Source organism: Salmo salar, chromosome ssa10, assembly GCF_905237065.1.
Source record: "Salmo salar chromosome ssa10, Ssal_v3.1, whole genome shotgun sequence".
In the NCBI taxonomy this organism is placed as follows: domain Eukaryota; kingdom Metazoa; phylum Chordata; class Actinopteri; order Salmoniformes; family Salmonidae; genus Salmo; species Salmo salar.
Window position 1 is genome coordinate 51,621,374 of NC_059451.1, and position 121,896 is coordinate 51,743,269.

Here is a 121,896-nt window from a genome sequence, read left to right on the forward strand (position 1 = left end):
CCCTGAGCATCACAGAAGGCATTACAGAGGTCTCTAAACACTCCTGCAACACTGAACCAGGTATCTAACGTTACCCTAGTCTACAGCAGCGCACGCCACCAAAAAACACAGTACATGTGTCCTTTTTTTATACGCAGTACAGTAAGTGAGTAAGTCTACCGAGAAAAATGGTTGTGTGCATTTTTTAATCAAATTTAATTTGATTTGATGAAGTTTCTCCTGAGAAGATCGTCAGAATGTGTCCGGACTGCCCCACTCTGCTGCCCCTGCATAGCCCCGAGGGCCTAGAGAGTGTGAAGGCAGGCCTCAGGCAGTTCAACATGGACCATAACTACACCTCCTACTTCAAACTGATGGAAGTAGGGAGGATAACATCTGGGGTATGGTGATGTATTAGGATTCTCTCCCTGTACTTCTCTGGGTACACAATCCAAGTCCTATCTAGTCAAAACCGATCACTGTTTCAGGGATAAGTCTGAAATTATGTAACACACTGCTTAGAGTGTTCAAGGAATCCTACCACTGCCAACAGTGTAACATGCTATTTGGAGTGTTTGTTTGGGAAATCAAGTAGGTCTCCCCTGTCTGTCTAAACCTGTACAGATGTAGGATCCTAATTTGAGCCAGTTTGCTACAGCAGGAAAATAATCCTGCAGCAACAGAAAATGTAAATTATTATGTAGATTATAATGAATGGACATTTTTGTAGAAAAATTAAGTCTGAAATTTCAAAGTGGAAATTACAAACTTCAAATGCCTTTTTAAACCTCAAATACACTACCAGTTTTACATTTCCAGTTCTCCTGCAATAAAGTGATCAAATGAAGATCCTACATCTGTAAGTCATGTCTCTCTCCCTTTCCTAGTACATGATGATGACTGGAATGTACTACAACGCTGAGTTGGCCATCGTGGAGACTGAGTGTAATGCCAAGAGCAGGATAGATACACAGGCCTGCAAGCCACTGTGCCCCGATAAAGCTGTAAGGCAACTAGCTACCCTCCTCCTCATCGTACTCATACTCATCATACTCACTCCTCACGTATTACCATCATCATACTCTGGTCTCCTGTCTCCGCTCTGTCTCTGACTTTGGTCTCTGTCTCTGTCTCCGGTCTCGGTCTCTGACTTTGGTCTCTGTCTCGGGTCTCTGTCTCTGGCCTCTGTCTCTGACTTTGGTAACGGGTCTCTGTCTCTGGTCTCTGTCTCTGACTTTGGTAACGGGTCTCTGTCTCTGGTCTCTGTCTCTGACTTTGGTAACGGGTCTCGGTCTCTGACTTTGGTAACGGGTCTCGGTCTCTGACTTTGGTCTCTGTCTCGGGTCTCTGGCCTCTGTCTCTGACTTTGGTAACGGGTCTCTGTCTCTGGCCTCGGGTCTCTGTCTCTGACTTTGGTAACGGGTCTCTGTCTCCGGTCTCGGGTCTCTGGTCTCTGACTTTGGTAACGGGTCTCTGTCTCCGGTCTCGGGTCTCTGGTCTCTGACTTTGGTAACGGGTCTCTGTCTCCGGTCTCGGGTCTCTGTCTCTGACTTTGGTCTCTGTCTGCTGTCTCTCTCTTTCTCTAGCGCCATGGGCTCTGTAAATCCACACTGCTGGGGAATGGCCAGGTGGATGTCGACTGTGAGATCTATGAAGCTCTTGTAAGCCACTTTTAACACTCACATAAATACATCCCGAAAATATATAATTACAAAATATGGTGCCAGCCCTTCTCTAACGTCTGTCAATTCAAACTTGGTTCCTTTTGTTGTTTCCATGGCAGAACGCCAGTTCTCCCCGTACCCCTGGAAGGGAGTGTGGACACCCACCACACCGCTCCGGACACCACATCCATCCTGGCATCAAACATCACCTCCCTCCCTGGGTACAGAAGCCAGGCAAACCAGGCCCACTACCAGGTTTCCCAGAACGCCCTGGTGGCCCACCTCCAGGCGACGAAGTTCCACCCCCTGGTCCCCATAACCCACCCCCTGGTCCCCATGGAGAGTTCCCCTTCCCCCACTGCCACGGCTTTGTGAAAATCCCCCCCTCTATCCACCCTCTTTGCCCCTTCCCACCCCCCCATCACCCCCACCCATATCCTCGCCCCCATGGCCATGGGCCACCCCCAAGGCACTCTCTACCACCCCACCCTACACACGTTCTGGGCGAGGGTCATCCCCCACATGTCAAGGCATAATGTCAGTATTCCGATAACATTTCTAAATGGAGGATGGCTGAAATCAGGTTGACGTACACATATTCATAAGTAGTTTTGCCACCATGGTTGAAATAATGCCAATAATAAGTACAGTAACTATGTACTTTACTGCAAATTAAATGATCTGTTGTCTTTTCTGGCTTCTACTGCAGTCATGGCATTTCAGCTACGGATTCTCTCTGTTAAAACCAGCTTGAGTCTGTGACATTCTTGGATGACATTTTTTTTATTTTTTATTAATAAACTACTTAGTGACACTAATGTACTGTACTTGATGATACCAATGTACTGAGATATTTATGACTAACTAGAGGACAAGCACAGGCACAGGCACACACACACACACACACACACACACACACACACACACACACACACTAATAAGCTGTTATACCAAGTCCATTAAGGTCATAGTTAGCTTAACCACTGTGGGTCAAAGTAACGGCTCAGTACAATGACACACGGCACATGGCCTTGTTCGTGGGGTAAGCACTATGCTAACATGACATGGAGAAGTTAAGTCACTCCCGTATCTCTAGAAATCAATCAAGTTTATGCATGAAAAGCAATTATCCAGATATGTAACTATCATTTAATCCTCTTGTTTTCGATTGGTGGATCCACTTTCAGCATAGCAAGCTAAAGAACCTCTGAAAATCCTTCTTTATTTAACAAATGAGAGACATATCAGTGTTTGGTAGTAGTGAATGACATGTAGTTCAACTAGTAATTTAACTAGACTTTGCAGTTGCTTGGTGGTAGTTGAACAAAATTTAAACCTTGGTCATTTTTATCAGTAGTTAGTTACTTTTTGTTGCCATGCAGCGGTGTAGCTAACTACTGGAACTACACACAACTTTTTTTTTGTTGCAAAAATAAAATATGGTTGAAGTAGGCAATCATTTATTTTATTTTTGGCTTCAGACCTGCCAAATTCTCACTTGAAACCTAGTTTTGATGTTTAAACCAATTAAGCTTACACCAATTAAACTAGATTTACTGGAAATTACTGATAATATGTTTGCATAATTTCCCACCATTTTGTCAGACCACAACAAACTAGGCAGTTCTAGAACAGAGCTTCTCTGTTAAACGTGTCTCTGGCTCCATCAGGTGGTCGGTTGCATCATTACAATCCATTTTGTCACTTATTTTCCTGCTGGTTGGGGAAACACTCTTCACGGCACTTCGATACCAAAGTTAATTCTACTAACCTGCTAGGAAAAATTAACGTATCAGTTTAGGACTGAGGTTAAGGTTAGGAAAAGGGTTAGGGTTAGCTCTTCTAATCTGCTACGAAAATCACTTTGTATCAAAGTGTCGTGAAAAGACTGGCCATGTTGGAGAGCATCAAAACGACTGCACTACCGACTGACTGATCTACGAATCACCTTGCATCATAAGTAACGACTCATTATTTGTAGATCAGTCAATCAGTCACAATTTACCCATGATACATTGCGGTTTTGACCCTCTCGTATATGCAGTGGTGGAAAAAGTACCCAATTGTCATACTGTAGTAAAAGTAAAGATGCCTTAATAGAAAATGACTCAAGTAAAAGTGAAAGTCACCCAGTAAAATACTACTTGAGTATAAGTCTAAAAGTATTTAGTTTTAAATATACTTAAGTATCGAGACTAAATGTAATTGTTAAAATATACTAAAGTATCAAAAGTAAAAGAATAAATCATTTCAAATTCCTTATATTAAGCAAACCAGATGGCAACATTTATTATTATATATTTTTTTAAATGTACTGATAGCCATGGACACACTCCAACACTCAGACATAATTGACAAACTAAACATGTGTGTTTAGTGAGTCCGCCAGATCAGAGACAGTAGGGATGTTCTCTTGTGTGAATTGGACCATTTTTCTTTCCTGCTAAGCATTCAAAATGTAACAAGTACTTTTGGGTGTCAGGGAAAATGTATGGAGTAAAAAAGTATATTATTTTCTTTAGGAATGTAGTGAAGTAAAAGTTGTCAGAAATATAAATAGTAAAGTAAATACCCCAAAAACTACTTAAGTAGTACTTTAAAGTATTTTTACTTAAGTACTTTACACCACTGCTCGAACACAGCCAGTGTGTCCCCTGCTGGTAGAGGACACAGGGCGCGTTCTAGCGGATCACTTTTGTCAATTGTCACAGCCTTTTAAAGTGTGTTGCATTATGGTAAAAAAAAAAAATACAGACTTTGCGACTACATGTCGACTGCATGAACTTTACACAAATCATGTGATGGAAGGTCATGCAGTTTTTGATGAAGTCACCTTCAAATCGCTGCAGTTGCATCACATCAACATCACCATTCAGCAATCACCTGCATTATGGGAGGTACTATTTGTCAATCATTAGGATGTTTTTGTTTGAACCACACGAACGTGGCCAAAGACATGACTGAAACAGGAACCAACTTTGCTGTGATTCTAAAGCTACAGGGGATACAAATGTTATTTTTATTTTATGTAACCTTTATTTAACTAGGCAAGTCAATTAAGAACAAATTATTATTTACAATGACGGCCTACCAAAAGGCAAAAGGCCTCCTGCAGGGACGGGGGCCTGGGATTAAAAAAATAAAAAATACAATATAAATATAGGACAAAACACACATCACAACAAGAGAGACAACACAACACTACCTAAAGAGAGACCTAAGACAATAAAATAGCAAGGCAGCAACACATGACAACACAGCATGGTAGCAACACAACATAACAACAACATGGTAGCAACACAACATAACAACATGTTAGCAACACAACATGGTAGCAACACAACATGGTAGCAGCACAAAACATGGTACAAACATTATTGGGCACAGACAACAGCACAAAGGTCAAGAAGGTAGAGACAACATTACATCACACAAAGCAGCCACAACTGTCAGTAATCGTGTCCATGATTGAGTCTTTGAATGAAGAGATTGAGATAAAACTGTTCAGTTTGAGTGTTTGTTGCAGCTCCTTCCAGTCGCTAGCTGCAGCAAACTGAAAAGAGGAGCGACCCAGGGACGTGTGTGCTTTGGGGACTTTTAACAGAATGTGACTGGTAGAACGGGTGTTGTATGTGGAGGATGAGGGCTGCAGTAGATATCTCAGATAGGGGGGAGTGAGGCCTAAGAAGGTTTTATAAATAAGCATCAACCAGTGGGTCTTGCGGCAGGTATACAGAGATGACCAGTTTACAGAGGAGTATAGAGTGCAATGATGTGTCCTTTTAGGAGCATTGGTGGCAAATCTGATGGCTGAATGGTAAAGAACATCTAGCCGCTCGAGAACACCCTTACCTGACGATCTATAAATTATGTCTCTGTAATCTAGCATGGGTAGGATGGTCATCTGAAGCAGGGTTAGTTTTCCAGCTGGGGTGAAAGAGGAGCGATTATACAATAGAGGAAGCCAAGTCTAGATTTAACTTTAGCCTGCAGCTTTGATATGTGCTGAGAGAAGGACAGTGTACCGTCTAGCCATACTCCCAAGCACTTGTATGAGGTGACTACCTCAAGCTCTAAACCCTCAGAGGTAGTAATAACACCTGTGGGAAGAGGGGCATTCTTCTTACCAAACCACATGACCTTTGTTTTGGAGGTGTTCAGAACAAGGTTAAGGGTAGAGAAAGCTTGTTGGACACTAAGAAAGCTTTGTTGTAGAGCATTTAACGCAAAATCCAGGGAGTGGCCAGCTGAGTATAAGACTGTATCATCTGCATATAAATGGATGAGAGAGCTTCCTACTGCCTGAGCTATGTTGTTGATGTAAAATGAGAAGAGATTGGGGCCTAGGATTGAGCCTTTGGGTACTCCCTTGGTGACAGGCAGTGGCTGAGACAGCAGATTTTCTGACTTTATACACTGCACTCTTTGAAAGAGGTAGTTAGCAAACCAGGCCAAAGACCCCTCAGAGACACCAATACTCCTTAGCCAGCCCACAAGAATGAAATGCTCTACCGTATCAAAAGCTTTGGCCAAGTCAATAAAAATATCAGCACAACATTGCTTAGAGTCAAGGGCAATGGTGACGTCATTGAGGACCTTTAAGGTTGCAGTGACACATCCATAATCTGAGTGGAAACCAGACTGCATACTGGAGAGAATACTATAGACATCAAGAAAGCCAGTCAGTTGATTATTGACAAGTTTTTCCAAATGAAAGTGATATTTGAGACCTCTCTCTAACCAATGAATTGTACACACGTTATGTTTTCAGTTTGTGAGTGTGTGATATGGAGGTATGGAAAGGTTTATGTAGCCCCTTATACAGAAAAACATTTAGAAAAAATAGCAGCTATGAGACACTGCCATGTTGATCTGAGCCTTGCTCAGTCGGGGTCAATTACCTGTTGAGAGTTAGAACAGTAGAATACACACTCTCACTCAGATATCACTAACATGGCATAATGTGTAGAATTGCAGGAAATTTGCTTCAAAACTGAAAATTGCATTACATTTTTTATAAAAAATAATAAAAATGTCTCTCCACCCCATGGCAAAATGTGTAGAATTGCAGGAAATTCACTTTAAAATGTAAATGTTTCTCTCCGTTGTCAAGAGGGGGGGGTACTAAAATGTTTTTCCCGTGAGGTGGTCCAAGCACACCAAGACAGTTGTGAAGAGGGCACGACAATTCTATTCTATTCCCCTTCAAGAGACTGAAAAGATTTGGCATGGGTCCTCAGATCCTCAAAAGGTTTTACAGCTGCACCATCGAGAGCATCCTGACGGGTTGCATCACTGCCTGGAAGGGGCGTTGCCAGAATTTTGGGGCCCTATGAAAAAAAAACTACCGGTCCCCTAACATGGAAATCAGAATGTTTCAGATTAAAATAACGTACTGATCAATATGTGTTATTAAATGTACTAACTTGTAAAGGTCGGCGGTAGTAGTCGGCAAACCCTAGAAACCGCTGCACTTCCTTTACCGTGGTGGGAGTCGGCCAATTACGCACGGCTGAAATGCGGTCACTCTCCATCTCCACCTCTGACGTGGAAATGCGGTACCCTAGGAAGGAGACGGACTGTTGGAAGAACAGACATTTCTCAGCCTTGACGTACAGGTCATGCTCCAACAGGCGACCAAGCACTCTGCGCACCAGGGACACATGCTCGGCGCGTGTAGCGGGGTATAACAGAATGTCGCCGATATACACCACTACACCCTGCTCGTGCAGGTCCTGGAAAATCTTGTCTACAAATGCCTGGAAGACTGATGGAGCATTCATCAACCCGTACAGCATGACGAGGTACTCATAGTGCCCTGAGATGGTACTAAATGCCATCTTCCACTCGTCAGTCACCCTCCCGGATACGCACCAGGTTGTAAGCGCTCCTGAGATCCAATTTTGTGAAGAAGCGCGCCCTGTGCATTGACTCTATCGCACTGGCGATGAGAGGCAGCGGGTAGCTATACCTCAGTGATTTGGTTGATCCCTTGATAGTCAATGCACGGGCGCAGACCTCCATCCTTCTTCTTCACAAAAAAGAAACTCGAAGAGGCAGGTGAAGTGGAGGGCCGAATGTACCCCTGCCCAAGGGATTCGAAGACATATGTTTCCATAGCCGCCGTCTCCTCCTGTGACAGAGGATACACGTGACTCCTGGGAAGTGCTGCGTCTACCAGGAGATTTATCGCACAATTACCACCCCGTCGATGGGGTGGTAATTGAGTCGCCTTCTTCTTACAGAAGGCGAGAGCCAAATCGGCATATTCAGAGGGGATGCGCACGGTGGAGACCTGTTCTAGACTTACCACCATAGTAGCACCGACGGAAACTCCTAAATACCTCCCCGAGCACTCTGTTTCCACAAAATAGTGGGGTCATGACAGGCCACCCAGGGTATGCCCAGCACCACGGGAAACGCAGGAGAATCAATAAGGAAAAAACAAATTCTCTCTCTGTGACCCTCCTGCGTAACCATACAAAAACATGTGAGCAACAGGGGGCTCTGAGTGAGCCTGGTGCCGACTCACCTGCTGTCTCGACTTCCAGAGGAACCTCCCCAGCACCGACCAGCAGTGTGCCCTCTGCGGACACAGATGGTATAGGGAACAGCCCCTCCTCCGGTCGCCCTAAGCGTAGCACCTCCCAGCTCCATGGGCGTCGGAGCGATGGTGCTGGGGGATGGAACTGACAGGCCCCGATCCAGACGTCCGCGGGTAGCCAGCAGGTTATCCAGCCGGATGGACAGGTCCACCAGCTGGTCAAACGTCAGAGTGGTATCCCTGCAGGCCAACTCCCGACAGAAGTCCTCGCGCAGACTGCACCGGTAGTGATCGATCAGGGCCCTGTGATTCCATCCCGTGCTGGCGGCCAGGGTCCGGAAGTCCAAGGCGAACTCCTGTGAGCTCCTCGTCCCCTGCCTCAAGTGGAACAGACGTTCACCCGCCGCTCTACCCTCAGGCAGGTGGTCGAAAACTTCCCGAAAGCGAAAGGTGAACTCCGCGTAATGGTCCAACACCGCTTCTCCTTCCCCCCATACGGCGTTGGCCCACTCCAGGGCTTTCCCTGAGAGACAGGAGACGAGGGCGGACAAGCTCTCACGTCCCGAAGGAGCCGGGTGGACGGTCGCCAGGTAGAGTTCCAGCTGGAGTAGGAACCCCTGGCATCCAGCAGCTGTCCCATCATAATCCCTCGGGAGCGCAAGCCGAATCCCACTGGGACCGGGTGAAGGAGGGGTGAACGGTGGTGGCTGTTGTAGTGGTGCCGTTGGAGGCGCTGGCAGAACTCCTCCTCTTTCCCATCGGTCCATTGTCTGCAGCACGCGATCCATGGCAGTGCCAAGATGTTGCAACATGGTTGCATGCTGCTGGACGCGCTCCTCAACCGCAAAAGGGGGGTTGTTTGCTCCTGCTGACTCCATTTTGGGGTGCATGTTTCTGTAATGGTCTGGGTGTAGCTGGTGCAGAGGAGTCAGGCGCAGGACAGCAGAGATGAGTAAGAAAAGTAACTTCACTCAAAATTACCAAGTACATATAGTAATAACAAGCCCACGCAAAAGGACCGAAATACATAAAACAAACAACCACAAAAACCATGGGGAAAACAGAGGGTTAAATAATGAACATGTAATTGGGGAATTGAAACCAGGTGTGTAAAACAAAGACAAAACAAATGGAAAATGAAAAGTGGATTGGCGATGGCTAGAAGGCCGGCTGAACGCCGCCCGAACAAGGAGAGGGACCGACTTCTGCGGAAGTCGTGACATAACTATTAGCTTCTGCTGCTCTATACTACAATTGTACAGATTCTAGTTTCCACCTTCATCTTTTGCCTACACGAACAGTATTGCAAAAACGTGTGGTTACTAATGTTAACAAAAGCTTTTAATGAATAAATGACTAATGATCCATGTTTCAGATTAAAGAATTTATTAACAATTCTTATAAACAAGGCTACCCCTCTTCTGCCCTATGCATAAATCCTAAATATATGCCTAAATAACATACCCAAAATAACATTTTTTCCTGAACTATGTGGACTGCAGGCATAAATGTGGTACCTACAGAGAACAAGCATCTGTGAAACTACAACTGTAGTGTCAAGACATTATGTGGGCATTCCTGAGTAAGTTCAACAGGAGATAAACCATAGCAGAAAATACTCTGACATTATTTTGCCCATCCCCAGGCAGGCTTGGGTAAAACAGGTTAAGGCATTTGTCCTTGTGTTTGTTCCCTGTAAACAAAACTCAGATGTTACACTGCACCAAGAACCCAGCATCGAACCTTCTTGTGAGCAGACTCATTTATAATGTCTTTAAAGTTACATTTTCTAGCTAACTGGTGTTCATATGAAAGGATGGCAAGGCTGTTCAACCTGTCTTGGCACATTGTAGAGCTTAGATAGTTCTTTATAAGTTTCAGCTTACTGAAAGCACGTTCACCTCCATCAACTGTTACAGGCATTGTACAGAAAATTTGCAGTGCAATGCCCACTTCTCCAAAAATGCTCTTTAGCTGCATCTTGTGGATGGCATTCAGGATTTCTACAGGAGAAAGACCATCTGAAAAAGTGGCACCATATATCGTCTTTATGTCACACTTCATTTTCAAATCCATCTGTGAGATCTTTGGAGTACTTGTTTCTCAATTTGTGGCAAGATACACGAATTTGGTTTTCAGTCATTTTCCTAAATGTAAGTATTGGTGAAAACTCCTTGCATATAGCTGCAATAGTCTGGAACCGCATGTCCAACTGACTGATTATACTATCTAGAGCCACATTAAACACGAAATCCAGTGTCTGACTTCTGTTCATCTGCTATGTCATCTTCAGTCTCGTCAGGGAAACGTTTTCTTTTTTTCTGGCGGCTTCTCTGTTCACAGAGAAACTGAGTAGTACCACCCATTTCATTTGCCACCATGGAGGCTTCTGCCAGAAGAGCGTCCCATTGATTACACAGAGCCTGTATTTCTTCCTGCAGTGCCTTATTGTGAGGTGCTTCAGTGTACAGAGAAATATTTCCTGACTGAAGAATTAGGCTTCTATTCTCAATACACTGCAAATCTTTTACCCAGAAAGTGAGCAGGAAGACTGTCTTGAAAGACATGAAGTAGCTTTTCAGACCTTTTGCCTCAGATTTGGCTTCGTTTGTCAGGCTGCAGGTAGCAAGAAGCATGTCTAGGGCCTTGATGATAGACAGTAAACGAGTTGGTCCACTGGTCCGACCGCAGCAATACGGCACACTCCATCCCATGTCTGAAAGGCGGTTAAAGACAGCAGCCAGTCTTTTCCTTGTGAATGGCCCATCGCTCTGGGCTGGCACTGAACAGATTGTAAAGATTATTCACACAGCCAAAAAAGGTTGACACTTCTGGGAACGACTAAGCTGCATGTACAACCACAAGATTAAGAGTATTGGAGGCACAAGGTGAGTATGTGGCCAGTGGATTCTTTTGCAGTATGGGTGCTTGAACTCCCTTCCCTTTCCCTGACATATTTGCACCATTATCATAGCCTTGACCAGGGCAATCTGCTATGTCAATACCATGCCCTTCCAATGCACTCAAAATCATTTCAGAAATGTCACTGCCTGTCTTTTAAATTCAAGAAAACGTTCAATTATTTTATCTTTGTGTGCTTTTATCTTCGTTTTGGCTCTCAGGGCTGAGGTAATGAGTCAGTCCTTTCTTTTTGTCCCTGACTTCCTGTAAGTGCTGACGTAATAACGGGTCATAATTTGACAACAGTTCCAGTAAGCCTAGGTAATGTCCACTATGCACATCATTAAGATTGAGGGATTTCCCCCAGAATGGCAGATTCCTAGATGCTAAATATCCAAAATCCAAAATCCTGTTTTTATACATTTCTGACTGGATCCGTTTCTGCAGCTGTCTATATCTGATGGATATCTTATATCCATCATTAATATTCAGATAACCTGGCGATGGTTTACTTTGCTGATGAGAAAAAAGAACACATGGAATGCAATATAATGCCTTTACACTCTTACTTTAAATAAGCCAGTCTCTCTGCACCTTTTCTCTTCCATTTGCTGACTTACTGTAGTACTGTAAATAGTTGGGGAATGGCTTGCCTTCTGAGTCTGGGGGCATGATTTTATACAGTTCTGTCTCCTCACCACACCTGTTGGCTAGTCTGCGAACAATAGCTTATCTTTCATGGTCTTGTACTTTCTCTGGCCACAGTGCTGGATCATCTAAAACCTCATCTTCCTCACTTCGAATCTGTCCATACTTTTCCTTTTCCTTATTACTTGCTTGTTCAATCTCTTCTATCAGTCCTTCACTGGCACTGCTGCTACTCTTAAACTCCTCTTCATCCTTCCTGCTCTCCTTTGCATCAGAGTCTGTCTGACAGCTTTCTGCTGAGATTCCGCCTACCTGGGGCTCTCTAGGCACTAGGAAGTGAATAAACAAAGGGAATTTTAGGTTTAATGTTCGCTCCTACAAAAGATTACCATACTAAAAATCTACTACTGAAAGAAAAAATAACGTTTTAATTGTATACATATTACATAGAATACGTATTCAAGTATGTCTAAGTCATCATGTGTCTAGCTTTATAATTTAAAAATGGTCAAGCTTTGCTACTGCTACAAAACAACTGCCTCACCTCCAACGTCCGCTGTTTCAACTTCATGTAGGGGGCACACGTTGGGATATTTGTTTACAGCAGTAGTAGTAGTAGCATCTACAGTATGGATAGGTAAGCTACATGTTAGGTTTTAATTTTAGTCTAGCTAGCTAACATATATCACGCACATATTGGGGAATACAGTTATAATAATAGCTAAATAATAGCTAATTAGCTAGCCATAGCTGGTAGTGGTAGCTCAGCAACATTATGTTAATAATTACTGCTCTGACCAAGCTGAGTGAGTCCACGGTAGGCCGTTACCTGTAGTTAGAAGGCTATCAGGCTAGCTATATTGGCTAGCTAGGCTACTAAGTTCGGCAGGCCGTCTGCACTGACTTACCACTCAAATCCTTCTCCTCGTTTTTTTTTTCTGGGAAAAAAATGTAGTGAGTAATTTTTTTCCAGAATTTTGCTGTATTTGTCTCTGTTTCTTTTCTTTCCCTTTTTGGAAACCCAATTTCGTTTTTGAGGGGGGCATAGTGTTTAATTCTCCTGAATGCTTAGGCTACATGGCGGAGCAACTGTCAGATCAGCGGTATTTCTTATTTCTCCTCGTGGAGAATGGACCAAACCATGTGCATTATGGGGGGTACAAACGGGATGGTTGGGTAGAGATGTCTGATCTGACTATAGTTATAGGTTTTAATTTTCATCACAGATTTATTTGTCTAACATTTTTTAAATGATAAACAAATAATTTTCTCAACATTTAGGGTCCCCTACCAGGCTAGGAGCCATGAGTCATTCATGTTTCCCCCCCTTAACGATGCCCTGCCTGGTATGGCAACTGCTCTGCCTCCGACCAAGCCACTACAGAGGGTAGTGCATACGCCCATCACTGGGGCCAAGCTTCCTGTCATCCAGAACCTCTATACCAGGCGGTGTCAGAGGAAGGCCCTAAAAATAGTCAAAGACTCCAGCCACCCTAGTCATAGAATGTTCTCTCTGCTACTGCACGGCAAGCGGTACCGGAGCGCCAAGTCTAGGTCCAAGAGGCTTCTAAACAGCTTCTACCCCTAAGCCATAAGACAGACTCCTGAACAGCTAATCAAATGGCTACCCGGACTATTTACATTGCCCCCCCTCTCTTTTACGCTGCTGCTACTCTCTTTATTATCTATGCATAGCCACTTTAATAACCCTACCTACATGTACATAATTACCTCAACACCGGTGCCCCCGCACATTGACTCTGTGCCGGTACCCCCTGTATACATTCCTCTCTATTGTTATTTACTGCTGCTCTTTAATTATTTGTTTTTCTTATCTCTTACTTTTTTTTGTTGCATTTTCTTAAAACTGCATTGTTGTAAGTAAGCATTTCACTGTCTACACAAGGTCTACACCTGGTGTATTCGACTCTTTTCATGCCATTCCGCCCAGTGGGCGGTGCTAAACCACAGCGCGCATACGGTTGCACACGGCGTCGAGAACGAGCCGAGCACTCGCTCAAATCCAGATCGTGGATTCTATTCTATACGCTTTACAGGTTGGCTAATGCCACATGTGCACTACACATAGAGAATGATAGAGCCCTCTAGTGGCCAAGGAGGCAATATTAGCATGGGCTGCACCAATGAGTGCTTCCACAACATTAATGTACTCAACTGGGTGGGACTTCCAACTCCATTGCCTGATCCCTCCCGGTGACCCTGTTGGAGTCATGTCCAAACAGGTCATCAAGAGGGATTAGCCAATCGTAAAGAAGAGAATGGACTACTTCAAATTGGAGATAGCCTCAATGGCACTGCCCATGCTGTCACAGACGATATAATGGCACAGATAGAAATATGAGTCCTCTATCTATCTCTATGCTCTGTTGTCACAATATCTACTGTACCTCTATGACACTGCAGGACTTCAAAAAGCCTAACATCTCTGAGCTTCTCACATTAAATGACCGTATTTTCTGTAGTTTTTTTGTTGTTGTCTTGTAATGGATTACTGTTTCATCAGGGAGCCACAAAGATGAAGTAAACAAATGTCATCACTGAATTCACGTTGTTTGCTATTTCATGCAGCCACAGAATAGAAAGAAGCTAAACAAATGATTTTGTATTTTAATTTCGCATTGTTTAAAGTTGAGCAACCTGGTCTCTGAGCATTCCATATGTTTCTGTACGAGACTCTCAATTTAGTATGATATGTTACATTTGGTAGGTTACGTAAGAATGATGGTTACTGATAAGACAAAAAGGAAAGGAGGGTGGATGGGTGGGTTTATTACGCGAACGTCTAGCAACCAGCTGCGAGGTCGAATATCATCAAGGACAACTTTAGCATTTTAGCTAACCCTTCCCCTAACCTTAACCCTTTAGCTAACCCTTCCCTAACCTTAACCCTTCCCCTAACATTAACCTTTAGCTAACCCTTCCCCTAACCTTAACCCTTTAGCTAACTCTTCGCCTAAACTTAACACTTTAGCTAACCCTTCCCCTAACCTTAACCCTTTAGCTAACCCTTCCCCTAACCGTAACCATTTAGCTAACCCTTCCCCTAACCTTAACCCTGTTAGCTAACCCTTCCCCTAACCTTAACCCTTTAGCTAACCCTAACCTTAACCCTTTAGCTAACCCTTCCCCTAACCTTAACCCTGTTAGCTAACCCTTCCCCTAACCTTAACCCTTTAGCTAACCCTTCCCCTAACCGTAACCATTTAGCTAACCCTTCCCCTAACCTTAACCCTTAAGCTAACCCTTTCCCTAATCTTAACCCTGTTAGCTAACCCTTCCCCTAACCTTAACCCTTTAGCTAACCCTTCCCCTAACCGTAACCCTTTAGCTAACCCTTCCCCTAACCTTAACCCTGTTAGCTAACCCTTCCCCTAACCTTAACCCTTTAGCTAACTCTTCCCCTAACGTTAACCCTTTAGCTAACCCTTCCCCTAACCTTAACCCTGTTAGCTAACCCTTGCCCTAACCTTAACCCTGTTAGCTAACCCTTCCCCTAACCTTAACCCTTTACCTAACCTTAACCCTTTAGCTAACCCTTCCCCTAACCTTAACCCTTTAGCTAACCCTTCCCCTAACCTTAACCCTTTAACCTAACTGTTAAACTTAACCCTAACTATAACCCTAACCCCTAGCCTAGCCAACATTAGAGATCTAGCTATTGTCAGCCACCTAGCTAGAATTCGTAACATATCATACATTTTGCCAGTTAGTAACATATTGTAAGTTTTGCAAATTTGTGACATATAATACGAATTGTAATTTGTGACATATCATATGAAATGGGTGATGGAGATCCACAAAATAATACATACCATACGAAACGTAACATACCATACTAAATAGAGTGTCTCGGATTTACATACAGAATGATACAAAATGCTCTGAGACCAGGTTGAGTTGAGAGATATCATTCCGCAAAGTTAAGGGACTGTACAATGAGACTGGGTGTGTAAATGGACCTCCAGGATAATATGGTAAAGTTGGCCTCATGGATAGGCCCTCGAACAAATAAATAAGACCAATGACCTCCAAAATCCACCAGATTATTTTTTTTTTATGAAACCAGCAACGCTGATACCAAATAAATGTCCTAGAAGCGTTTCATCAACTTTTAGATTGCTTAGCACACCAGTAAAATGAAATATCCACAGCTAACTGTGAAACATTTATAATACAATCAGCAGTTCACATGATCACAGTCACTGAAAAGGGGAGGGGGAAAGGCTCAATAATCTGATTTTGTTAATCTAAAAGCAAATAATAGATTTCAGTGATTGACAGTATACAGCTATTGTTGCATGTAGACTAAACCAATCTCAGTGAAATTAGATTAAATCTAGTAATGATCAGTTTAATATACTTCATTCAGTAGCCTAAATGTAGTAAATTGGCTTGATAGCAGCATTCATTAATGTTGTTGGTTGACTAGCAAGCAAATCTTGACGTTACACATCGTTGATTTTTGGGAAAACTGGTCCAGCCACTTGATAGCCAGCTATCATTAAAAAAAAAAGCAAAATGATATACTAATATTAAAGTATAAACCCACCATAGTGATGTCGGTTAAAGAGATATGAATGAGTTCCCAGGCAGAGAGTTATCAGATCAAAGTGGACGCGCATCAGACAATCCTTGCACTTTGAAACCCACACCCACGTGACGTATAACACAGCCCAGCGAAGAGTGTCCCCTGCTGGTAGACTTTCTCTTGACACAGAAATGACTATGGGCCCGTTTGAGTGCGAAGCCGAAAGTAGCCGACTGTAGACAGAAGTCGATGAGTAAAGTTGAGGAAGGTACATGTGCACCTGTGGCGAAAGTCGGACAACTTCTGCTGTTTCTAGGACAATGGCAGATATGTCATTCACCTTTGTTATTGGCGATGAAGTGGATGCTATCACAATTCCACTTCTACTACACGACGAAATTAGATACTAGCCCAAGCTCTTTCTAACATTCACAAGAATTGTATGGTGTTTTCTAAAAATATAACCAGGTAGTGAGAATACCAGAATGAGAATACTGTGTTTTTTGCAGCATATAGGATATGCTCTGTTGTGTGTCATTACTTCATGCCCTTGTACCTTACTCATTATTATTTGTGATTGTGTAACATAGAATTGTACCAGATGTGATTAAAATGGAGTCCACAAAGATTCTTACTGTGTGGTCATTGATCGCATGTCAACATCACTAGAGTCTGCAATATTATTTTATTACATTCTCAACCTTTTATGTTGCTTTTTGGTCAGTAAGCATGTAAAGAAACAGAATATGAATCAATCACATGAAGGACAAAACACTCACTGTACAGAAAAGGATTAGACTACATGTACATCAGTTCATGTACTGGGTAAACAATATGAACAGGATTAGACTACATCAGTTCACGTACTGGGTAACCAATATGAACAGGATTAGACTACACCAGTTCACATACATTACTGGGTAAACAATATGAACAGGATTAGACTACACCAGTTCACATACATTACTGGGTAAACAATATGAACAGGATTACACTACATAAATTCACATGAATTACTGGGTAAACAATATGAACAGGGTTAGACTACACCAGTTCATGTACTGGGTAAACAATATGAACAGGATTAGACTAGATGTACATCAGTTCACGTACTGGGTAAACAATATGAACAGGATTAGACTAGATGTACATCAGTTCACGTACTGGGTAAACATAATGAACAGGATTAGACTACACCAGTTCACATACATTACTGGGTAAACAATATGCCAAGCAGTAATATGCACTTGCTATTGACCCCACAACTGGTGTCTTTTATTTTTATATTTAACTAGGCAAGTCAGTTAAGAACAAATTCTTATTTACAATGACAACCTACCGGGTAACAGTGGGTTAACTGCCTTGTTCAGGGGCAGAATGACAGATTTTTACCTTGTCAACTTGGGGGTTCAATCCAGCAACCTTTCAGTTACTAGCCCAACGCTCTAACCACTAGGCTACCTGCTGCCCCAGTGCCTGGAGTACTTGCTCATTAAGGGCCGGTTTCCCGGACACAGATAAAGCCTCTAAAATTGCCAGTGTATAAATCCCTACAGTAACTAGCGTACAGTATGTTACATTTGATTCACACTTAATAAACAAATCGACACATTAGAATGTGTTTGGTGACAACAATATTACAGACAAGATATATTACAGGCTATAACAGTAACATCTAGATAAATACATTAGCTATATTGTCGCAAGTAGGATATTTTATTTATTTATGTTATAAATTTGGATCACATGTAGGCCTATGTAATTAGATTGTAAAGATACAGATGTATTTTAAGCTCTGAATACTCATCCACCCAAAACAGTAAACATGCATTGTTAATAAGTTAATAACCAATTATAGGTGGTGACATCAACCATTTATGAGCATGTTGTGCCTTTTGCTTCCAAAAAAAACTGAAGAAGGTTGTCTCCCACAATGCTTTCCGACTTTTCAGTTGGTGAGGAGCAACAGCAGAAATTTCCAGTCGACTGCAGTCGAAATTTCATGACCATTAATCACGTGATTTTTGTAAAGGTCATGCAGTCAACATGTAGTCGCAAGTCTGACAATTTTATTACCCATAATGCAACACACTTTGAAAGGCGGTGACCAACGTTGATCAACTTCTTGACAAGAGTGATCCCGTCAATTCTTTTTGTGAATATGTGCCAGAATTTTGCCAGCCACATGAGATCCGCACAGGGTTTGAGTTGTGTTCATACCTCTGCACTGAGTATGGCATTGGGTATGTGGCCCAACAGTGAAAGTGAAATGGGAGGACCACAACACAGACTCTTTAGTTTATCTTCTCTTATGTTTAAGTACAGCATTTAATAGTAGAGTATCTGAATGAAATTTGGGGACTAAAGCTGGTTTAATGCTGGTTTAGCTGGTTTAATGTAGCCCCACATAAGGTCCGTGTGGGAAGATGTTCCTAAAGCTGATTGTAACTATATATAGACATGTTATAAAGTATGGACAGGCTTATTCATTCACATGTCATGAATTCACTATGACATTGTCATATTTGTATATTGTTTATTATACTTTTATTATGTAATAGATCATATGGGTTGGAAAGTGTTTTTTACTTAGACATAAATAAACTATTCCAAGTGAAAGCCAAAGGTCGTAGCTTTCTTTTTATCTATTTATTAATTTAACCTTTATTTAACCTTTATTTAACTAGGCAAGTCAGTTAAGAACAAAATGTTATTTACAATGGCAGCCTACCAAAAGGCAAAAGGCCTCCTGCGGGGATGGGGGGCTGGGATTAAAATGTTTAAATCAAATGAAAATATAGGACAAAACACACATCATGACAAGATTTCTATAGGGATAATTTTTCACTAAGTATTTTGGGAAAGGGAAAGGATGTAGTGAACTACTTTTTCAAAGTAACTTTAGTTAAGTAAATAATATTTTTCTTAAGGGTAGCTTTAGTGTAGCTTAACTTCTTCCAAGTGTGAAGTACTGTAATTGGTAGCTTGGTCAACTTTATTTTCAGAGTAGCTTCCCCAAACTGAGTAACACCCTTCCAATGACATTCCTACTGGTGAAACCAAAAATCTGTTCACGTTTTTTGATACTTAACACTTAAAAGAGCATGATAAGACATTCCTGGTCACTGTTACCTAAGGCTTCTGACAGGGCTGGGAGTTTCTGGGTAGATTACAATGGGACTGATAGGGGCCCTATGGGACTGATAGGGGCCGCATTCCTTGATAGGATCACAGAGGGGCATCGTGGGGGGGTTAGGGGTCATGTTTACTTGGGTTGGGGGTGGGACCCAGAACAGTGTTGTGAAGAGGGAGGGTGTGTGTGGGGGTGGAGGGGGTACATGGAGCTGTATATATACCAGCCCAACTGAACCATCTCTCCTCACCTCTCCTCACCTCACCAGCCCGTTCAGCGTGTGTGAGACAGCCAGTGGCCCGTCGGACCTCCATCATGATGAAGCAGTGTGCCTTGTTGTTGCTGGCGTGTGTGTATGCTCATGCCGTACCCCTGGAAGCCGGCACAAAGCCCGGGTCGTGCCAGGACGCCGTGGCCCTGGGAGCAGCAGGACAGGCCCTCGACAAGATCAACAAGGACCGCACAGAGGGCTACGTGTTCGGTCTGCACCGCCTCAGCAACGTCAACCAGATGGAGCATGTGAGTTCTGTTGCTTCTATGTTTTTCACTGTAACTCTACATGCGTGGTACTACGCTAAGTTAAAAAGGGGAAATTATTTAGCTACTGTCCTAAAGAAGAATCCTGTAACATACTCTGTTTGTAAATGCAATGTTTTTCAATAGGTTGTCAGTTTTCAGATTTTCACGCAGTGTTTAAATGGAGATAACAGAAATTGGGGTCTAAAAAGTATCATACAATACAATGTCGTCTGAGATATTCTCTATTTTATAGGTAGTGAAAAAGTGATATTGCCTACCGCTAAGACAGATGAGACAGATCCATACATTGTCAGCAAGGCCTTTTCTAAGAGCAGGGGGAGGGGGATTTGACTACAATTTGAAGTTATAGATGGTGACTTCAAAGACGTTTGTAAATAAAAAATAAAAAAATAAGGTATTCTTTCAATCCCCTAGTCTTTGATTTTCAGTACCAGCCACAGGGGAATGAATGTTGACTCCACTGTGCTGATTGGTTTGTATTTCTACCTGTTTCAGGGGGAAACAGGGGTTGTGTTCTACCTGACCATGGATGTGCTGGAGACTGACTGCCATGTGGTCAGCAAGAAAAACGCAAAGGACTGTGTGGTCCCCAAGGCTGAAAACACACCGGTAAGAACCCAACATACATATACAAAACACACACACCAAACACACACACATGCACACCAAACACACACACACGCACACCAAACACACACACACGCACACCAAACACACACACACGCACACCAAACACACGCACACACCAAACTCACACACACGCACACCAAACATACACACACACACACACACACACACCAAACACACACACACGCACACCATACACACACACGCACACCATACACACACACATGCACACACACCAAACACACACACACACACCAAACACACACACACACACACACCAAACACACATACACACACACACACACACACACACACACACACACACACACACACACACACACACACAACACACACACACACACCAAACACACACACACACACACACCAAACACACATACACACACACACACACACACACACACACACACACACACACACACACACACACACACACACACACACACACACACACACACACACACACACACACACACCAAAACACACACACACACACACACACACACACACACACACACACACACACACACACACACACACACACACACACACACACACACACACACACAGACAAACATAATGTCTGGAGGATTACTGTATGCCTCAATATTGACTTTACGCAGGGCCTTGGATCAAAATCGGCCCGTGTTTAATCAGTTTTTTGTCTTGTATGTATTTACTCACAGGTCTACGGTCAATGCAAGGCTGTTATCTACATGAACAGAGTCCATAGAGTGGTTCGTCTGTACAACTACAACTGTGTGGTCAGACCAGGTAAAGTCCACGGCTTGGTCCTCTCCAAAACATTCATTACAGCGCTTCCCACTTAACAACAGCACATTGCATCCATCCACCGTGTGGTAGTTGGGTGATGCACTGTCATGTTGTTTGCCATGTGGTTCTGATGACCCTGTGGGAGCATGGTGCTCAATACATTGGAGTTTTGGGTTTGATTCCCATATATGTACCACATATACTGAATATATGTTAAATGTAAATGACTGCGTATAAAAGCGTCTGCTAATAACCATATAACACGCTACATGTTTGACCAATGAAAGTGCCTTTCTAAACAGTGTACCTATTTGTATGTCCTTTCCCAGCGGCTGCGGCGAAAGTGGCTAAGCAGTGCCCAGACTGTCCCTCTGCCATGCCCAAGGACCACCAGGAGATCCTGAAGACGGCCACCCTGTCCATGGAGAAGTTCAACAAGGACAGCGGCTTGGCCAATCACTTCGCCATCCTCAACATCACCCGTGCACGGACATCGGTCAGAACACAACACTACACAGTACATTCCAATATAGCATAATTACGAACCAACACCACAACATAACATAACAATTCAACAAAACAATGAATCCCCTCACAAGCAGCAAATGAACTGGTTTCATATTGTGGTGTAATTATCTTGTTCTCATTACTCACCTCTGTTGTTTGGTATTGCAGATGGGCATGGCAACCTTCTACTTTGCAGAGTTCACCATCCAGGAGACTACCTGTGCCAACACCACCGACCCTTCCGCAGCCTCCAAGTGTCCTCTGATGGACTGCGAGTTTGCAGTAAGTGAATGACAGTACCATTGATATTTTTGTCAAACAGCATAAACCAGGTAGTAGCAGCATTATTACACCTGAATTATAGCCTAGATAGTGTTTAACAGTGTAAAAACTGTAATAACAATGTAATAACAATGTAATAACAATGTAATAACTATGTAATAACTATGTAAGAACCAGCATTTTAATTTCTCCCTGTCTCTTCTCCACAGCACAAAGGACACTGCAAGGGCTCCCACTCTCATGGCATGGGAGGCCAGGAGATTGTCACGGTCAACTGTGAGGTCTTTGAGAACGAGGTCAGGCACTCTCCGTTTGAAACAAGGGTTGAAACGTAGTTTTAGGTGCATAGAGGAAAACTCTAGTAGCTGGCATTCTTGTATGCTCCACAGTGTTCTTGTATGCTCCACAGTGTTATTTTGTGCTCCATCGGGTTCTTGTATGCTCCACAGTGTTATTTTGTGCTCCACAGGGTTCTTGTATGCTCCACAGGGTTCTTGTATGCTCCACAGTGTTATTTTGTGCTCCACAGGGTTCTTGTATGCTCCACAGTGTTCTTGTATGCTCCACAGTGTTATTTTGTGCTCCACAGTGTTCTTGTATGCTCCACAGTGTTATTTTGTGCTCCACAGTGTTCTTGTATGCTCCACAGTGTTCTTGTATGCTCCACAGTGTTATTTTGTGCTCCACAGTGTTCTTGTATGCTCCACAGTGTTATTTTGTGCTCCACAGGGTTCTTGTATGCTCCACAGTGTTCTTGTATGCTCCACAGTGTTATTTTGTGCTCCACAGTGTTCTTGTATGCTCCACAGTGTTATTTTGTGCTCCACAGGGTTCTTGTATGCTCCACAGTGTTCTTGTATGCTCCACAGTGTTATTTTGTGCTCCACAGTGTTCTTGTATGCTCCACAGTGTTATTTTGTGCTCCACAGTGTTCTTGTATGCTCCACAGTGTTATTGTATGCTCCACAATGTTATTTTGTGCTCCACAGTGTTCTTGTATGCTCCACAGTGTTATTTTGTGCTCCACAGGGTTCTTGTATGCTCCACAGTGTTCTTGTATGCTCCACAGTGTTATTTTGTGCTCCACAGTGTTCTTGTATGCTCCACAGTGTTATTTTGTGCTCCACAGGGTTCTTGTATGCTCCACAGTGTTCTTGTATGCTCCACAGTGTTATTTTGTGCTCCACAGTGTTCTTGTATGCTCCACAGTGTTATTTTGTGCTCCACAGTGTTCTTGTATGCTCCACAGTGTGTTTAATGGTTCAAACCACCATTTCAGTTATTAGGTCTTCATCTGGGTTTATATCCTTTGGTGTTAAATTACTAATGAGGTTACTGATCATGTGTATTGATTGATTGATTGATGATGCTGTGACTGATCCCCTGGTTGGTTGTTGTCCTGCAGAACTCAAAGAAGGAGAAGGCAGCTCACCTGTTGGGAGGAGAGACCGACCACAGCCACACCCTTCAGTCTGGAAAACACGGCAAAGACCACACCCATGATGCCTCCGGCGCTCACGACCACGCTCACGACCATGCTCACGACCACACCAAAGACCACGCTCACGACCACGCTCACAACCACACCAAAGACCACAAACACGACGGCGCCCGAGATCATAAAGATGGTGCCCATGGTCGCTCTCATGGCGATAGAGCTGCTGGCGGTCACGACCACGCTCACGCCCACTCTCATGACCACAGTCACGACCACGCTCACGCCCACCACGCCAAGGCCCATAACCACAGCACTGACACCGGACCACACCAGCATCACAACTACAAGCACGACGGCGAGGGCCACACTCACGAGCATGACCATGAGCTAGCCTTGGATCACGACCACAAGCACGCTCACCTGCACGAGCACGAGCACCACCACCATCACCACGAGCACCCACACGGGACCAAGTCCCACCACCCTCCCCAGGGAACCGTGACCGTCCTCCCCGCTCTGGGCCTGCCCATGACCCTGCCATCCTTCCCCGAACAGCCTGTGGGTGAGAAGGGCGCCACTCTGCCCATGGTCCAAGACCCAAAGATCCCTGGGATGAGCCAGCCCACCATCCTGCTCTTCCCCACCACTGTGTCTGCTCAATGCCCTGCTGAGGTCAAGGATGAGGACAACTTCGTGAAGGAGCTCTTTGCTGAGGACCCCCTCTTCAAAGCAGCTGCGTAACCAGTCCCTTGTCTCCAGGGAACTGAAACACAGAACTGATTATTCTCAATACCTACTAATGACCCACTGACACAAACAAGAACACAAAGTTACTTATGATGTTGTTCTTTGGAATTCACAGGGACAGGTTTCTGCATGTCAGATATTTAGCTACCTCTAAACCATTTTCACATTCACCTGTCTGCCTCTCTGTCTGTCTGCCTTCTCTCTCTCTCTCTCTCTCTCTCTCTCTCTCTCTCTCTCTCTCTCTCTCTCTCTCTCTGTCTGTCTGACTCTCTTTGCCTCTCTCTCTGTCTGTCTGTAAGCATCATGTTTGAGACCTGACTGTGTGTTCCTCAGAAAGAAAGGGATTGACAGCATTGTTGTGTATGTTTTTAATACTCTATCTATGCCATGACGGAAGATAGTTGTTGAGGTGGGTGTTGTTCTTAGCCTCAACAAAATAAAATAAACATCACTAATGCATCAATAGACTCCTATTTTTCTACAAGAATACAAGATTAAATGAAAACAAGCTTTATACCTAACAATACAAATCCACATCCAGACGCAACAGTATTGAGGATAAATGTTTCTATAAACCTGACCTCTACATGAAACCCCGCACTCATAAAAACCTAGTGACAGTGCCGGAGGGAAAAGTATACTGAAGTCACCTATAATGGTGCTACAATAATCAGAGCCTAAGTACGTAAATAGTTCTCACTATGTTGGCAGCAGAGCATCGTCTATCACATTCAACAAGATGTACAGTAGGCTATACAATACCTATATAAGGATATTAATGCTTTTATTGCCTAGAATAAGGCAAAACGCATACCCCTGGCTAGAATAAGGCAAAACGCATACCCCTGGCTAGAATAAGGCAAAACGCATACCCCTGGCTAGAATAAGGCAAAACGCACACCCCTGGCTAGAATAAGGCAAAACGCATACCCCTGGCTAGAATAAGGCAAAACGCATACCCCTGGCTAGAATAAGGCAAAACGCATACCCCTGGCTAGAATAAGGCAAAACGCATACCCCTGGCTAGAATAAGGCAAAACGCATACCCCTGGCTAGAATAAGGCAAAACGCATACCCCTGGCTAGAATAAGGCAAAACGCATACCCCTGGCTAGAATAAGGCAAAACGCATACCCCTGGCTAGAATAAGGCAAAACGCATACCCCTGGCTAGAATAAGGCAAAACGCATACCCCTGGCTAGAATAAGGCAAAACGCATACCCCTGGCTAAAGTACCTAGAAGTGGGTTGGGTGGTATAAGCGGCTGCAGGTAAAAAAATAAATAAAAAGAAAAGTTGTGAAACTCTGACCTGAAGATACACATTACTGTTCTTACAATGCCAGGAAAACGTTGCGTCAGATGTGACTGTGAAAAGAAAACAGCATCTGGTCCAAGCTACTGCATGTGTATCTGTATAGATAAACCCTGTTATCTTCACCATGGCACCTCAGAGAATAGCAACAGGAGGATTGGAGACAAATCTAGAGCCATCACCATAACAACCACCCTGATTACATCACAGCTGTATCAATATACCCAAAAGGGGAGATATGTCTGTGTGTGACAGCCGACGATGGTGGAGGTATAAAGGCCCATTCAGGGTTTGAGACAGTGATGTTGAGGTGGGTTTGAGACAGTGATGTTGAGCCGGGTTTGAGACAGTGATGTTGAGCTGGGTTTGAGACAGTGATGTTGAGGTGGGTTTGAGACAGTGATGTTGAGGCGGGTTTGAGACAGTGATGTTGAGGTGGGTTTGAGACAGTGATGTTGAGGTGGGTTTGAGACAGTGATGTTGAGGTGGGTTTGAAACAGTGTTGTTGAGGTGGGTTTGAGACAGCGATGTCGAGGTGGGTTTGAAACAGTGTTGTTGAGGTGGGTTTGAGACAGTGATGTTGAGGCGGGTTTGAGACAGTGATGTTGAGGTGGGTTTGAGACAGTGATGTTGAGGTGGGTTTGAAACAGTGATGTTGAGGTGGGTTTGAGACAGTGTTGTTGAGGTGGGTTTGAGACAGTGATGTTGAGGCGGGTTTGAGACAGTGATGTTGAGGCGGGTTTGAGACAGTGATGTTGAGGTGGGTTTGAGACAGTGATGTTGAGGTGGGTTTGAAACAGTGATGTTGAGGTGGGTTTGAGACAGTGATGTTGAGGTGGGTTTGAGACAGTGATGTTGAGGTGGGTTTGAAACAGTGTTGTTGAGGTGGGTTTGAGACAGCGATGTCGAGGTGGGTTTGAAACAGTGTTGTTGAGGTGGGTTTGAGACAGTGATGTTGAGGCGGGTTTGAGACAGTGATGTTGAGGTGGGTTTGAGACAGTGATGTTGAGGTGGGTTTGAAACAGTGATGTTGAGGTGGGTTTGAGACAGTGTTGTTGAGGTGGGTTTGAGACAGTGATGTTGAGGCGGGTTTGAGACAGTGATGTTGAGGCGGGTTTGAGACAGTGATGTTGAGGTGGGTTTGAGACAGTGATGTCGAGGTGGGTTTGAGACAGTGATGTTGAGGTGAGTTTGAGACAGTGATGTTGAGGTGGGTTTGAGACAGTGATGTTGAGGTGGGTTTGAGACAGTGTTGTTGAGGTGGGTTTGAGACAGTGATGTTGAGGTGGGTTTGAGACAGCGTCGTTGAGGTGGGTTTGAGACAGTGATGTTGAGGTGGGTTTGAGACAGCGTCGTTGAGGTGGGTTTAAGACAGCGTTGTTGAGGTGGGTTTGAGACAGTGACGTCGAGGTGGGTTTAAGACAGCGTTGTTGAGGTGGGTTTGAGACAGTGATGTTGAGGTGGGTTTGAGACAGTGACGTCGAGGTGGGTTTAAGACAGCGTTGTTGAGGTGGGTTTGAGACAGTGACGTCGAGGTGGGTTTAAGACAGCGTTGTTGAGGTGGGTTTGAGACAGCGTCGTTGAGGTGGGTTTGAGACAGTGACGTCGAGGTGGGTTTGAGACAGTGTTGTCGAGGTGGGTTTGAGACAGAGTTGTTGAGGTGGGTTTGAGACAGTGTTGTTGAGGTGGGTTTGAGACAGCGTTGTTGAGGTGGGTTTGAGACAGTGTTGTTGAGGTGGGTTTGAGACAGTGATGTTGAGGTGGGTTTGAGACAGCGTCGTTGAGGTGGGTTTGAGACAGTGACGTCGAGGTGGGTTTGAGACAGTGACGTCGAGGTGGGTTTGAGACAGAGTTGTTGAGGTGGGTTTGAGACAGTGTTGTTGAGGTGGGTTTGAGACAGAGTTGTTGAGGTGGGTTTGAGACAGTGTTGTTGAGGTGGGTTTGAGACAGAGTTGTTGAGGTGGGTTTGAGACAGAGTTGTTGAGGTGGGTTTGAGACAGTGTTGTTGAGGTGGGTTTGAGACAGAGTTGTTGAGGTGGGTTTGAGACAGTGTTGTTGAGGTGGGTTTGAGACAGTGACGTCGAGGTGGGTTTGAGACAGAGTTGTTGAGGTGGGTTTGAGACAGTGTTGTTGAGGTGGGTTTGAGACAGTGTTGTTGAGGTGGGTTTGAGACAGTGACGTCGAGGTGGGTTTGAGACAGAGTTGTTGAGGTGGGTTTGAGACAGTGTTGTTGAGGTGGGTTTGAGACAGAGTTGTTGAGGTGGGTTTGAGTGGTTTTGTATGAAGATGAGCATAAGAGTGATGAAGATAGTACATGTGATGGATGTGCCTAATCCACTTCATAAACCTTTGATATGGATAGGATGCAACTTTGTTATTCAGACAGCCTTACTGGAACTGCACAGAGCAAAGCAATTACACTGTGCTGTTGAGGGAACATCCCTAATGGGCTTCCTCAGCCATTAAGCCTTTTCTGCATTTAACTACCAGTATACAAAAGATAAAATCACTGCATGGCATTGTTTGTCAATAGAATGACAAGTTCACTATTTAAACAGAAAAAGACTGGCACCCAGGCTACATGTTTCATTATTTGCAAACACGTTTTACGTTCCACGCTGGAAAACAAACACGTTTTACATTCCACGTTGGAAAACAAACACGTTTTACATTCCACACTGGAAAACAAACACGTTTTACATTCCACGTTGGAAAACAAACACGTTTTACATTCCACACTGGAAAACAAACACGTTTTACATTCCACGCTGGAAAACAAACACGTTTTACATTCCACGCTGGAAAACAAACACGTTTTACATTCCACGCTGGAAATCAAACACGTTTTACATTCCACGCTGGAAATCAAACACCTTTTACATTCCACGCTGGAAAACAAACACGTTTTACCTTCCACGCTGGAAAACAAACACGTTTTACATTCCACGCTGGAAAACAAACACCTTTTACATTCCACGCTGGAAAACAAACACGTTTTACATTCCACGCTGGAAAACAAACACGTTTTACATTCCACGCTGGAAAACAAACACGTTTTACCTTCCACGCTGGAAAACAAACACGTTTTTTCTTCCACGCTGGAAAACAAACACGTTTTACATTCCACGCTGGAAAACAAACACGTTTTACATGCCACGCTGGAAAACAAACACGTTTTACTTTCCACGCTTGAAAACAAACACGTTTTACATTCCACGCTGGAAATCAAACACCTTTTACATTCCACGCTGGAAAACAAACACGTTTTACCTTCCACGCTGGAAAACAAACACGTTTTACATTCCACGCTGGAAAACAAACACCTTATACATTCCACGCTGGAAAACAAACACGTTTTACATTCCACGCTGGAAAACAAACACGTTTTACATTCCACGCTGGAAAACAAACACGTTTTACATTCCACGCTGGAAAACGCTGGGGGAAAAAACACTAACACTGAGATGCACTGTACAGAAACAGTTACACCCAGAGTTCCTGATCCATAAAGACACAATACAATACAATACTTGTATACAATACTTATTGGTCCATTTGCATGGAAATACTTAATTTTTTTTATTTTATAGTACCCAACCTGCCACATAACAGGCTGTGGCAGAGCATGGGACTGTGGCAGAGCATGGGACTGTGGCAGAGCATGGGGCTGTGGCAGAGCAGGGGCTGTGGCAGAGCATGGGGCTGTGGCAGAGCATGGGGCTGTGGCAGAGCAGGGGCTGTGGCAGAGCAGGGGCTGTGGCAGAGCATGGGGCTGTGGCAGAGCAGGGGGCTGTGGCAGAGCATGGGGCTGTGGCAGAGCATGGGGCTGTGGCAGAGCATGGGGCTGTGGCAGAGCAGGGGCTGTGGCAGAGCAGGGGCTGTGGCAGAGCAGGGGCTGTGGCAGAGCAGGGGGCTGTGGCAGAGCATGGGGCTGTGGCAGAGCAGGGGCTGTGGCAGAGCATGGGGCTGTGGCAGAGCAGGGGCTGTGGCAGAGCATGGGACTGTGGCAGAGCATGGGACTGTGGCAGAGCAGGGGCTGTGGCAGAGCATGGGGCTGTGGAGTACTTAGGTTTATTTGCTTAAGGTCACAATGGCGGTAGGTAGTATTCCTGCAGATTTCCCAACAGGCAGCTCGAGGCTACCGCCGCCCCCATTGAGTGAGGGCAAATATTTGTCTATTTCCACACCGAGCCCACCCCTCACTCAATGTTTAAATGTACGAAAAGTAATTGGTCAACTGCAGATAAAGCTGTATTTGCATGTCCTCTGGGGAAGAGGGCAAAGTTGACTAGCTGAGTCCCAGTAGGGGCCTTGGACTACCTCCCCTCCTCCCCCTCTCAGTCTGCATATAGTACGGCCCTGGGACACAGCCCAGGCGTCTTTAGCCTCGTTTCCTCATTAGCATTTGCGACCAGGCTAACACGGGGTGCTGTGTACAGTAAGGATGTGGGTCTGTGTGTGGCTGGTGGCCCTGTGTGTGTGTTGGCATGGGGGTAGCCCCACCCCGGTGACCCCTGCGGTGGGGTGCCAGGGCCCGGAGGTCCTGAGGGCGGCGGAGGAAGGCCTGGACCAGATCAATTCTGACCTCACCGAAGGATTCATCCTCAGCCTCAACAGAGTCTATGATGTCAGCCAGCAGACAGGGGTGAGGCTAGTCAACTAGCTACTGTATTGAACTGTACTACTCTTCCTGTTTAATAAAAGGGTTTTTCTAGTTAATGGAACAATGCAAGAGTTTTTTATTTTCCTGTCTTTTGAGCACAAATGTTACAGAAAAGATAGAGGTGAGTAAAGGTGCTGTGTATAGTTGTATAATTTCTGTTTTTACAAAGCACAACAGCGTGTATGGTTCTCTATTAGTAATTGATACTGCCCTCTAGTGTCCAAGAGAGGCAAGTTCTAAAGTGTTTGCGAAATCCTCTACTACCCGCCTAAAGTAAATACATGTAAATTGGTCAGTTATGAGAGTATTTGACAAATGAGAATATTTGAGCTGTTAAATTGCTATTGCACGCATTTTTGGGCTTTCCACTCCTTTAGTGGAGTATCTGCCTCCCTACCTCCACCTCTCTCCCCAGGAAGGAGCAGTGCTGTTCAACCTGACCATAGACGTGCTGGAGACAAAGTGTCATGTGATCAGCAGGAAGCCGTGGAAGAAATGTGAAGTAAAGGATGTAGATGACGTACCAGTAAGAAGTTTACCATATAGGGATGTATGGGTTTGTAGGGACCGGGGAGTTAGACTTATAGGGACCGGGGAGGTAGACTTATAGGGAGTAGGGAGTTAGGCTTATAGGGACCGGGGAGTTAGACTTATAGGGACCGGGGAGTTAGACTTAATGGGACCGGGGAGGTAGACTTAATAGGACCGGGGAGTTAGACTTATAGGGAGTGGGGAGTTAGACTTATAGGGACCTGGGAGTTAGACTTATAGAGACCGGGGAGTTAGACTTATAGGGAGTGGGGAGTTAGACTTATAGGGACCGGGGAGTTAGACTTATAGGGAGTAGGGAGTTAGGCTTATAGGGACCGGGGAGTTAGACTTATAGGGACCGGGGAGTTAGACTTATAGGGACTGGGGAGTTAGACTTATAGGGAGTGGGGAGTTAGACTTATAGGGAGTGGGGAGTTAGGCCTATAGGGAGTGGGGAGTTAGACTTATAGGGAGTGGGGAGTTAGACTTATAGGGACCGGGGAGTTAGACTTATAGGGACCGGGGAGTTAGACTTAATGGGACCGGGGAGTTAGACTTAATGGGACCGGGGAGTTAGACTTATAGGGACCGGGGAGTTAGACTTATAGGGAGTGGGGAGTTAGGCCTATAGGGAGTGGTGAGTTAGACTTATAGGGAGTGGGGAGTTAGACTTATAGGGACCGGGGAGTTAGACTTATAGAGACCGGGGAGTTAGACTTATAGGGAGTGGGGAGTTAGACATATAGGGACCGGGGAGTTAGACTTATAGGGAGTGGGGAGTTAGACTTATAGGGACCGGGGAGTTAGACTTATAGGGACCGAAGTTAGACTTATAGGGACCGGGGAGTTAGACTTATAGGGAGTGGGGAGTTAGACTTATAGGGACCGGGGAGTTAGACTTATAGGGAGTGGGGAGTTAGACTTATAGAGACCGGGGAGTTAGACTTATAGGGAGTGGGGAATTAGACTTATAGGGACCGGGGAGTTAGACTTATAGGGACCGGGGAGTTAGACTTATAGGGACCGGGGAGTTAGACTTATAGGGACCGGGAGTTAGGCCTATAGGGAGTGGGGAGTTAGACTTATAGGGAGTGGGGAGTTAGGCCTATAGGGAGTGGGGAGTTAGACTTATAGGGAGTGGGGAGTTAGGCCTATAGGGAGTGGGGAGTTAGACTTATAGGGAGTGGGGAGTTAGACTTATAGGGACCGGGGAGTTAGACTTATAGAGACCGGGGAGTTAGACTTATAGGGAGTGGGGAGTTAGACATATAGGGACCGGGGAGTTAGACTTATAGGGAGTGGGGAGTTAGACTTATAGGGACCGGGGAGTTAGACTTATAGGGAGTGGGGAGTTAGACTTATAGGGACCGGGGAGTTAGACTTATAGGGACCGGGGAGTTAGACTTATAGGGACCGGGGAGTTAGACTTATAGGGACCGGGGAGTTAGACTTATAGGGAGTGGGGAGTTAGGCCTATAGGGAGTGGGGAGTTAGACTTATAGGGAGTGGGGAGTTAGGCCTATAGGGACCGGGGAGTTAGACTTATAGGGACCGGGGAGTTAGACTTATAGGGAGTGGGGAGTTAGGCCTATAGGGAGTGGGGAGTTAGACTTATAGGGAGTGGGGAGTTAGGCCTATAGGGAGTGGGGAGTTAGACTTATAGGGAGTGGGGAGTTAGACTGAATGCCAGTCATGGAGTTGTCATGCCAAACTTGACAATGGAGTAGGCAAAAGCATAAACAGATCTGGCACCAGCCTAGTGGAGAGTGGGATCTGTGAATTAAACAACTCTTACCACTCCACAGGTGTATGGGCATTGTGTGGCGTTTATCTCTGTTGGGAAGAGTGTGGAACTGCGCAGCTATAAATGTGCCATCCAACAAGGTAGAGTCTGTTTATATAGACTCAGTAGGGCTTACTTTTTCCTGGTCAGGTCATGAGGTCAGGAACAATATACAGTAGCTACTGTAACCACAAAAACCTTTCAGTTCAATGACTTACTGGTGCATTGAACCTTTGGTTTGACCAACGTGTAGCGATGACCTGTAGTGAACTGTAACCCCTAACCTTTGACCTTGTGTTCAGTGCCTGCCACGGTCATCGTCGACACGTGTCCAGACTGTCCAACAGTAGTGCAGCTGGATGACCCCATCATAGCGGAGACGGCCAATCTGATCCTCCAGAAATACAACAGAATGAATCGCCTGCCAAACTACTTCACCCTCCTCAACGTAACAGGAGCTAGCATGCAGGTCTGTGAGACCGTTGTATGTTGTAGACCTACAGTTGAAGTCGGAAGTGTACATGCACCTTAGCCAAAAACATTTAAACTCAGTTTTTCACAATTCCTGACATTTAATCCTAGTAAAAATTCCCTGTCTTTGGTCAGTTAGGATCACCACTTTATTTTAAGAATGTGAAATGTCAGAATAATAGTAGAGATGATTATTTATTTCAGCTTTTATTTCTTTCATCACATTCCCAGTGGGTCAGAAGTTTACATACACTCAATTAGTATTTGGTAGCATTGCCTTTAAATTGTTTAACTTGGGTCAAACGTTTCGGGTAGCCTTCTACAAGTTTCACACAATAAGTTGGGTGAATTTTGGCCCATTCCTCCTGACAGAGCAGGTGTAACTGAGTCAGGTTTGTAGGCCTCCTTGCTCGCACACGCTTTTTCAGTTCTGCCCACAAATGTTCTATAGGATTGAGGTCAGGGCTTTGTGATGGTCACTCCAATACCTTGACTTTGTTGTTCTTAAGCCTTTTTTACCACAACTTGAAATATGCTTGGGGTCATTGTCCATTTGGAAGACCCATTTCGACCAAGCTTCAACTTCCTGACTGATGACTTCAGATGTTGCTTCAATACATCCACATAATTTTCCTTCCGCATGATTCCATCTATGTTGTGAAGTGCACCAGTCCCTCCTGCAGCAAAGCACCCCCACAACATGATGCTGCCACCTCCGTGCTTCACGGTTGGAATGGTGTTCTTCAGCTTGCAAGCATCCCCCTTTTTCCTCCAAACATAACGATGGTCATTATGGCCAAACAGTTCTATTTTTGTTTCATCAGACCAGAGGACATTTCTCCAAAAAGTATGATTTTTGTTCCCATGTGCAGTTGCAAACTGTAGTCTGGCTTTTTTGCTGGGTGTCCTTTCAGGTTATGTCGATATAGGACTCGTTTTACTGTGGATATAGATACTTTTGTACCTGTTTCCTCCAGCATTTTCACAAGGTCCTTTGCTATTGATCTGGGATTGATTTGCACTTTTCGCACCAAAGTACGTTAATCTCTAGGAGACAGAACGCGTCTTCTTCCTGAGCGGTATGATGGCTGCGTGGTCCCATGGTGTTTATACTTGCTTACTATTGTTTGTACAGATGAACGTGGTACCTTCAGGCTTTTGGAAATTGCTCCCGAGGATGAACCAGACTTGTGGAGGTCTACAAAATGTCTTGGCTGATTTCTTTTGATTTCCCCATGATGTCAAGCAAAGAGGTACTGAGTTTGAAGGTTGGCCTTGAAATTCATCCACAGACACACCTCCAACTGACTCAAATAATGTCAATTAGCCTATCAGAAGCTTCTAAAGCCATGACATAATTTTCTGGAATTTTCCAAGCTGTTTAAAGGCACAGTCAACTTAGTGTATGTAAACTTCTGACCCACTGGAATTGTGATACAGTGAATTATAAGTGAAATAATCTGTCTGTAAACAATTGTTGGAAAAATTACTTGTGTCATGCAGAAAGTAGATGTCCTAACTGACTTGCCAAAACTATAGTTTGTTAACAAGAAATTTGTGGAGTGGTTGAAAAACGAGTTTTAATGACTGTAACTTAAGTGTATGTAAACTTCCGACTTCAACTGTATGTCAAATATGAAATGTTTTGCTGTTTAAATAAAATAGCACTTTGCTATTGGAGAGGAGTAGAAGGTAATCCACCAACATGAGACGGTGAAACCAAAAATCAGAAGAGTAATTTGAAGGGAACAGATGTGTCATTCACAATTAAAAACTTGATGTTGTGTAAAACTACATTGAACAAAAATATAAATGCAACATGCAACAATTTCAAAGATTTTACTGAGTTACAGTTCACATAAGGAAATCAGTCAATTGAAATAAATTAATTAGGCCCTAATCTATGGATTTCACATGACTGGGAATACAGTTATGCATCTGATGGTCACAGAAACCTTAAAAAAAAGGTAGGGGCGTGGATCAAAACCAGCCAGTATCTGGTGTCACCACCATTTGCCTCATGCAGCGTGACACATCTCCTTCCCATAGAGTTGATCAGGCTGTTGATTGTGGCCTGTGGAATGTTGTTCCACTCCTCTTCAATGGCTGTGCGAAGTTGCTGGATATTGGCGGGAACTGGAACACACTGTCGTACACGTCGATCCAGAGCATCCCAAACATGCTCAATGGGTGATATGTATAGTGACTTTGCAGGCCATGGAAGAACTGGGACATTTAACTTCCAGGAATTGTGTACAGATCCTTGCGACATGGGTCCGTGCATTATCATGCTGAAACATGAGGTGATGGTGACAAATGAATGGCACGACAATGGACCTCGATGGCAATCAAAATGCCGTCGATAAAATGCAATTGCGTTCGTTGTCCATAGCTTATGCCTGCCCATTCCATAACCCCACCACCACCATGTGGCACTCTTTTCACACTGTTGACATTAGTAAACCGCTCGCCCACATGACTCCATACACGCTGTCTGCCATCTGCCCGGTACAGTTGAAACCGGGATTCATCCGTGAAGAGCACACATCTCCATCATGCCTGTGGCCACTGAAGTCAGTTACGATGCCAAACTGCAGTCAGGTCAAAACCTAGTGAGGACGATGAGCACGCAGATGAGCTTCCCTGAGACAGTTTCTGACAGTTTGTGCAAAATGTATTTGGTTGTGCAAACCAACAGTTCAGTCAGCTGTCTGGGTGGCTGGTCTCAGACGATCCTACAGGTGAAGAAGCCGGATGTGGAGGTCCTGGGCTGGCGGGGTTACACGTGATCTGCGGTTGTGAGGCCAGTTGAACGTACTGACAAATTCTCTAAAATGACGTTGGAGGCGGCTTATGGTAGAGAAATTAGCATTACATTCTCTAGCAACAGCCCTGGTGGACATTCCTGCAGCCAGTATGCCAATTTGAGACATCTGTGGCATTGTGTTGTGTGACAAAACTACACAGTATAGAGTGGCCTTTTATTGTCCCCAGCACAAGGTGCACCTGTGTAATGATCATGCAGCTTAATCAGCTTCTTGATATGCCACACCTGTCAGGTAGATGGATTATCTTAGCAAAGGAGAAATGTTCCCTTACAAGTATGTAAACAAATTTGTGCACAAAATTTGAGCTAAATAAGTTTTTTGTGCGTATGGAATATTTCTGGGATATTTTATTTCAGTTTATGAAATATGGAACCGACACTTTATCTGTTGCGTTTATATTTTTCTTCAGTATATTTCAAGTTCAAAGTATACTGCTTCGTCTTCACAGTGGGTGGTGGGTCCGGCCTACTTTGTAGAGTTCACCATCAGAGAAACAGTCTGTGCTAAGGACACTCCTGACGTCGATCTGACCCAGTGTAAAATGATGGACTGTGAATTTGCAGTGAGTACAGTACCACACTACATCTACACACTGTCTATCACATGTTTTGAAATAGGGAAAAAGGAAAGAAAATCATGATTTGTATGTGGCAAGCTGACAGCTATTCAGCGGAGGAAAGCAGACTACTGTAGAACCACATCAGTCTCAGTGAGATCACTAGCATATCGTGTTTCTCTATTTGAACAATCCTATTCCGTTTTCTGTCACCTAGCACAAAGCCTTTTGCACAGGCTCTCACACCACTCTGGATGATGGCACGTTTCAGACCAAACTCTACATCGAGGTCAAGTGTGAAATCTTTGAACCAGAGGTAGGAATCTTCCACAACAGTGCCATCACTGCCATGCCACAATGAAACCTCAGTAACTGAGAGACCAGCATAGTAGTCATAGAAACCTCAGTATCTGAGAGACCAGCATAGTAGTCATAGAAACCTCAGTATCTGAGAGACCAGCATAGTAGTCATAGAAATCTCAGTAACTGAGAGACCAGCATAGTAGTCATAGAAACCTCAGTATCTGAAACCAGCATAGTAGTCATAGAAACCTCAGTAACTGAGAGACCAGCATAGTAGTCATAGAAATCTCAGTAACTGAGAGACCAGCATAGTAGTCATAGAAACCTCAGTATCTGAAACCAGCATAGTAGTCATAGAAACCTCAGTAACTGAGAGACCAGCATAGTAGTTATAGAAACCTCAGTAACTGAGAGACCAGCATTGTAGTCATAGAAACCTCAGTAACTGAGAGACCAGCATAGTAGTTATAGAAACCTCAGTAACTGAGAGACCAGCATTGTAGTCATAGAAACCTCAGTAACTGAGAGACCAGCATAGTAGTTATAGAAACCTCAGTATCTGAAACCAGCATAGTAGTTATAGAATCCTCAGTATCTGAAACCAGCATAGTAGTCATAGAAACCTCAGTAACTGAGACCAGCATTGTAGTCATAGAAACCTTAGTATCTGAAACCAGCATTGTAGTCATAGAAACCTCAGTATCTGAAACCAGCATAGTAGTCATAGAAACCTCAGTATCTGAAACCAGCATTGTAGTCATAGAAACCTCAGTAACTGAGACCAGCATTGTAGTCATAGAAACCTCAGTAACTGAGACCAGCATTGTAGTCATAGAAACCTCAGTAACTGAGAGACCAGCATAGTAGTCATAGAAACCTCAGTAACTGAGCAGGAGACCTCTGCAATGCAGGCTTTTGTTCCATCCAGATCTGACTAAATGGTGGTCTAAATTCAAGCCCAAGACTATGTCTAGGTCTGGGGGAAAGGGGTTGATCTGGGAGTGGGCATACCATTTCAAAAGCATTTTACAAATAAAGTTATCATTATTATGTCCATCTCTCAGGGTGCCAAGGCAGAGGAGGAGGCCCATGTCAGAGGAGACAGTGGGCATCAGAGTGAAGATGAGGACCATAAACACGCGCACACACACCTGCACCCCTATGAGCACCACCACCACCCCCCCAACTCCAATCAGGCTTCCCCCAGACTGAAGGGCTCGTTGGGTATAGTGGTGGTTCTACCTCCCCCTCGTGTGCCACCACCTCCAAGAGCCTCACCAGCAGCAAGCAACTGTCCAGCCAAGAGGAAAACTAACCTGGGACTGGATAGGTTTCCAATTTGATTGATAAACATCTTCCGTTACTGCAATAACAGCTTATTAACACTTTCCTGAGATACAAAGCTACTTTGGTAACAAAGGAAAACTGAAAGAACTATGACTCAAAACACTTCCCCTATTTTGCCCTGGCTGGACAATGTTCACCTTTTTTGTTGTTGTTGTTGCTATCTCAGTTCACATATGTAAAGAATTTTACAACATTGTACTGTTTGATAATAACTATGATAGCTAGTAAATTTATCAGAGCAATAAATGTATAGTTTAGTCTACAGTGGATACAGTAAATCTTCAGTGGTTATAATAATGTATTGTGTGATTGTAGCCAAGTCAATATACCATGAAAAATGTTTTCATCTGATGAGAATATCAACTGTGTGTGTTTCAAAAACATCATGTCTTCCCTGTGGCTCAGTTGGTAGAGCATGGTGTGTGCAACACCAGGGTTGTGGGTTTGATTCCCACAGGGGGCCAGTACAAAAAAATAAAAAAATGCATGAAATTAAAAAATGAAATGTATGTATTCACTACTGTAAGTTGCTCTGAATAAGAGTGTCTGCTAAATGATGTAAAATGTCAAACAAATTACTCTCAAAAATATTTCATAATTTGCCAGTGTAGTATAGCAGATGGCCACAACATTCCATCTGCTTTACTACACTGGCAAATTATGAAATATTTTTGAGAGTAATTTGTTTGACATGCTTTTGAAACACACACAGTTGCTCTTCTCATCAGATGAAAACATTTTTAATGGTATATTGAATTGGCTACAGTTTGTTTGTGGTAAATACCACCTTACCACTTGGTTATGAAGTCCCATACTGTTTTTAATGGGCTTCAAGCTTATATCATCAAAATCCTGAAAATGTCATTTAAGATATATGTACATTTATATTCATATTTTTGGATTCATGCACTTCTACGTGATGCCATTCATGAAGATTTTCAATTGCATTTTTTTTGTAATCAAAAACCTTAATTAAAGGCCATTGGGTAAAGGTAAATTAATCTGCAAATACAATTGGACATATTTCTTAAATTGCCACGTTTTCAGGAATTTGACGATATAAGCTTGAAGCCCATTAAAATCTGTATGGGACTTCATAACCAAGTGGGAAGGTGGTATTTACCACAAACGACTGGTAAAAATTCACTTGAACGCCTCTCCAACTCGTAATACCCTATGAAAGTCCTTGCAAGTTCCTGGTTCCTGTACCCTAAGGTTTTTCAATGGGCTTCAAGCTAATATCATCAAATTTACAAAAATTAGGTCATATAAGATATACAGTTGAAGTCGGAAGTTTACATACACCTTAGCCAAATACATTTAAACTCAGTTTTTCACAATTCCTGACATTTAATCCTAGTAAAAAATGTTTAGGTCAGTTAGGATCTCCACTTTATTTTAAGAATGTGAAATGTCAGAATAATAATAGAGAGAATGATTTATTTTAGCTTTTATTTCTTTCATCACATTCCCAGTGGGTCAGAAGTTTACATACACTCAATTAGTATTTGGTAGCATTGCGTTTAAATTGTTTAACTTGGGTCAAACATTTTGGGTAGCCTTCCACAAGCTTCCCACAATAAGTTGGGTGAATTTCGGCCCATTCTTCCTGGCAGAGCTGGTGTAACTGAGTCAGGTTCGTAGGCCTCCTTGCTCACACACACTTTTTCAGTCTGCCCACAAATTTTCTATAGGATTGAGGTCAGAGCTTTGTGATGGCCACTCCAATACCTTGACTTTGTTGTCCTTAAGCCATTTTGCCACAACTTTGGAAGTATGCTTGGGGTCATTGTCCATTTGGAAGACCCATTTACGACCAAGCTTCAACTTCCTGACTGATGTCTTGAGATGTTACTTCAATATATCCACATAATTTTCCTGCCTCATGATGCCATCTATTTTGTGAAGTGCACCAGTCCCTCCTGCAGCAAAGCACCCCCACAACATGATGCTGCCACCCCCGTGCTCCACGGTTGGGATGGTGTTCTTCGGCTTTCAAGCATCCCCCTTTTTCCTCCAAACATAACGATGCTCATTATGGCCAAACAGTTCTATTTTTGTGTCATCAGACCAGAGGACATTTCTCCAAAAAGTACGATCTTTGTCTGCATGTGCAGTTGCAAACTGTAGTCTGGCTTTTCTATGGCGGTTTTGGAGTGGTGGCTTCTTCCTTGCTGAGCGTGCTTTCAGGTTATGTCGATATAGGAATCGTTTTACTGTGGATATAGATAATTTTGTACCTGGTTCCTCCAGCATCTTCACAAGGTCCTTTGCTGTTGTTCTGGGATTGATTTGCACTTTTCGCTCCAAAGTACGTATTTCTAGGAGGCAGAACGCTTCTCCTTCCTGAGCGGTATGATGGCTGCGTGGTCTCATGGTGTTTATACTTGCGTACTATTGTTTGTACAGATGAACGTGGTAATTTCAGGCGTTTGGAAAATTGCTCCCGAGGATGAACCAGACTTGTGGAGGTCTACAATTTGTTTCTGAGGTATTGGCTGAGTTTCTTTTTTTTCCCCCATGATGTCAAGCAAAGAGGCGCTGAGTTTGAAGGTTGGCCTTGAAATTCATCCACAGACACACCTCCAACTGACTCAAATAATGTCAATTAGCCTATCAGAAGCTTCTAAAGCCATGACATAATTTTCTGGAATTTTCCAAGCTGTTTAAAGGCACAGTCAACTTAGTGTATGTAAACTTCTGACCCACTGGAATTGTGATACAGTGAATTATAAGTGAAATAATCTGTCTGTAAACAATTCTTGGAAAAATTACTTGTGTCATGCAGAAAGTAGATGTCCTAACTGACTTGACAAAACTAAAGTTTGTTAACAAGAAATTTGTCGAGTGGTTGAAAAATGAGTTTTAATGACTCCAACCTAAGTGTATGTAAACTTCCGACTTCAAATGTATATTAATATATATATATACTATTATATTTGTCTATCGATTTGTTCATACCCGATGCCATTTATCAAAATGATTGACGCTCAAGAAGCAAAACACATCGGCGAAAGTTACAAAAGTCGCATTTGAACTACAACTCCTGGAGCCTCGTTAGCATGCTCGGAGCGTGCCTGCTCGAGTTGAGGACTCACAGGATGGTAAAAACCTGTTAGTTCCCGTTCGGTTCATGTTTCAAGTTTTATTAGTCGTATGTACGGGATACGCATTGTATTCACCATCCAAAGAAATGCTTACTTGCAGGTTCCTTCTCGACAATGAAACAACAATAAGAAATAAGAAAAAATAAGAATACGAACATAAAGTAAATGTCAGTAGAATAGAATTCATATTTTAGCGTCAGTATAATACAGGAAGGCACAATTTATAGTACAATATTTACACGTGTATTGGGGAAGAGGGGGATGGGGGCAAGGGTATAAACTGAGCCGTATAATAAGAATCTGGTAGTAGCAGTTGTGACGTGTGCTAAGGTGTGGAGAATTAGAGCAGGTGTTCAGTCCAGTTCAAGTGTTCAGCAGTCTGATGGCTTGATGTGTTTTATATTAGATTACGGTGGGGATTTTTTACTCAACGTTGCCAGACAGTACTTTTTTTAAACGCAGACCGCCACGCTGTCGAATGTACGACATAAACAGCTGGTTGGAGTTGTAGTTTGTGTTTGTCGTTCTAATGAAACGGTTATAAGTTTTTCGGCTTCGTGCCTCTTCTTGGCCCGTCAAATAAATTGAAAACCGGCATTTGGTAAGTAAATTCACTCGTGAGTAGTAGATCTGTGCCAGCACAGAGGGTTAGGTCAGTGAGTGATATATGCTTTAGTAAGGTTGAATTCTTAGCGTTCATAGCTAGGGTTATCAACTGTACAGCAGAGGTGGAACGTAAGTCACAGAAAAAGAGAAGTATTTGGGGGTACAAGATTTGACTTTAGAAGAGTTACAGGTCGTGTTGAGTGGTGGTGTCCTGTCCGCCGTTGGCCGGAGATCATTTAGCTATTTCATTTTACATTTTAGGACCCCTTTAGGTATAAATTAAAAAAGTATTACAAAATTATTTGATGAAATATTGAACTTTGTCTTTACTACTATAGCCCATAGAAACACATTGAATGACACATTCATAAATTGCAAAAAAAAAAGACAGTCAAAAAATAAATCATAAGGAATAAGGTTTTGAAGAGTCTGTCCTATATCTAGGAGATATAAGAAAGATCAGGATTTAACCCGTTATATTTTTTGGCACAAAACAACCTCCATAGTTCTGTTCATTTGTATGGGTTACTTTCAGTCCCGTGACACTTGTGGGAGTCTCCTCTTTCCTAGAGTGGTCACATTCATTTGAAAGTCAAACCGTTCGGACACTACAGATGTTTTTGTGAGAAGACCGATTTTCTGGATGTCTCATGGTCTGACAAACACCACTGTAGTTTAGCCACACTCCACCGACATAGGCGGATGTTTCTGATTGAGACGCAGCCAATGCCCCAGAAAATCTTAAACTGACGGATTCTGATGGGGATTTTTTTTATTATGTTACTTAGATTGACGCACTCATAGACTCTTAAGGATGAATGAGTGTAGGGTTTTATTTGTATTGATTTTTTTTTTTTATCTCAATTTTGTGGATCAAAGTATAATGTATTTATATCCCAGTCTAGTCGGTAGTAGTCATAGAAACCTCAGTATCCAACATAAATTTAATAAAAACCACCATTAAACCTCACCGAAGAAGAAGAAGAAGGAGAAGAAGGAAGAAGAAGAAGGAAGAAGAAAGAAGAAGAAGGAAGAAGGAAGAAGAAAGAAGGAAAAAGAAAGAAGAATGTAGGCAGGACTTTCAACTGGTATTGAACGACGGTGCGCCTTACTGACAGGGAACTCAACCAATCAACCCTGGAGGTGGGGTTGTTATTTCTAGTTGTCACTTTCACAGCATGACTTTCTGTTTCACATTACTTTATGTTTTCTGTGTAGATGGGGGACTTCGAATGGCAGAGGAAGTGGAGTAAATTTACCATAGACTGGGTAGAAAAAAAAAACTTTTCGAGTTCAACGGATTCTGCCTGCTCATCACAAGACGGCGGGGCATGTGATTTAGATTAAGTAATCTAGCTAGCTAGCCTCGGGCTGTTGTTCACTAACCGCGATAGAGACAGTAATACCACATTATATTTGGTAACAAGCCCCGCACAGGGACAATGTAGTTAGCTTGGTGTATACATCGTTTTTCTCGACGTAATTTACGAAAACAAGTAAAGATGGTTCACGTATACAACTGCCACCCCTTCGCGTCCCAGCAAATCGTGCCAACCGACCAGGAACCGGGGTTGGTGTGCTGTGGCGGGGGTGCCCTATTCGTGGTGTCCGCTGGAGGATGCAAGATCGAGGCTTTTCAACTGGGTGAAGATGGATGTCCTCTCATCTGCCGCTTCGCCACTATGGGGACTGTGCAGAACATCCTACACAGTGAGATAGGTGTGTCACTTTCTTTCTCTCACTTCTTCTTTCCCTATTTGCTCAGTTGTTTACTGCTGAGTGATTGAGGTGCATCTAATTACTAGAGGGGATTTGTCATGAACCCTCAAAGTTCCAGAATGGTGTGAAAATGGCAACCTTATTGGTCAGGGAGAAATCCAAGCCAGTCGAATTGAAATGAATGGCAGTAGAGGCATAATCCTAACCTTCCTCGGGGGTTGCATTATTTTCCAGAGAACGCATATAACCAGGAGTTGATTATGCCATTTATACCATGGCTAAAAATGTTTTCAACATCCACTGAAGTACACTACATGGCCAAAAGTAGGTGGACACCCCTTCAAATGAGTGGATTCTGCTATTTCAGCCACACCCGTTGCTGACGGGTGTATAAAATCAAGCAATCTCTATAGACTAACATTGGCAGTAGAATGGCCTTACTGAAGAGCTTAGTGACTTTCAACGTGGCACAGTCATAGGATGCCACCTTTCCAACAAGTCAGTTTGTAAAATTTCTGCCCTGCTAGAGCTGTCCGGTCAACTGTATGTGCTGTTATTGTGAAGTGGAAACGTCTATGAGCAACAACGGTTCAGCCGCAGTGGTAGGCCATACAACCTCACAGAATGGGACCGCCGAGTGCTGAGCCGTGTAGCATGTAAAAATCGTCTACCGAGTTCCAATGCCTATGGAAGCAACGTCAGCATGACCCCATGCACAAAGTCACGTCCATACAGAAATGATTTGTCGAAATCGGTGTGGAAAAACTCCATATTAATGCCCATGATTTTGGAATGAGATGTTCGACAAGCAGTTATCCACATACTTTTGGTCATGTAGTGTAGCTAGCAAGTTTATTAGATAGCTACAGTAGTTGCCTTGGTAACCAAACAAACAGATTTACTGGGTTAGCTAACCAAACCATTAAGTATGCTTCCCAGCCTAAACGATTCAGATGTTTAAATATTTTCTGACGTTTTGGAGTAGATTTTTTTGGGGGGGGGCTGTTCGGGCACACAAGTTCGGCGCCGAGGTCTATGCCTCTTCGTCGGTAATTTGTTAACAGTAAGGATTCTTGAATAAAGTCTTTGTCATTCAACGCGAGACGATTAGTTTTCATGCACATTTTCAAAATGAGTGACAGATTTCAGTTAGATTTATTCTGACTATTTTTAGTGGCTACGGCATCTCAAAATGGACAAATAGTACTATTGGCACTTTTTTTCTTGTTTTTCAAGCTAAGGTTTTTTAGAGGAAGTATACGAGCACGCTCGTTTGGTTGGCCTAGCCGACTTTGGCTAGCTGCCAGCCAAACTGAAGCATGCTGACGCCTTTAGTCTTAGCTTGCTATTATGAAAATCGAATTCAACAATGCCAGTAATGTTTTCAATTCAACTTTTGCTTTCAAAAGCAGCTCGAACATATGAGAACGAATCATAGCCATTGAATTATACCGTGCAAATATACTGCGCGTTATAGGGAAATAATGCACTCTCTAGAACGCCCTTCAAGCCAATCAGAAATGAGTATTCAACAATGCCATGGCATATTTAAAGGCTCTGCGTGGTCAATCTAACGTCTGAAGTGGCTGTACAGTATTTACTGTGACGCAGCCTCCACAGACATCAGGGCTTTCATACTTCATGTGCTTAGCGGAGCAGAGGAGAGCTATTGTGAAGGAAGTTGTTAAAAAAGTGAGTTTGTACAGGATGTACTGCCCCCACCTACCGTGGAGCTATATAAAGCTTCCGATCACATTTTTTAATCAAGCACAAATTGTCTTTTAAGCAACACCGAGTGCCTGGATACAGCCCTTAGCCGTGGTATATTGGCCATATACCACAAACCCCTGAGGTGCCTTATTGCTATTATAAACTGGTTACCAACGTAATTAGAGCAGTAAAAATACATGCTTTGTCATACCCATGGTATACGGTGTGATAGACCACTGCTTTCAGCTAATCAGCATTCAGAGCTCGAACCACCCAGTTTATAATGTCATAATAATTATAAATGAAGTGTTTATTCAGGTTCTGTATAGCCTGTACTATATCTGTCTATCAGACCAATACATGTCTGTGTTGGCTGCTGCTATTTGGCATGAGGACGAAAAGGGCGGTTACAGCAGTCACTTCTTCTAAACCTGAAAAGGCACTTCTTAATGTTATGCATCGAAAATAGCCAAATAAATCTACAATGCATTCGTAAAGTATTCAGCCCCCTTGGCTTCTTCCACATTTTGTTACGTTACAGCCTTATTCTAAAATGTTATTACAATTTTATTTTATTTTTTTGTCAATCTACACACAATACCCCATAATGACAAAGCAAATACAGGTTTATAGAAATGTTTGCAAATGTATAAAAAAAAAAAAAATGTATTTCACATTTACATAATTGTTCAGACCTTTTACTCAGTACTTTGTTGAAGCACCTTTGGCAGCGATCACAGCCTTGAGTCTTCTTGGGTATGATGCTACAAGCTTGGCACATCTGTATTTGGGGAGTTTCTCCCATTCTTCTCTGCAGATCCTCAAGCTCGGTCAGATTGCATGGGGAGCGTCGCTGCACAGCTATTTTCAGGTCTCTCCAGAGAAGTTTGATCAGATTCAACTCCGGGCTCTGGCTGGGCCACACCTGCGTTGTCTTCGCTATGTGCTTAGGGTTGTTGTCCTGTTGGATGGTGAACCTTCGCCCCAGTCTAAGGTCCTGAGTGCTCTGGAGCAGATTTTCATGAGGGATCTCTCTGTACTTTGCTCCTTTCATCTTTCCCCTGATCCTGACTAGTCTCCCAGTCCCTGCTGCTGAAAAACATTCCCACAGCATGATGCTGCCACCACCATGCTTCACCGTGGGGATGGTGCCAGGTTTCCACGCGTGACACTTGGCATTCAGGCCAAAGAGTTCTATCTTGGTTTCATCAGACCAGATAATCTTGTTTCTCATGATCTGAGAGTCTTTAGGTGCCGTTTGGCAAACTTCAAGCAGGCTTTCGTGCCGTTTACTGAGTAGCGGCTTCCGTCTGCCTACTCGACCATAAAGGCCTGATTGGTGGAGTGCTGCAGAGATGCTTGTCCTTCTGGAAGGTTCGCCCATCTCTACAGAGAAACTCTGGAACTCTGTCAGAGTGACCATTGGGTTCTTGTTCACCTCCCTGACCAAGGCCTTTCTCCCCCGTTTGTTCAGTTTGGCAGAGCGGCCAGCTCTAGGAAGAGTCTTGGTGGTTCCAAACTTCTTCCATTTAAGAATGATGGAGGCCACGGTGTTCTTGGGGACCTTCAATGCTGCAGACATTGTTTGGTACCCTTCCCAAATTCTGTGCCTCGACACTATCCTATCTCGGCGCTCTACGGACAATTCCTTCAACATCATGGCTTGGTTTTTGCTCTGACATGCTCTGTCAACTTTGGGACCTTTTTATATAGACAGGTGTGTGCCTTTTCAAGTTGCAGAAACATCTCAAGGATGATCAATGGAAACAGGATGCACCTGAACTCAACTTAGTCTCATAGCAAAGGAGTTTGAATGCATATGTATAATTAGACTTTATTAACCACACTGTGGGCCTGTTACAATGTCAATCATGATGGATTTACCAAATATCCATTTTGTTAGATTTGTTGAATGTTGGCCAATCCTGTGTCTTCCTTCTATCGCCCCACGGTCTGCGTTCTGTTGACCTCTTTACTGCATCTGAGTGTATATACGAGAGATCAACATGATATCAGAATAGACATTGGGTTCCCTGCATGGCGGTGCTATGTATTTACAAATCAGTAATCGCATACTTAACGTAAAAAATCGACTTTCCAATAATATGAACCGTTGTCAATGTTGCATTGCTATTTCGTGGTGTAATCGCAAAATAATACAGCAGAGGGCGGTAGTGAGTCTCTACCTCCATTATCTTGCTATGGGAGATTAGTGTGTGACGTCAAACTATTCTGTTTGCAATAATAGAGCAATAATATGATAGCTCGTTCTTTTGTGTTTCTTCCATTTGCGAATAATCGCACCAACTGTTGTCACCTTCTCACCAAGCTGCTTGGCGATGGTTTTGTAGCCCATTCCAGCCTTGTGTAGGTCTACAATCTTGTCCCTGACATCCTTGGAGAGTTCTTTGGTCTTGGCCATGGTGGAGAGTTTGGAATCTGATTGATTGATTTCTTCTGTGGACAGGTGTCTTTTTTACAGGTAACAAGCTGCGGTTAGGAGCACTCCCTTTAAGAGTGTGCTCCTAATCTCATCTCGTTACCTGTATAAAAGACACCTGTGAGCCAGAAATCTTTCTGATTGAGAGGGGGTCAAATACTTATTTCCCTCATTAAAATGCAAATCAATTTATAACATTTTTGACATGCGTTTTTCTCGATATTCTGTCTCTCACTGTTCAAATACACCTACCATTAAAATTATAGACTGATCCTTTCTTTATCAGTGGGCAAATGTACAAAATCAGCAGGGGATCAAATACTTTTTTCCCCCACTCTATATCCACCAACCAATGGCAGTTCTTAAAATAGGTTTAGGTGAACCCTGGCCACTAGAGGGATATTTTAAACTTACAAATTCAAAGTTTACGTTTGTTGTGTGCCAATATTGCAAAAGATGCATCCTCCCGAGTGGGGCAGCGGTCTAAGGCACTGCATCTCAGTGCAAGAGGCGTCACTACAGTCCCTGGTTCGAATCCAGGCTGTATTTCATCCGGCCGTGATTAGGCGGCGCACAATTGGCTCAGCGTCGTCCGGGGTAGGCCGTCATTGTAAATAAGAATTTGTTCTTAACCTACCCTAGTTAAATAAATCCTTGACAAGGCTACTACTAACGTTGGACAACATGTTTACCTTTTTGCATATGACAAAATCCCATGTTTCTGTTTCACACACATCCATGTGCTTTTATGGAAAAGGTATATCTGGTCATTACATCTGGTTTATTGAAGAGCCTTATGGATTTGTCAAATAGCAGTCATGTAAGTTATTGTTATTATAATCACTTTTAAGAGGCACATGCTGCTAGAGTGGTTGACTCGTAATGGATAGTGAACTTCAACTTCGAGCCCCCTTGCATAACAAGCTTTTTTGGGGGGTGGTTTCAATGATGGTCCTTGTTGCTTGATTCAAAATGCACGTGACAAAGTAAATTATTATAATAATGCATAGCCTATAAAACAGGTTACACTTACATGGAGGCCTACATACGAATATACTAGTGACAGCCAAGTGTCTTCCTACACTGACTGTCCATTTTGAGTCCTCCAGACTCGCAATAAACTTATTTTAAAACAACTGCAACACTGCCTTCTGTAGGATAACTACAATCCTACTGTATAGTCTAATGCTCATCCTCCTCAAGTCAAATAACATACAGGATATAATCATTTTCTGTGTGTAACATTTGCTACTAGCAAGCAGGCAACTAGTCCAAACTTGGTAGCCGGTTGGCTAGCAGAGGAAAACAACGCTCAAATTATATTTCGACATGTAGGCTATGCCTTATGCCAGAGAGGTAGGCTAGCTAGTACACTTTCTGATAACCTCGTAGCCTCAGCTCATCAACTCGCGTATGGCAGGCTATGAAAGAGATTGGAAACACCTAGAAACTTTCTGATTTGGTCTACATAGCTACAGTTGAAGTCGGAAGTTTACATACACTTAGGTTGGAGTCATTAAAAGTCATTTTTTAACCACTCCAGAAATTTCTTGTTAACAAACTATAGTTTTGGCAAGTCGGTTTGGACATCTACTTTGTGCATGACGCAAGTAATTTTTCCAACAATTGTTTACAGTGAATTATAAGTGAAATAGTCTGTCTGTATCACAATTCCAGTGGGTCAGAAGTGTACGTACACTAAGTTGACTGTGCCTTTAAACAGCTTGGAAAATTCTAGAAAATTATGTGATGGCTTCAGAAGCTTCTGATAGGCTAATTGACATTATTTGAGTCAGTTGGAGGTGTGTCTGTGGATGAATTTCAAGGCCTACCTTCAAACTCAGTGCCTCTGCTTGACATCGTGGGAAAATCAAAAGAAATCAGCCAAAACCTCAGAAAAGAAATTGTAGACCTCCACAAGTCTGGTTCATCATTGGGAGCAATTTCCAAACGCCTGAAGGTACCACGTTCATCTGTACAAACAATAGTACACAAGTATAAACACCATGGGACCATACCGCTCAGGAAGGAGACGCGTTCTGTCTCCTAGAGATGAATGTACTTTGGTGCGAAAAGTGCAAATCAATCCCAGAACAACAACAAAGGTCCTTGTGAAGATGCTGAAGGAAACAGGTACAAAAGTATCTATATCCACAGTAAAACGAGTCCTATATCGACATAACCTGAAAGGCCGCTCAGCAAGGAAGAAGCCACTGCTCCAAAACCGCCATAAAAAGCCAGACTACGGTTTGCAACTACACATGGGGACAAAGGTTGTGCTTTTTGGAGAAATGTCCTCTGTTCTGATGAAACAAAAATATAACTGTTTGGCCATAATGAGCATCGTTATGTTTAAAGGGAAAAGGGGGATGCTTGCAAGCCGAAGAACACCATCCCAACCGTGAAGCACGGGGGTGGCAGCATCATGTTGTGGGGGTGCTTTACCGCAGGAGGGACTGGTGCACTTCACAAAATAAATGGCATCATGAGGCAGGAAAATGATGTGGATATATTGAAGCAACATCTCAATACATCAGTCAGGAAGTTAAAGCTTGGTTGCAAATGGGTCTTCCAAATGGACAATGACCCCAAGCATACTTCCAAAGTTGTGGTAAAATGGCTTAAGGACAGCCAAGTCAAGGTATTGGAGTGGCCATCACAAAGCCCTGACCTCAATCCTATAGAACATTTGTGGGCAGAACTGAAAAAGTGTGTGCGGGCAAGGATTCCTACAAACCTAAGTTACACCAGCTCTGTCAGGAAGAATGGGCCAAAATTCACACAACTTATTGTGGGAAGCTTGTCGAAGGCTACCTGAAACATTTGACCCAAGTAAACAATTTAAAGTCAGTGCTACCAAACACTCATTTAGTATTTGGTATATGTAAACTTATGACCCACTGGGAATGTGATGAAAGAAATAAAAGCTGAAAGAAATAATCATCTCTACTATTATTCTGACATTTCACATTCTTAAAATAATGTGGTGATCCTAACTGACCTAAGACGGGGCATTTCTACTTGGATTAAATGTCAGGAATTGTGAAACTGAGTTTAAATGTATTTGGCTAAGGTGTATGTAAACTTCTGACTTCAACTGTAGCTAATGGAGTTAGTTGAAATGCAATCAACAAAACAAAACGAGGCTAGTTTGGATCTTTAGTGTTAAAGGGATATGTCGTGATTTTAGCATCGAAGCTCTTTATCTACATCCACCAGAGTCAGATGAACAACGAGGCTCTTTATCTACATCCCCCAGAGTCAGATGATCTAGTGGATAGCATTTTTATGTCTCTCTGTCCAGTATGAAGGAAGGTAGTATTGGCTTGGAAAACTACCTCTGTCATGACAATCTCCTCATAAGTAAGCATTTCACTGTTAGTCTACACCTGTTTGTTTAGGAAGCATGTGACAAATAAAATTTGTTTTTGACCCTCCTCCCCTTTCCACCTAATCCTCCCAACTCCCCCGACTTCCCTCCCTCCCCTTGTCCGCCCCTCCCTCCACAGGGGACTACCTGGTGACCATCGAGGAGAAGAACAACGCCCCCTACCTCCGCGCCTACACCAACTGGCGCTACCAGGCGGCTGAGAAGACACGCGTTGGGGTGCGTCTGCTCGGTCATTTCCTGCGCGGCTCGTCCATGCGCGGGGCTCCCAAGGAGCAGATGGAGATCATTGAGATTCCACTGTTTGAGCGTCCGCTGTGTGTGGCGTGCTGTGGGGTGACCGGAGACCTGCTGGTGGGGTGTCCTAAGAGCCTGGTGCTGTTCAGTCTAAAGAGACAGGCCCTCAACGACAAGCTCTCCATCCTGGACTTTGAGCGCTGTCTGATCATCCACCTCCCGGGACTGTCGCCCCAACAGGTAGGGATGGGATAGGATGGATGTAAGTTAGGGGTTGGGATTTCCGTAGTCTCTTTTACCACCCAGTTATTTAAAGTAAAACATTTTTTTTATTCCCTGCGTGGACACTGAAATACATACAATGCATTCAGAAAGTATTCAGACCCCTTGACTTTTTCCACATTTTGTTAGGTTACAGCCATATTCTGAAATGGATTAAATGCATTTTTTGCCTCATCAATATACACACAATACCTGATAATAACAAAGCGAGAACTTTAAAAATGTTTTTATTAAATATTAAAAAACAGGTACCTTATTTACATAGGTATTCAGACCCTTTGCTATGCATTACATTTACATTATGCTATGCGACTTGAAATTGAGCTCAGGTGCATCCTGTTTCCATTGATCATCCTTGAGATATTGATTGGAGTCCACCTGTGGTCAATTCAATTGATTGGATATGATTTGGAAAGGCACAAACCTGTCTATATAAGGTCCCACAGTTGACAGTGCATGTCAGAGCAGAAACCAAACCATGAGGTCCAAGGAATTGTCTGTAGAGCTCCGAGACAGGATTGTGTCGAGGCACAGATCTGGGGAAGGGTACCAAAAAGTGTCTGCGGCATTGAAGGTCCCCAACAACACATTGGCCTCCATCATTCTTAAATGGAAGAAGTTTGGAACCACCAAGACTCTTCCTAGAGCTGGCTTCCTGGCCAAACTGAGCAATCAGGGGAGAAAGGCCTTGGGAGGTGACCAAGAACCTGATGGTCACTCTGTTAGAGTTCCTCTGTGGTGATGGTTGTCCTTCTGGAAGATTCTCCCATCACTGCAGCACTACACCAATCAGGCCTTTATGGTAGAGTGGTCAGACGGAAGCCACTTCTCAGTAAAAGGCACATGACAGCCCGCTTGGTGTTTACCAAAAACAAAAAACTCTGACCATGAGAAACAAGATTGAATCATAAACTCTTTTGCCTGAATGCCAAGCATCACGTCTGGAGGAAACCTGGCACCATCCCTACTGTGAAGCATGGTGGTGGCAGCATCATTCTGTGGGCATGTTTTTCAGCGGCAGGGACTTGGAGACTAGTCAAGATCGAGGGTAAGATGAAAGGAGCAAAGTACAGAGATCCTTGATGAAAACCTGCTCCAGAGCACTCAGGACCTCAGACTGGGGCAACGATTCACCTTCCAACAGGACAATGACCCTAAGCACACAGCCAAGACGATGCAGGAGTGGCTTCGGGACAAGTCTCTGAATGTCCTTGAGTGGCCCAGCCAGAGCCCGGACTTGAACCCTATCGAACATCTCTGGAGAGAACTGAAAATAGCTATGCAGCGACGCTCCCTATCCAACCTGATAGGGCTTGAGAGGATCTGCAGAGAAGAATGGGAGAAACTCCCCAAATACAGGTGTGCCAAGCTTGTAGCGTCATACCCAAGAAGACTTGAGGCTGTAATCGCTGCCAAAGGTGCTTCAACAAAGTACTGAGTAAAGGGTCTGAATACTTGTGATATTTGTTTTTTATTTTTAATACATTTGCTAAAATTTCTAAATGGTTTTTGCTTCGTCATTATGGGGTATTGTGTGTAGATTGATTAGGGGGGAAAAAACGATTTAATCAATTTTAGAATAAGGCTGTAACGTAACAAATGTGGATAAAGTCAAGGGGTCTAAATACTTTACGAGTGCACTGTACTTGTCAGCAACCATAGCTTATGAAGTCACTGAAACCCTTAACAAGGAGTTGCAGTCAGTTTTGGAATGGATGGCCAGTAATAAACTGGTCCTGAACATCTCTAAAACTAAGAGCATTTTATTTGGTACAAATTATTCCCTGAGTTCTAGACCTCAGCTGAATCTGGTAATGATTGGTGTGGCTGTTGAACAAGTTAAGGAGATTAAATTAGTTAGTGTTACCTTAGATTGTAAACTGTCATAATCAAAACATATAAACTTAGCAAAAAAAGGAATGCCCTCTCACTGTCAAATGCGTTTGTCAGCAAACTTAACATGTGTAAATATTTGTATGAACATAACAAGATTCAACAACTGAGACATAGAACTTGTTCAGTTTACAGAAATTGAATAATGTGTCCCTGAACAAAGGGGGGGTCAAAAGTAACAGTCAGTATCTGGTGTGGTCACCAGCTGCATTAAGTACTGCCGTTCATCTCCTCCTCATGGACTACACAGTTCTTGCTGTGAGATGTTACCCCACTCTTCCACCAAGGCACCTGCAAGTTCCTTGAGATTTCTGGGGGGAATGGCTCTAGCCCTCACCCTCCGATCCAACAGGTCCCAGACGTGCTCAATGGGATTGAGATCCGGGCTCTTTGCTGGCCATGACAGAACACTGACATTCCTGTCTTGCAGGAAATCACGCACAGAACGAGCAGTATGGCTGGTGACATTGTCATGCTGGAGGGTCATGTCAGGATGAGCCTGCAGGAAGGGTACCACATGAGGGAGGAGGATGTCTTCCCTGTAACGCACGGCTTTAAGATTGCCTGCAGTGACAACAAGCTCAGTCCGATGATGCTGTGACACACCGCCCCCGACCATGACGGACCCTCCACCTCCAAATCGGTACCGCTCCAGAGTACAGGCCTCCTTGTAACGCTCATTAAATTCGACGATAAACGCAAATCCAACCATCACCCCTGGTGAGACAAAACTGCGATTCGTCAGTAAAGAGCACTTTTTGCTAGTCCTGTCTGATCCAGCGATCAGACAGGCCGTTGTTGCCATCCTGTACTTGTCCCACAGGTGTGATGTTCGGATGTACCGATCCTGTGCAGGTGTTACACGTGGTCTGCCACTGCGAGGACGATCAGCTGTGTAAAGGAATGAATAAGAATATGTACATAAAAATATATGAAAGTGCGATGGCCGAACGGCATAGGCAAGATGCAGTAGATGGTATAGAGTACAGTATATACATATGAGATGAGTAATTTAGGTTATGTAAGCATTATATGAACTGGCATTGTTTAAAATGGCTAGTGATACATTTATTACATCAAGTTTTCATTATTAAAGTGGCTAGAGATTTGAGTCGGTATGTTGGCAGTAGCCACTCAATGTTAATGATGGCTGTTTAACAGTCTGATGGCCTTGAGATAGAAGCTGTTTTTCAGTCTCTCGGTCCCAGCTTTGATGCACCTGTACTGACCTCGCCTTCTGGATGATAGCGGGGTGAACAGGCAGTATCCCGGGTGGTTGTTGTCCTTGATCTTTTTGGCCTGTGACATCGAGTGGTGTCCTGGAGGGCAGGTAGTTTGAGTGTGAGGTTATTTTCTTGACACCACACTCCGAGGGCCCTCACCTCCTCCCTATAGGCCGTCTCGTTGTTGGTAATCAAGCCTACCACTAGTGTCGTCTGCAAACTTGATGATTGAGTTGGAGGCGTGCATGGCCACGCAGTCATGAGTGAACAAGGAGTACAGGAGAGAGCTGAGAACGCACCCTTGTGGAGCCCCACTGTTGAGGATCAGTCGGGTGGCGATGTTGTTACCTACTGTAGGACCAGGACCCAGTTGCACAGGGCGGGGTTGAGACCCAGGGTCTTGAGCTTAATGACGAGTTTGGAGGGTACTATGGTGTTAAATGCTGAGCTGTAGTCGATGAACAGCATTCTTACATAGGTATTCCTCTTGTCCAGATGGGTTAGGGCAGTGTGATTGCGATTGTGTCGTCTGCTGACCTATTTGGGCGGTAAGCAAATTGGAGTGGGTCTAGGGTGTCAGGTAGGGTGGAGGTCATATGATTCTTTGATTGAATATGTCTGTAAACACACCAGCCAGCTGGTCTGCGCATGCTCTGAGGACACGGCTGGGGATGCCGTCTGGGCCGGCAGCCTTGCGAGGGTTAACACGTTTAAATGTTTTACTCACGTTGGCTGCTGTGATCATTTGATCTTATGTTGACCACATGGCTGGACAATAATCAAGTGCTGCAAAGAAAAGACCGAGTTAAGCTGCAGCTGGCCCAGAACAGAGCAGCACGTCTTGTTCTTCATTGTAATCAGAAGGCTGATGGTAATACTATGCATGCCAGTCTCTCTTAGCTAATAGATGAGGAGAGACTGACTGCATCACTTCTTTTTATGATAAACATTAATGTGTTAAATCCCAATGTGTTAAATCCCTGCCTGCCTGCACACAGGCAGGCAGGCAGGCAATGGCATCTAGGATTTGATACCCTCCTGTTGCCAGCTCACTTCCCGGCAGTTTTTTTCCCCATCGGACCTGGGATTCGAACTTGCAGCCCTCCGGTTGCTGGCTCACCTCTCTAACCGCTAAGCTTCCTGCCGCTCCTACGTTAGGGAAGGTTATTCTGTCATGCAATCTTTGCGTAGAAAATGAATGCCCTCCCTGCCTGCAGGTGGCGATCTGTGCAGGGTACATTGCCCTGCAGACAGAGCTGGAGGTGCTGGTGGTCAAACTGGAGAGACTTCCTGGTGCTGCTTTTACCCAGAAGTCAGCTGACAAGAAGCCCCAGGACCACAGTCTGGTCCCCCAAGATATGATCACTGGAGCAGAACACGACAACGAGACGGGTAACACTCTACACATGAAAACAGACGCTACAGATACTACATACTGTACTTCACAGTACATGGTGTGATTTGCATATTCTGTCTGACTAGGTTGTGTTTACACTGTCTTGTATTCGCCAGAGGTGAGGAGAGAGGGTCTGGCTGGTCACCGTGACCAGGATGACTTCTTCATTTTCCCCAAGCACCAAGAGCTCCTGGGGGACAGGGCTAAGGACTGTGGGGTCAAGGTCTCTCTGGAGTGGACAGGCATGGAGAGTGAGGCCGGGGGCAATCTCATCATCACCTATATCTTATACAGGTGTGTGTGTGTGTGTGTGTGTGTGTGTGTGTGTGTGTGTGTGTGTGTGTGTGTGTGTGTGTGTGTGTGTGTGTGTGTGTGGGGTCTCATCATATTGAGTCTCCCCTGTCTAGACGTTTTGCTCCAGACTTCTTCCAGGACTGCAGTGTGGAGGAGACACGCCTTCACTCCCTGCAGTTTCACCCTGTGTTCACCAGTGAGTCAGAACCTCATTACACTGTCCCTGCCCAGAACCGTATAGAGTTGGGCCAACTTTTAGAATTGAATTGTTCTCATTCTAGACATGCAGTTTAAATAGTATTGTTTAAATATTCCCCATGTAATGTTAATGGGGAGCTAACACATTGTCTTACTTCAGATAGCACCCCATTTCCACCTCCACTGATCAGTCTCCTATCGCGTAATGGGATAGCTCAAAGTAGTTTGTGCTGTCTAACATTTCAACAGTATTACCTAGGTGACATTGGTGAACCCCATTTTTGCCTCAAAACTGTCTGAATTAATCTAAAACGATAAAAACTGTGCATTCGGAAAGTATTTTTCCACATGTTTGTTACGTTACAGCCTTATTCTAAAATTCATTACTTTTTTTTCTTCTATCTACAAACAATAATGACAAAGCAAAAACATGTTTTTAGCAAATGTATAAAATCACATTTTACATAAGTATTCAGACCCTTTACTCAGTACTTTGTTGAAGCACCTTTGGCAGCGATTACAGCCTCAAGTCTTCTTGGATATGACGCTACAAGCTTGGCACACCTGTATTTGGGGAGTTTCTCCCCATTCTTCTCTGCAGATCCTCTCAAGCTCTGTCAGGTTGGATGGGGAGCGTCGCTACACAGGTGTTTTCAGGTCTCTCCAGAGATGTTTGATCGGGTTCAAGTCCGGGCTCTGGCTGGACATTCAGAGACTTGTCCCGAAGCCACTCTTGTGTTGTCTTGGCTGTGTGCTTAGGGTCATTTTCCAGTCTGAGGTCCTGAGTGCTCTGGGGCAGGTTTTCATCTAGGATCTCTCTGTACTTTGCTCCTTTCATCTTACCCTCGATCCTGACTGGTCACCTAGTCCCTGCCACTGAAAAACATCCCCACAGCATGATGCTGCCACCACCATGCTTCACCGTGGGGATTGTGCCAGGTTTCCTCCAGACGTGACCCATGGCATTCAGGCCAAAGCGTTCCATCTGGGTTTCATCAGACCAGAGAATCTTGTTTCTCATGGTCTGAGAATCTTTTGGTGCCTTTTGGCGGACTCCGAGCAGGCTGTCGTGCATTTTACTCAGTAGTGGCTTCCTTCTGGCCACTCTACCATAAAGGCCTGATTGGTGGAGTGCTGCAGAGATGGTTGTCCTTCTGGAAGATTCTCCTATCTCCACAGAGGAACTCTGTCAGAGTGACCATCGGGTTCTTGGTCACCTCCCTGACCAAGGCTCTCCCCCCCGATTTGCTCAGTTTAGCCGGGCGGCCAGCGCTAGGAAGAGTCTTGGTGTTTCCAAACTTCTTCCATTTAAGAATGATGGAGGCCACTGTGTTCTTGGGGACCTTCAATGCTGCAGACATCTTTTGGTACCCTTCCTCAGATGTGTGCCTCGACACAATCTTGTCTCGGAGCTCTACAGTCAATTCCTTTGACATCATGGCTTGGTTTTTGACATGCATTGTCAACTGTGGGACCTTATATAGACAGGTGTGTGCCTTTCCAAATCATGTCCAATCAATTGAATTTACCACAGGTGGACTCCAATCAAGTTGTAGAAACTTCTCAAGGATGATCAATGGAAACAGGATGCACCTGAGATCAGTTTTGAGTATCATAGCAAAGGGTCTGAATACTTATGTAAATAAGGTATTTCTGTTTTTGTTATTTCTAATACATTTGCTAAAATATCTCAACCTGTTTTCGCTTTGCCATTATGGGATATTGTGCTTAGATTGAGGAATACAAATTATTGAATCCATTTTAGAATAAGGTTCTAACGTAAAAAAGTCAAGGGTACTGAATACTTTCCGAATGCACTGTATGTCAATAATGTTATGTTGGTGAGGATTATTTTGCTTCAATGAACAGTATTTCTAAAGTTTGACAATGGGCACGAAATTTAGCATAAATGTGTCCAACATTAGCTTGCTAACGTTAGCTGAAATCATCTACCTACGTAGTGCTGCACACACAATGTTAAAACTTCCAACAAAAGCTGGCTAGCAAGCTACTGTAGTTAGCTAGTAGTGCTAATTTATGCTCACATTGTGATGAGTTTTCATGAAGCAGTTGTTCATGAGTCATTCCACCAGCCTCCTGAGTTAGCTGCTATGCTCAGCTGACCTCAACGATACAATTGCGGAGAAACATGCTGATCTATGGACCGATTTTTCTGTTAAGTCACTTCTTCTTAATTGTGGGGCTGCGTGTCTACAACTTAAGGATAATTTAAACAGGCTATGCAAGCTTTCCATGTTAGTTAGTGAAGGAAGAGCTAGCTAACTGTGTCAGTAAGCTAGCTACAACAGTTAGCTACACAGCTGATCAAGTCACTGCACTGGCGACCAACATCCTGGCACAGAATTTGTACAGGAGATGTACAAACCACCGGTTTGTTTAAATTGTTTCACAATGGCAAACTATTAAATCATTGTCACAATGTGTGTAGTAATTTAGCTAACTAGTTATTCTGCCTATTTCATAGAGTCATATGAGAGCACAGTGATATCGAAAATGAAGGACTATGTTTTCATTTTTTGAATGGCGGATGCTCATTATTCCAATTTCATTATCAGTTCCACGTCCTACAAGACTGATCGGTTGAGGGAGGAGTGACGCCATCTGACGTGAGACAATGCGGTAGCTAACATTGCTGCCGTAGAATGTTGTAGTGTCATGTTAAATGCATCATAATGTAGAAACCTCAATGTCCCAACTCTCTAAATACATGGCTCTTTCCCTACCTATGGAACCAACATGTAGTGTAAATGCATATGTATGAGGGACACTTAAACTAGGAGCACCTATATTTTCTACATTCCCATCTGCTTCACATCTCATCCCTCTCTCTTCCATTGGTCTCCTCTTCCTGACAACCAGGTAACCAGGAAGTATGTGTGGAGGGGGGTAGAGGGGTGGAGCCGACGTGTTTGTTCTGTTTCTTCTCGTTGCCCAAGACGGGCTATTTGTACAGCGTGAGGGGCGGGGTTCAGATGGTCTCAGCCTATCAGTATCCAGAGAAGGCCCAGCAGGCTGTCCTCACTGACCTCTTCCTCCACATAATCACAAAGTAAGTACAGGACTGGGCTGGGCCTCTCGAGACGGTAAAGGAAGTCCATGAGACCAGTCTTATCTGACTTCGGTGATACCCCGCTATACGGTATAAACAGTATTTTTCAAAATACTGACGGTGGGATTTTCAATACAGGAAAAAATATATACTTTTTTTGGGGGGGGGGTCGGTAATACTGTATACCCTGGTATGGTACAGAAACATCTGGATACCGCACGACCCTACTGTGTTTACGCAATCATGTGACATAGCAAGATTTTATGCTGTATTTGAAGCTTTGTCCAGAAATGAGAATTCCACCAAAAATGAAAGCAATTGTCTGGGGGTTGCTGGACCATGTGACATGAAAAGAAAAGGGGACAGTTTGATGAAAACGCTTTAAATAAAGGTTCAAATCTAGGCATGTCACATGATCTCACAAAACCCAGGGCCCTAATTTCTACCTCTTTTTGTCAGGAATGCTCTCCAGTGCTTCTCAGTGAGGTGTGCAGCAGTAGCAGCCAGAGCTGAGGACCCTTACATCGATACCACCATGAAGGTGAGGAAGCTAATGGAAGACGGATCGACCCACGGCCGGACCCCTAGGGAGCTCTTTGTAGATCTGAGGACCGGGAAAGCTTTTAGTTATCCGTCAGGCTTGGTGGAATTTTCACCATATCTACCCCCTATGCCTTGGACATCTTCATTATTGGTCTTAAGGATGCTTTGACTGAGGCTTCCCCTCGTGTGGGATTGGTTGTGCCTCGGTTGGGCTCTGATTGGCCCTGCTACACAATAAGACAGGAAGTCATTAGAGTGGATCAGAGTTTCTCCAGAAATACAGATAGCTGTCTGCTTGGCTCAGATCACTGCGTTAGATTCACTAAGATGGTGGAGCTGGAAAGGGCTCAAAATGGCAACCACCACTTACACAGTTGCATCTGGTGACAAGAGTGTCGTTGTTTTGTGCAGTGTGTCTGCATGCGTGCGTGTCCAACAGTGACACAGTGGAATCTGACTAGCACCTTGTAAGGCTGGGCAGCAGTCTCTCTGGAATGGTAATTGAGAGCCTAAATGTGATTGGTCTGCACATGCTGGGAGGTCCATTTTAAAAAAATTTAAAGTGGAATCTTCATTGTGAGTGGCTGCTTACCGCCCCTAGGACCCATATTCCACCCGTCGGTTTCCCAGAGTAAGATCATAATATCTGTAAGAAACAGTTCTCAATGGATATCCACTTGACATGTAGCAGCAATATCATTATTTTAATAAATCCCAAAGATACAAAAGTATAATTGTGAGGTAATAACAATGTAATTACAATTTCACCAACTTAACAACCACCAGGTAATAAAAAGTGTGTGTGTGTGTGTGTATGCGCGCGCGCAGGCCTGTCCTCCCATCACCATGGAGTTGTGTGCTCTGCGTATTCAGCTGTTCATTGGTCTGAAGGCTCTGTGTCACTACCAACACCACATCGTCCTGCTGACCACAGCAGATGTGGAGACCAGGGAGGACACGGAGAGGACCGCACGCAGAGTCATGTAGGTCACACGCACACACTTAGTCACTGTAGTCATAGCTAGAAAAATATTGTGAAATTATATTTTGCCCTTATCTAATCCTATACCCATGGCCAGAGCATTTTACTGTGTGTCACAAGTAAAGCAGCATTCAGACAATACACACACCCATCATGTATTAAGCACTGGAAAGGACACTTTATTAAGCACTGGAAATACACTTTATTAAGCACTGGAAATACACTTTATTAAGCACTGGAAATACACTTTATTAAGCTCTGGAAATACACTTTATTAAGCACTGAAAGTACACTTTATTTCTTCACATTTGTGTTTAAAAGATGTAATTGTTAATTTATAGGATTTTAAATATCTGAATCTTCCCTCTCTTTGTCCTTCAATTGTACCTGTAACTCTTATTGTAGAGAATACAAAGATCACAAAACCCTTAGGGGGATTTTCCTAGCAGTAGGTATAGAGCCTTCCACCACGCCGGCTCTGGAGCGTTTTCTGGCTCACTCCTTCCTGTAAGTCTCCTGGCCCCTTGATGGTGTGTCCCTCTGTAGTCCACCTGGAGTAGTCCATCTGGAATAATCCCCCAAACCCCCAACCCTACTAAAACAACACCCTGTGTCTCTCGTCACTAACTGATGGACTAAACAGGACATCGTATCAGTGTGATGATATCACCTACTGGACATAATATCATGTCATTCATGTGGTGGTCCTATGTAGCTCAGTTGTTAGAGCGTGGCGGTTCGATTCCCGGGACCACCAGTATGTAAAATGTATGCAAGGATGACTCTAAGTCACGTTTGGATAAAAGTGTTGTGATATATTATGTACTGTGAGCATTAACGTCTGAAAACCCAGTACGCCTGATTAGACTAAAGCATGATGGAGCCAGAGATTGGAAGACTACATGACCAGTAGAGGCCCCCGCAAGGCCAGTAGAGGCCCCCGCAAGGCCAGTAGAGGCCCCCGCAAGGCCAGTAGAGGCCCCCGCAAGGCCAGTAGAGGCCCCCGCATGACCATGCATTCACAGACGAGAAGGTGGGAAACATGCAGAAAATACCATTCCTTCACCAAGCTGAACTTTTTTTTATCCAAATCACACACAGGGGCTTTGTTATCACATGAGACTGCTTGACACTGCAGCGTGTTTCACTGGCTAAGAGCATCAGGTCTGTTATTAGCTGTCGCTGCTACAGGCTGTACTGGACAGAGAGCCGATAGAACACACACACACACAATGTGTTCAGCACATGGGTCAGTAGGCCTTGTGTGTTAACATGTGGAGTCATGAAGAAAAGCATGCAACGTGTCTGATTGACATTAACGCCCAAAACCCCTGCCCTCAATAACATCCTCTGTTGATTGGTTTGCATTGGTAGGTAGTCAGACTAATCTCTAGGGAGAAGTGCTAGCACTTACTTTACTAATAGCTACTATGTTATGTGGTTGTCTCACCTAGCTCCCTTCACTAACACTAAGTCACTCTGGATAAGAGCGTCTGCTAAATGACTAACATGTAAACTGGAACTAAAACTAAATGTTTGGTGGTCTTTGAGCTCATAGGTTTGTGTCATTCATGTGAACTCCAATTGAACTACACGCTTTCGGCATTCTGCATGGTCCTGCCCAGGGGCTATTGTAACCTTTTTGAGCTTGATGTTATGGCAGCTGAGCTGTACAGTTGTGGCCAAAAGTTTTGAGAATGACCCAAATATTAATTTCCACAAAGTCTGCTGCTTCAGTGTCTTTAGATATTTGTCAGATGTTACTATGGAATACTGAAGTATAATTACAAGCATTTCAAAAGTGTCAAAGGCTTTTATTGACAATTACATGAAGTTGATGCGAAGAGTCAATATTTGCAGTGTTGACCCTTCTTTTTTCAAGACCTCTGTAATCCGCCCTGGCATGCTGTCAATTAACTTCTGGGCCACATCCTGACTGATGGCGGCCCATTCTTGCATAGTCAATGCTTGGAGTTTGTCAGAATTTGTGGGTTTTTGTTTATCCACCCGCCTCTTGATGATTGTCCACAAGTTCTCAATGGGATTAAGGTCTGGGGAGTGTCCTGGCCATGGACCCAAAATATCGATGTTTTGTTCCCCGAGACACTTTGTTATCACTTTTGCCTTATGGCAAGGTGCTCCATCATGCTGGAAAAGGCATTGTTCGTCACCAAACTGTTCCTGGATGGTTGGGAGAAGTTGCTCTCGGAGGATGTGTTGGTACCATTCTTTATTCATGGTTGTGTATTTAGGCAAAATTGTGAGTGAGCCCACTCCCTTGGCTGAGAAGCAACCCCACACATGAATGGTCTCAGGATGCTTTACTGTTGGCATGACACAGGACTGATGGTAGCGCTCACCTTGTCTTCTCCGGACAAGCATTTTTCCGGATGCCCCAAACAATCGGAAAGGGGATTCATCAGAGAAAATGACTTTACCCCAGTCCTCAGCAGTCCAATCCCTGTACCTTTTGCAGAATATCAGTCTGTCCCTGATGTTTTTCCTGGAGAGAAGTGGCTTCTTTGCTGCCCTTCTTGACACCAGGCCATCCTCAGTCTTTGCCTCACTGTGCGTGCAGATGCACTCACACCTGCCTGCTGCCATTCCTGAGCGAGCTCTGTACTGGTGGTGCCCCGATCCCGCAGCTGAATCAACTTTAGGAGACGGTCCTGGCGCTTGCTGGACTTTCTTGGGTGCCCTGAAGCCTTCTTCACAACAATTGAACCGCTCTCCTTGAAGTTCTTGATGATCCGATAAATGTTTGATTTAGGTGCGATCTTACTGGCAGCAATATCCTTGCCTGTGAAGCACTTTTTTGTGCAAAGCAATGATGACGGCACGCGTTTCCTTGCAGATAACCATGGTTTACAGAGGAAGGAACAATAAATTCCAAGCACCACCCTCCTTTTGAAGCTTCCAGTCTGTTATTTGAACTCAATCAGCATGGCAGAGTAATCTCTAGCCTTGTCCTCGTCAACACTCACACCTGTGTTAACGAGAGAATCACTGACATGATGTCATCTGGTCCTTTTGTGGCAGGGCTGAAATGCAGTGGAAATGTATTTTGGGGATTCAGTTCATTTGCATGGCAAAGAGGGACAGTCATCTGATCACTCTTCATAACATTCTGGAGTATATGCAAATTGCCATCATACAAACTGAGGCAGCAGATTTTGAAAATGAATATTTCTGTCATTCTCAAAACTTTTGGCCACGACTGTAGTTTCTGACCACCTAGATAGAAGCTGTAATGTCCGCCATCTGTGGCCGTTTTTTTTATAGAGATGAGCTGACTGTACTTCCTGCTTCTCTGACCCAGGAACAGGAAGTCACACTTCACTAAGCCCCAGAATCCCAGTGAGATGGGTCACGGCTGGAACCTGTACGTGGTCAACACCGTCCCCCCGCTCCAGCTCTACAACGAGATGGTAACGCACAATGACAACAATAGCCTTACTGTTATGACACCTTACCTCATTTTACCATAATCTTTTCTTTGGCCTTTGTTGGTTGTGCTGAACCATGCATTCAACAATCCATTTATAGTGTTTAACCTTGCATTCAACAATCAACCATTTCTCTGGGCTAGGTGGAGTACAGTAAGACGTATGAGGAGACCAACCCTCTGTCTCAGAGCTGTCTGCACCTGCTCAGTGAAGCCCACCTCCTCCTGAGAGCCACGCTCCTGGACCCCCGTGTTGGAAACCCTGTAGAGCGGCCTCAGACCACTGGTCAGAACCTAGCCCAGGCCCTGGGATATAATACAACACGCACCGCAGAGAGACAGGAGCTGCAGCAGGCCTTTCAGGAGAGCTGCGCCCAGTTAGGAGACTGCTTTAGCAGGTCAGTGGGGTCAGATCACATTAACATCAAGGTTGATGTGTTGGTGGACTGATTGATGTGTTGGTGGACTGATTGATGCGTTGGTGGACTGTGGACTGATTGATGCGTTGGTGGACTGATTGATGCGTTGGTGGACTGATTGATGTGTTGGTGGACTGATTGATGCGTTGGTGGACTGATTGATGCGTTGGTGGACTGTGGACTGATTGATGCGTTGGTGGACTGATTGATGCGTTGGTGGACTGATTGATGCGTTGGTGGACTGATTGATGTGTTGGTGGACTGATTGATGTGTTGGTGGACTGATTGATGCGTTGGTGGACTGATTGATGTGTTGGTGGACTGATTGATGTGTTGGTGGACTGATTGATGTGTTGGTGGACTGATTGATGCGTTGGTGGACTGATTGATGCGTTGGTGGACTGATTGATGCGTTGGTGGACTGATTGATGTGTTGGTGGACTGATTGATGTGTTGGTGGACTGATTGATGCGTTGGTGGACTGATTGATGCGTTGGTGGACTGATTGATGTGTTGGTGGACTGATTGATGTGTTGGTGGACTGATTGATGCGTTGGTGGACTGATTGATGCGTTGGTGGACTGATTGATGCGTTGGTGGACTGATTGATGTGTTGGTGGACTGATTGATGCGTTGGTGGACTGATTGATGCGTTGGTGGACTGATTGATGCGTTGGTGGACTGATTGATGTGTTGGTGGACTGATTGATGTGTTGGTGGACTGATTGATGCGTTGGTGGACTGATTGATGCGTTGGTGGACTGATTGATGCGTTGGTGGACCGATTGATGCGTTGGTGGACTGATTGATGCGTTGGTGGACTGATTGATGCGTTGGTGGACTGATTGATGTGTTGGTGGACTGATTGATGTGTTGGTGGACTGATTGATGCGTTGGTGGACTGATTGATGCGTTGGTGGACTGTGGACTGATTGATGCGTTGGTGGACTGATTGATGCGTTGGTGGACTGATTGATGCGTTGGTGGACTGATTGATGCGTTGGTGGACTGATTGATGCGTTGGTGGACTGATTGATGTGTTGGTGGACTGATTGATGCGTTGGTGGACTGATTGATGTGTTGGTGGACTGATTGATGTGTTGGTGGACTGATTGTGTTGGTGGACTGATTGTGTTGGTGGACTGATTGATGCGTTGGTGGACTGATTGATGTGTTGGTGGACTGATTGATGCGTTGGTGGACTGATTGATGCGTTGGTGGACTGATTGATGTGTTGGTGGACTGATTGATGCGTTGGTGGACTGATTGATGCGTTGGTGGACTGATTGATGCGTTGGTGGACTGATTGATGCGTTGGTGGACTGATTGATGTGTTGGTGGACTGATTGATGTGTTGGTGGACTGATTGATGCGTTGGTGGACTGATTGATGTGTTGGTGGACTGATTGATGTGTTGGTGGACTGATTGATGTGTTGGTGGACTGATTGATGTGTTGGTGGACTGATTGATGTGTTGGTGGACTGATTGATGCGTTGGTGGACTGATTGATGCGTTGGTGGACTGATTGATGCGTTGGTGGACTGATTGATGCGTTGGTGGACTGATTGATGCGTTGGTGGACTGATTGATGTGTTGGTGGACTGATTGATGCGTTGGTGGACTGATTGATGCGTTGGTGGACTGATTGATGCGTTGGTGGACTGTGGACTGATTGATGCGTTGGTGGACTGATTGATGCGTTGGTGGACTGATTGATGCGTTGGTGGACTGATTGATGCGTTGGTGGACTGATTGATGCGTTGGTGGACTGATTGATGCGTTGGTGGACTGATTGATGCGTTGGTGGACTGATTGATGCGTTGGTGGACTGATTGATGTGTTGGTGGACTGATTGTGTTGGTGGACTGATTGAGGTGTTGGTGGACTGATTGATGTGTTGGTGGACTGATTGATGCGTTGGTGGACTGATTGATGCGTTGGTGGACTGATTGATGTGTTGGTGGACTGATTGATGTGTTGGTGGACTGATTGATGTGTTGGTGGACTGATTTGTGTGTTGGTGGACTGATTGATGTGTTGGTGGACTGATTGATGTGTTGGTGGACTGATTGATGTGTTGGTGGACTGATTGGTGTGTTGGTGGACTGATTTGTGTGTTGGTGGACTGATTGATGTGTTGGTGGACTGATTGATGTGTTGGTGGACTGATTGATGTGTTGGTGGACTGATTGATGTGTTGGTGGACTGATTGATGTGTTGGTGGACTGATTGATGTGTTGGTGGACTGATTGATGCGTTGGTGGACTGATTGATGTGTTGGTGGACTGATTTGTGTGTTGGTGGACTGATTGATGTGTTGGTGGACTGATTGATGCGTTGGTGGACTGATTGATGCGTTGGTGGACTGATTGATGCGTTGGTGGACTGATTGATGCGTCGGTGGACTGATTGATGCGTTGGTGGACTGATTGATGCGTTGGTGGACTGATTGATGTGTTGGTGGACTGATTTGTGTGTTGGTGGACTGATTTGTGTGTTGGTGGACTGATTGATGTGTTGGTGGACTGATTGATGCGTTGGTGGACTGATTGATGTGTTGGTGGACTGATTTGTGTGTTGGTGGACTGATTGATGTGTTGGTGGACTGATTTGTGTGTTGGTGGACTGATTGATGTGTTGGTGGACTGATTGATGTGTTGGTGGACTGATTGATGTGTTGGTGGACTGATTGATGTGTTGGTGGACTGATTGATGCGTTGGTGGACTGATTGATGCGTTGGTGGACTGATTGATGTGTTGGTGGACTGATTGATGTGTTGGTGGACTGATTGATGTGTTGGTGGACTGATTGATGCGTTGGTGGACTGATTGATGTGTTGGTGGACTGATTGATGTGTTGGTGGACTGATTTGTGTGTTGGTGGACTGATTGATGCGTTGGTGGACTGTGGACTGATTGATGTGTTGGTGGACTGATTTGTGTGTTGGTGGACTGATTGATGTGTTGGTGGACTGATTTGTGTGTTGGTGGACTGATTGATGCGTTGGTGGACTGATTTGTGCGTTGGTGGACTGATTGATGTGTTGGTGGACTGATTGATGTGTTGGTGGACTGATTTGTGTGTTGGTGGACTGATTTGTGTGTTGGTTTACTGAATGATGTGTTGGTGGACTGATTGATGTGTTGGTGGACTGATTTGTGTGTTGGTGGACTGATTTGTGTGTTGGTGGACTGATTGATGCGTTGGTGGACTGATTTGTGCGTTGGTGGACTGATTGATGTGTTGGTGGACTGATTTGTGTGTTGGTGGACTGATTGATGTGTTGGTGGACTGATTGATGTGTTGGTGGACTGATTGATGTGTTGGTGGACTGATTTGTGTGTTGGTGGACTGATTTGTGTGTTGGTGGACTGATTTGTGTGTTGGTGGACTGATTGATGTGTTGGTGGACTGATTTGTGTGTTGGTGGACTGATTTGTGTGTTGGTGGACTGAATGTAAAGTGCGACCATCCCTTCCACTGATGTGTAGGTTTGATAAGCGTGACTGCCACTTGGCCCTGCCCTACTATAAGATGTCAGGCCTGTCTCTGACAGAGGTGATCTCCAGGAACAGGGGTCTGTCTAACAGCCTCTGTGGCTACGGGAAGGGCTTCCTCTTCTTCCTCAAACACTCCCTCTATGAGGAGACCCTGGAGCTGCTCACTGAGGTAACTTTCACCAGTCTTTGGAGACCTCCAGCCATTCCAATACAAGCTCTTCTGATTCAATAGCCACACTGTTGAGATTCAGTGGTTGGTGTCTGTGTGTGTTGTAGGAGACAGCCAACGAGGTGCTGGATATCTTCGGTATGGCCGAGCCGTCCCAGCTTCCCCATGTTATAGCCAGCCCTTCCATGGCCAGAGCCAGCCCTGACTGTGGCCTGGCCCACCTAGAGCGGCTGGAGTCCATCGGCGCCCCCTCCGTACCCCTCACCCTGTCCAAGGCTTCCCTGGCCCTACGCATGGCAGACCTGCAGCTCTACAGGCAGCACATGGGCCAACACACAGAGGTCCGATCATGTTTGTGTATGGTGGTGGGGGAAGGAGAGAGTGTGTGAACAGTGTATCTGCTCTATGCCCCGTCCCAGATGCTGCAGGTGTATGGGTTCATTGAGGAAGCCAAGCTGCTGCTGCACGGCAGAGGAGATGCGGTGGTACCTACTCTCCTGGCTCGCCACCTTAGGGACAACCAGGACGGCCTGCTGGTGGCAGCCATGGTGGCGCTGCACGAGAACGACAAGGTCAAACTGGACGAGGCTGACCTCTTCTTCCAGGTTAGGGTTACTGTGTGTGTGTCATTCCTCCAGGATTCCTGTAAGATTTCCTCCAGAATTCGATTCCAAAATGTGACAATATGTAATGCGTTTCATTGTGAGTGTGTTTCCTGTAGGAGCTGTGTGGGGATGTGTCAGGGCCCCAGGGAGGCCCTCAGCTGCTGGTTGACTTCTGGGAAGCCTTGCTGATGGCCTCGTCACAGGAAGCTGTCATCCAGGAGCTGCTGTTCCGCCTCACCACTGTCTACATCGATCGCGTCACACGCCGAGACGGCCGCGGATTCAAACCGCTCAAGAGCGCAGACGACCTGGTGTGTTTTCTGTGTGTCTGTAGCGTGTTTTCTGTGTGTCTGTAGCGTGTTCTTCGCACTAAGGTGTGATGTTCCATAGGGCTGGAGTCTAGGAGGTAGTGGAGATCCCTGGGTGACTGTTTCTGTGTTACAGATTAACTGGTGTTCCCACTACGGCGTGTTGCATCCCTGGGTCAGCATCCTGACTCCAGCTCACGTCAACATCATTACAGAGGACCTCCACAAACTACAGGTCAGTCTCTCTGCATCATGTCCGTGCTATTTATCAATTTATCAGTCAGACATGGAATCAATCAACCAACCAATCAACTTGTAAAATAAAGCTTTTTTTTTAACCCTTACATGTAAATGTACCACTATGGTGAACAAACAATGAATCATCCAGTCCCTGCTGTGCGGTCCCACCCTGGACGCGTCATCCATCCTGCCCCTGTTGGAGCAGCTGCCAGACGGGGACAACGCCGGGCTCAGTGTGCACGTGCTCTGTGCCACCAAGCTGGGTCACTACGAGAGCTCCATCGAGAGGTTGCTAGACCGCTGTCCTCAGGCCATCATCCCTTATGCTAATCATGAGCTGCAGAACAACAACATGGTGGGTACTGTGGAAATGTCATGCTTCTGTGAAACGTATATGCATTGCCCCAACTCCTTTGCCCCTACTGTGGATCTTACCCTATCCGTACTTACATCCTCATAACCTCAGTCCTACGGTCTGAATGCTAAGGGATAGATTCAATCAGTAGTGCGGAAGTTCCATGTAGCAGCGCAAATTTTCAAGGTAATTTCCGATTTGAGCCGACGTATGCAGCTTTTTATAGTGAATGCGGTCTCTGTGAACACGGGAACATTGCCTTTTTCTATATTTCAATGGTTCTATAGTGCATATCTTTCTAATGGATGAATGTGTTTTTGTTCAGGCTCTGTGGTGGCAGAAGCTGTTCCCTGAGCTGTGTGAGAGAACCAGGGCAACACAGGGAGAGAACACCATCCTGCTGGCTGCACTCAAAGGTACACTCACAGCAAAACTACACTGTCATCGCCACGTCTCTGTAACGTCGTCTATGAGACATGCTATACCGCACGCGAAAGCAGTACGTCGTCTGCGATGCGAGTCTCTCTTGACGCAGTGTAGTTTTTACGCTTCCAGTTTATTTTCCTCGGCAGCGGGAGCGTTACAAAGATGCAGCTGCACAGAAATAAACACATAATATCAGATATAAATTCACAAATAATCTCAATAATCCTAAAACTAAGTAGGAAAATAGCAAAAATCACCATGCACACATTGAAAGGTTTGGTATAGCATTTTAGGTTAAATGTTGAAAAATCTAAATGTTTATATAACTACTTCAAATAATTTTAATTACAACAAACATTTGTTGCTGAAGTTGCAAGAATATCCACCGTTGTGAAGCGTGACCGACATGTAGGCGGTGCTGTAATATCCTCCCGTTGTGAAGCGTGACCGACATGTAGGCGGTGCTGTAATATCCTCCCGTTGTGAAGCGTGACCGACATGTAGGCGGTGCTGTAATATCCTCCCGTTGTGAAGCGTGACCGACATGTAGGCGGTGCTGTAATATCCTCCCGTTGTGAAGCGTGACCGACATGTAGGCGGTGCTGTAATATCCTCCCGTTGTGAAGCGTGACCGACATGTAGGCGGTGCTCTAATATCCTCCCGTTGTGAAGCGTGACCGACATGTAGGCGGTGCTGTAATATCCTCCCGTTGTGAAGCGTGACCGACATGTAGGCGGTGCTGTAATATCCTCCCGTTGTGAAGCGTGACCGACATGTAGGCGGTGCTGTAATAGCCTCCCGTTGTGAAGCGTGACCGACATGTAGGCGGTGCTGTAATAGCCTCCCGTTGTGAAGCGTGACCGACATGTAGGCGGTGCTGTAATATCCTCCCGTTGTGAAGCGTGACCGACATGTAGGCGGTGCTGTAATATCCTCCCGTTGTGAAGCGTGACCGACATGTAGGCGGTGCTGTAATATCCTCCCGTTGTGAAGCGTGACCGACATGTAGGCGGTGCTGTAATATCCTCACGTTGTGAAGCGTGACCGACATGTAGGCGGTGCTCTAATATCCTCCCGTTGTGAAGCGTGACCGACATGTAGGCGGTGCTGTAATATCCTCCCGTTGTGAAGCGTGACCGACATGTAGGCGGTGCTGTAATATCCTCCCGTTGTGAAGCGTGACCGACATGTAGGCGGTGCTGTAATATCCTCCCGTTGTGAAGCGTGACCGACATGTAGGCGGTGCTGTAATATCCTCCCGTTGTGAAGCGTGACCGACATGTAGGCGGTGCTGTAATATCCTCCCGTTGTGAAGCGTGACCGACATGTAGGCGGTGCTGTAATATCCTCCCGTTGTGAAGCGTGACCGACATGTAGGCGGTGCTCTAATATCCTCCCGTTGTGAAGCGTGACCGACATGTAGGCGGTGCTGTAATATCCTCCCGTTGTGAAGCGTGACCGACATGTAGGCGGTGCTGTAATATCCTCCCGTTGTGAAGCGTGACCCGACATGTAGGCGGTGCTGTAATAGCCTCCCGTTGTGAAGCGTGACCGACATGTAGGCGGTGCTGTAATAGCCTCCCGTTGTGAAGCGTGACCGACATGTAGGCGGTGCTGTAATATCCTCCCGTTGTGAAGCGTGACCGACATGTAGGCGGTGCTGTAATATCCTCCCGTTGTGAAGCGTGACCGACATGTAGGCGGTGCTGTAATATCCTCCCGTTGTGAAGCGTGACCGACATGTAGGCGGTGCTGTAATATCCTCCCGTTGTGAAGCGTGACCGACATGTAGGCGGTGCTGTAATATCCTCCCGTTGTGAAGCGTGACCGACATGTAGGCGGTGCTGTAATATCCTCCCGTTGTGAAGCGTGACCGACATGTAGGCGGTGCTGTAATATCCTCCCGTTGTGAAGCGTGACCGACATGTAGGCGGTGCTGTAATATCCTCCCGTTGTGAAGCGTGACCGACATGTAGGCGGTGCTGTAATAGCCTCCCGTTGTGAAGCGTGACCGACATGTAGGCGGTGCTGTAATAGCCTCCCGTTGTGAAGCGTGACCGACATGTAGGCGGTGCTGTAATATCCTCCCGTTGTGAAGCGTGACCGACATGTAGGCGGTGCTGTAATATCCTCCCGTTGTGAAGCGTGACCGACATGTAGGCGGTGCTGTAATATCCTCCCGTTGTGAAATGTGACCGACATGTAGGCGGTGCTGTAATATCCTCCCGTTGTGAAGCGTGACCGACATGTAGGCGGTGCTGTAATATCCTCCCGTTGTGAAGCGTGACCGACATGTAGGCGGTGCTGTAATATCCTCCCGTTGTGAAGCGTGACCGACATGTAGGCGGTGCTGTAATATCCTCCCGTTGTGAAGCGTGACCGACATGTAGGCGGTGCTGTAATATCCTCCCGTTGTGAAGCGTGACCGACATGTAGGCGGTGCTGTAATATCCTCCCGTTGTGAAGCGTGACCGACATGTAGGCGGTGCTGTAATATCCTCCCGTTGTGAAGCGTGACCGACATGTAGGCGGTGCTCTAATATCCTCCCGTTGTGAAGCGTGACCGACATGTAGGCGGTGCGCTTACATTCTATCTGCATATCACAAGAAGTTAATTTTGTAGCCACGCATCTCGTCACACTCCCAGAGCAGCACCGTGAAAACCATGTTGAGGGAGATATGACGGTACACTCTCGTCACGGTGTCACTATAGTTTCACCGTTAGACTGTAGCCTGTGTTTTCAAGCATAGGGTTTAACTCCAGAATGTCACCACCTTTGCTGTGGTTAAAGGGGCAATTTGCAGTTTAAACAATAACAAGGCCCACCCCACCACTGTTTTGGGTAACAGCTTAGGGATGGGGCTGGATAAGTATAACCAGTCTCAAGTGATTATAGAGTTATGGATGCAAGGACTGACCATCCATGCTATCAAAATGTATAGTTTTAAACATGTTTTGAGTGTATACAGTGTGTGTTAACCATTACAATGTTTTCCAAACAGTGGAGTAAAACATGCTTCTATTTTGGTTTCTGATGGGTTACGACAGTTGACCTAAGATCATGTGGCGTATAGATGTTTTACACCGAACAAAAATATAAACGCAATATGTATTTCATGAGCTGAAATAAAAGATCCCAGAAATGTGACAAACACACAAAAAGCTTATTTCTCTCAAATGTTGTGCACAAATTTGTTTACATCCCTGTTAGTGAGCATTTCTCAAGATAATCTATCTACGTGACAGGTGTGGCATATCAAGAAGCTGATTAAACAGCATGATCATTACACAGGTGCATCTTGTGCTGGGGACAATAAAAGGCCAGTCTAAAATGTGCAGTTTTGTCTCACAACACAATGCCACTGATGTCTCAAGTTTTGAGGGAGCATGCAATTGGCATGCCGACTGCAGGAATGCCCACCAGAGCTGTTGCCAGAGAATTAAATGTTAATTTGTCAGTACGTCCAACTGGCCTAACAACTGCAGACCACATATAACCACGCCAGCTCAGGACCTTCACATTTAGCTTCTTCACTGGTAGGATCGTTTGAGACCAGTCGCACCGGACAGTCCTTTTGTGGGGAGAAACTCATTCTGATTGGCTGGGCCTGACTGGGCGGGCCTGCCTCCCATGGCTGCGTCCCTGCCCAGTCATGTGAAATCCATAGATTAGGGCCTAATGAATTTATTTCAATTGAGTGATTTCTTTTACATGAACTGTAACTCACTAAAATCCTTGAAATTGTTGCATGTTGCGTTTTATTTTTGTTCAGTATAGATTCTTCAAGAATTATTGGATGAATATAATTCATTTAAAAGTAAAAAAATGTATGTATAGTATGAATTGCAGATTGCTCCTTTATTATTCAGAGTTGGGCCATAACATCTGCATTTTCCCTGACAACAGAAACGCTGGTGGTGGTTGCCATGGAGCTGAACCCCCTGGAGTTCCTGGACCTGTTGCCTGACGACGGGACGGTCCACTTCTTCCTGCCTCACCTGCTGGAGTGCAGCCAGAGACACCTCATGATGTGAGGAGGAGAAGCCGTAGAATTACAACTAGTAGAACAGACATACAGTAGTTCTAAAAGCCACTTTTATTTCACGGTCCATCCAATATGGCAGATTAGTTGAATTTGACATTTCTGCCTAAGTAGAACAGGTTCGTTAGTGTCCATTTTAAGCATTCATTCCAAATGGTACGCCCAGTACAGCAACTGATGCAACGGACCGCTGGTTTGAATGGAAATGTCCCTTCTACTGATTCTATTTCTATGGAGGATCCTAAACCTGGAAAGCGCTGGACAATCAACCACTTAGTGTGGAGTGAGCCTCTCAAAACACTACTACTGTAGAGCCTTATGGAAATGTTACCCATACAAAACCACCATTTGTAGTCCTATTTGTCAAATTAATATGAACAGAGAATTTTGCTGTGCAGAGATATGACTATTTTCTGATTTTTAATAAGGAAATCCTGAATAATTTTTTTAACCTTTTTTTTTTCTTTTTCTCTGACCTCAATTTTTCTATTACTGTTTAGTATTGTCACGTCGCTAGTCATGCAGTGGTACAAGTCCTCTTCTGTGTGGACTTGTGGATACCCCTGAGATCTTTATTACTGAGTATTAGGAACTGGATGTTGAGTTATACACTGGACTAATCTTTCTGGTGTTCATTGGAAGAAGAGATAAGAAAAGGTGGTTGAATAACGTGGAAGGAAGGAATTTCTCTGAGAGGTATAACCTCACTACTGTGAAACCCAGTATATAATCTATTCCCAGTGTTTGTTTTGCTTTTATCAGTTTTTTTTTTTTTTGGTTCACTGCGTTTAATAAATGCTCTCTAAAAACATTTCATGTTGGTTCTGCTCCTTTCACAAACACATTAGCAATATATTGACGTGTACACCCACCGGGCCAGTTTATTATTAAACCCATCTAGTACCAGGTCGGAGTCCCCTTTGCTTCCAGAACAGCCTGAATTATTCGGGGAATTGATTCTACAAGTCGGAAATGTTCCATAGGGATGTTGTTCCATGCTGACACCATGGAATCTCCCAGTTGCTGCAGATTGGACGGAGGTACACCACCGCCTCCGGCCTGTACCGTTGACACCAGGCAGGATGGGTCCAGTGTTGGTGATCGCGTGCCCTCTGGAGCCGCTTCTTCTTGTTTTTAGCTGATAGGAGTGGAATCCAGTGTGGTCGTCTGCTGCAATAGCCCATCCGTGAGAAGGACCGAGATGCTGTTCTCCATACTACTGTCGTACTGTGCCATTATTTGTATGTTTGGCCCGCCAGTTCGCTTTCACGATTCTTTCCATTCTCCTTCGACCTCTCGTCCACAGGACTGCCACTGACTGGATGTTTTTTGTTTGTCGCTCCATTCTCTGTAAACCTTTTAGACACTCGTTTGTGCCAATGTTGGACAACATCAGAAACAACATCAGGGAGGATTTTATATTTTCTTTATTCAAAATGTATTTTAGAGCATTGACATTAGACATTGTTCATTGCTTTTTTATTTATTTCACCTTTATTTAACCAGGTAGGCTTAAACCCTGTATTAAAGCCGTTTAGTTAATTCATGCATTGTCAGTGGTCACGGTGCTCCTTATGTGGAATACGAGGTCAATGTGTAATTACTGAAGAGATGTGCGTAGCTTTTATTCGCTGTTTGTGTTAATGCTCCGCGTTCATCCAAAAAAGCCCTTCTTTTCTGAAGACACAAAAACACAGAGGTTAGTTGTATAAACATTCACAAGTGGGAGTAACAGCTAAATTATAGAGTGTAAACACACACACGGTAACCCACACTTCACACACAGTGAACCAAACCCACACACTCCTTACCTTTCTCAGTGACTTTGTAGACTGTTACCATGCCGGCCTTGATGTGGTCTGCGACGTGGCAGTGCAGCAGCCAGGAGCCTGGGTACTTAGGTCTCATCTTCACCGTCTGGAAGGTGCCTGGGAACAGTTCAAACACGTCTGCACGGTGGGACCCTCCACTCAGCTGGGGAACACAGGACCAGAGAATATATGTAACCATTTAGTTAAGTCAGATTCAGATGTATTAGTCCTAGGCTAGAAGAGCAAGGGCTCGATTGAGTTTTATAGTGTGATTTGGAATTAAGGTCATTTCCGATTTGAGCCATCCTATGCAGCGTTTACTGTGAATGCAGTCTCCGGCTAATGCGGGAACATTTGCCTTTAAATTTCTATAAGGCTGTAGCCACACCCTGTGTTCCCAAGACAACCGTGAAGAAAAAGAAGATAAAGTGTATGCATACTTGACTGACCGCCTACATCTGGGCTTATGGTCCATAATTCAATGTGGTCTTCAATGTGACCTCTCTGTTCTGTTTTAATTTTTTTAAATAAAAGTTCTGATGATTTAGAGCTTCATACACTTAAATTGGAGGAAAGTTATGCTGCTTTGAAAGTTTCCAGGAAAGATTGAGGAAATGTACACCTAATGATTATAATTTTTTTTTTTATATGGTCAAATGGGATCTTACCTTATAGTCAAAGCTGTGCCCGTGGAAGTGGGCAGTGTGGATGTCTATCTCGTTGCCCATCCCCATCAAGTACCAGTACACCTTGTCCCCCACTTCCATGTTCAGTCCCAGCAGGTTTCCATACAGCTGCCCGTTGATGCCTACAGCAGAGATATGTCAGTGACAAAAACATCAATTTATCCGGGGCAGTATTTATCAAGTGCCTCAGAGTAGGAGTGCTGATCTATAAAAGGCAAAAACTGATCCTAGATCACTCCTGTGAATAGGCCCTGGTCCCACTTTAAACAAACAATAGCTTTTTAAGGCCTATTAATGAAGGCTTAATAAACCCCTTTTTATAAGGCCTATATAAATGCTTCAGAAATCATTAAGCAAAGGCTTTCCTATTAACGGTGGCAAAATAACATACACCCCTTTCTTTCCCCAGCCTCACCATGCATTTTATTGCTTTCAATGAAGTCCTCATCCTCTTTGATGTTCCTGGTGGGGGTCTTGATGTTTGTTTTGATGTTGTCGTCCAGGTACCAGGACTCGTTCTCATCAAACACCATGAAGAGGAGAGCAAACTCTTCCACTTCCTTCTTCAGTCCAAATGATCTCGCATAGCTGCGTCTACATATCACTAGGGGACCAATTAGACCGCTGTACAGGTCCTGGGGGTAGACACCAATATGTAAATATGTGTGTTAACGTATATGTATTTATATGTATACTATATATACAAAAGTATGTGGACACCCCTTCAAATTAGTGGATTCGGCTACTTCAGCCACACCCGTTGCTGACAGGTGTATAAAATCGAGCATACAGCCATGCAATCTCCATAGACAAACATTGGCAGTAGAATGGCCTTATTGATGAGCTCAGTGACTTTCATTGTGGCACCGTCATAGGATGCCACCTTTCCAACAAGTCAGTTTGTCAAATTTCTGCACTGGTAAAGCTGCCCTGGCCAACTGTAAGTGTTGTTATTGTGAAGTGGAAATGTCTAGAACAGAGCTGCACAACCCTCTTCCTGGGGATCTACTGTCCTGTAGGTTTTCAGTCCTACCCTAATTTAGCATATCTGATTCAGCTAGTTAAGGTTTTGTTGAGCAGCTAATAAGTAGAACCAGGTGTGTTAAATTAGGGTTGGACTGAAAACCCACAGGATGGTAGATCTCCAGGAAGAGGGTTGGGCAGCCCTGGTCTAGGAGCAACAACGGCTCAGCCGCGACGTGGTAGGCCACATAAGCTCACTGAACGGGACTGCCAAGGGCTGATGCGTGTTGCACGTAAAAATATTCTGTCCTCGGTTGCAACACTTATTACCACATTTCAAACTGCCTCTGGAAGCAACATCAGCACAAGAAGTGTTCGTCGGGAGGTTCATGAAATTTCCATGGCTGAGCAGCTGCACACAAGCCTAAGATCACCGTACACAATGCCAAGTATTGGCTGGAGGGGTGTAAATCCCGCCGCCTCTGGAGCAGTGGAAGCGCGTTGATGAATCATATTTCACCATCTGGCAGTCCAAGGGATGAATCTGAGTTTGGCGGATGCCAGGAGAACGCTACCTGCCCCAATGCATAGTGCCAACTGTAAAGTTTGGTGGAGGAGGAATAATGTTCTGGGGCTGTTTGTCATGGTTTGGGCTAGGCCTCTTAGTTCCAGTGAAGGGAAATCTTAATGCTACACCATACAATTACATTCTAGACGATTCTGTGCTTTCCTATTTCAGTGTAACAATGCCCCTGTGCACAAAGCGAGGTCCATACAGAAATGGTTTGTTGAGATCGGTGTGGAAGAACTTGACTGGCCTGCAGAAAGCCCTGACCTCGACCCCATGAAACACCTTTTGGATGAATTGGAACGCCGACTGCGAGCCAGGCCTAATTGCCCAACATCTGTACCCAACCTCAATCATGCTCTTGTGGCTGAATGGAAACAAGTCCCCACAGCAGTGTTCCAACATCTAGTGGAAAGCCTTCCCAGAAGAGTGGAGGCTGTTATAGCAGCAAAGGGGGACCAACTCCTTATTAATGCCCATGATTTTGGAATGAGATGTTGGACAAGCAGGTGTCCACATACTTTTGGTCATGTAGTGTACAGTTGAAGTCGGAAGTTTTCATACACCACAGTCAAATACAGTTTTTCACCATTTCTGACATTTAATCCTAGTAAAAATTCCCTGTCTTTGGTCAGTTAGGATCACCACTTTATTTTAAGAATGTGAAATGTCAGAATAATAGTGGAGAAAATTATTTATTTCAGATTTTATTTCTTTCATCACATTCCCAGTGGGTCAGAAGTTTGCATACACTCAATTATTTGGTGGCATTGCCTTTAAATTGTTTAACTTGGGTCAAACGTTTTGGGTAGCCTTCCACAAGCTTCCCACAATGAGTTGGGTGAATTTTGGCCCATTCCTCCTGACAGAGCTGGTGTAACTGAGTCAGGTTTGTAGGCCTCCTTGCTCGCACACACTTTTCTATAGGATTGAGGTCGGGGCTTTGTGATGGCCACTCCAATACCTTGACTTTGTTGTCCTTAAGCCATTTTGCCACAACTTTGGAAGTATGCTTGGGGTCATTGTCCATTTGGAAGACCCATTTGCGACCAAGCTTCAACTTCCTGACTGATGTCTTCAGATGTTGCTTCAATATATCCACATAATTTTCCTGCCTCATTATGCCATCTATTTTGTGAAGTGCACCAGTCCTTCCTGCAGCAAAGCACCCCCACAACATGATACTGCCACCCCGTGCTTCATGGTTGGGATGGTGTTCTTCGGCTTGCAAGCCTCCCCCTTTTTCCTCCAAACATAACGATGCTCATTATGGCCAAACAGTTCCATTTTTGTTTCATCAGACCAGAGGACATTTCTCCAAAAAGTACGATCTTTGTCCCCATGTGCAGTTATAAATCGTAGTCTGGCTTTTTATGGCGGTTTTGGAGCAGTGGCTTCTTCCTTGCTGAGCGGCCTTTCAGGTTATGTCTATAGGACTCGTTTTACTGTGGATATAGATACTTTTGTACCTGTTTCCTTCAGCATCTTCACAAGGTTCTTTGCTATTGATCTGGGATTGATTTGCACTTTTTGCAATTATGTTCAGCTCTAGGAGACAGAACGCGTCTCCTTTCTGAGCGGTATGACGGCTACGTGGTCTCATGGTGTTTATACTTGCGTACTATTGTTTGTACAGATGAACGTGGTACCTTCAGGCGTTTGGAAATTGCTCCCAAGGATGAACCAGACTTGGGAGGTCGACAATTTCTTTTCTGAGGTTTTGGCGGATTTTTTTTGATTTTCCGATGATGTCAAGCAAAGAGGGACTGAGTTTGAAGGTAGGCCTTGAAATACATCCACAGGTACACCTCAGAGAGAATAAAGGAGACGGCATCGGTCAAAATCGTGATTTATGACCCTATGCGTCTGATTTATGACCCTATGTCCGGCTGGTTCGTACATGCACAAATAAGGGCATCCGGTCTGGACATCCTGGCGGGAAGGTGTCACGTGGTTAGGGTCATATAGTTTTATCCTGTTCTGTCACGTGTTAGAGTGTGTGTTATATCTATATTGCATCTCTTTGAAGTTGTCATGATGATTGATGTGTAGGGCCCTCATTGAACTGGGGGGGTTGTGTTTGAACATTTCAAAGAGGATGACCACACACCCCCCTATTTTATTGCTCTTAGGGTTGTTGTCTATGAATTAGGAATGTCCGGGGGGTTATGTGTTGGAGGCACACGTCTTATAAATAGCCCCAGACACACATGCGGCCCCAGAACACTAAACAAGATTTTAAAAATAAAAACCCTGAACATTAAACAGAAAATTATGACTCCTAGGCCAATTCTCGGGGTACTATGCGTCTCTTGTCGCGAACCCAATGATAAAAGCATCGAGGATCTTTGGGGTGAGGCCCCAGAATGTTTTAAAGAGTTTTTGGATACTAGTGATGGCCACATGACATATATGTTCAAACCTGAGGATTCAACGGTGAAGATTTTCACAGACAGAGGCCCCAGACCCCTTTATCATGCAAAAGCCGGGAGTTTTTCTCCTGCACTGCGTATGAGAGAATGGCTTAAGATACGGCTAGCGCTCTGTCAAATTAAACAGGCCCTGAGTGGTACAGCCGTGCCAGGTTATGCTATGGAAGAGAGGGTGGAGGGTCGCTATGATTTACAAGCCATCAGGATCTCTTCAATGGCTTATAGCCCCGACTCCAAAGTGACAATTTTAGCATGTGAACAATTTGATAGTACAAATGCTACCAAGTCTGTAAATTCATATGTATTATCGAAAGCCTGCAAGGATGTGAATTTTTTTATGCCTGTGTTTAGCTTTAAATGGAGGGATTACCCTATATTCATAACCCTGATTTGTACTATCAAATTGTTCACATGCTAAAATTGTCACTTTGGAGTCGGGGCTATTAATACATTGTTCCCCTAGCCTGAGAGGATGGAAGTTCAATATGAGGCTAGATATAGTAGGTTAATGTTAACTAGCTGACTCATCGTTGCCCATGAAAGGAAGTTAGGCTAGCGAGCAAGCTTTTTAGCCAGGTTGCCCAGGACAACAAAAACTAAAAGTGTGTACTGTATGACAGTCATAGACCATTTCATCAACATGAAAGAGAGGATGGCATTGGCATTTCTCTACAAGTAGGGTGAGTAAATTTATTTTCTACGCACACACACACACCAGTGGAGGCTGCTGAGGGGAGAACGGCTCATAATAATGGCTGGAACAGAGCCAATGGAATTGCATTAAACACATAGAAACCATGTATTTGATACCATTCCACTGATTCCGCTCCAGCCTTTACCACGAGCCCGTCCTCCCCAATGAAGGTGCCACCAACCTCCTGTGATACACACACACACACACACACACACAGAGAGAGAGAAATCAGAACTACTGAAAACAACATCATATTTAGCTTACGTTGATTGGACTAAATAGTTTTTGGTATCTTTTAGTTGTCACTGTATTAGACTACTCATAGGTGAATTGATCATGTTGAAATAGTGGAGGCAGCTCCTGTTTTCTTTGAAACTTGCGGTAACTCTCCGTGGTTCTAAATCAATAGTTTTGGAGAAGGTGGGAAACATTAACTTGTTTGACCATGCTGTAGGTCATGTAACTGTTTGTTACATGCAATATGCTTTGTGGACTTCACCGGACAGAGGTTAAGGTCCAGATTTGTGATGAAACAAAGGTGTGGTTGAATTTATTCTGAACTAACAGGTTATAGAGCAAACGCAATTATCACAACACATACAACACATACCTTGACTTTTTACACATTTTATTACGTTACAGCCTTATTCTTAAATGGATTCAATCGTTTTTTCTCTTATCAATCTACACACAATACCTTTTTAATTACAAAGCAAAAACTGTTTTTTAGTACTTTTACAAATGTATTAAACAAAAAAAAATGAAATGTCACATTTACATAAGTATTCAGACCCTTTACTCAGTACTTTGTTGAAGATCCTTTAGCAGCGATTAGCAGCAATTACAGCCTCAAGTGTTCTTGGGTATGACACTGCAAGCTTGGAACACCTGTATTTGGGGAGTTTCTCCCATTCCTTCTCTGCATATCCTGTCAAGCTCTGTCAGGTTGGATGGGGGGCATCGCTGCACAGCTATTTTCAGGTCTCTCCAGAGATGTTAGATTGGGGTCCGTGCTCTGGCTTGGCCACTCAAGGTCATTCAGAGACATGTCCCGAAGCCACTCCTGCATTCTCTGGGCTGTGTGCTAAGGATCGTCCTGTTGGAAGGTGAACCTTCACCCCAGTCGGAGGTCCTGAATACTCTGGAGCAGGTTTTCATCAAGGATCTCTCTGTACTTTGCTCCGTTAATCTTTCCCTCGATCGTGACTAGTCTCCCAGTCCCTGCCGCTGAAAAACATCCCCACAGCATGATGCTGCCACCACCATGCTTCACCGTAGGGATGGTGCCAGGTTTCCTCCAAACATGAAGCTTGGTATTCAAGCCAAAGCGTTCAATCTTGGTTTCATCAGAACAGAGAATCTTGTTTCTCATGGTCTGAGAGTCTTTAGGTGCCTTTTGGCAAACTCCAAGCATGCTGTCATGTGCCTTTTACTGAGGAGTGGCTTCTTCCATTTAAGAATAATGGAGGCCACTGTGTTCTTGGGGACCTTCAAAGCACCAGAAATGTTTTGCTACCCTTCCCCAGATCTATGCCTTCACACAAACCTGTCTCTGAGCTCTACGGACAATTCCTTCAACTTCGTGGCTTGGTTTGTGCTCTGACATGCACTGTCAACTGTGGGACCTTATATAGACAGGTGTGTGCCTTTCCAAATCATGTCCAATCAATTGAATTTACCACAGGTGGACTCCAATCAAGTTGTAGAAACATCTCAAGGTTGATCAATGGAAACAGGATGTACCTGAGATCAATTTCGAGTCTCATAGAAAAGGGTCTGAATACTTATTTAAATAAGGTTTTTCTGTTTTTATTTTTAATACATTTACAAACATATCTAAAAACCACTTTGTCATTATGGGGTATTGTGTGTAGATTGATGAGGATAAACATTAATTTAAACAATTTTAGAATAAGGCTCCTGAGTAGCGCAGCAGTGTAAGGCACTTCATCTCAGTGCAAGAGGCGTTACTACAGTCCCTGGTTCAAATCCAGGCTGTATCACATCCGGCCGAGATTGGGAGTCCCATAGGGCAGCGCACAATTGGCCCAGCGTCGTCCGGGTTTGGCTGGGGTAGTCCGCCATTGTAAATAAGAATTTGTTCTTAACTGACTTGCCTAGTTAAATTAAGGTTAAATAAAAAATAAGGCTGAAACGTAACAAAATGTGGAAAAAGGGAAGGGGTCTGAATATTTTCCAAAGGCACCGTATGTTGTAATATGGCTTTTTGTTTTGACATGTTTTGGCTTCCCCAGTGATTTTACCCATGGGCGTCAGTTAAACTGCAATACCAGGTCAAAACTGTAGGAGCAGTGAAACCCGTGTTTTAGACCGGAACCTTGGCCCCTTGGGCTGAATGGCACCAAAAAATAGTTAAGGATCATAGTGAAAGTGGCCGTGACTAGAAAGTTTTTTGTTTGGCAGTTCTGCTAATCGTAATTTACATAGGCTTTCCAGGGCTTTTGGCAATGCTAGGTTGCTATGCAGTAGCCAACCAGCAGAGCTCGTGACTTCACGCTCCCAGACCGGACACTGGGGGCCGAGTCAGACATCTTGATTCTATGTTTAGCGGAGATCTTCTGTGACTAAAGTGACTCGGGAGGGGTAAAAAAAAAAAACTTTAGCTTCTGTACGTGTGGTCTGGATCACTCGTAGATGTTTTTATGTGTGTAAGTCTGGGAAACACCTTGGCTACTAAAGATAGATAGTAAGAAGGTTCTAACGATGATCTCAACGCTACTAAAGGCTCTGGGGAAACCCGACCCTGATCTTGAGATTGAGCTTGTGGCTCAGTTTGTGGTATCTCATTTACCTTGATGACGTTGACTGTGGAGTAATAAGCTCCCACACTGCATGTCTCCTGTTTGTCTGTAGGCCCAGCTGTCTTGGGGACATACCATGTGTATGTCTGTGTTTCACCTGTATGGGACAACTCTGCTTTAGGAAACTAACTCTCACTCACTACAAAGTTATTATTCTGTAGAACAGGGTCATGAAATATATATGAGTAACCATAGTAATAAAAGATAAGTGACACACATAGGTTTTTGTAGCGATTAAAAGTACTTTCTGCTATTGAAACTACTACATATCACTATCACAAATCCAATGTCTATATCACTAGCTGGTCAAATCCAACATCTATAACACTAGCTGGTCAAATCCAATGTCTATAACACTAGCTGGTCAAATCCAATGTCTATAACACTAGCTGGTCAAATCCAATGTCTATATCACTAGCTGGTCAAATCCAATGTCTATATCACTAGCTGGTCAAATCCAACGTCTATAACACTAGCTGGTCAAATCCAATGTCTATATCACTAGCTGGTCAAATCCAATGTCTATATCACTAGCTGGTCAAATCCAATGTCTATAACACTAGCTGGTCAAATCCAACGTCTATAACACTAGCTGGTCAAATCCAATGTCTATAACACTAGCTGGTCAAATCCAATGTCTATAACACTAGCTGGTCAAATCCAATGTCTAAAACACTAGCTGGTCAAATCCAACATCTAAAACACTAGCTGGTCAAATCCAACGTCTAAAACACTAGCTGGTCAAATCCAACGTCTAAAACACTAGCTGGTCAAATCCAACGTCTAAAAAACTAGCTGGTCAAATCCAACGTCTAAAACACTAGCTGATCAAATCCAACGTCTATAACACTAGCTGGTCAAATCCAATGTCTAAAACACTAGCTGGTCAAATCCAACGTCTAAAACACTAGCTGGTCAAATCCAACGTCTAAAACACTAGCTGGTCAAATCCAACGTCTAAAACACTAGCTGGTCAAATCCAATGTCTATAACACTAGCTGGTCAAATCCAACGTCTAAAACACTAGCTGGTCAAATCCAACGTCTAAAACACTAGCTGGTCAAATCCACCATCTAAAACACTAGCTGGTCAAATCCAACGTCTAAAACACTAGCTGGTCAAATCCAACGTCTAAAACACTAGCTGGTCAAATCCAACGTCTATAACACTAGCTGGTCAAATCCAACGTCTATAACACTAGCTGGTCAAATCCAACGTCTAAAACACTAGCTGGTCAAATCCAATGTCTAAAACACTAGCTGGTCAAATCCAACGTCTATAACACTAGCTGGTCAAATCCAACGTCTAAAACACTAGCTGGTCAAATCCAACGTCTAAAACACTAGCTGGTCAAATCCAATGTCTAAAACACTAGCTTTTCAAATCCAATGGATTATGGGTGTTGTTTATTTTACCTGGCTTAGTTTCTTTGACTTGTGGAACGTCTGTCTTCACCCCATGTGCATGAATAGAGTAAGGTCTTGTGGCCATGTTCTTGAAGACTATATTGACTTTGTCACCAATGTCTGCATGGATCATAGGGCCTGGGGAAAGAAACAAGTGGGGTCATCAATCAGGATTCATAACAGGTCAGTTTAATAATGAAAATAATGTAAAGTTATCGCTTGGTCCCTGGGAAGTAAAGTATGGCGATTAAATTCCATATGTTATGTACGTACTAAGCCTACTGTACCGCCAAACCCTTTATACTACAACTTACCCAGAATCAAACCCTTTATACTAAAACTTACCCAGAACCCAACCCTTTATACTACAACTTACCCAGAACCAAAACCTTTTTACTACAACTTACCCAGAACCCAACCCTTTATACTACCACTTATCCAGAATCAAACCCTTTATACTAAAACTTACCCAGGATCCCCAGGTGTTGCATGTCTGCTGATCTCTCCTTCTGTTTGGTGAATTTATTGTTGGTGAACTCCCTGTAGACAACTTTCTTGTAGATGGAGCCGATGAACTTACCCTGTTTATCAATGAAATCATTTCCTGGACTGGAGACAAAGAAAACATACTGATGTATTGTAGATCCATGTCTCAAACATGGAACAGGAATGTTTCTAGGGTTATGGTTATGGCCGGGGTTAGGGTTGAGCTGGGGTTAGGGTTGAGCTGGGGTTAGGGTTGAGCTGGGGTTAGGGTTGAGCTGGGGTTAGGGTTGAGCTGGGGTGTAAACATGAAGCTAGGGTTATGGCTGGGGTTAGGGTTGAGCTGGGGTTAGGGTTGAGCTGGGGTGTAGACATGAAGCTAGGGTTATGGCTGGGGTTTGGGTTATGGCTGGGGTTAGGGTTGAGCTGGGGTGTAGACATGAAGGTAGGGTTATGGCTGGGGTTAGGGTTGAGCTGGGGCTGTGGACATGAAGCTATAGTTAGGGTTAGGGTTGCAGAATTCCTGGAACTTTCAATAAATTCCCTTGTTTTCCAGAAATCCTGGTTGGAGGTTATAGAATCAGGAGAGAATATAAGACATGAAGCTAGGGTTATGGCTGGGGTTAAGGTTGAGCTGGGGTTGTAGACATGAAGCTACGGTTAGATTACCTATGTATGAGGCCATGGTACATCTCCTGCTCCCAGGTCCGGTTGGGGGAGTAGTCCCAGTCTATCTCAATGGCAGCAATGTAGTAGGTCTTAGAGTGGAGCATGATCTCTGACTGCCTGCTGAACATACTACACTTCTGCACAGTGTAGTTGGCCCTCATACCTCCCTGGTAATGGTCTGTCGTCTTGCACACCACCTCAAACTGACCTGGAGGGGGGAAACAAATCCATTGTCTGTCATTATAATTCGTTTTAATTGATTTTCAATTAGAACAGAAGTAAACATTTACGATTCTGTCTGCCCCTCCATCCATCCATCTGCCCATCCATCCATCTGCCCATCCATCCATCCATCCGTCTGCCCATCCATCCATCCATCCATCCATCCATCTGTCTGCCCATCCATCCATCCATCCATCCATCCATCCATCCATCCATCCATCCATCTGTCTGCCCATCCATCCATCTATCCATCCATCTCTCCATTAGTCCATCCATCCATCCATCTATCCATCCATCTCTCCATTAGTCCATCCATCCATCCATCCATCTATCCATCCATCTCTCCATTAGTCCATCATCCATCCATCCATCTATCCATCCATCTCTCCATCCATCCATCTGCCCATCCATCCATCTATCTCTCCATTAGTCCATCCATCCATCCATCTATCCATCCATCTCTCCATTAGTCCATCATCTATCCATCCATCCATCCATCCATCCATCCATCCATCCATCCATCCATCCATCCATCCATCCATCCATCCATCCATCCATCCATCCATCCATCTCTCCATTAGTCCATCCATCTCTCCATTAGTCCATCCATCCATCCATCCATCCATCCATCCATCCATCCATCCATCCATCCATCCATCCATCCATCCATCCATCCATCCATCCATCCATCTATCTCTCCATTAGTCCATCCATCTATCCATCCATCTCTCCATTAGTCCATCCACCCCTCCACCCATCCGTCCATTCATCCATCCATCCACCCGCCCACCCACCCACCCACTCATCCACTCATCCATCCATCCTTCCATTCATTCCTCCATGCATCCCTCCATCCATAATGTGTCCTACCCATGCTGTCTGGCTCCATCATGACAGTGTGGGAGATGTGAGGGAACACGTTCATGACGTCTCTGCGTGTCTCTCTGTAGATGAACCTGTTCCCTTCAAAGTATAGGCCGTGGATATCAGCCTCAGAGCCCAGGCCAGACAGGTGCCAAGACACCTTGTCCCCCTTACACATGGTCAGCCCTGGAAGGTTCCCATACATGTAGCCATTTATTGCTGTGGGAACAAGACATGGAAAAGTTAGTGCCCTACAGAAGACCAGTGAGAGGTTGAAATGTGTTAGGTTGTTGGTAACTGCTGTGTTTTGGTGTTTACTTTTTTTTATCCATAGGGAAATCCCATTACAGTATAGGCTTTTTGAAAGTAACTGAGAAGGAATTAGTTTAATTGCAACTTTGCCAAAGAAGAATTGACATGTTTTGTAGCTGAATTAGCATCACAGTTTAACAAGTTTCCATGATAGATCAGTGTTCTAAGGCTGTATTTACACAAGCAGCCCAATTCTGATCTATTTCCACTAATTTGGTCTTTTGACCAATCAGATCAGCTATTTTACAAATAGTTGGGTAAAAGACCAGCACTGGACTGCGTGTGTAAACACAGCCTAAAAGACTCACAGTGCATTTTGTTAGATTCCTGGAAGTCCTCATCCTCCTTGTTGACAGTTTTAGGAGCCTTGGTAAACTGGTTAATGTTGTCATCCAGGAACCAGCTCAGGTTCTCATCAAACACTGTAGCCAGCATGTGGAACTCCTTGTTCACGTTTTTCTGAAATGGGAAATAAACGTGAAAATAATTGATGTGAGTGCTCTGTCTGTATTTGACCTATGTAATGCCGAGTCAGCTGATGAACACATTCCAGATTCAATATTTCAACACACTGACAATAAAGGTATTCAACCAATTCCAATTCCATTTCTTTACCTGTTTCCCTTTTTTGAGGGTCTTTTTTTTGCAGACCAGGAGGGGTCCAACAAGGCCGGAGCTGGTGTCTTTGACAGGGTCCACGGCTGAGTAGTAGAAGTATGTAATGCAGTCTGCATCGTCCGCCACCGGCCCACCATCCTTAGGGACCACCCACTCATAGGTGTGTGTGGTGCCTGGTTTAACCAGCGCTGCCGGGGGAGGGGTTACAGTTCCTGGAGGGTAGGGGTGGAGGTCAATAAGATAAAGATTCCATGGCTTGGTGATTAGTTCAATAAATGGTCTGTGTTACGGCAAAAACATGCTATCCCGGCAAACATGCCCACATTGGCACTGTCTCCTGACCCCTCCTGTCTCAGCCTCCAGTATTTATGCTGCAGTAGTTTATGTGTCGGGAGGGCTAGGGTCAGTCTGTTATATCTGGAGTATTTCTCCTGTCTTATCCGGTGTCCTGTGTGAATTGAAGTATGCTCTCTCTAATTCTCTCTTTCTTTCTCTCTCTCGGAGGACCTGAGCCCTAGGACCATGCCTCAGGACTACCTGGCATGATGACTCCTTGTTTGTCCCCAGTCCACCTGGTCGTGCTGCTGCTCCAGTTTCAACTGTTCTGCCTGCGGCTATGGAACCCTGACCTGTTCACCGGACATGCTACCTGTCCCAGACCTGCTGTTTTCAACTCTCTAGAGGCAGCAGAAGCGGTAGAGATACTCTGAATGATCGGCTATGAAAAGCCAACTGACATTTACTCCTGAGGTGCTGACTTGTTGCACCCTCGACAACTACTGTGATTATTATTATTTGACCCTGTTGGTCATCTATGAACATTTGAACATCTTGTCCATGTTCTGTTATAATCTCCACCCGGCACAGCCAGAAGAGGACTGGCCACCCCTCATAGCCTGGTTCCTCTCTAGGTTTCTTCCTAGGTTTTGGCCTTTCTAGGGAGTTTTTCCTAGCCACCGTGCTTCTACACCTGCATTGCTTGCTGTTTGGGGTTTTAGGCTGGGTTTCTGTACAGCACTTTGATATATCAGCTATAGAAGGGCTATATAAATACATTTGATTTGATATTGATGTGCTGGGCTTGGTGTGGGCTAGCCCGTGCTGGGCTTGGTGTGAGCTAGCCTGTGCTGGGCAGTTGTAGGCTAGCTGTGTTGGGCTTGGTGTAGGCTGGCCCGTGTTGAGGTGGTGTGGGCTTGTCTGTGTGAAAGGTTGGTGTAGGCGATCCCGTGTTGGGCTGATGTGGGATTGGTGTAAGCTAGCCTGTGTTGGGCTTGTTGTGGGCTAGCCCAATGTTGGGCTGGTGTGGGCTAGCCCGTGCCCATCTTGCCCACCAAATAGCCACATGGGGCCAATTGGGTCATGTTTGCTGGGTATCTTTCTCTGATTCTGCTCTTCTCTGTGTCACTGAGGCTCTCTGCATTGCCAAAGCTGACTCTCTATCCTCTGCTCTTCTCTGTGTCATGGAGGCTCTCTGCACTGCCAAAGCTGACTCTCTCTCTTCTGTTCTCATCCTCCTAGATATATCTGCTGCCTTCAACACTGTGAACCATCAGATCCTCCTCTCCACTCTCTCAGGGCTGGGCGTCTCAGGCTCTATCAGATCCTCCTCTCCACCCTCTCAGGGATGGGTGTTTCAGGCTCTATCAGATCCTCCTCTCCACCCTCTCAGGGCTGGGCATCTCTGGCTCTATCAGATACTCCTCTCCACCCTCTCAGGGCTGGGTGTCTCAGGCTCTGCACATTCTTGGATTGCATCCTACTTGGCAGATCTCTCCTAGCAGATGATGTGGAGAGGATCTGTACTCTCACGTGTGGTATTCCCCAGGGCTCGGTTCTAGGCCCTCTCCTATTCTCTCTATACACCAAGTAACTCGGACCCATCATACCTTCACATGGTGAGGAATACCTTTCGTGAACTAAGGCTTTACTTTTGAGTTTTCTTCTTACTTGCTCTGACTTTGCTGATCTCTACTTTATTGTGGAAAAATGTCCTTACTATGACTGTGATATGTGGTTGTCCAACCTAGCTACTGTATCTTAAGATGAATGCACTAACTGTACGTCACTCTGGATAAGAGTGTCTGCTAAATGACTAACATGTAAATGTAAAATAGGCCTACAGTCATAATAGGTTCTGTGCTTATTCTGGAGTGATGTAAATGTTGTGTGTACACTGCCACCAGGGCTCAGTAACTAACCAGCCACTACTGTAGCTAATGTCCTAGGTTCCACTGTCAGACCACTGAATATAGACTTTTAGACTTTACACTGTGGATGTCTATCATCACTACCTAGCAAGAGAAAATTAAGTGACATTGTTTAGTTTTATTTGGACTGTGTTTGGTAAGAGAAAGACCCTGGTGACCAAACATAAAACATCCCTGGCCAGCCGGCCGGGTCCCCACCTCCTCCTCAGTGTGGCTAAACATCTGCACGAACTGGATACCAGGGTTGGGGTTCAATTCTATTTCAATTCCAGTCAATTCAGAAAGTAAGGGCTTGATTCAATCCATAGTGCTGAAGATCCGTGCTGTTTAAAGGTAATTTTCGATTGAGCTGACATATGCAGCGTTTACAATGAATGCAGTCTCCGCGAACGATGGCACACTGCCTTTAAATTTCTATCACGCTGTAGTGCTGATCATTAGTGCTACGGATTGAATCGGACCCATTGAAAAGCTTTCAATAAAATTGGAATTCCAATTGACTGGCATTGAAATGGAATTGACCCCAACCTTGCTGGGTACTGTAGTTATATAAGAAATAGGTATAAATGAGCATACTTACTCGTCTCCTTCTTGATTTCTCTGAGTTTTTTGGCAGTGTAGGATTCTGTGAAAGCATTAGGAGCGTTAATTGATGGTATGAGACATCAGAAAGGAAAGGAAACTTTTTACTACAAAAATAATGTTAACGGTGTTGTCTTGAAAATGAAAAGGAGCTCAGATGCAATATTTCATCACCTAATATCCAATGTTTCAACAGACAAGCTGTCCTCATCAGGGTGTTGACTTAACATGTAGTAAATAATCATCACTCAATATGTTACTACTTCTAACCTTCCAGTTCATTATAGTAGAGAGTCCCTGACTGCTCGACGCTGTACTGCACCCCATGTGGCTGCATGGAGAACGGACGGCTGGCCTTGTTCTTAAACACCACCTTGATGGTGTCTTCTTCCTCAGCCCTGATCACAGGACCTGCAACACACACGGCAGCCATTCAGTCATTAATACATTTATAGAAATATGCAATTTAGCAGTCGCTTTTATCCAAAGTAATAAAAAGTATGCATGCATCATTTTTTTTTTTTTAAACGTTTGGGTGGTCCCGGGTATCGATCCCACTATCCAGGTGTTGCCATGATCTACCATGTATTATAAACTGGGTGGTTCGAGCCCTGAATGCTGATTAGCTGACAGCCATGGTATATCAGACTGTATACCACGGGTATGACAAAACATATTTTTTTTACTGCTCTAATTACGTTGGTAACCAGTTTTATAATAGCAATAAGGCACCTCAGGGGTTTGTGGTATATGGCCAATATACCACAGCTAAGGGCTGTATCCAGACACTCCGCATTGTGTTGTGTGTAAGAACAGCCCACAGACGTGGTATATTGGCCATGTACCACAAACCTGCGAGGTGCCATTGCTTAAATCGACAGAGGACCCACTACAAGACTAGGGAGATAGATCTCCTACTCCCGGAGCAACAGAATTAACCTGCAGTATGAATGAACTACAGTGACTAGTGAAAGTTGAAACATCCATTGCATAGTCTTCACATTTTAAAATGACCTCTAAAATGGGATTCAATTGGATTTACAGAGTTAGAGGCATAAATATCATAGCCCCAAAAAATGCTAACCACCCCTGTTATTGCTGAGAGGTTGTTTTCGGGGTATGATCTTTGTGCCTCTAACTTTCTCTCTCATCATTATTAATGATTCATTCATGAGTATCTGTAATCAGCGTAGATCCACATTAATGTGAAAGCGTTCAGAAACATATTCTGTTCTTATTTAAATAAAAAGTGACTCCAAAATGACACAATTCATTATTTACCATTAATTTCCATTTTAATTTATTTTGATTGAACCTTTATTTAACTAGGGACGTCAGTTGAGAACAAATTATTATTTACAATGACGGCCTACCAAAAGGCAAAAAAGGCCTCCTGCGGGGACAGGGGCCTGGGATTAAAAAATAAATAAAAATACAATATAAATATAGGACAAAACACACATCACAACAAGAGAGACAACACAACACTACCTAAAGAGAGACCTAAGACAATAAAATAGCAAGGCAGCAACACATGACAACACAGCATGGTAGCAACACAACATAACAACAACATGGTAGCAACCCAACATGGCAGCAGCACAACATGGTAGCAGCACAACATGACAACAACATGGTAGCAACACAACATGGCAGGAACATAACATGGTACAAACATTGTTGGGCACAGACTACAGCACAAAGGGCAAGAAGGTAGAGACAACATTACATCACACAAAGCAGCCACAACTGTCAGTAAGAGTGTCCATGATTGAGTCTTTGAATGAAGAGATTGAGATAAAACTGTTCAGTTTGAGTGTTTGTTGCAGCTCCTTCCAGTCGCTAGCTGCAGCGAACTGAAAAGAGGAGCGACCCAGGGACGTGTGTGCTTTGGGGACCTTTAACAGAATGTGACTGGCAGAACAGGTGTTGTATGTAGAGGATGAGGGCTGCAGTAGATATCTCAGATAGGGGGGAGTGAGGCCTAAGAGGGTTTTATAAATAAGCATCAACCAGTGGGTCTTGCGGCAGGTATACAGAGATGACCAGTTTACAGAGGAGTATAGAGTGCAATGATGTGTCCTATAAGGAGCATTGGTGGCAAATCTGATGGCCGAATGGTAAAGAACATCTAGCCGTTCGAGAACACCCTTACCTGACCATCTATAAATTACTTCGCCATAATCTAGCATGGGTAGGATGGTCATCTGAATCAGGGTTAGTTTGGCTGCTGCGGTGAAAGAGGAGTGATTACGATAGAGGAAACCAAGTCTAGATTTAACTTTAGCCTGCAGCTTTGATATGTGCTGAGAGAATGACAGTGCACCGTCTAGCCATACTCCCAAGTACTTGTATGAGGTGACTACCTCAAGCTCTAAACCCTCTGAGGTAGTAATAACACCTGTGGGGAGAGGGGCATTCTTCTTACCAAACCACATGACCTTTGTTTTGGAGGTGTTCAGAACAAGGTTAAGGGCAGAGAAAGCTTGTTGGACACTAAGAAAGCTTTGTTGTAGAGCGTTTAACACAAAATACAGGGAGGGCACAGCATTAGGCACAACATAATCCAAAGCACAACCAAAACAAACTGCAAATGCTTCCAACAAGTTTGTAGAATCACATGCTTGATGTGTATTTAGTCATTGCGTGCTGGGAATATGGGACCAAATACAACATTTTTGACTACTACACTATAAGTGAATTTCTCTGAATAGTAATGACACCTGCAAATGGGGGACATAAAGTGCTTTCATTTCTAAAGAGCAAAAAAAGATATGTAAGAAAATACTCTGAAGTTAAAGGAGTGTCCATTGTTTTCATCAAAATTGCTCAATACATTTGGTTGGGAATTATTGATGGACAGAAATATTCAAACTCTGTCTGTAATTTTCAAGCAAATTTAAGTCAGGACTGAGTCCACTCAGGAACACTCAACAAGAGCATAATAATTGATTGGACTAAATTGTTTTTGGTATCTTTAAGTTTGTTTTCAGTGTATTAAACTAAGCATATATAGCCTTGTTGATTTCATGATGTTTAAGTTGAAATGGTGCTGAAATAGCGGATTCAGGGCTCGTGTTGTCTTTGTGCTGACTTGTAGTAACTCTGAGCTTGTAAATCAGTAGTTGTTCAGTAAACTGTCGCAAACATTAACTTGCTTAACCATGCTGCAGGTCATATAACTGTTTGTTACATGCAATATTTGCTTTGTGGACTTCACCACAGATGTTTCTCTCCGGTTTTGTGATGAAACAAATGTATGTGTAGTTGAATTGATTCTGCCACTGTGTGACTGTTGTCTTTTTGTTGTCGCGGCCTTATTGTATATCACGGTGGCATGTGAATGAATGGGTTGTAGAGCAAACAACGCAAATATCACAACAGGTTTAATATGGCATTTTTACTGGCTTGGCTTGGCTTCCTTAGTGATTTTACCCACGCACCGCTACTGCCAATTTACACCTTTTGGAAAGCCATTCTGGTGTGTCTTTGTCATAAAAATTGGTGTAATTGTCCCTGGGCTTTGCTCCTTTCATATTTCTTCTGATCCTGACAAACTCCCCAGTCCCTGCAAATGACAAGCATACCCATAACATGATGCTGCCACCACCATGCTTGAAAATACAGAGGGTTTCCCGTCTTGTGGCATTATCATGTTATGGGTATGCTTGTCACCAGCAGGGGAGTTTGTTAGGATAAAAATAAATATGGAAGGAGCAAAGCCCAGGTAAAAAGTTAAAACCCGCCTCAGTCTTTTGATTTTGAAAAAATCAATGAATATATGTTTCCCTAAGAGTTTGTCGAACATTATTCAAAATTATTCACAGCCATAATGGCTGTCAACAGTTCTTCCACCAAGTATTAACTCAGGGGTGTAGACTAACAGTAAACAACAGGTATAGACTAACAGTGAAATGCTTACTTATGTGCCCTTTCCCAACAATACAGAGAGAAAGAAAATAGAAAAATAATAGAAAAGTAATAACTCATAATAATAAATACACATTGAGTATAACTTGGCTCTATACATGGGTTACCAGTACAGAGTGGATGTGCAGGGCTACGGGGTAATTGAGGTAGATATGTACATATAACTAGGAGTAAAGTGACAGATGATAAACAGTAGCAGCAGCAGATGTGATGAGTTAAAAAAAGTAAAGTGCAAAAACGGTCAATGCAGATCGTCTGGTTAGCTATTTGGTTAACTATTTAACTAACTGTTTAGCAGGCTTAAGGCTTGGGGGTAGAAGATGTTCAGGGTCCTGTTGGTCCTGCATTGGTACCACTTGCTGTGCGGTTGCAGAGAGAACAGTCTATGACTTGGGAGGCAGGAGTATTTGACAATTTTTAGGGCCTTCCTTTGACACCACCTGGTATAGAAGTCCTGGATGGCAGGGAGCTTGGCCCCAGTGATGTACTGGGCCGTACGCACTACCCTCTGTAGTGCCTTGCCAAGCAGTCACCATACCAAGCGGTGATGCAGCCAGTCAAGATGCTCTCAATGGTGCAGCTGTATAACTTTTTGAGGATCTGAGGGCCCATTCTCAATCTTTTCAGCTTCCTGAGGGAAAAGAGGTTTTGTCGTGCCCTCTTCATGACTGTGGTTGTGTGTGGACCATGATAGATCCTTAGTGATTTCGACACTGAGGAACTTGAAGCTCTCGACCCGCTCCACTACCGCCCGTCGATTTGAATGATCAATCAATCAATACATCCTATTATGTATTTTTTACTAATATGGACAGTTTTATATAATTTTTCTTTCACTTTGAAAATGTGGAGTAGGTTGTGTAGATCGATAGGAAAAGAATAGAATGTAATCCCTTTTTAGATTTAATTTCAAGGCAGCATAATGTGAAGACTGTGCAAGGGGTGTGTAGTACATTACCCAGAATCCCTAGGTGCAACTCCTCAGGTGTTCTCTCCTTTTGCACGGTGAAGGTGTTGTCTGTGTACTCCTTGTAATGGACCTTTTTATATTTCCCCCCAATACGATCGTTACCTCTCTGGAAGAACGTCTCTGAATCACTGAGGACATTCAGGAGGGACAAAGAACATGGCAACAGTCAGATCAGCACCAATACAAGGCCAGAAAACAACCACCCAGTCCCTTTCTATATTTTTTGGACCAGGTTTAAATTGGTAATGGGCAATAGTTACACACTCAAAAATCCCTTTTCAACTTAAAACAAGTGCGCCCAAACCACAGACGACAGTGATGTTACTGACCCGTCTGTGTTCAGAGGTTTCCCTGTGCCGTGGTTGACCTGTGAGGGGGCATAGTCCCACAGCACCTCCTCGGCAGCGATGAAGTACTCCCTCACCTCCCCGCTGGGCCGCGGCTTGTGGACGGCCGGGAAACACTTCTTTACCTCAAAGAGGGCCTGCATGCCCGCTGAGGTGAGGAAATCAGAGGAAGACAATCACTTTATCCCATCAGACACAGACGTCAGTTTAACATTTGATTGAGTTGTCAACTAACGTGAATTCATTGTGAAATCAACCAAAAATGTCTACCATGTCATTGAATTTAGGTTAAAAGTTGGGTGAAGAAAGGATATTCCTTTACACGGAGGAACTTTTTGCAAATCCAATCAGTTTTCCTCGTTGATTCAACGTTATCACATTGAATTGTTTGTTGAAATAATGTAGAAACAGCGTTGATTCAACCTGTCTGTGCCCAGTGGGATGTTACATTAACTTTGACTCTGGCAAAAAAAAAATCACTCTGTGACATTGTCTTGTAACTTGTTGGGGAGTTGTTGTACTACCTTCTGATTGGCTGTCTATCTGGGCCCTAAGAATCTCGGAGTAGGTGATTAATTTTAACCTTCTAGATCGTTATTACTAATAGCATATGGCAAGGGAACACCTGGTCCTACAATGGATCAGCACCCTATTCTCTGACATGCTTTTTGGATACAGTCCTTGGCTTGTAAAATACATACCCATCAGGTGGTCGTTGACCTGGCAGCTCAGCAGCCAGTGACCAGGGTTGTCAGCGGTCATCTCCACATTGGTGAATGTGGCTGGGAACAAGCTGACTGCGTCTGTGTGGTGACCAAGGTTGGTCAGGATTTGGCCGTGAAAGAACACTGAATGGATGTCCACCTCATTGCCCATGCCAATCAGGTGCCAGTGGATCTTGTTTCCGACACACATGCTCAGGTCAGGCAGGTTGCCGTACACAAAGCCATTGATCGCTGCAAGACAGTGGACACACTGTGTTAGTGGCCTATGATCGTGCGCGCGCGTGTGTGTGTGTGTATTAGTTTTATTTATGTTAATAATCTCACAGTGCATCAGGTTGCTCTCCTGGAATGCTTCATCCTCTTTGTCTACTTTAGTTGTGGGCTGTTGTGGGCTATTGGCTGCTGTTGATGGCTGTTGTGGGCTGTTGGCTGCTGTTGATGGCTGTTGTGGGCTATTGGCTGCTGTTGATGGCTGTTGTGGGCTGATGGCTGCTGTTGATGGCTGAGTGCAGTAGGTCTTGATGTTGTCGTCCAGGTACCAGCTCATGTTCTCGTCCGACACAGTGAACATCAGGACGTAGGAGTAGTCTGCTGCCTTGTCACCATAGACATCCAGGGTACCTGCGCATCTCAGAAATAAACATCCATGTACATGAAAACATACTATGGCCTTTATGACACAGGGAGATGGTGTGTGTACTCTCTTCTCTAATCTCAGGATCACTGTTCCTCCTTAATCGCCACAATGGGCTAATAACACTATACATAAAACTCAAACAGTTCATTGTTTACATTTTTGTATTTTTATTTAACCTATATTTAACTAGGCAAGTCAGTTAAGAACAAATTCTTATTTACAATGACAGCCTACACCAGCCAAACCTGGACGACGCTGGGCCAATTGTGCGCCGCCCTATGGGACTTCCAATCACGGACGGTTGTGATACAGCCTGGAATCGAACCAGAGTGTCTGTAGTGATGCCTCAAGCACTGAGATACAGTGCCATAGATCGCTGCGCCACTCGGGAGCTCCAGTGGTGCAACATGATGTTGTTCTAAACCAGATCAGACCTACTGTTCATAACCAGCGTTTAGGTGCCCGATAAAAAGCCTGTACCTTTTTTACAGATGATGAGGGGTCCTACAAGTCCTGAGGCGATGTCTTGAGGTGCGTGGAGGTGGGAGTGATAGACGCGTGCCAGGCAGTTGGTGTCCTCCTTGGTGGGGGCGTGGGTGTCGCTCAGGACCCACACGTAAGTGTAGCTCTTCCCAGGATCCACCCGGTCGTCATGTTTCTCCGCATCCGTCGTCTCGTCCGGGTACAGAGCACCTGGCAATATGGGAGTTATCTGGATCAGTGACTGACTTCCATTTGTCTTGGGGGGGGATACAGGCAGGTGGGAAAGGTGGACGCAGGGACTGAACCCCGGTCCCCATCATGTGACTTGTGCCAGGAGTATTACCCACCCTACTCACTCACTACAGTCATAGGATTCACATTAGAGGGTGTCACTCCACTCACTACAGTCATAGGATTCACATTAGAGGGTGTCACTCCACTCACTACAGTCATAGGATTCACATTAGAGGGTGTCACTCCACTCACTACAGTCATAGGATTCACATTAGAAGGTGTCACTCCACTCACTACAGTCATAGGATTCACATTAGAAGGTGTCACTCCACTCACTACAGTCATAGGATTCACATTAGAAGGTGTCACTCCACTCACTACAGTCATAGGATTCACATTAGAAGGTGTCACTCCACTCACTACAGTCATAGGATTCACATTAGAAGGTGTCACTCCACTCACTACAGTCATAGGATTCACATTCCATCATCTACAGATGGCTCCACACTCCATAATTAAAAGGGCAACACAATCCATAATTAAAAGGGCAACACAATCCATAATCTCTGTTGCCTGCAGTTATGGCAAATGTCCATTTGTCTTGGAGGTTACCTTGATAATTATAGGATATTCTTTCCTCTATTCTACTATTCTAGACATCTATTCACATCCACTCACCCTCACTGGTCTTGTTGTACATGACTCCATGGGAGTGGATGGAGTAGGCCCTAGTGGCCATGTTCTTCAGATGGACCTTGATCACGTCCCCTTCCTCAGCCGACATCACAGGGCCCAGGAAGCCCAGCCACTTGGGCTTGGTTATCTCCTTTGTGTAGGTGGCGTCAGTGTACTGCAGGTAAACTGCTTTCTTGTACACACTGCCGATCCGCTGGGGCCCACGCTCCAGGAACATAGCAGCGTGTCTGTAGTGGAGTGGAGGGGGTTAAGAGAAGAGACACAATTAACATTTCTACAGACACACAGGGACTATGGAATGGATTCATCGCAAAAAAAAGTCTACATAGTATACAGTCTATATTACTTTAAAAATATATATATAAATAATAATCTAAATATTCTTCCACTTTTGACAGTATTTTGCATAGATCAATGCCAACAAAAAAATACAATTAAATCAATTTTAATCTCACTTTGTCACACAACAAAATGTGGAACTAGTCAAGAGGTGTGAATACTTTCTGAAGGCTCTGTATAATGTAGATTTCACTGTAGTATATCATATCAATACTGTGTTCAACTAATTCTTAAAACACTCCTACCATAACTTCCCAAAACTTCTACATATACAGTCTGTGTGTGAATATATATATATATAGTAGGCCCTAATATATATTATTATTTGTATTTTATTACTTCATCATGACAGTTGTACTGAATTACTCACTCATCTTCCTTCAGCAGTTTGTTGAGGATGATGTTTTTCCCAGCGGGAGCATAATCCCACTGGATCTCCTGAATCCCGATAAAATATTCCCGTGTGATACAGAACCCAGTGGTGAAGCACCCCAGTAGAAGGAGCAGGCTCGCTGTAGAACTCTCCATTTTGGCTCCAGGCAGGCAGATTACTTTTGTACAGAACTCACAACCTTTTATAGATACTGGGGTGATGGGTCCACACAGCCAATCACAAACAGGCAATGTGACCTCACTCAAACACACACAGATGCAGAATCTCCAGACCTCTGACCTTTGACCTGGAGAAGGCCATCACTTATTTTCCCCAAATGGTATGTAGTACCTTATGTCTATCTGACTGCTAAAAGCACATACACACACATTGGTTTTACTCTTCAAGTGGGGACCAAATAAACGTATTCTCATTCAAAATCCTATTTTCCCTAACCGAACCTGAACCCCAAACCCCTAACCCTAAACTGAATCCCTAATACTAATTCTAACCCTAAACCTTAACCCCTGAGCCTAAATTATAATTTTTTCCTTTTGGGGTCTGGCAAAATGTCCTCATTTTTTTGTTTGTTTTTGTTTTACTATCCATGTGAGGACTTTTGGAACCCAAAAGGATAGTAAAGTTAGACCACAAACACACACAAACACTGGCCACTGTGTACATAATTCTACCCATTGTTACTTTGTCTACCAAATCCACAAAGAGAGCTTTATTTCTGACAACAATGGCCAATCACATCGTAGGACAATGAGTTGCTTCAGTCAATCACTGGTAAACAGACACTATTTACATAAGACCCAAAAGAACACAGAGCATGACGATGTGGTTTCCTAACTCGGAGCGAAAATCAACATGGTTTACGGGAATAGTCAAGGGAAATGTAGTATTCTTTCTAACAAAGATATCTACATATATTTTAAGATGTTGGGTATCCCTGGAAATAGTTGTTTTAACATAGCTTGTCTCTTAGCACAACTCCCCCGGGTATGAGGTAAGTTGCGCCAGAGGACAGGGTGAGTTAAGCCGCCTACAAATTTCTGTACTAAATTCAATTTTACCACTTCCTTTTTAAAACATGTCTATTTTTATTTCCCAAACACAATTCAACACAATCACAATAGCTGTTTTGTCTTTTAATCATTTGAAGCATCTTTTAACACAGGCTTAACACCTAACAAAACACTATGTACTTTTTAAACACTTTTAACATAGGCCCTGTGGTTACTGCATATCACAGAAATAATGATTTGCGTTATGCCTTGGAAGAAAACACTTCAATTTGCTTAACTTGCCATTGGCTTAACCATTGGCTCAGCTTACCCCAAGACAAACAATTTGACTATATTTGCCAACACAGGAACAAGGATGCACTTTCATGCTAGGTTTAGGACATCATATTGAAGGTTATAGAGACCCCAACTGATGTATAGAACAATCTTAAAATTATCTACTTTGGTTTGGATACAAGCATCATGAAACCTCTAACACAATAAATTAATTTGACTTGGTGAAAATTAGTTTTCTGGACCTAACTTGCTTACCACTTTTTCCCATGTGGCTTCTTCTTTCACAGACGCCATGAAATTACGACCTTTTCCTAAATATTTGGTCACATGATTCATTTTGCGTTTCCTAGAAACAATGGTGGCTCAAATTACCCTTTTGGCTCAACTTACCCCACTCTCCCCTACGGGAACTCCAGCATGTCCTCACCATAGGCTACTGAGGGTCAACCAGTGACGTGAGGGGACAACAATGACCTCTCAGTAATCTAAGGTCATGCAACAACAAAAAATCCCAATTAGTCAATGACTCTTCCCCAGACTAAAATGGGTCCGGCCCAATCTAACTGGTCAATGACAATAACCAAATCTACTTTTTGCTCTTGACCAATGGTTGTAGCCCAGCGTATTCCAAGTGGTGTTAAAATATTGTAGTTCTACATTTGAGCCAGATAGTGGGAGTATAACATCAGAACTATGGAAGTCTATGGAATGATGTGACAGTATGGCCCTGTACCAAATCGACCTCTAAACCCTATGCCCTATGCACTTGTCGAGATATGAGAGGATTTGACAAGGTTAGCATATTGTAACAGCTCCACCTTTCCTTCTGATAGGCTAGGTGGAAGTTTCAGCATATTGATTAGAAATTGAGTGTAGGATTTAGGGGTCGATTTGGGATTACACCTATGACTTTAATAGCTGTCCATTGGTAAATACTTACTCAAATAGGTATCAAAGTATACAACTTTGACAAATATAGCATGTTTACTATAAAACAAAATAGGAATAATCAGAACAATTGAAATGGAAAATATTTATTTATTTAAGACAGCACAAATGTTATAAAAATATTACAAATGCACTAAATATATAAAATTGACTTATCTTAACATCTAGAATCTGTGAGACAATCATTTACAATACACTTAAAATGAAAACATTAATACAAAAGACAAAACTCTCATACATTGACATAATTTCAGCAACAAAAAATCTATGTGATGACGTTCAATCAACGTGGAAAACTGATTGGATTTGCAAAAAATATTTTTATCCACCAAACTTAAAACATTTTAGTGCAGTGAGCTAAATCAAGGTCACAAGGTTGGTGTTTCTTGGTAGTCTTAAACAAATCTACTTTGAAACAAAAGTATACACTTCAAACACATGGTTATGGGTTTAAAAAGAAGACACCTGTACCATGTCAGATATAGAGTTTAAATGTATTACATTTTGAGTTTGCATCCCAATATGACACTTTAGATACATCACAGAAGACTGAAATATAACAAAACTGTTTGACAGAGAAACACCCAAGAAAAAAAAAGAAATTGCTGTTTTTTTTAAATAGTGTTTATTAATTATGACCCATTATGACTTTTTGTTGATTTCATGTAAAATTCGCCTTAGTTGACAACTCAACCAAATGTAAATCAAAACTAGACGTTGAACTGACATCTGTGCCCAGTGTGTTAAGACATAATATAAAAAATACAGACATAAAAAAGGCTATTGTTGCAGTCTATATAATACAAACGGTGTGTTTATAATACAGTGCTTTGTAATGAATACTATAAATTAACTGAACATTCAGACAGGTATCTCTCCCTCATACAGAGATGAGGCAGCATTCGCTTGAAAAATCACACTTCCTGATTAGAAACCAATAAGGAGATAATAATGAGTGTCTAGGAAGCAATGTTCCCCCAGCTGGTAATGTACACTCTCCTGTTTTATGTGTCATTTCATGGGTATGCCAGTGGATCTTATGTTATATGCGTGTGTGTGTGTGTGTGTGTGTGTGTGTGTGTGTGTGTGTGTGTGTGTGTGTGTGTGTGTGTGTGTGTGTGTGTGTGTGTGTGTGTGTGTGTGTGTGTGTGTGTGTGTGTGTGTGTTTATCAGGCGTTGAGGGTATAGTCCTGTTTGTAGCAGCAGGGTCTGCAGACAGCTGTCACCAGTCCATTGATGACCTGTAGGAAACAGATGATAAACTCCAACCCACTGAGACCCAGCAGGATGGACAGCAGAGTCACGTTCCACTCCACGATGCTGACGGGATATAAACACTTAGACCACGTCTCCTGCTCAAGCAGGTACCTGTAGACAAACACACGGGGAAAGTTGTAGTTTTGTGTATATTGTAGTTTTGTGTATATATTCTGTAGTATTGGGTAGTATCGTGTAGTATTGGGTAGTATTGTGTATATTAAGTTTAGAAGTTGTGAGGTGTTAAGAACAGGCTGTTATTTCATAACTCTGAACCAGTGTTGGAGTAGTAAACTACATGTAGTTAAACATTTAACTCCATTTTGCAGTAGCTTGCTGGTAGTTAAACTACATTTACATTTTAGTCATCTAGCAGACGCTGTTATCCAGAGCGACTTACAGTAGTGAATGCATACATTTCATACATTTTTTTTCTCCGTACTGGTCCCCCGTGGGAATCGAACCCACAACCCATGGCAAACACCATGCTCTACCAACTGAGCCACACGGGACCACCAAACTACATTTAAACCTGCGTAGTGTTTTCAGTAGTTAAATACTTTTCTGCCATGTAGAATTGTAGCTAACTATTGGCACTACACACTACTTTTTTTTGCAAAAAGAAAAGACAATACCCACATGAAAAAATGCTATAGTATAATATGGTAGAAATACTATACTATTTACTGTAGTGTTTTTGCAGACTTTACTGTAGCATTTACTGTTGTGTTTTTGTGGACTAAAGTCTGTAGATACACTACAATGAATACTGTAGTAGTTACTGTAGTATACTGTAGTATTTAAAGTTAACTATAGTATAAATACTGTAGTAAAAGAAAACTGTAGTATAAACTATAGAAATTCATTTTTTGTTGTTGTTGCGGATTGTAGTATAATGTTGTATTTGCTGTCGTGTTTTTGCAGACATTACTGTAGTATTTACTATAGTGTTTGTGTTTTCTTATATTTTAAATAGAAGTCTTTGTCCTTCAGGAAACCTACTGGAGAAATACTAAAAGAACACATTTTCTACCACCTGTAGGGAGTTAGGACTGGGGTCTGAACAGATAGTTCAGAGATTCTGCTCTTTTCTACAACCTGTAGGGAGTTAGGACTGGGATCTGAACAGATAGTTCAGAGATCGTGTTCTTTTCTACAACCTGTAGGGAACACAATATATGATCTATACTTGGCATGTAGGTTTTTCACTTATGGTTGCCACAAATTACGATATGTGGGAGGTGAATGGACAGGGTATATGTAAATGAAATGCCGTTTTTTTTCGCGGATAATATTGTAGTATTTACTAGAGTGCTTTTTTGTGTGGATAGTATTTACTAAAGTGATGTTTTTATTCCATTTTATTTGGAATGGTAAACCAGACAAAATTAAACATGCCTATTTATATAATGAATTTGAATTCGGAGGGCAGAAATGATTTCATATTTATATTATTAGACCTCTCACTAAAGGCTTCAGTCATACAAAACATACGCTTAAATCCCAACTGGTTCTCTAACAGATTAAGAATGGCTCATTCCTGTTCAAGAATGGCCTTTTCCCATTTATTCAGATTACAATCTCTCACTTTCAGTTATTTGAAAATGAAATAATCTAAAAAAATATTGCTATTTTTAAAACAAGCCATAGAAAGTTGGTTGCAATTGCATTTTCATCCACCATAAAAAAACGAACAAATATTACAACAAATGTTATGGTTAAACTCGAATATACTAATTGATTGCCACGGGGGACCAGTGCGAAAAAAAAAAGAGGGGAAAAAAGTATATAATGTATGCATTCACTACTGTAAGTCGCTCTGGATAAGAGCGTCTGCTAAATGACTAAAATGTAAATGTAAATATACTAATTGATTGTGGGGCGGCAGGTAGCCTAGTGGTTAGAGCGTTGGACTAGTAACCGAAAGGTTGCTGGAGCGAATCCCCGAGCTGACCAAGGTACAAATCTGTAGTTCTGCCCCTGAACAAGGCAGTTAACCCACTGTTCCCTGGTAGGCTGTCATTGTAAATAAGAATTTGTTGTTAACTGACTTGCCTAGTTAAATAAAATGTTTTTTAAAACATTATATTTGGGGGGGATGGATATAATAAATAGGACTGGTGGAGTTATGTCACACATGCAGCTATATATATATGGAAATATCTGCTCTATCCAAAATTACAACCAACTAATTACAGCATTACCGCAAAAATGGAAGAGGCAAGTGGTAGGGGGAGAAGATAAGGAACTTGTCTGTCGGCCCTGCATTAAGGACCAAAATTGGTTAAAGAAAATTGTGATAAATAAAAAAGTATACCAATTTATTGAATTGAATTTATTCAACTGAAATGTGTCTTCCGCATTTAACCCAACCTCTCTGAATCAGAGAGGTGGGGGGGAGGCTGCCTTAATCAACAGCCACGTCTTCGGTGCCCGGGGAACAGTGGGTTAACTGCCTTGTTCAGGGGCAGAACAACAGATTTTTACCTTGTCAGCTCAGAGATTCGATCCACACACAACAGAAAAACACAGACATTTGTTTCTAATTCAGAAACTAAACGAAGCTTTAATAGCTAGAATATTTCCAGAATAAATTATTATATATTATTATATATTGTTATATATTAGCATTTCCTTTGAATCGAGGGTGGAACTAACCTTCCTCCCTCGTTGGCGAAGGGATAGGACCATCCCAGAGCGGTGGCACACTGAGGTCCCTCCAACATGGCCATGGCAGAGATGACGAAACAATACCCTGACCCGGCCAACCCAACTAACGCTGCCGTGACTGATCCACACATCTGGAATACACACACACACATCTATAATACACACACACACATCTATAATACACATATATAATAAAAATCTACAATACACACACACACACACACACACACACACACACACACATCATACACATCAAATAATACACATCAAATCAAATGTATTTATATAGCCCTTCTTACATCAGCTGATATCGCAAAGTGCTGTACAGAAACCCAGCCTAAAACCCCAAACACCAAGCAATGCAGGTCTATAACACACACACATATTTATATATAATACACATCCATAATACACATATACAATACACATCTGCAATACACATATATAATACGCATCTATAATACACATATGTAATACACATGTATAATACATACATATATAATACATACACACATATAATACACATATATAATACATACATCTATAATACACATATATATATAATACACATATATAATACACGCATATAATATACATCTATAATACACATATATAATACATACATATATAATACACATCTATAATACATACACACATATAATACACATCTATAATACACATCTATAATACACACATATAATACCCATATGTAATACACACACATATATATATATATATATATATATATATATATATATATAATGCACACACACACATATGTATATAATAAGCATCTATAATACACATATATAATACACACACACCAACACCTCTGTAATACACACACACATATATATATATATATATATATATATATATATATATATATATATATATATATATATAATAAACATCTATAATACACACACACACCTCTGTAATACACACACACATACACATCTATAATACACATAAACATCTATAATACACACATACACGTGTATATAATACACATATAATACTCATATATAATGCGCCCACATCTATAACACACACATATAATACACATCTATAATACACATATATAATACAAATCTACAATACACACATATAATACGCATCTATAATACACATCAGCAATACACATCCACAATACACAACTATAATACACATATATAATACACACCCATCTATAATACGCATCGATAATACACACACATAATACACACATATAATACACATATATAATACACATATAATACACATCGATAATACACTTATATAATCACGTATATAATACACATGTATAATACACACATACATGTAATACACACATATAATACACTTATATAATACTCATATATATACACACATCTATAATGCACATGTATAATAACCATCTCTAATACACATCTATAATACACATATATAATACACACATATATATATATATATATATATATATATATATATATATATATATATATATATATATATATATATATATATATACTGTATATACACACACATACACTACCGTTCAAAAGTTTGGGGTCACTTAGAAATGTTCTTGTATTTGAAAGAAAAGCACATTTTTTGTCCGTTAAAATAACATCAAATTGATCAGAAATACTGTGTAGACATTGTTAATGTTGTAAATGACTATGGTAGCTGGAAACAGCAGATTTTTAATGGAATATCTACATAGGCGTACAGAGGCCCATTATCAGCAACCATCACTCCTGTGTTCTAATGGCACGTTGTGTTAGCTAATACAAGTTCATTTTAAAAGGCTAATTGATCATTAGAAAATTATTTTGCAATTATGTTAGCACAGCTGAAAACTGTTGTGAAGGTTAGTAATAAAACTGGCCTTCTTTAGACTAGTTGAGTATCTGGAGCATCAGCATTTGTGGGTTCGATTACAGGCTCAAAATGGCCAGAAACAAAGTACTTTCTTCTGAAACTCATCAGTCTATTCTTGTTCTGAGAAATGAAGGCTATTCCATGCGAGAAATTGCTAAGAAACTGTAGTGCAACGTTGTGTATTACTCCATTCAAAGAACAGCACAAACTGGCACTAACCAGAATAGAAAGAGGAGTGGGAGGCCCCGGTGCACAACTGAGCAAGATGACAAGTACATTAGAGTGTCTAGTTTGAGAAACAGACGCCTCACATGTCCTCAACTGGCAGCTTCATTAAATAGTACCTGCAAAACACCAGTCTCAATGTCAACAGTGAAGAGGCAACTCCGGGCTGCTGGCCTTCTAGGCAGAGTTGCAAAGAAAAAGCCATATCTCAGACTAGCCAATAAAAATAAAAGATTAAGATGGACAAAAGAACACAGACACTGGACAGAGGAAGATTGGAAAAAAGTGTTATGGACAGACGAATCTACGTTTGAGGTGTTCGGATCACAAAGAAGAACATTGGTGAGACACCAAAAAGATGCTGGAGGAGTGCTTGACGCCATTTGTCAAGCATGGTGGAGGCAATGTGATGGTCTGGGGGTGCTTTGGTGGTGGTGTCGTTCTCCACTAACATCAAGGCGGTGACCCGATCCTGTAGGTTCATGCTCTACAACATTTGCAGAGTACGACCCTGCCTCACACAGGAAGCGGCGCAGGTCCTAATCCAGGCACTTGTCATCTCCCGTCTGGATTACTGCAACTCGCTGTTGGCTGGGCTCCCTGCCTGTGCCATTAAACCCCTACAACTCATCCAGAACGCCGCAGCCCGTCTGGTGTTCAACCTTCCCAAGTTCTCTCACGTCACCCCGCTCCTCCGCTCTCTCCACTGGCTTCCAGTTGAAGCTCGCATCCGCTACAAGACCATGGTGCTTGCCTACGGAGCTGTGAGGGGAACGGCACCTCCATACCTTCAGGCTCTGATCAGGCCCTACACCCAAACAAGGGCACTGCGTTCATCCACCTCTGGCCTGCTGGCCCCCCTACCTCTGAGGAAGCACGGTTCCCGCTCAGCCCAGTCCAAACTGCTCGCTGCTCTGGCACCCCAATGGTGGAACAAGCTCCCTCACGACGCCAGGACAGCGGAGTCAATCACCACCTTCCGGAGACACCTGAAACCCCACCTCTTTAAGGAATACCTGGGATAGGATAAAGTAATCCTTCTAACCCCCCCCCCCTTAAAAGATTTAGATGCACTATTGTAAAGTGGTTGTTCCACTGGATATCATAAGGTGAATGCACCAATTTGTAAGTCGCTCTGGATAAGAGCGTCTGCTAAATGACTTAAATGTAAATGTAAATGGTAAAGTTTGTACAGGGTAAAAGGGATCTTGAAGAAGGAAGGCTATCACTCCATTTTGAAACGCCATGCCATACCCTCTGGACGGCGCTTAATTAGAGCCAATTTCCTCCTACAACAGGACAATGACCCAAAGCACAGCTCCAAACTATGCAAGAACTATTTAAGGAAGAAGCAGTCAGCTGGTATTCTGTCTATAATGGAGTGGCCAGCACAGTCACCGGATCTCAACCCTATTGAGCTGTTGTGGGAGCAGCTTGACCGTATGGTACATAAGAAGTGCCCATCAATCCAATCCAACTTGTGGGAGGTGCTTCAGGAAGCATGGGGTTAAATCTCTTCAGATTACCTCAACAAATTGACAACTAGAATGCCAAAGGTCTGCAAGGCTGTAATTGCTGCAAATGGAGGATTCTTTGACGAAAGCAAAGTTTGAAGGACCCAATTATTATTTCAATTAAAAATCCTTATTTATGACCTTGCCAACGTCTTGACTATATTTTCTATTCATTTTGCAATTATTTTCATGTATATTTTCATGGAAAACACAGAAATGTCTAAGTGAACGGTAGTGTGTATATATGTATATATATATATATATATTATCTCTCTTACACACACACACACACACAGAGAGAGAGATAGTGTTCAGGCCTGCCTGTTACACCCAGAACAGCTGCATAACAATCCCCATGAGAGGAGTGTGTGGGTGTGTGAGGAGAAATGCTGGCTATTACAAACATCTTATACACAGATAAGGTTCAGCTCCTCTTCTCGGCCCAGATGCTTTGTACTCCCTGATGGTGAAGCCTCCTCCTCATATCATTAGTGTACCCACTAATAGTGTTACAATATGGCCCTATGTTTAATTAGCTAAGCATAGCCTACCTAGTTTTTGCATTAGTTTAGCACAAGTGTTAAAATTGACCTTTGTAATATCAGTGATTATATTAATAGGATCAAAGCCAAAAAAGCGGTGGACAGTTTGATGAAAAAGCTTGAAATAAAGTTTAAAATCCAGGCATGTCACATGATCTCACAAAACACAAGGCCCTAATGACGAGACGTAACCAAAGCATCAGTACTCACCACGAAGCGTTCATTCCAACAGCAGCCTGTACATTTCCCCAGGCTGATGAACACGCCAGCAGGCAGGAACATCTACAGAGACACACAACAGGGGAAAATCTCAGGTTCTGCCGCTGTATGATATTTCAGTGCATCAATCCATCATCTATAGACAGTATCCTCAAGAGCTCTTTTGTTGTAGCACTGTATTGTACTGAACTGTACTGTAAAACTATCGCTAATCACAACAACAACAAAAAGATGGTCCATAGGACAGGTTCATAAAAAGGTGGCTATTTCCCCACTCTACTGTAGGTGTCTGGTAAAATAAAACTCCTAGGGTATGTTGGAGGAGGAGCTGACAACCATTTCCCTTTGTGTCCTATTGTATCTCCACAGTTAGGAAAACAGCTGAGGGAAGGTCGAAGGTCAAAACATCCAGGATACAGCCATGTAGCCTCAACCCCACTCTTACAAAAAACAGCAAAAGATCAATTCCTTACACACATGGATTTACTAAAATCAGATTAGCACCTGTGTCAGATTAGCACCTGTGTCAGATTAATACCTGTGTCAGATTAATACCTGTGTCAGATTAGCACCTGTGTCAGATTAGCACCTGTGTCAGATTAGCACCTGTGTCAGAGTAGCACCTGTCAGATTATTAACTGTGTCAGATTAGCACCTGTTTCATATTAGCATGGGTTTTTATCAGAAAGGAAATACAAGACCAAAATATGAAACTGTTCCCTAAAGTTATCTTAATTATCTTGATCTTTTATTCTACCTTTTGTTCCCTGAACCGCTTGTTAACCTGACCCCTAAACCGTCAACTCAACAGTACTACAACTGTAGCCGGTGTAGTAACAACAGGATGATATATACTGTAGCCGGTGTAGTAACAACAGGATGATATATACTGTAGCCGGTGTAGTAACAACAGGATGATATATACTGTAGCCGGTGTAGTAACAACAGGATGATATATACTGTAGCCGGTGTAGTAACAACAGGATGATATATACTGTAGCCGGTGTAGTAACAACAGGATGATATATACTGTAGCCGGTGTAGTAACAACAGGATGATATATACTGTAGCCGGTGTAGTAACAACAGGATGATATATACTGTAGCCGGTGTAGTAACAACAGGATGATATATACTGTAGCCGGTGTAGTAACAACAGGATGATATATACTGTAGCCGGTGTAGTAACAACAGGATGATATATACTGTAGCGGTGTAGTAACAACAGGATGATATATACTGTAGCCGGTGTAGTAACAACAGGATGATATATACTGTAGCCGGTGTAGTAACAACAGGATGATATATACTGTAGCCGGTGTAGTAACAACAGGATGATATATACTGTAGCTACTCACCAACGCGCCTCCCCCTCCGATGCCCATCATGAACCAGACCAGCTTGGACAGTTTCTCCTGTTGCACGTATTGGGTGTCTCCTCCAGGGAAGAACAGCAGAACGTTGGCCACAATACAGCACACCGCCAGGGGCAGGAGGGCAAAGCCCAGCGACCGCACAAAACCCGTAGAGCACATCGCCCCTACCACACAGGAGGACGAGGAGGAGAGGAATGGAGAGGAGAGGAGGAGTGGAGCGGGGATCACCAAGGAGACCAGCGAGTGGAGAGAGGAGTGTAAAAATGCAGAGAGCGGGTTAGAGGATCTGTGAAGTGAGGAATGGAGGGTAAGAATGGAGAGAGAGAGAGAGAGAGAGGGGAAGGTCTGGGGTCTGTCCACAGCTGTAATCCAGGAAGGAAACTGAATGGTTTCCCTAGTGTGTATGGGTTTTAACTGAACCCTCCACCTCCTGAGAGTCTGAGGCTGATGACGCAACCAGCTCCATTTTAGGGCGAGGGGCCGAGTGGAACGGGCGCCACAGGAAGAGAGAAGGGTGAGGGTCTTGAGCCCTGACCAATCCCTCAGGGCCGGAAAGCATTCTGTCAGAAAAACTATGAAAAATCCCTTAGGAATTCAGAGAGTGGGGGGGGGACAGAGAGTAAGAAAGAAAGTGACAGAGGGAAGAGGGAGAGAAAGAGAGACAGACAGAGACACAGAGAGCGATAAAAAGGGAGTATGTGTTTTGATGTGATTCCCCATTGACAGCTAGTCTTACTGGGGTCTGACACGACTAAAAATGCATTACAATTGACATATATTTATGGAACCTACTACACAATACTCCAGGGGGCGGTGAACTGTGAACGCCCTGACAAAGTTAACCAACAGGTCAACAGACCACCACAAAGAATATACAGTATGAATAGTAGAGGATTTTGGTTTGTAAAAGCAGATACAATTCCTTTTACGTATTTCTTTGAACAATGAAGCTAAAACAATGGCTGCCCTCCAGGACATCTACAGCACTTGGTGTCACAGAGAAACCAAGAAGATCGTCAAGGACCTCCATACAGTGCATTTGTAAAGTATTCAGACCTCTTGACTTTTTCCACATTTTGTTACATTACAGTCTTATTCTAAAAAAAAAATATGATTTTTTTAATCCTCACCAACCTACACGCAATAGCCCATAATGAGAAGGCAAAAACATTTTTTTTTATATTTATGCAAATGTTTGAAATTTAAAAAAACATACCGTATTTACATAAGTATTCTGACCCTTTGCTATGAGACTAACAATTAAGCTCAGGTGCATCCTGTTTCCATTGATCATCCTTGAGATGTTTCTACAACTTGATTGGAGTTCACCTGTGGTAAATTCAATTGATTGGACATGATTTGGATTTGTCAGAACAAAAACCAAGCCATGAGGTTGAAGGAATTGTCCGTAGAGCTCGGAGACAGGATTGTGTCGAGGCACAGATCTGGGGAAGGGTACCAAAACATTTATGCAGCATTGAAGTGGCCTCTATCATTCTTAAATGGAAGAAGTTTGGAACCACCAAGACTCTTCCTAGAGCTGGCCACCCGGCCAAACTGAGCAATCGGGGGAGAAGGGCCTTGGTCAGGGAGGTGACCAAGAACCCGATGGTCACTCTGACAGAGCTATAGAGTCCCTCTGTGGAGATGGGAGAACCTTCCAGAAGGACAACCATCTCGGCAGAACAGCACCAATCAGGCCTTTATGGTAGAGTGGCCAGACGGAAGACACTCCTCAGCCTGCTTAGAGTTTGCCAAAGGCACCTAAAGACTCTCAGACCATGAGAAACAAAATTCTCTGGTCTGATGAAACCAAGATTTAACTATTTTTGTCTGAATGCCAAGCGTCACATCTGGAGGAAGCCTGGCACCATCCCTATTGTGAAGCATGGTGGTGGCAGCATCATGCTGTGGGGATGTTTTTCATCGGCAGAGACTGGGAGACTAGTCAGGATCGAGGGAAAGATGAACGGAGCAAAGTACAGAGAGATCCTTGATGAAAACCTGCTCCAGAGCGCTCAGGACCTCAGACTGGGGCGAAGGTTCACCTTCCAACAGGACAACAACCCTAAGCACACAGCCAAGACAACGCAAAAGTGGCAGTGCAGCAACGCTCCCCGTCCAACCTGACAGAACTTGAGAGAATCTGCGCAGAAGAATGGGAGAAACCCATCAAATACTGGTGTGCCAAGCTTGTAGCGTCATACCCAAGAAGACTCGAGGCTGTAATCACTGCCAAAGGTGCTTCAAGAAAGTACTGAGTAAAGGGAAAGGGGGATACCTAGTCAGTTGTACAACTGAATGCATTCAACTGAAATGTGTCTTTCGCATTTAACCCAACCCCTCTGAATCAGAGAGGTGGGGGGGAGGCTGCCTTAATCAACATCCACGTCTTCGGCGCCCGGGGAACAGTGGGTTAACTGCCTTGCTCAGGGGAAGAATGACAGATTTTTACCTTGTCAGCTTGAGGATTCGATCCAGCAACCTTTCGGTTACTAGGCTACCTGCCGCCTCACTGTCTGAATACTTATGTAAATGTGATATTTCAGTGTGTTTTTTATTTTTAATAGCATCAAATCAATGCGCCTGGCACCTACTATCATACCCGGTTCAAAGGCACTTAAATCTTTTGTCTTGCCCATTCACCCTCTGAATGGCGCACTCACACAATCCATGTCTCAATTGTCTCAAAGCTTAAAAATCCTTCTTTCACCCGTCTCCTCCCCTTCAGCTACATTGATTGAAGTGGATCTAACAAGTGAACAATAAGGGGAAATAATATTAGATCTGATTAGATTATTAATTTGTCTCTGTACTGTACTCCAGTATTTTTGATTTGAGATCAAATGTTTTATAGGGCACTTTTTATTTGAGGGTATTTTCATACATATCTGTTTTACAGTTTAGAAATGAAAGCACTTTATGTATCTAGTCCCCCAATTTTAAGGTGTCAAGTATTTGGACAAATTCACTCATAGTGTATTAAATTTAGTCAAAATTGTAGTATTTGGTCCCATATTCTTAGCACGCAATGATTACATCAACTATGTGATTCTACAAACGTGTTGGATGCATTTGCAGTTTGTTTTGGTTGTGTTTGGAATTATGTTGTGTGGGCCATTTCAGTTTGTCCGTGATGTGTACACTGAGGAACTCAAAACTTTCCACCTTCTCCACTACTGTCCCGTCGATGTGGATAGGGGGTGCTCCCTCTGCTGTTTCCTGAAGTCCACAATCATCTCCTTTGTTTTGTTGACGTTGAGTGTGAGGTTATTTTTCTGACACCATACTCCGAGGGCCCTCACCTCCTCCCTGTAGGCCGTCTCGTCGTTGTTGGTAATCAAGCCTATCACTGTAGTGTCGTTTGCAAACTTGATGATTGAGTTGGAGGCGTGGGCTGAGAACACACCCTTGTGGGGCCCCAGTGTTGAGGATCAGCGGGGTGGAGATGTTGTTTCCTACCCTCACCACCTGGGGGCGGCCCGTCAGAAAGTCCAGGACAGTCCTGCATAAGGCGGGGTTGAGACCCAGGGTCTTGAGCTTAATGACGAGTTTGGAGGGTACTATGGTGTTAAATGCTGAGCTGTAGTCGATGAACAGCATTCTTACATAGGTATACCTCTTGTCCAGATGGGTTAGGGCAGTGTGGTTGCGATTGCGTCGTCTGCTGACCTATTTGGGCGGTAAGCAAATTGGAGTGGGTCTAGGGTGTCAGGTAGGGTGGAGGAGATATGATCCTTGACTAGTCTCTCAAAGCACTTCATGATGATGGAAGTGAGTGCTACGGGGCGATAGTCGTTTAGCTCCGTTACCTTAGCTTTCTTGGGAACAGGAACAATGGTGGCCCTCTTGAAGCATGTGGGAACAGCAGACTGGGATAAGGATTGATTGAATATGTCTGTAAACACACCAGCCAGCTGGTCTGCGCATGCTCTGAGGACGCGGCTAGGGATGCCGTCTGGGCCGGCAGCCTTGCGAGGGTTAACACGTTTAAATGTTTTACTCACGTTGGCTGCGGTGAAGGAGAGTCCGCAGGTTTTGGTAGCGGGCCATGTCGGTGGCACTGTATTGTCCTCAAAGCGAGCAAAGAACTTGTTCAGTTTGTCTGGGAGCAAGACATCGGGGTCCGCGACAGGGCTGGTTTTCTTTTTGTAGTCCGTGATTGACTGTAGACCCTGCCACATACCTCTCGTATCTGAGCCGTTGAATTGCGACTCTACTTTGTCTCTATACTGACGCTTAGCTTGTTTGATTGCCTTGAGGAGGGAATAGCTACACTGTTTGTATTCGTTCATGTTTCCGGTTGCCTTGCCCTGATTAAAAGCAGTGGTTCGCACTTTCAGTTTTGCGCGAATGCTGCCATCAATCCACGGTTTCTGGTTGGGGAAGGTTTTAATAGTCGCCGTGGGTACAACATCACCGATGCACTTGCTAATAAACTCGCTCACCGAATCAGCGTATACATCAATGTTGTTGTTTGACGCTATTCGGAACATATCCCACTCCACGTGATCGAACCAATCTTGAAGCGTGGAATCAGATTGGTCGGACCAGCGTTGAACAGACCTGAGCACAGGCGTTTCCTGTTTAGTTTCTGTCTATAGGCTGGGAGCAACAAAATGGAATCGTGGTCAGATTTGCCGAAAGGAGGACGAGGGAGGGCTTTGTATGCGTCGCAGAAGTTAGAGTAACAATGAACCAGAATTTTTTCCAGCCCGGGTCGCGCATTCGATATGCTGAAAAAATTTAGGGAGCCTTGTTTTCAGATTAGCCTCGGTAAAATCCTCAGCTACAATAAATGCAGCCTCAGGATATGTGGTTTCCAGTTTACATAGAGTCCAATGAAGTTCTTTCAGGGCCGTCGATGTGTCTGCTTGGGGGGGATATACATGGCTGTGATTATAGTCGAAGAGAATTCTCTTGTTAGATAATGCGGTCGGCATTTGATTGTAAGGAATTCTAGGTCAGGTGAACAAAAGGACTTGAGTTCCTGTATGTTGTTATGATCACACCACGACTCGTTAATCATAAGGCATACACCCCCACCCTTCTGTACTGTTGCCCCATATGATTTTTTTGTTGTTGTCTCAAATCCAAAATGTTGGCGTATAGAGGCAAATTAAAAGTTTTAGCTTCACTGTACAAATACATATGTAGGAGAGTTTATTTCAAACCTTACACAGATGCAGCAATGTTTTAGACAAACAGCTGAACTATTCATCCAAAGTAAACCCGTGGCATGACAGACATTCTGTGGTATCAGGTTATATGACCTTGAGTTTATTGACAGGACAGGTGGCTGTGAACTGAGCCAGTGATTCTCTCCACCAACAGGAGATGGCATGAGAAGAATAAACATAGACCAATCAGACGAGACGAGACAACACCAACCTATCCTGACAGACCTACAGTGACACAGTCTATCTGGAAGATCAGTCAGTTATTTTATTCAGTCACGACAACCTCATCATAGTAACCCCAACACAATATATGTAGGTCAATGGGTACTTCATTTGGGACAGCTACTTAGTTAACCATGTTACGTGTTTAATAGCTAAATACACACTGGGACTATACAATACTACACTTGTCCCGTGTAGCTTAGTTGGTAGAGCATGGCGCTTGCAATGCCAGGGTTGTGGGTTCGATTCCCACGGGGGGGGGACCAGTATCAAAAATGTATGCATTCACTACTGTAAGTCGCTCAGGATAAGAACGTCTGCTAAATGTACGAGAACGGGAAAAAAGTACGGGAAAAGTATGGTGGGGGGAAAAAAAAATGTATGAAATGTATGCATTCACTACTGTAAGTTGCTCTGGATAAGAGTGTCTGCTAAATGACTAAAATGTAAAATGACTAAAATGTTATGAGCAAGGCAGGAATGTGCTAGAATGGAAAGAACAGGATCAAGTGTAATGTAGTCTAGTAATATCATCCTGTATTAACCCTAATCTGGCGTCACCGAGGTTAGCTGGACTTGTTCATCAGCTGCTGTTAGTGTTTCATTCCTTCATTTGCTGACTAACATATTCCAGGGGATTTGAGGCTGTGTACCAGGGGAAGCCTGTTGTAAGGCGATACAACAGTGGGCAGAGTCCAATCCACTGACGGAGGGCCACAGGTTTGAGATGTTGTGGGTAGATTTACAGCTCATGGATGGATTAATGCAAGAAAACCAAACGGTAAATGAAACTAGTCTTGTACCTACACAATAATGACATTTTACACATAACCCCAGGATGGCCTTTGTTCCTCTTTTCCGCAGTTGGGGGATTTCCCCCTGGTCTCTAAAAATAGAAATCTCATTATGATGTCTCTCACAGGGTTATAGGGTCCCTGACATTTCTATTCAATCAAATAAGGAAGAGAATAGAAAATCCATCTAATTAATATTTGAAATGGAAATGCAATTGACCCCAACCTGCTATAAGTCTGCCAGAGAGAGAGCGAGAGAGAGAGAGAGAGAGAGAGAGAGAGAGAGAGAGAGAGAGAGAGAGAGAGAGAGAGAGAGAGAGAGAGAGAGAGAGAGAGAGAGAGAGAGAGAGAGAGAGAGAGAGAGAGAGAGAGAGAGAGAGAGAGAGAGAGAGAGAGAGAGAGAGAGAAAGAGAAAGAGAAAGAGAGAGAGAGAGAGAGAGAGAGAGAGAGAGAGAGAGAGCATGCAGTCCCTGTGGAGTCCCATATGAGTTTGGCTGAGGGGGAATCGTGCAGTTTGAACACAACTCCCTGTTTGGATCAGGAGTGTTTAGTTGATTTTCCAGTGGCTCAGTCCAAGTCTGGGGCTTTAGGGCTGGGCTGGTCTTTCCCACTAACCTCCCTCTCAGCCTCTCACAGAAGCAGAAACAAAGAGGGGCTTGGAGGGCTGTGACTCAGCCAGGATGTGCCCCCCATCGCCCTTTTCCTTTCACTCAATAGAATTCAACGGCCATGACACATCGCGCTGCTGTTCATTCCAAAGGGATGTCGTCAAGGCTAGGCAGGGCAAACAACAGAACACTTTATAGGAGAAACAATTTTGGGATGCTTATCGGAATATACACTTTGTGATAAGAATAAAAATATAGAATTTCCACTGCTAACAAAATGAGAGAGAACACGAGAGAGAGAACACGAGAGAGAGAGAGAGAGAGAGAGAGAGAGAACACGAGAGAGAGAACACGAGAGAGAGAGAGAACATGAGAGAGAGAGAGAACATGAGAGAGAGAGAGAGAGAGAACACGAGAGAGAGAGAGAGAGAGAGAGAGAGAGAGAGAGAGAGAACAGAGAGAGAGAGAGAGAGAGAGAGAGAGAGAGAGAGAGAGAGAGAGAGAACACGAGACAACACACCATAAGACAGATGGTTGTTGAAGGGTTATTTATGCAGCGGTGTCAGACAGGGAAACCAGCCTGTTTTGTTTGTCTTTCATCTAGTGAATCAAGAGATCAAAGTCTGGTAGGATTGATCGATCGGTGCTGTCGCCAGCAATATCTACAGCATGCAGAGTGTACCTGGCAGATACAGGTACCTATTTACAGGGAGGAGGCAGCTTTGCTGATAGCTGCTTTATTGAGGAATTGTTTTACTTACTATGACTAAGTTATGTGGTTGTCTCACCTAGCTACCTTCAGGTGAATGCACTAACTGTAACACAGGAGGTTGGTGGCACCTTAATTGGGGAGGACGGGCTCCTGGTAATGGATGGATTGGAATCAGTAGAACAGTATCAAATACATCAAAAACACATGGTTTCCATGTGTTTGATTCCATTCCATTTGCTCCGTTCCAGCCATTATTATGAGCCGTTCTCCCCTCAGCAGCCTCCACTGAACTGTAAATAGAAAGGGTGGCGTTACCTCAAAGCCCTGATCCTGTCATGGATACAGACATTCTCTCTCGCACTTACTTACTCTTTCATAACACACACACCTGTGTGGTCTGACCTGCATGTGTATGTTGTGAGACTGTTACAGGCTGTAGTCGGTACTAGACTCTCCAGAGCATTGGCAGTCGGTGCCGTTTTAAGATGAATGAGGATGTTTGAGCCGGGTGTTTGAGTAGGCCAAACTAGCTAGCTGCATTCGATGCTAATTAAGTAAGTGAAAGGGGGAAAAAATATATATTACAAAATATAGCTAGGTAGCTCTCTCTAATTCTCTCTCTCTCTCTAGTTCTCTCTCTCTAGTTCTCTCTCTCTAATTCTCTCTCTCTAGTTCTCTCTCTCTAGTTCTCTCTCTCTCTAGTTCTCTCTCTCTAATTCTCTCTCTAGTTCTCTGTCTAGTTCTCTCTCTCTAGTTCTCTCTCTCTAGTTCTCTCTCTCTAGTTCTCTCTCTCTAGTTCTCTCTCTCTAGTTCTCTCTCTAGTTCTCTCTCTCTCTAGTTCTCTCTCTAGTTCTCTCTCTCTCTAGTTCTCTCTCTAGTTCTCTCTCTCTAGTTCTCTCTCTCTAGTTCTCTCTCTAGTTCTCTAGTTCTCTCTCTCTAGTTCTCTCTCTCTCTAGTTCTCTCTCTCTCTAGTTCTCTCTCTCTAGTTCTCTCTCTCTAGTTCTCTCTCTCTAGTTCTCTCTCTCTCTAGTTCTCTCTCTCTAGTTCTCTCTCTCTAGTTCTCTCTCTCTCTAGTTCTCTCTCTAGTTCTCTCTCTCTAGTTCTCTCTCTCTAGTTCTCTCTCTAGTTCTCTCTCTCTAGTTCTCTCTCTAGTTCTCTCTCTAGTTCTCTCTCTCTCTAGTTCTCTCTCTCTAGTTCTCTCTCTCTAGTTCTCTCTCTCTAGTTCTCTCTCTCTAGTTCTCTCTCTAGTTCTCTCTCTCTAGTTCTCTCTCTCTAGTTCTCTCTCTAGTTCTCTCTCTCTCTCTAGTTCTCTCTCTCTAGTTCTCTCTCTCTAGTTCTCTCTCTCTAGTTCTCTCTCTCTAGTTCTCTCTCTCTAGTTCTCTCTCTCTCTAGTTCTCTCTCTAGTTCTCTCTCTCTCTCTAGTTCTCTCTCTCTCTAGTTCTCTCTCTCTAGTTCTCTCTCTCTAGTTCTCTCTCTCTCTCTAGTTCTCTCTCTCTCTAGTTCTCTCTCTCTAGTTCTCTCTCTCTCTAGTTCTCTCTCTCTAGTTCTCTCTCTCTCTAGTTCTCTCTCTCTCTAGTTCTCTCTCTCTAGTTCTCTCTCTCTAGTTCTCTCTCTCTCTCTAGTTCTCTCTCTCTAGT

The 121,896-nt window shown here is 43.7% G+C and overlaps 6 protein-coding genes and 1 long non-coding RNA gene across 10 annotated transcripts in view; 4 read left to right on the forward strand and 3 right to left on the reverse strand.

Annotated features, from left to right (window-relative positions):
* The window catches only part of ahsg1 (alpha-2-HS-glycoprotein 1), a 7,084-nt gene extending 4,627 nt beyond the window's left edge, over positions 1–2,457 (forward strand). Inside the window, exons 3-7 of the mRNA XM_014123620.2 lie at positions 1–60; positions 214–380; positions 867–983; positions 1,566–1,640; positions 1,763–2,457. The exon at positions 1–60 is cut by the window's left edge and continues 25 nt beyond it. Of these exons, the coding sequence (XP_013979095.1) occupies positions 1–60; positions 214–380; positions 867–983; positions 1,566–1,640; positions 1,763–2,179 (836 nt within the window). The 3' untranslated portion in view covers positions 2,180–2,457. The remainder of the gene's footprint in view (positions 61–213; positions 381–866; positions 984–1,565; positions 1,641–1,762) is intronic.
* Positions 2,458–10,589: 8,132 nt separating this feature from the next.
* On the reverse strand, positions 10,590–13,112 carry LOC106560603 (uncharacterized). The gene is made up of 3 exons (XR_001318626.2): positions 12,645–13,112; positions 12,281–12,358; positions 10,590–12,065 (listed from the first exon to the last, which is right to left on the reverse strand). It is a non-coding gene; the product is annotated as an uncharacterized lncRNA (long non-coding RNA).
* A 6,522-nt stretch (positions 13,113–19,634) lies between these two features.
* On the forward strand, positions 19,635–24,814 carry fetub (fetuin B). The gene is made up of 7 exons (XM_014123621.2): positions 19,635–19,937; positions 20,454–20,567; positions 21,290–21,377; positions 21,707–21,873; positions 22,053–22,166; positions 22,376–22,462; positions 23,572–24,814. The coding sequence occupies exons 1-7, from the start codon at positions 19,734–19,736 to the stop codon at positions 24,343–24,345; spliced, it is 1,548 nt and encodes a 515-aa protein (XP_013979096.2). The 5' UTR covers positions 19,635–19,733; the 3' UTR covers positions 24,346–24,814.
* Positions 24,815–30,000: 5,186 nt separating this feature from the next.
* On the forward strand, positions 30,001–38,407 carry si:ch211-284e20.8 (CY domain-containing protein). 2 transcript variants are annotated; one of them, XM_014123622.2, is made up of 7 exons: positions 30,001–30,308; positions 30,742–30,852; positions 32,663–32,741; positions 32,943–33,109; positions 36,349–36,501; positions 36,713–36,811; positions 37,863–38,407. In XM_014123622.2, the coding sequence occupies exons 1-7, from the start codon at positions 30,108–30,110 to the stop codon at positions 38,139–38,141; spliced, it is 1,089 nt and encodes a 362-aa protein (XP_013979097.1). In that variant the 5' UTR covers positions 30,001–30,107; the 3' UTR covers positions 38,142–38,407. The 2 variants fall into 2 exon arrangements, with proteins under 2 accessions (XP_013979097.1, XP_013979098.1); XM_014123623.2 differs by having other exon boundaries at positions 36,388–36,501.
* Positions 38,408–42,884: 4,477 nt separating this feature from the next.
* hps3 (HPS3 biogenesis of lysosomal organelles complex 2 subunit 1) lies at positions 42,885–75,558 on the forward strand. Of its 3 annotated transcripts, none has more exons than XM_014123627.2 (19): positions 42,885–43,001; positions 51,237–51,592; positions 55,968–56,142; positions 56,263–56,440; positions 56,554–56,636; positions 59,519–59,708; positions 60,168–60,249; positions 61,080–61,234; positions 61,639–61,740; positions 64,553–64,661; positions 64,823–65,076; positions 68,591–68,768; positions 68,876–69,109; positions 69,188–69,373; positions 69,490–69,684; positions 69,818–69,916; positions 70,070–70,276; positions 70,602–70,692; positions 74,612–75,558. In XM_014123627.2, the coding sequence occupies exons 2-19, from the start codon at positions 51,371–51,373 to the stop codon at positions 74,737–74,739; spliced, it is 2,868 nt and encodes a 955-aa protein (XP_013979102.1). In that variant the 5' UTR covers positions 42,885–43,001; positions 51,237–51,370; the 3' UTR covers positions 74,740–75,558. The 3 variants fall into 3 exon arrangements, with proteins under 3 accessions (XP_013979102.1, XP_013979100.1, XP_013979101.1); XM_014123625.2 differs by lacking the exon at positions 42,885–43,001 and adding an exon at positions 43,009–43,577; XM_014123626.2 differs by lacking the exons at positions 42,885–43,001; positions 61,639–61,740 and adding an exon at positions 43,010–43,577.
* Positions 75,559–76,158: 600 nt separating this feature from the next.
* cp (ceruloplasmin) lies at positions 76,159–101,060 on the reverse strand. Its single transcript, XM_014123624.2, has 20 exons — positions 100,818–101,060; positions 100,091–100,335; positions 99,176–99,388; positions 98,383–98,679; positions 98,035–98,289; positions 97,316–97,481; positions 96,975–97,114; positions 92,357–92,497; positions 92,085–92,129; positions 89,295–89,509; positions 88,988–89,138; positions 88,374–88,586; positions 87,282–87,489; positions 86,599–86,738; positions 86,139–86,267; positions 84,714–84,820; positions 77,660–77,879; positions 77,227–77,366; positions 76,559–76,721; positions 76,159–76,424 (listed from the first exon to the last, which is right to left on the reverse strand). The coding sequence occupies exons 1-20, from the start codon at positions 100,973–100,975 to the stop codon at positions 76,402–76,404; spliced, it is 3,369 nt and encodes a 1,122-aa protein (XP_013979099.2). The 5' UTR covers positions 100,976–101,060; the 3' UTR covers positions 76,159–76,401.
* Positions 101,061–103,145: 2,085 nt separating this feature from the next.
* On the reverse strand, positions 103,146–113,139 carry tm4sf18 (transmembrane 4 L six family member 18). The gene is made up of 4 exons (XM_014123629.2): positions 112,726–113,139; positions 111,360–111,431; positions 106,991–107,133; positions 103,146–104,443 (listed from the first exon to the last, which is right to left on the reverse strand). The coding sequence occupies exons 1-4, from the start codon at positions 112,900–112,902 to the stop codon at positions 104,245–104,247; spliced, it is 591 nt and encodes a 196-aa protein (XP_013979104.1). The 5' UTR covers positions 112,903–113,139; the 3' UTR covers positions 103,146–104,244.
* Positions 113,140–121,896: the final 8,757 nt, after the last annotated feature.

What these genes read in the sequence shown, in the direction of transcription:
- fetub (XM_014123621.2), top strand. Translation starts at nt 19,734, where the DNA reads ATGATGAAGCAGTGTGCCTTGTTGTTGCTGGCGTGTGTGTATGCTCAT. An exon ending in TCACCCGTGCACGGACATCG is followed by an intron (nt 21,874 to 22,052) that starts GTCAGAACACAA and finishes TTGGTATTGCAG; the next exon opens with ATGGGCATGGCAACCTTCTA. An exon ending in GTGAGGTCTTTGAGAACGAG is followed by an intron (nt 22,463 to 23,571) that starts GTCAGGCACTCT and finishes GTTGTCCTGCAG; the next exon opens with AACTCAAAGAAGGAGAAGGC.
- si:ch211-284e20.8 (XM_014123622.2), top strand. Translation starts at nt 30,108, where the DNA reads ATGTGGGTCTGTGTGTGGCTGGTGGCCCTGTGTGTGTGTTGGCATGGG. An exon ending in ATGTCAGCCAGCAGACAGGG is followed by an intron (nt 30,309 to 30,741) that starts GTGAGGCTAGTC and finishes CTCTCTCCCCAG; the next exon opens with GAAGGAGCAGTGCTGTTCAA. An exon ending in TGATGGACTGTGAATTTGCA is followed by an intron (nt 36,502 to 36,712) that starts GTGAGTACAGTA and finishes TCTGTCACCTAG; the next exon opens with CACAAAGCCTTTTGCACAGG.
- hps3 (XM_014123625.2), top strand. Translation starts at nt 43,361, where the DNA reads ATGGTTCACGTATACAACTGCCACCCCTTCGCGTCCCAGCAAATCGTG. An exon ending in TTCCTCCACATAATCACAAA is followed by an intron (nt 59,709 to 60,167) that starts GTAAGTACAGGA and finishes TCTTTTTGTCAG; the next exon opens with GAATGCTCTCCAGTGCTTCT. An exon ending in CCTGCTGGCTGCACTCAAAG is followed by an intron (nt 70,693 to 74,611) that starts GTACACTCACAG and finishes CCCTGACAACAG; the next exon opens with AAACGCTGGTGGTGGTTGCC.
- cp (XM_014123624.2), bottom strand. Translation starts at nt 100,975, where the DNA reads ATGGAGAGTTCTACAGCGAGCCTGCTCCTTCTACTGGGGTGCTTCACC. An exon ending in CCTCATCATCTGTAAAAAAG is followed by an intron (nt 98,680 to 99,175) that starts GTACAGGCTTTT and finishes TGAGATGCGCAG; the next exon opens with GTACCCTGGATGTCTATGGT. An exon ending in TACCATGGCCTCATACATAG is followed by an intron (nt 86,739 to 87,281) that starts GTAATCTAACCG and finishes CTTTGTCTCCAG; the next exon opens with TCCAGGAAATGATTTCATTG.
- tm4sf18 (XM_014123629.2), bottom strand. Translation starts at nt 112,902, where the DNA reads ATGTGCTCTACGGGTTTTGTGCGGTCGCTGGGCTTTGCCCTCCTGCCC. An exon ending in TCGGAGGGGGAGGCGCGTTG is followed by an intron (nt 111,432 to 112,725) that starts GTGAGTAGCTAC and finishes GTGTCTCTGTAG; the next exon opens with ATGTTCCTGCCTGCTGGCGT. An exon ending in TTCGCCAACGAGGGAGGAAG is followed by an intron (nt 104,444 to 106,990) that starts GTTAGTTCCACC and finishes GTTTGTCTACAG; the next exon opens with GTACCTGCTTGAGCAGGAGA.